Raw genomic sequence first — 116,371 nt, forward strand, 5'->3', positions numbered from 1 at the left:
TTCTAGATTCACTTTTCACTTAACATTCAGGCCTGGATCCAAGAATTCAAAACCCGATGCGTTATCACGCATGTTCAGCAAACCTGAAGAAATCTCATCTCCGGATACCATTCTATCCCCTGGGAACTTCCTGTTACTTCAAGGAGAGTTAATAAAACAAATTAAACAAACTCTAGTAAGGAACCCTTCACCAGCCGGGATCTCTCTACTGGCAAAGGATGGGCTACTTTGGCATGAAGACAAGGTCTTTGTGCCGGAAGACCTCCGAATGGCCATCCTGGTGCGATGCCATGATCATGTGCTGGCAGGTCATTTTGGCATTGGCAAGACAACTGAATTAGTACAACGGACATTTTGGTGGCCTGGGGTGGAAAAAGATTGTAGGAAATATGTGGAATCTTGCACCACTTGCATCCGCAATAAAACCAGCAGATCCAGAGCCTGGGATCTGCTAAAACCCTTACCTGTCCCCAGTAGACCTTGGAAGATGATCTCAATAGATTTTATTGTAGAACTTCCCCCATCTGAGGGCCACAACACCATTTTTGTAGTTGTCGATAGACTATCTAAGATGGCACACTTTCTGCCCATGAAGGGTACACCATCTGCTCGAGAAACAGCTCAAACCTTTGTCAAGGAGATCGTAAGGCTTCACAGGATTCCGGCCAATATTGTGTCCGACCGTGGGGTGCAGTTTACATCCAGATTCTGGAGAGCCTTATATGATGCACTCGGGATTGAACTTTCATTTTCTTCTGCATATCACCCACAAACAAATGGGCAGACAGAGAGGACTAATCAAACCCTCGAACAGTACCTGAGATGTTTCTCCTCATTTTCTCAAGACGATTGGGCTTCTCTGCTTCCCCTGGCCGAGTTTTCTTATAACAATTCAGTACACTCTGCTACAAAGCAATCTCCATTTTTTGCAAACTACGGTTTCCACCCTTCTTTTTTGTCTAATACAATTCCAGATTCCCCTGTACCAGCTGTTTCCGAAACTATAAATTTCTTCAACGCCAATAACAAACTGCTACAGGAAACAATGGCCAAGACACAGGCATACAATAAGGAAGTTTTTGACAGAAAAAGAAGGGGAGAATTGATCTTGAACCCTGGTGACCAAGTGTGGCTAGCAACTACTAATTTGAAACTGGCCTGTCCCTCGAAGAAACTGGGCCCTAAATTTATAGGACCATTTCCGGTGAAGAGACGGATCATTGAGGTTGCGTATGAATTAGAGTTGCCTGAGTCATTTAGAATCCACCCTGTGTTCCACATAACCTTGTTGAAACCTGCCATTCCTGACCCATTCCCAGGACGAAGTTCCGGCCCGCCTGAACCTGTAATTATTGACGGGGAGGAAGAGTTTGAGGTGGAAACAATCTTAGACTGCAGGAAGAGAAGAAATCAGATCCAGTTCCTGATAAAATGGAAAGGGTATGGGCCAGAGGACAACTCCTGGGAACCTGAAGGTAATATCCATGCCCAAAATTTGGTTCAAGCTTTTAAGAACTCCCATCCTGACAAGTGGGCCAAGTTGGGTATCCGGAGGCTGCCCTTTGGGGGGGGGGGCAGTGTCAGGAAGGGCATGCCAGCACCCAAGATGGCTGCCGAAGAAGATGACCTGTTACCTCTGCCTGTCAGGAAGGGCATGCCAGCACCCAAAATGGCTGCCGAAGAAGATGACCTGTTACCTCTGCCCCTGTCAGAATTCCATTGGTGCACACACACCCTGTGACAGCTTTTTGACACCCAAACAGGCTACTTAAACTCAGTCAGTTTCCAGACTCAGTGCTGTCTGCTCTACAGCATTCCCTGTGTATCCTGCAATTACCTACCTGACTTCTGTTCCTGTTGTGACCCGGCTTGCTTCCTGACGTTCCTGTTTCCTGCCTGCATCCGACCCCGGCTTGTCCTCTACTCTGCATCTGCCTGCTCCTTCTGCCACTTCGCTGCCAGTCTGCTGACGACCCGGCCTGCAATCTGATTCCGCTTCCGCTTCAGCCTGTTCCTGACGTGCCCGTTTGTGTATGACCCGGCCTGCCTGTACCTGCCTTCTCTTCAGCCTCGAGGGTGCCACCATCCCTTCTGCTGCACCTGCACTTCTGCCTGTGGGGACCGGTTGTCTACTCACTCCAGCTATCTGCCTACCACTGCTCTGGGATTCCTACAGACACCTCTACAGCCCGGCCGAGTGCTCCGATCCAGCTCCAGGTTCAGTGATCCCGCCAGGCACTCGTGCGACTCTGCATCTTGGTGCTTCCTGTCAGCTCTATCAGGGGCTCCAAGTCAGAGTTGTAAGAGAGGCCGTCCTCTGCATATCAGGCTCCATCACCAGGTACGTGACATGCTCCCATCCGTCTCGGAGGCTGTATACAAACTCCGCAGTGTGTCGGACCACTCACATATGGTGATTAGTTTAATTGTGTCCCCACTGTCCAGGCTGCCTAGGGCACCCTGGAAATTTACCGCCTTCTGACTGAAGCCATTTTCATCTCACAAGGGGATGGAGTGAGTTTTTTGCTAGCCAGGATTCTGCTGACTCCCCTTTAGTGCAATGGAAAGCCTTCAATGCTCATCTGAGGGGGCTGCTTATCAAAGAAATTGTCAAAGTTAAACGTAATTCATCTGGGCTGAGGGAGGAGCTGGTGAAACAGGTGCATGTACTCGAAGAGCGGTATGTACAAGACCCTAATGACTCGGCCGGGGAGGCTTGGCAGTCAGCTCAATCTGCTTATGAGCGGTTGCTGTCCACCACGGCAGAGAAAGCAGTTCTTTTCCAAACTGGCATTCTTTGAGGAGGGGGAGAGCACGGGGCGCCTTCCAAGATTGCTAATTCCCAGCAGCAATCCCATGCTATTGGAGCTATTAGAACAATGGGGCAAACTGGTGCACGCCCAGGATCAAATTTTGCAGGAACTAGCAGGTTTCTATGAAAACCTGTATCTTCCTACCCTAGAAGATTTAACAGGGTATTGGCATGGCATTAATTTCCCGCAGCGGAGACCAGTGGAGAGCCCTAGACGCTTCACTCACTCTGGAGGAGCTGCAGACGGCGATTGCGGAATTCCTCAACTGTAAGGCCCCTGGTGCGGATGGTCTGCCCATGGAAATCTACAAGCAGTACACGGGAATCCTTTTACCTTAATTACTGACGGTGTTTAATGCTGCTAGGGAGCAACGGGTCTTACCCCCTTCTATGTCCACAGCCAACATTGTCTTGATATTAAAACCTGGAAAGGACCCTGTGGATCCGGGTTTGTATAGACCCATATCCTTGCTACCAAGTGACATTAAACTCCTAGCCAAAATCCTGGCACTTAGATTGAACGGGGTCATTACGTCCGTTGTGCACCCAGACCAGGCTGGATTCATGCCCAACAAGTCCACGGCGGTGAACCTAAGGAGACTCTTTCTGAATATGCAATCTCCAGCAGATAACATAGGACAGAGGGCCCTGCTTTCACTGGACGCTATGAAGGCCTTAAATAGCGTTGAGTGGTAGTATCTGTGGGGAATTCTCCAGAAGTTTGGATTTGGGGAAACATACATTTTATGGGTTCGCTTACTTTATTGCTGCCTGCATTCGGGCATCGGGTAGTATGTCTCATGCTTTTGCTTTGGCTAGGGGCAGGAGACAAGGGTGTCCGTTGTCACCCTTGCTCTTTGCACTAGCCATTGAACCCCTGGCAATTAAAATCAGAGACCACCCGGGTATTGCTAGCTTCCGTTATGGAGACAGACAGGAAAAAGTGATGCTTTACGTACGCGGATGACACAATGATTCTGCTTGGAGACGTCGAAGGTTCCCTTAAGAAAACTATGTCCACCATAACGGAATTTGGTACATATTCAGGTCCCAAGATCAACTGGACAAAGTCCTCCCTAATGCTCAATGACGCGGGGGGTACACATTCCAATGCTAGCTCCATACCACTGGCTACCTCCTTCAGGAACTTGGGGGTCCAGGTGATGCCCAGTATCCTTTACTATGGGAGGCTGAATATCTCCCCACTGCTGCAAAAATTCCGGGATCGGATTAAAACATGGAATTCGCTCTGCCTGTCGTAGCTCGTATGGTAAACCTGATCAAAATGATTCTGATGCCCCAGCCACTCTATGTGCTGCACAACTTACCGGTAGTGGTCCCCCTTAAGACATTTCGAATAGTGAACTTCCTATCCCGCAAGTTGATATGGAAGAACCGCTCCCCTAGAATTAAACCTGAACATCTGCAGCGCCCTAAGGATGAGAGGGGTCTAGCAATGCCAAATTCCTGGCTGTACTATCTAGTCGCACAGTTACAGCACCTGATAGGAGTGATGAGTTGGGGTAAGGAGTGCTAAAGGCAGCTCCTTCGAGACCGTGATGCTGCATACAGTGAAAGGAGAGTCTAATCCAGTGGCCCTGGAGGTTCTGGCCTTCGGTAAACCACATAAGATATACCTGACTTATTACCTTATTCAAAAAGTATGGAATAAAACTAGATATCTGCAGGGAGTGACTGAATACACGGAATTTGGCCCGATCTGGTCTAATGGAACCTACCTTGAAATTACCAAGTTGCAACACGGGGCCTTATGGAAGAGGTACAAGGTGTTATACATTAGTCATATTTTCCATAACGGAGTAAAACAGCCATCTTCCATGTGCTTTTATTATATGCAATTAAGGCATGCTGTGACAGCTCAAAGTAGATCTTCTGAATGGTCTCCTTCTCCGACACCATTGTTTAATTTGATCAAGAGCCTCTACCACCAAGGGATTTATATCACAACATTATAGTATGTTATTGCAGAATTTTCTGAAAAAACACCCTCTGCGAATGCAGGATAAATGGGAGGGAGATGTAGGTCAGATGGATGGGGACCAATGGGAAGAAGTGCCAATCTGTTCACTGAATGTCTCGGAGAGGCTAACGCAACTGTACATCTTACTGAGGGTGTACTATACCCCCAATAGAATGTATATTATGGGTCTCAGGCACACCCCGCTATGTACTAGATGTAAACGAGACCATGGTGACTTGATCCATCTACAGTGGAGGTGCTCAAAATTACATTCTTATTGGAAGTGAGTGGTGGACACCATAAACAGGATATTTCAGATCTCTATGCCTCTAGACCCCAAACCCTGTTTGCTCAATTTGCTGGAGGTGTTTGAAAAGAGTGTACTAGAGTAGCAGTTATCAGAACCCTATTACTGGTGTGCAAGTTAATAATGATACATTGGAAGTCAGAGGACCCTCCTACGATTAAGGAATGGATCACTGCAGCGGGAAATATGCTCCGGATAGAGAAAGTCATATACCAACATAGCGGATGCACCCAAAAGTTTGAAAAACTCTGAGGCCCATGGCTTGATGTACCTGGGCTTGTCCCGGTGGATCTGGTTATGGGTAGGTTACTAGGTCTGAATGCCGGTTGAAACTGATCTCAACAACATTGGAATGGGAAACATAGGACTCGGATGAGAGTCTTTTATTGCACCATACTAGAGATCCGGTTATGTTCAATCCGCAGTGTGATTATGTTTACTGTGCTCTGAGATTGACTACTCGTGAAGCCTCTGTGTGTATGTATATGTTTACTGTAATAAACTTTTTCTTTGGCTTAAAAAAAAAAAAAAAAAAAGAATTACACCCCAAAACCATTCTGCTAATCCTCCAGAGTAAGGAGATACTATATGTGTGAGACTTTTACACAGCCTGGCCACACAGAGGGAACCAGGATCCAAGAAGCACCTTAAAGTGATTGTGACCCTGCACCTTGTAAAAAACAGCTCAGTTTAAGAGAGAAATTCAAGGCAAAACATACTATAAACTCACTTTTTTTTTGGGGGGGGGGTGTGTCAAAGTAAAACTAAAATAATGTGGTTGCATAAGTGTACACACCATGAAACCTGACATTTTCACAGGGATGTGTAGACTTTTTACATTCATTCTCTCTACATGCAGTCCCCGAGTTACAAACAAGATAGGGTCTGAAGGTTTGTTCTTAAATTGAATCTGTTTGTAACTCAGATCAGGTACATTTAAGTCTAGCTCCAGTCCAAAAAACTATTTTTAAGCTTTTTGGATAGCATAGGGAAGGGTTAACACCCCTGTAACATTTGTTTTGCTCTCTGTGCCCCTGTTCAGAAGATTTCACCTCACTTTCTGTCCCTAATTGGATTTTGAAAATTTGGATGGTTGTGGAAGCAAGCCTTGCTGATAAAGCATCAGGGGAGGCACCTTTTTCCCATAATAACCCTTACAGGAGTGAATTTCCCTTCCTAGGGGTAGATTTCCTCGCACTCCCTGTTGTCTCCCTCCGTTTGTAACTAGAGGGCCGCCTGTATCTATATATAAATTAAAAAACAAAAACACTGTAAATACCTTTTTTATAAGTGATCACATTCCTTCTATTCTTAGCTGCATAACAGCTGAGGAAGAGACGCAGCAGTACATTGAGCTTACCAGTGAATGGCTGTGCATTAAAATTCAAATTAATTTTAATGCACATAAACACAATATAATACCCAATTATTTGTTAAAATATAGAAGATGATGTTACGCCAAGTAAATAGACACCAAAACATGTCACGCTTGATGGGCATGGCCGGGATGCGAGACCAAGCGGACATGAGGCAGCAGAGCTCCGATCCTGACACCATCCTACATCCATCCTGGGACTTCAATTCCTCACCCGGCTTACCTGTACCGTCATCCAGGGCTCCAAGAAGGCATCTAGCACACCGGGGGCTCCCCCGATGTCCCCTGGCTCCGATCCTCCCACAATAAGCCAAGCTCTCTCCGCCTCCCTTCCTCGGCGGCGGCTAGATTGGACACGAGGTAGCAATCGGCCAAGATATCTGTCAGCACACAGATGGCCCCGGTGGCTGGGGACCCAGCTGCACCCACTTTGGCAGACATCATGGAGGCAATAAGAGCCTGGAAGGACACCCTGATGGTAAAAATCAATCACATGGCCACTGAAATCGGCCTGATCCATCACAATATGGACAAATTCAGGTCCAGGGTTTCTGAGGCAGAGGAGCGCAGCTCCCATCTGGAGGAATCCACCAGGACAGATTCTAGAGAACTCCACGCTCTGCAGATGCAAGTGAAGGCACTGCAAGACAAGGCAAATGATACAGAAAACCGCCTCAGACGCAACAACATCCGCGTCCTCGGTCTACCTGAAAAGGCGGAGGGCCCAAGACCTGCAGAGTTTGCAGAGACATTCCTTACACAGCTGCTGGACCTTCCTGCTATGCCACCCATGTTTGTCGTGGAATGAGCTCACAGGGTCCCGGCCCCCCCAGTTCCTGGTGCACTTGGACCGGATCCTGACAGCCGCCTGTGTTGGAAAACACCTCCACTATGAAGGCATCAAGATCCTTCTTTTTCCCGATTATTCACCTGAGATCCAGCAACGTCGTCGTTCCTTTACTGAGATCCCCCAAGAGACTCTGGGAGCAAGGTCTTGAGTATAGCCTCCTGTACCCGAGCAAGCTCCGTGTGACAGACGGTGGCAGGGCCAGGTTCTTTGAGTCTCCCGAGGCCGCTGTGTTGCTGGCGTATGTGCTACACAAGGTCTTCTGATACCATGATCCCTGGGATCTAGGACACAGCAAGTATAACGGCCATCGGGCCTTCCACGGTTTCCCCTTCGTTATGCTATCGTTGCTGTTTGAATTTTCCTCCCTGATCTTACACATCTCACCCCAGGTCCCTTCCTGCTATTATGTCTGCCGAGAACCCCTTAATATCCTGCTGCAGGGCTTTATAGCTATCATACATTTATACAGGAGCCCAACATAAGGAGCAAGAGGTTGCCACATTGCTCCACCTCTCTAAACTTCTATTTTGTCTCCTTTGATACCTCGGGGCACAGAGAGCTGGACTTCCTAAAAGCTCTCCCTGTTGACTTCCCCATTCCCCCCCCTCCCACTGCCCTGCTGTAGCTCCAGAGTACTGTTAGTGGTTCAGTTTTGGGTACAGGTTGCTACCTTGACCCCCCCCCCCCTCATAGTTTGGGGGGTGTTGGGTAAAAGCAGGGTTTAGCACTAAGTGCTCGGGGTGTTTTCTCTTTTAATTTTGGTTAAGTTTAAAGTTTCTGTTTTTAACTGCATAGTTACTTTACCGGTGTGAAATTACTGCCCATCCATTGTATTGCACAATATCCATATGCCCCACTTTTATGACGTACCTAGTGGATTATGGCATTGCGTCACTGAGACATTCTCCGTACTCTCTTGGAACGTACGGGGCCTCAACTCCAGATTTAAGAAGGCACGCCTCTTCCAATATATCAAGTTTCCATCTTGGTAAATAAATCGCTACCTTGTGTGATCGAGGTGGTCCACACAGACCCACAAGGGAAATATGTCATACTAGTAACCCAACTCTGGCAACAGCATTATGTTTTTGTAGGAATCTATATCCCAACACCATTCCAACCCGCTACCCTACTTCAGACGATTGCCCCATACTGCCCTGCCAAGTTACTTCTGCTGGGAGATTTTAACGCAGTTCTATCTACAGACCATCAGCCACTAAATCCTCTACAGGGGAACTATTGAAGTGGGCCTTATCGGCTGGTCTGATGGAGGCCTGGAGGTGGAAACAACCTGTAACTAGAGCTTATTCATGGTTCTCCACCTCATACAAAACTTACTCCAGAATTGACCTTGCCTTCGCTAATCCTGCTATGCTAGCGGATGTGGTAAGAGTTCAGTAACTCCCCAGTGATCTGTCTGACCATAGCCCTCTGGCTTTGGAGCTGCGTTCCCCAATGGTGCAGAGTGGTTCCATGTGGCATTTGGGCGCTCACTGGATATCGCACCCTGATATCTCAGACCAAGCCTCATCCATTCTGAAAGAATACTGGAGCATTAATGCGGGGTCCTCTTCCCCAGAGGTAACTTGGGATGCTTTTAAGGCTTACACCAGGGGCCATTACATATCTGTCATTAAGGTGGTAAAAACTAACCAACAGGCCTATTACGGTGCATCTGCAGTCTGATGTCCAGAATTGTGAATGATATAAAATTTAAACTCGCGCTAAATGGTGAAAAAACAGTGGAAAAGAAAACTAAAGCAGCTGCCACACACAAAGTGCTACTCACTAGAAATGTAAAATTATAAAAATGTGGCACTCGCAAATGTTATTAAACATGTGTAACTAAGTGTAGATAAGTGCAGATGTGAATATACAAAGCAAAAAACGTATAAAGTCCAAATAAGTATGCTGAATGTTCTCATCCACAAGGGAAAAAAAAAAAAAAAAAAACTTAAGAAGTGCAATGGACCACAGACGCTCCAGAACTTTTCAGGTGCAGACATGCTACTCCCACTTGCCAAATGGCGATGACCCCCAGCTTTGCAGTCTGGGGGTCACTTCAGGCTTATGTGATGGTATCCAGAGAAGGTTCAGAGAAGTCCAGATTTATTCCAACAGGTATGCTTTGGACCCCTTAGTAGCGAACTTTGACTTATTGCAGGCCTCCAAGAGGGCACTACAACCTAGAAGAGGTCACTAGACTGACCGTTCACAATGCTAAAAAACAGTTCTTTGAACAAGGGGAGAAAAATGGCAAACTGTTAGCCATGATGTCACAACAAGATGCCCTTCTTACAGTGATCTCAGAAATTACCTCTCGCACAGGTGAGGCAATCCCCTCCCCCACAGGCGTTTTGCGTGATTTCCACAACTATTATCAAGGCCTCTATGACTCTACACTACCAACTACTTTAAACCCACAATTCCTTGCCTCTCTCCTTGACCCAGTAGCTCTGGGTTGGCCCTCAGATGAGCAAAGGCTACACCCGATACGTCCGATCACCTCGGACGAGGTCCTAGCGGTTATTCAGTCCCTTCCTGTAAGCAAATCTCCAGGCCCTGATGGCCTCCCCATGGAGTTCTACAAAACTCAGGGCAAGCTGCTGGCCCCTCTTTTAGCTTCCCTTTTCACGCATTGTTTAACTGAAGGTCCATGAGGCACACGTGATCCTTATTTATAAACCCCCTAAAGACCCGAAGTTCTGCGCCTCATACAGACCTATTGCACTCCTTAATAATGACTTGAAGATTCTTACTAAACTCCTCACAATTAGGATTAATCCCGTCCTGTCCTCTATTATTGACCCTGACCAAACCAGGTTTATGACCCACAAGTCTACAGACATTAATCTGCAAAGACTGTTCACGAATATTCACACCCACCATGATAATCAGGGTTCCAGAGTTATCGTCTCTTTAGATATTGAAAAGGCATTTGGCACTGTGGAGTGGCCTTTCCTGTGGGAGTTCCTTAGGAGAATGGGGTTCCCCCTGGTTTTTATTCAATGGTTACAAATAATATACAGGTCCCAGACTGCTGCTATCAGATTGGGAGGTCTTCTCTCACCCTCATTCCAGCGGTTCTGAGGTACACGGCAGGGCTGTCCTCTCTCCCTGGCCCTTTTTGCCATGGAACCTGTGGCTGAAGCTCTTTGTACGTCACCCCTCATCAGGGGCCTGTAGCTGGAGGAGAGGGTAGTTCTGTACGCAGACAACCTCCTGTTCCTCAATGATGCTGGTCCCTTCCTGCAAGGTGCATTACAGGTCTTGAACTCATTTTCAGTTGTGTATGGGCTCAGAGTGAATTGGTCCAGATCCTTACTGTTTGCTATTGACTCAGGAGCTCAAAAGGGACATGGCGTCTGATTTACAGCTTCAATGGGTAGATGAATTCACTTGTAGAAAAAAGTGCAGCGCTGGAAAATATGTAAATTGTGACATTCAAACACAGTGATTAAAGTGGTATCATTACAAAAAATATTAACAAAAATAAATAAAATAAAATATTCAACCGTGTCCATAAACAGAAGATGGTCTGAATTGCCCAAATTAATGAGGCTACCAAAGACCAAAAGATAGTGTCCAGAGATTATATTATAATATAGTATGGTGACTTCACTGCAGATGTATAGATGTAACATTCACCGCATATGTTGCCCGTCACCTTGGTAGGATTAAAGGCTTACCAAAGAGCCCTTTCAATAGGCTTAGTAGAATCAATGGTGGAATCCTTGGATACTCCCTCCAATAATCGATCCACAGTCGTTCAGAGAGGACATCCTTCTCAAAGACACCTCAATCCACTTACTTCCAGGATGGGGAGTACACATTAAAAGGAATTCTCCCCTCATGCATACACCATGGATGTCCAATGAGGCTCCGGTGAACGGGGATTACATACAATAAAAAAAATATCCAGGGAGAGGAAAAAACTCCAATAGTGCAGAGAGCCTTTTACATTCCTTTATTTAAAATTTACGAGAAGCATGCATAAAAACAAACATTCCTTGCAAGGGTTTTAAAATAAGCTCCAAATCGTATCGATCGTTCGGCGCATGTGCCGTGCGTGTCTAACCTACGACAGAGTGTGTGAACCCAGGAGGTGACGTATGCGTTTCACACTGACCTCAGTGCTTCTTCAAACCAGAGGTTTTCAGAGGTTTGAAGAAGCACTGAGGTCAGTGTGAAACGCACGTGTCACCTCCTGGGTTCAGACACTCTGTTGTAGGGTAGACACGCACACACGCACGGCGCATGAGCGGAACGATCAATAAGATTTGGAGCTTATTTTAAAACCCTTGCAAGGAATGTTTATTTTTATGCACGTTTATGCATGTTTTATGCATGCTTCTCGTAAATTTTAAATAAAGGAAGGTAAAAGGCTTTCTCTCCCTGGATATATTTTTTTTTATCGCTGTACGCGTTCACCATTCACCGGAGCCTCATTGGACAACTATGGTGTATGCATGAGGGTAGAATTCCATTGATATGTACTCACTATCCCAGAAGTAAGTGGATTGAGGTGTTTTTGAGAAGGATGTCCTCTCTGAACGACTGTGGATCGATTGCTGGAGGGAGTATCCAAGGGTTCCACCATTGATTCTACTAAGCCTATTGAAAGGGCTCTTTGGTAAGCCTTTAATCCCACTAAGGTGACGGGCAACATATGAGGTGAATGCTACATCTATACATCTGCAGTGCAGTCACCATACTATATTATAATATAATCTCTGGACACTATCTTTTTGGTCTTTGGTAGCCTCAATAATTTGGGCAATTCAGACCATCTTATGTTTATGGACACGGTTGAATATTTTATTTTATTTATTTTTGTTAGTATTTTTTGTAATGATACCACTTTAAATCACTGTGTTTGAATGTCACAATTTACATTTTTTCCAGTGCTGCACTTTTTTCCACATGTTCCGTCTGTGCCCCATATCAGGGTTATAGTGTTTAGCTGCAGGACAGCTTTCAAAAGTTTTTTATAATTTAAATCACATTCACATTTTCACCTAGCGCAAATTTTTCTTTTTTTTTATAATAGATTAATTCACTTACCTAGAGGTCAAAGTCTCCCGTGAAATAACCAATTACACCCCGCTGAACCTGACCCCAGTTGTTAAACAGGTCAAGACTAAACTGAAAGCATTTGAGAATCTTCCCCTGTACCTACTAGGGCGTGTTAACTTAATTAAAATTAAAGTTCTCCCTAAATTCAACTAACTGTTCCGCAATTCTCTGCAATGGATTCCCAAATTCTTTTTTATGCATTTGCATGGTATGCTCTCCTCTTTTCTTTGGGGTCCACGCCCCCCTCGCTTTAAGCTGTCCACATCAATACGCCCTATTTCACAAGGCGGCCTAGCGCTACCCGAGTGTCACAAATACTATATTTCTACCCAGCTGGTCACTTTGGCCTGGTGGCTGAATCCAGACTTAATTCATCTATGGTACTGGAGGCTGCAATACTATACTACGCTCCGTTGAGGATCTTAAAATTTCTGCCTTTCTGTGGCCCTAGAGCTCCGTAAGACTTAACACCCTCAATGCTCACTACTCTCAGGGCCTGGAAGGTGGGACTTGCCAGGGAGCGTTATTTACACTCAGCGGGTTTTCCAAATTCTCCCCTATGGAAAAACACTATGCTACCTCAACTGTTTAAACTCCCTCAGCCTGTGGCCTGGACTAAATTTAACATCAAATTAATGAAAGATGTCTCACGTCAGATCTATCACTCCACCCCTTTGACTATTTTGTCTCCAACCACAACGTCCCCCCAGTGTATCTTTTCAGATATTTACAACTCTCCCAGGCGTTCAGGAGTCAATTTCACCATGAGGAGAGCCAGCTGGTGACCTTGGATTTGGAAAGGATTACAAAGTTATGAATGCTCAGAAAAGGCCACTTCTATTCTCTATGCACATCTCCTTAAGGCATCTTCTCCGGAGCTATCTGCGCTTCGTCAACACTGGTTTACTGTTGTTCCCGAGTTAAATCCTGAGGACAGGGAGGACTTGTTGGACTTTGTATTTAAAATGTTAGTTTCCCTACGTGACCATCTCATCCATTTCAAAATTGTTCACAGAGCTCACCTTACCCGTATAGATATAAAATGGGACCTGCCCACTCTCCAGCATGCTGGCTCTGTGCTTATCCTCAAGGGCACTTTTATATTTTGGTGCTGCTCTGTAAAAGTTCTATTTTGAACACAGGTACCATCGGTAATCAATTCGCTGGCCGACACCCCCATTGCCCTCTCCCCAAAGATGTGCCTGCTGGGCCTGATTGAGGATATAATTCCTAGTGTAGCAGAGAAAACCATGACCGGTTTCATACTAGGAATACTCATGCTCATGCTAGGAAAGCCATTACGCTCCGCTGGAAAAAGCGATCCAATCTTTTCATTTCTTTCTGGAAACTGCAAGTTAATAATGCCCTACCATATTATAAAGATACATACCATCAGAGTTTGTCCCAAAAAATATAAGGTCGGGGCCAAATGGCTAGCGGAGCCTTCTACGGCAGTGTATAGTTAAATCCCTGCACATGCTTAACGGGTGTGCATGGGGCTCCTTAATGCTTCTGAAAATATTAACCAGAATGGTCTGTGATATACCAGTTTCCCTAATTTTTATTTTTTGTGTTGTACGTTGTACAGTCTTTGAGGCCGCATTATAATAGGCCTAATATTCTTGCCTTAAGATTCTATGTGCCCGTGTGGGCCAAGTGCCCTGAGACTGGAAAGTTGCGCTTTAAGTGCACAGTTTTGTACTGCACTGAAAATGAATAAAAGGAGCTTAATAAAAAATATTTTAAAAAAGTCACACTTTAAATTTGCATCTGCCCGTGGCATAGCGCCACACTACAGTACCTAAAAATCCCCATAAGTGACACTTTAAAAGACGTTACAGGTTACCAATTTAGGGTAACACAGGAGGTCTGGAGTGAAAAGTATTGCTCTCACTCAGAGGTTCACGGCGATATTTCACGTGTGGTGCAATTGCCCTTTACATATACATGTCGGACCAGTGCTTTATTTTTATTATCCATTTTATTTAAAAATACATTTTTACAGTTGCTTTTTTTTAATCAATTTTATTGCTAATCACAAGGGATAAACAGCATCCCTTGTGACAGCATGGGCCATGATAGGTCCTCTTTAAAGATAGATCTAGGAACTATTAGACCCCAGACCTCTCCTCTGACCTCCATAGTAGCCAACCAGACACAGATCGGTCAGATTGGCTGCTTCCCTGGCCAGTGACAACACGATTCTGACATTACACAGTGGGAGGAACAACATCAGTTCCTCTGTGTGCCCGGACCCAGATGCTGCCAGTCGTTTCCTTACCAGGACAGTGGAAAATTTGGGGACACTGACTCTGTTTACACTAGTACTGATATGGCGGTAATCAGGACGCAGGTATGGCGGTGATCTGGACGCTGGTATGGGGTATGGCAGTGATCTGGACCCCGATATGTGGTATGGCAGTGATCAGGACGCTGGTATGGGGTATGGCAGTGATCAGGACGCTGGTATGGCAGTGATCAGGACGCTGGTATGGGGTATGGCAGTGAAACCGGAACGATGGTATGGGGTATTGCAGTGATAAGAACGCCGGTATGGTGTAATGGCATGAGCACTGGTGACAATGGGACAGCTAAAATGGGCTGCCCGCACACTTTATTGTTGTTACCCTTGAGGCAGTGATCAGGGACACTGGGGCAGGCTGGCACTGCAGTCTGAGTGTGCATTCAGGCTGAAAGGCTGCAGCATTGGTGCTCTCTGATGTGATCTCTTATGTGATTGCTGTGATTGGAAACAGTAATCACATGGTACAAGACCATGTAAACTGCTGTGTCTGGGGCACACACAGATCCCCAGGCTCCTGGGTGTGCGCTCTGCCGATGCGGGGTAACATTAGAGGTCGACCGATATATCGGCCGATATTTGGCTTTTTTTACTTAATCGGCATCGGCCGATTGTGCTGATAAAAAAAGCCGATTATAACTTCAGCCTGACTCGCAAATGACTTCTGTAATAGAAGTCAATTGCAAGTTTTCTGAAGGTTTCTTCTCTCCTCCTCTGGGCAGCCTGCCAAATCTGATAAGAAGATACATTTGTATCTCTTGGGATTCTTTTATCAATAGACTGAACTCCGTGTGTAGAAGTTCTCAGTTTAACCATTTAAAGACTAAATCTTTTTTGACATTTGTTGCTTACAAGTAAAAATTCTGTATTTTCTGCTAGAAAATCACTTGGAACCCCCAAACATTATATATATTTTTTTTAGCAGAGACCCTAGGGAATAAAATAGCGGTTGTTGCAATATTTTATGTCACACGGTATTTGCGCAGCGGTCTTTCAAACGCAATTTTTTAAAATAAAATACACTAATTAAAAAAAAAAAAAAAAAAAGCAGTAAAGTTAGCCCATTTTTTTTCGTCCAAAAGTTTTGGTTACCTGTTTTTGTGTATTTAATATTTAAGATAGATATAGTTATTTTTTTTTAATCTAAATTATACATACAAGTGAACTGATTGGAGGTTTGTTTTGTTCAATAAATGTTTAAATATAAAAAATTTTTTGTATCACTTATTACTTAAGGTTGCTTTCACACTGGACCGGGCATGCGTTGACGGTAAAACGCTGTTAGTTTTAGCGGCGCTTTACTGTCATTTTAGCGGCACTATTCGGCTGCTAGCGGGGCGCTTATAACCCAGCTAGCGGCCGAGGAAGGGGTTAAATGCGCCCCTGAAGTGCTGCTGCCGAAACGCTTTTCAGCCGCTTCGGCAGCGGTGCGCATTCATTTCAATGGGCAGGAGTGGTGGAGGAGCGGTATACACCGCTCCAAAGACATCCTGCCAGCGCATCGTCTCAGTGTGAAAGCACTCGGGATATCACACTGAGACTGTAGGGAAGCCGTTTTACAGGCACTTTACAGGCGCTATTTTTAGCCCAAAAGCGCCTAAAAAAATGCCCCAGTGTGAAAGGGGTCTAACTGTTAGATTTTTTTGAGATGAAGGGGGGAAAAAAAAATTTAAAAAAATTAAAATCGGCCTAATATATCGGCCCAAAAAAATCGGCATCACATATCGGCCATCGGCCACCGCGATTTCTAAATATCGGCATCGGCCAGAGAAAAACCCATATCGGTCGACCTCTAGGTAACATACAGGTAAATTAACCCCCATTGGCGCTGCTTCCTGTCTGCCCACAGCCTATAAACAGTTAAAGCAACAATCAACACTTCATTAAGATCGGTGTTCAATATTTACAGACTGAAGCTGAAGGGTACTTTAAAAAGCTTCAGCAAAGCCTGCTGAAAGCTCTGCTAATGCATTGTCAAAGCTTGCTGTTCACACTGCTCTTATACAAACTGAAGCCTGTGATAAACAGGCCTTACTAAACTCTGTTCGTCAATTCTAGCTCCCCTCCACTCTCTGCAGAACACATAAGGGGGATTTACTAAAACTACAGCGTGCAACATGTGCAACATGTATTGAAACCAATCAGCTTCCAGGTTTTATTGTCAAAGCTTAATTGAACAAGTTAGAAGCTGATTGGCTACCATGCTCAGCTGCACCAGATTCTGAGTGCTCCAGTTTAAGTAAATCTCCCTATCATGTCCCACTCCAGCTTAAAAAAGTGTGCCAGCCTAGAGAGATTTGCTGTAGATATTGCCGTTTACCTTCTACTATAACTAAAGGCAATTTTTTTTCTTTTTGGATAGAGTGGAGAGGGATTTGAACACCTGTCAGGCTTTTATAAAGTAAAAGTAAAAGAGAATATAAAAAAATTTGGGTCGTCACCAGAACAGGAATAGAGGGGAAATTTTCCAGTGGAGATACTAGTTCGGGTGACCCTGGTGACAACCAAAGATTCCCTTTTACTACTTATTTTAGCTATGGGGCAGGAAGTGAAGGGACATCTCCACAATGTGACACAGATGAAAATAATAATATTATTATCAATAATACTGACAGGAGTTTTACTCTCCCTAACGCTATCCAAAATGTAAAAAAAAAATAAAAAGGTTTTGCCTTCAATTCTACTTTAGGGGGTTGATTACACTTGTGATAGGGGGTGGCAAAAACAGATGGCTGAGCTGCTTTTTTACACTGCAAAAGCAGCCGGAACACAGGTGTAAACGTGCCGCAGCAAAAATGATACCCCTTATCTCATTCGATGGGCAGTACTACTGCCCAACATAACCCATGTTATAACCCACTCACCTTGCAGCTGTAGGTAATGCACCCAATAGTGTAACATTTACAGTATTAAAACAGGTGACAAGGAGGAGACCTATCAATACTTCTTCACCTGTCAAACAACTCTGAAAAGTGATCCATTGCAGAAAAGCATATATCAGGGGCAAATATAACCATTGCAAATAGTATGTATGAGAGACAGGCATAGGCCGATCCTTGACAAAGCAAGTGACTATTACTTAGGGCAAGAAAAAAGTGAGCAGGAATATTTTTAGAAGCAATAAAAAAATAAAAATAAATAATAATAATTAAATAATAATTAAAAAAAGAAAAAAAAAAAAAAAAAAAAAAGATAGTCAAACTTGACATCTATTTTCAGGTGAACTTTCCCTCCCAGCAACCTTACCTTGTTCTTTTTGCAAACATCCCCCCGTTTCATCGCCAATAAAAAACAATCCTTCATCAAAGCTGATTTGATCATATTTTTCAAAGTTTACTAAAAGGTGTGATGAAAGTGGGTGATATAGGGTGCTGCCATTGGGCTTCCACTTTTCAGACTGGAAGATTTCTTGGTGGGCATGCAGCTGTACAAAACAAGTTCCTGAAAGAAAAAAGATAAAATGACCACAAAGTAAATGAAGGCTACTATTCAAAGGTGATTGAACTCCCTAAAGACAAGAATACAAAACTTCTATTTTTTTTTTTTTTTTACATTTAGAATATTCTTTTATTATGAAGTTTGGAAGAAGGGCAATTCTCATAAGCCCCACCCCTTATAGACTCCGCTCACTTCGTCCCCTGTATTCCACCCATAGCAATAGTGCTGTAACCTATAGTGATAACACTGTAGCCCATAGCAATAATGCTGTAACCTATAGTGATAACACTGTAACCCATAGCGACAACCAGCCCCAGCCTTCATGACGCAACAGCTGACTGCTTACTACTGGGATGTGAGAGCCCCTCAATCGGCTGGAGGTGCAGTGATCGGTTGGGATCATCTCTGGGAAGGAGCCCCGTGTCCTCTTCTATACGGTTTACTGTACACAGTCATCCTCTCCGCACTCCAGACAGGGATCGGGCTGTGCAGTGACAAAGGACACGGACCGATCACTGGGCACTGCTCTGATAAGCGCATGATGAGACGGTGATCACTGTCAGTGGGCAGCAGTTAGGATATAACCAGTCAGGCACCATAGTGACTGACAGGGAACAGTACTGTACAATACACCGGCGAGAAGGTGTCTGTACTGTATACACTGGCTGGCATCTCATCTGCTGACTGTACCCCCATCATCATCCCCCATCATGTACAAGTTCCCACACAGTATGGGGAGTCTACAAGTCTCAGCCCTGTCACCAGTGATACTATACTATATACACTATACTATAGGAGAGGAACCAACACTATATATAGTAATGAAGCTGGCACAGTACTATAAGGCTCGGTTCACACAGGGGCAACACGACTTGCAGGCAGACTCTGTGAGGCGACCTGCACACGACTTCAGTATAGAAGTCAATGCAAGTCGCCTCAAAAGTAGTACAGGAACCTTTTTCTAAGTCGGAGCGACTTGAGTCGTTCCTATTAGAACAGTTCCATAGTACAGAACGGGACGCGAGTTGCCAGGCGGCTAAGTCGCCTGACAAGTCGCCCCCTGTGTGAACCGAGTGTAAGAGAGGCGACAACACTGTACTGTATCACACTGAACAATATTAGTGGACCTTGCACTGTTCTATATCACTCCATACTATATCGCTCTTACCCTGTGGGTGGCGGTGATGGGTCGGTAGTTCTCCTCCCCCGGTATGGTGGAGATTCATGTCTAGTTAATAAAACAATACAATAGGTAAAGCAGTACATAACCAATTAGAATCCATCTTCCTCTGGTCTTGCTTTAGTAAAATAAATTCTATTCTAATTGGATGCTTTAAATTGCTGCACTTTGCATTGTGGATAAAATATGAGCATAGTATAGCACTAATCTTACTGAGACAGGGTGAATTTTCACAGTACGTTTCATTTTTCTTTTCGACCACTGGTGAACTGTTGCAGGGACAACATGCTCAGCAGGCTCCCATCCCTGGTGTGCGGGCTCCTAGTTCCATGCTGTGTACACTGTCTGTCCACGTGCCGGGATGAAGACTCCGAGCATCATCCTGCCTCCACATCCCGGACTGTCTCCCATCACACACCCTTCACGTGCCAGGTGTAAACCTGTGTGGACACACCTACCGATCCCTAGAGACACCTACCTGGCAGGGCTGGGCTGCCCCTACTCCAGGCTCGGTGACTACTATCCTGGGGGCTGGACCTTCCAGATCTCCACCCTCTGGTGCAGGGAGCAAATTAGGGAGCTCAACAGGCAGGCCAGGTCGGTATTTCAGCCCGCCCTAATAAACTCCCATTAAACACAATAGGGGACAGGCAGGCAGCCAGTAAGCATGGAGAAACTGTTACTCATGGTTTCTAAATTACAGTTGTAATGATTTTTCGAACAGACGGTCTGTTGCTAGGCAGATTAGCAAAAAAAAGAAAAAAATCCCGCTTAGACTTTTTTTTCTAATCTACCTAGCAACAGCAGAGAGCGAGAGAGATATATCAAAATATACAGATATACACAAAGTTAAAAACTCAACAGAAAAAATAATTACGGTGTAGACTTTATTTTTATTAATTTTTATTTTTTCCCTGCAAACTGGTGGGGCGCTGCCCCAGGAACACCTATGGAGCTTCCACTGAAGAAGGGATATATAAATAATAAACAACACAATACATAGCAAAACACAGGTTAAAAACTTGTATGAAATAAAAAAAAAAAAATATATATATATATATATATATATATATATATATATATATATATATATATATATATATATATATATATATATATATATATATATATATATATATATATACTCAATTTGAAGTGTCATATACTTTTTCCACACTACAATGCACATCATACCAGCATTATGGTGTGAACAGGGTACCTAGAAAACAATTGTGTACGCTAGTGGTGACCTGCGTTTATTTAGTGTTGAAAAACACAGGTCACCGCACATAGAGTGACCAAGCCCTTAAAGAGGAACTTCAGCCCCGTCAATGAATTTCTCTTTCCATGTGCCACTTACCTTTGCTGCTATTTGAAGGATAAACATTTTCACAAGGCAGGGATCCTGTGTTGTCCCTTTTATCACCCACTGCTCTTCCCCCACATGTCCCCTCCTGTACTGCCGTCTTGAATCAGGACTTGTTGTTTACCTCATTAAAATTAGTAAAATTACTTATTTTTTTCTTAAAAATGGTCCATTTTCTTAGTTTAGACATTTGATATGTTTGTGATTTTCTATTGTGAATACAATGTGGCTTTGAGTTTTGCACATTATTGTATTCTGTTTATATGTAGATTTTACACAGCGTCCCAACTTTTTTGGAATCGAGGTTGTACATTATTGACAACCTCTTCATCCAAGATGATCATGCCTTTGTTTATTGTTGAAAACTATGAGTCAGTTGTATAATTTTAAGGTGAATTTAAAAAAAAACACAAGCAGTAAGTGTGATGCTCTAAAACGCACAACAAAATGCCCCCTGCTGGAGCTTGCTCTCAACCTGCCTGTACAGTAAAAAGCTGCATTTTACCAAGCAGGATAGTGTAAACGTGACCTTGAATATTTGGAGAATCTCTCTAATTAGGACACAGGGTGCAAAAAAAAAAAAACACACACGTGGTTCTAATCCATTACAAAAAATATGGCATTCTACTATAATGGTTTATCGTTACTTTAGGACTTTTTTCTGCAATATAAAAAAAAAAAAAAAAAAAAAAAAAAACGGTTTTAAACCAATAAAAAAAAAAAGAAGAATACCACATTTACAGCATTATGAAATACAAGAGAAAAGATACACAAGCCATACCCCATTGTCCTCCACTTACTAGTTTATAAAAATGAAGAAGTCACAGCACCTGCCTGAGCATCTCCTTCCAAAGCGTTTTACTTCAATTCTACAATTAAGTTCAAATGGACGGTAAAATGCATTTGAGGGAGCAGCTCAGGAGGGCGATAGGAGTTCCTTGGAATAATAACTTAGCAAATGGAGAAGACTGGAGGGCTGCATATGTGTCTTTTCTAAAGTATAGTATTGGTTGGGGAGGATGGACCTGAGTGCTTAAACCTAGACGTGGAGAGGTGGGACTGCAAGGAAACCTAGAGCTGTGTGCTAAAGTAATGTGAAAGGCTAAATATAAATAATACACCTGACCTACCTTTTAACATAGATGGAGCTTTATAATCATCTTTTTCATCACTCTTATCACCTAAATTGCCATTTTCAATCCTTTGCCTTTTGAAGCATATTCCCCTAGAATGTTCATTGACCCATGGCGTGAAATTATAAGTGAATGTATTGTCAGATTCCATCCCAGTAGACTGATTTCAAAAACTGTAACCAAAATAAATAAATAAATAAAATGAATGTATAAACAATGTACAATGTTGGCTTACAAGTGTAATACAACACAAAGAAAAACATTACACAATTCATAATTGTTATCATGAACAGATTCGCTAGTGTGGCATAAATTGCTCCACGCCGAGTCACACTGATATGAACGGGCACCATTGAAAACAATGTGATTTATCTTGCCATACGATTCAGTGCGACTCAAGCCACATCTAAAATCGCACTAGTATGAACCAGGTCTTAGGGTCCTTTCACACTGGGGCGGTTTGCAGGCGCTATTGCGCTAATAATAGCACCTGCAAACCGACCCGAAAGTGCCGCTGCTTTAATTCCAGTGTGAAAGCCCCGAGGGCTTTCACACTGGAGCGGTGCGCTAGCAGGACGGGAAAAAAAGTCCTGCTAGCAGCATCTTCGGAGTGGTGAAGGAGCGGAGTGTATACCGCTCCTTCCCATTGAAATCAATGGGACAGCGCGGCTATACCGCCGGCAAAGCGCGCGGTGGTTTTAACCCTTTCTCGGCCGCTAGCAGGGGGGTAAAACCGCCCCGCTAGCGGCCGCATACCAACGGTAAAGCGCCGCTTACAATAGCGGCTCTTTACCGCCGACGCCTCCCCAGTGTGAAAGGGGCCTTATAGTGGGTGTTACTGAAGCTCGCCGTACACTGATCAAAAATTGACTGGTCCAGCAGTGACCAGCCAAATGTCGATTAGCATGTGGGCTGCCCTGCTTGACTGAAGTTGCTTAACCATTTGCTTACTGGGCACTTAAACTAGAGGTCGACCGATATATCGGCCGGCCGATATATCGGCCGATATTTGGCGTTTTTTACTTAATCGGCATCGGCCGATTGTGCTGATAAAAAAGGCCGATTGTAACTTCAGCCGTGACTTGCAAATGACTTCTGTAATAGAAGTCAATGCAAGTTGCCTGTAGAGAGGATTCTCTCCTCCTCTGGGCAGCCTGCCAAGTCTGATAAGAAGATACATTTGTATCTTTTCAAGTTCTTTTTATCAATAGACTGAACTCTGCGTGTAGAAGCTCTCAGTTTAACCATTTAAAGACTAAATCTTTTCTGACACTTGTTGCTTACAGGTAAAAATCCAGTATTTTCTGCTAGAAAATCCCTTAGAACCCCCAAACATTATATATATTTTTTTTAGCAGAGACCCTAGGGAATAAAATGGTGGTTGTTGCAATATTTTATGTCACACGGTATTTGCGCAGCGGTCTTTCAAACGCAATTAAAAAAAAAAAAAAAAATACAGTAATGAATTAAAAAAAAAAAAAAAACTAAGCAGTAAAGTTAGCCCATTTTTTTTCGTCCAAAAGTTTTGATTACCTGTTTTTGTGTATTTATTATTTAAGATAGTTTTTTTTTTTTTTTCTAAATTATACATACAAGTGAACTGATTGGAGGTTTGTTTTGTTTAATGTTTAAATGTAAAAAATTTTCTGTATCACTTATCACTTAAGGCTGCTTTCACACTGGAGCGGGCAGGAGTTGATGGTAAAACGCTGCTAGCTTTAGCGGCGCTTTGCCGTCATTTTAGAGGTGCTATTCGGCTGCTAGCGGGGCGCTTATAACCCAGCTAGCGGCCGAGGAAGGGGTTAAATGCGCCCCTGAAGCGCCGCTGCCAAAACGCTTTGCAGGCGCTTCGGCAGTGGTGCGCATTCATTTCAATGGGCAGGAGTGGTGGAGGAGTGGTATACACCGCTCCAAAAAAAAAAATCGGCCAAATATATCGGCCCAAAAAATCGGCATCACATATCGGCCATCGGCCACCGCGATTTCTAAATATCGGCATCGGCCAGAGAAAACCCCATATCAGTCGACCTCTAACTTAAACCCCCCTCCTATCCAGACCAATTTTCAGCTTACAGCGCTCTCACACTTTGAATGACAATTACTCAGTCATGCAACACTATACCCAAATGATTTTTTTGTCCTTTTTTTCATACAAATAGAGCTTTCTTTTGGTGGTATTTGATCACCTCTGGGTTTTTTATTTTTTTGCGATATAAATGAAAAAAGACCAAAAATTTGGAAAAAAAACTAATTTTTCTTAATTTCTGTGATAAAATTTTGCAAATTATTAATTTTTCTTCATAAATTTTGGCCACAATTTATAATGCTACATATCTTTGGTAAAAATAACCAAAAATTTGTGGAAATTATTTGGTCTGTGTGAAAGTTTTAGAGGTCTACAAGCTATGGTGCAAATCATAAAAAAATATCACATCTGATGTACTGGTGGCCTATCTCACTTCTTGAGACCCTAACAAGCCAGGAAAGTACAAATGCCCCCCAAATAACCCCTTTTTGGAAAGTAGACATTTAATGTATTTAGTTAGAGGCATGGTGTGTTATTTGAAGTTGTAATTTTTTCCCACAATTCTTTGCAAAATTGAGGTCCGCCCCCCCTCAAAATTGTCATTGTAATAGCTTATTTCTCTCACATGGCATGTGTATACCACAAATGACACCCCAAAATACATTCTGCTACTCCTCCTGAGTATGGGACACGTGTGGGACTTTTTTACTGCCTGGCTTCATACAGAGGCCAAACATGCAGGGGAGCACCACCTCGTGTTCTAGGAGCATAAATTACACATCACATTTCTCAACCACCTATTACACTTTTGAAGGCCCTGGAGCACCAGGACAATGGAAACACCCATAAAATGACCCCATTTTGGAAAGCTAACACCCCAACGTATAATCTATGAGGCATAATGAGTCTTTTGAACGGTTCATTTTTTTCCAGAAGTTTTTGGAAAATGTGGAAAAAAAAAAGAAAACGCATTTTTTTTTTTTTTTTTTTTTACACAAAGTTGTCCGTTTATAAGCTATCTCCAACACATAGCATTTAGATAGCAAAAATGACACCCCAAAATACATTCTGCTACTCCTCCCGAGTATGGCGATACCACATGTGAGACTTCTACACAGCGTGGCCACATACAGAGATCCAACATGCAAGGAACACCTAACATGTACATACCAAGAATTACACCTCAAAATACATTTTTATCGGGATTTTATCAGGAAAGTGGCGTTCAGAGAGTCGACTTAGAACATCTGATCGGATATTTTCTGGAGGGCCGTTCGGGAATAAAAGGGCAGTGAAAACTTCCTCCTGGTAGCCAAGGCAGCGTTTGGGGTTTTGGGTGGAGTTACGATAAATTACATATGAATTGTATATGAACAATTGAAAAAAATAAATTGCGACTTTTTTATACTAATAGTATGTCCGTCTTGTGGCAAGGTATGGTTCCAGCATTTGGTCATTGAAGTCGACTCCCCCCATAAACAAATTATAATCATAGATGCATTTAGGTTTTTGTATGAGGCCATTCCTTCTGGGGATTTCCACGAAGGTATCATTGTGGATTGTAGACATCTCTTTTGTCCCTCCACTTCACTGCCAAAATCTCATTTTTTTCGTAGACTTGCCGTTTCTCCTTTTCTCAATTTCTTATTGACAAGACTTTGAGGAAAGCCCTTCCGGTTCTTTTTTACGGTGCCACACGCTGGCATCTTCTTCCGGTGAAGGTTGTGGAACAGGGGCAGAGATGTGTAGAAGTTGTCTACGTATAAATTGTAGCCTTTTTCCATTAGGGGGTATATGAGGTCCCAAATAATTTTCCCGCTTGATCCCAAGTAGTCTGGGCAATTAGGGGGTTGCAGCTGGGTGTCTTTCCCTTCGTACACTTTGAAGGCATACATGTACCCTGTGACTCGGTCACATAATTTGTATACCTTCACCCTATAACGGGCCCTTTTACTGGGAATAAATTGTTTTATTTTAAGCCTGCCACTAAATTTAACAAGGGACTCATCCACACATATGTTTTGGTCCGGGGTAAACAGCTGGGGGAATACTTCAGAAAAATAATTTAGAAGCGGCCGAATTTTGAAAAGCCTGTCATAATTTGGGTCATTTGGGGAGGGCACTGGGTATTGTCATTGAAATGAAGGAACCTCATTATCATGGAGGTATCTGTTTCTGGGCATTACCTGAGGTGCTAATCTCAGAATACCCCATCAAAACCAGTTGCCCGCTCCCCTCCAAAAAGTGCCAAATGTGGCAGTTGGGGGGAAGGTGTGCAAACAAGCTGAGCTTCCCCTTTTGGGTGGAGCTCCGCTTTAAACTCAATAGGCTGCCATGTAGTGCCATGTTGTCCCCAGTCTCTGACCACCTCCTGTACCATGTCCCCGTTCTCTGACCACCTCCTGTACCGTGTCCCCAGTCTCTGACCACCTCCTGTACCGTGTCCCCAGTCTCTGACCACCTCCTGTACCGTGTCCCCAGTCTCTGACCACCTCCTGTACCGTGTCCCCAGTCTCTGACCACCTCCTGTACCGTGTCCCCAGTCTCTGACCACCTCCTGTACCGTGTCCCCAGTCTCTGACCACCTCCTGTACCGTGTCCCCAGTCTCTGACCACCTCCTGTACCGTGTCCCCAGTCTCTGACCACCTCCTGTACCGTGTCCCCAGTCTCTGACCACCTCCTGTACCGTGTCCCCAGTCTCTGACCATCTCCTGTACCGTGTCCCCAGTCTCTGACCACCTCCTGTACCATGTCCCCAGTCTCTGACCATCTCCTGTACCGTGTCCCCAGTCTCTGACCATCTAGCTGCTTCTTCAGTAGGGTGTCTGTAATTTAATTAGCAAATTGATCAGAGAAACAATATCAATTGCCTGAAGGCATACACAATAAAAAATGAATATACAATATAATGATTGAATAAAATAATTATGGAAGGGGGGAGAAGGAGCATAGCTGCTTACCCAAGTCCCGGCAGACATCAGGCGCCGCCGCCAAGGAGTGGTCCCAATGGTGATGAACTGGAATCTGGATAAATAGGGCAAAAGGAATAGATATACTTTGGACTTGCGAAACTAATAACTAGTGGACCAGTGGACCAAAATGGTGAATAAAGTGAGGGAAAGGGGTATAGAGCTAAGATCGATAAAAAAGTTGAAAAAAAAAAAGGTGAATTGAATGAGTGCGATGTGCACATTAAAAAATGTGAATGAGAAAAATCAATTGGTCAATTCAGACAATGTGATTTTGAAGTGATAAGGGGTGTCGAAAATGAAGCATGGTGAAAGTAGAGAGGTTAAGGGATGGTGAATGGGGGGGGGGGTGAAAGTAAAACAAGAAAGGGAAAGGGAAAAAACGCCAAAGATGAGGTTAGTGTGGGAGAGGAGGGCGGGAAAAAACGGAGAGGGGGGAAGGAGGAAAGGAGACAAGACCAAACAGGGACTTTTCCGTCTTTCCATTGTCCCCCCCCCCACCCCCACCCCCTTCTGCCTACTCCTTTCCAGTTTGGTCTTGTCTCCTTTCCTCCCCCCCCCAGTTTTTTCCCTCCCTCAGTTCATCATTGGTAGCTCCCCTGAGTCGCTGCGGGGGACCACTCCTTGGCGGCAGCGCCCTGCGCCTGGTGTGTGCCGAGACTTGGGTAAGCAGCTATGCTCCTTCTATTTACATAATTATGTTGTCCAATCATTATGTTGTATATTATTTTTTAAAATTTTTTATTGTGTATGCCCTTCAGGCAATTTATATTGTTTCTCTGATCAATTTGATAATTAAATTACAGACACCCTCCTGAAGAAGCAGCTATTGCCCGTGAAACTAGTTGAGAGATGCCATCTGTCATCAATTGTCCTACTGAGACTTTCCCCCTCTGGGGTTTATTTCTCTGGTTATATATTTGAAATGCTACCATGTTTTAATCTGTAATTGATTCTTTTTTGCATCAATAAAATCTTTTGTATTTTTTATATTGTTACATGTTTAAAATTGTATTTCTTTACTGTACCGCAATGGTCCAATTGCCCCCATGTCCTTTTGGCAGCCTGGTTGGGGACTAGGCTCCCAATCCCCTTATTTCCGGACCAGAGTCTTGTAGAGTGGGAGAATTATCATTTTATCTCTGGATTTGGTCCCCTTTTTAATGCATGCCAATATTCTGTTGGCTTTGTTAGCAGCAGCTTGGTATTGCATGCCATTGCTGAGCCTACTATCATCTACTAGGACCCAGGGCCGTTTGAAGGAATTTGGGGGCCCCAAGCAAAATGCACATGGAGACCCCCCCCCCCCCAAACCCCCCCTTGCGTACCGCATGGCAGGAGATTCAGTTTCCTGTTCCCGGCCCGGCCTGAAAGGAAGTGAGCACTCAGTGTGTGTACTTCCTGTCAGTCCGGCCAGGAACAGGAATCTCCTTTACCGCGTGGACTGCAGGAGGAAGGAAGAGGAGCTCGGCCACGCTACAGGCTGCAGCTTTTAGGAAGCGGCGTCCGGCACCATGGCTGGGGCCCCAAGCAATTGCTTGTTTTGCCTGTCCTATCGCGACAGGCATGCTAGGACCTTTTCCATCCTAGATTCCCACCAAAACAACAAAGCTCTATTTGTGTGATGAAAATTATTAAAATTTCATTTGGGTACAGTGTTGCATGAACGCGCAATTGTCGTTCAAAGTGCAACAGAGCTGAAAAATGGCCTTGGGCAGGAAGGGGGTAAAAAAGCCCTGTATTGAGGTGGTTAAAGAATAATGGCACCTAAAGTGGACCTTGTGAATTCCCTAGTATATAGAATATATCTAGATACATGAACTCCACACAGAATAGGGAAGCATTCCTTACCACACTACAGACAACACACTGCGATGCTCTTCTCTCCAGTATGGCGCTATTGTAAGTGTCCACTTCCCGCTTCTTTTGGTGTTTGTTGATTGGTAGATCCCTCAGATCATGTGAGTATACACTGTTGAGCGAGTTCTCACTGCTTTGTCCTCACACAGACACCGTAATGCGGAAGTGTAAGCAGGAAGTGTCGCTGTGTCTGTGTTCTCTCATTCAGATGTGTAGTGCGGCTTAGCTGGTAGCCGGGGGGACGGTGACAGGGGAGCCATGAAGATCGGCTCGTCGGTTCTTGCTTGCTGCTGCCTGCTTGTCCAAGTGGTGGGCCTGGCTCTGTTCTTGCGGGGGTTCTTCCCAGTCCCTGTCCGCTCTCAGGCCAGGAGAAGCAGCGCCTCTGATGTACCTGCAGAACCATCGGCCGCAGGTGAGAGGACACACACCTCTCTCCCTTCCAGCACCCCTCTGGGTTTGTAGGGCTACATAAAATCATGGTGCTGTAGAATGAAGGAGAGAGAGGCAAAGGCTGCTAAGACGAAGAACTGAAGCGTTTACTTAGATCTACCCACAAAGATGTAAGATTATGTCACAACTAGGGCAGACAGAATCTGTCACCACAAGCCATCATCATTTTCAAAGCTTAAAGTGTTAGTGCATCTTTTCAGAAAAAAAAAAGTAAGGGCGAATGAACACTGTATACCCCCTTCCTCTGTTCATGTTAACTCCATGGATGATTAGCTGTCAGTGCCCACACAGCTAGTAAGCATGAGCTCCGGCGTGTTCGCACAGCCCACATGCAGAGTCCGACAGGAAGTCGGCACAGCGCTAATCACAGGCAGTGAGACATTGTCATGATGCGCATCTGCAGAGATCGGGACAATGTCTCACTGCCTGTGATTAGAGCAGCGCAGTGCTGACTTCGTGGCGGGCTTTGCACGTGGGCTGTGTGAACACGCCGGAGCTCATCCTTAACAGCTAGTGTAGCAGTCCATTTGAAATCCTCGCTCTTCTTCCTCTTCATTCTGCAGGGATTCGGGGACAGGTAAGAAACATTGTAATTAGTCAGAACCAGCATCGCTCTGATCTGTCGCGGAAACGCTGCAGAAAAAAGAGGGAGGAGAGCACGGATTTCAGATGCCTGGACAGCTGTGCCAGCACTGACAGCTCATCACCCACAGAGGTAAGTACAACAGAGACCAGGGTGGGGTGGTGAGGTTGTATGGAGCGATTGCCGTACTGAGGCAGGCCATACAGGGTGCGAATTTCCTTCCTGCAACCTCAGGTTGCAGGAAAGAAATTCACACGATTCCCCCTATCAACACAGACAGTGCTGACTGGGGAATCCCTCCTGCCAAGCAATTGTCTGCTCCCTGTGGGGGCAGCCAGTGATTATTGCTAGTGGCTATAGCAGCAGTTAGCAATAATCATGGAACAGAGAATCTTCAGATCGTCAGCACACCCACACAGAGAGTAAAGTATAAAGTCTTTGTTAAAGCATAAATATTAAAAGCACTGGATGGGTACAGGCAGGGAAAATACAGCTCACAAAAACCGTTGTAACCCAAGTTGATTGATCAAATTGGTACATTCAGCCTGCCCATTAACGGTTTGAATCTTTGCTAATTCCTGCTGAACCGGCTGAGATTCAAACCATATGTGGTTGACCTTACTCAAGTGATGACAGCGTTGTCATCTCCCCCCACTGTGCCTTTGTTCTGACAGGGGCACTCACCCCTCCAGAACACCCTGATCGGCGCTAACATCCATCATCTGCCAATGCTAAATGGATGTGGATCAGATGCTGGTTTTCCAGCATGCCAGTTCCACAGAAGCTAGTCTCGAGACCAGCTTATGTAGAACAGAAAGCTGTACACGCGTGCCAAAAAGTCAAACGGTGTCCTGCTGAACCAACCAACGTAGGCTGATTTTTGCCCGTGTGTACAAGGCTTTAGGCTTGGTTCACACCTATAGATGAAACAAAGTTTGGATGCCTTTCCATGCATCGCATGTAGGGCAGCCCATTAATTTTAATAGGTAACCATACACGGAATTAGTTTCTGACTCTTTTGCAAAAACCCAGGAACCAAACTGTAGGATGCATAATGCCTTGTTTCCACTGAGCGGATCGGTTCGGGTCGGTACAGTTTGAATGGCCTAGAATGGTCCGGTCTATTCTGGTGAGCGTTTCCACTGCAAGTGGGACCACAAGGGGCCATACAGGGTTTAGAAAAAATGCCTCAGCATAGCACAGCAGAGGGTTTTCTGTCAGCCAATCAGTGGAATGTATCGTAGCTCCGCCCTAACCGAACCGTTCCATTTTCTATGGCCCCACATCTGAAGCAGGACCCTGAATGGAATGGTTTGGTTCGGTTGTATGGGCTGCTTTCATAATGGAAACACCCAAAATAGCGTACCGTGCCGAACCGATCCGCTCAGTGGAAACAAGGCATAAGAGTGCCATTAACATTTAATGACAGCTTCGCAATCTGCTAAATGGCAGTACGTTACCCTGTGTGTTGGAAAAGCGTGCAATTTTGCGCACACTACTGACATGCAGTAATGTGTGTGTGAACCTAGCCTTAAAGTGGAAGAAACCTCTAACTCGTAACTATTCTTAAAAATGTTTCTTCCTCCTTCTTTTGCTGCCTAACCTGTTAAAAAAAAAAAAAAAAACAGATGTGTGTGTGCTAACCTTTTTTTCAATTCACTATGGTGCAGTTGGTGCTCCTGCAGCTTTGTGTAGGCGAGGACTCAACTGTGAATTCAGAGAGCAGTGACGTCACCCATAGGATCCCATGACCCAGCCATTTTTGGTGCTCCTTTTACTCCCCTGCAGCAGCCGCTCAATGACACAGGGGATCTGGAGCTGCAGGATCATGTGACCAGAGTGGATTAAAAATATGTAAGTACACAGGTTTTTTTATTGTTCAGGCAGGATAGGTAAGAGGAGAAAGGAAGAAATATTTTTAAGAATAGTTACAGTTGAGCTTTTCTTCCATTTTAAAGGTCAAGTCCACCTTTAGCACCATTTTACATGTCCCATCTGTACTTGCAGTGTATCATGGTGCACCTGGGACCTGACTACCCCCTCTATGGGGGTTTTTTCTCCTCCGTAGCCGCTGTAACTTTTGAAATTTGCGCTGCCATGCAGGGCTCCATCCGCGCAGCTGTATCATTCATTCACAGAAAGAACTATAAGACTTGTAGTTCTCAATGGAACATAATTGTGGTTACTCTCTAACGTAAAGCCCGTAGCCCGGTATATAGAGGGAGGAAGTGTCTGCAGGAGAAAAAATTGTTACAAGATATGCCATAAATGATAACGGTCAAAGTTGCTTGTGCTCTCAGCAGAACTGTCAAGCTATCAAATGGCTGGTGCCATAACTGATCATATGTGCAACACCATGGCAACTGAAAATCAAACAGAGGCCAAGATGGCTGCTTTCTTGGCTGTGTTTAGCATAGAAGGGTTTAGTTCCACTTTAACTGAAAAGCCATGGCAAACTCTCCCCGTTTGTTTTGCTGACGCTTGACTGATCTTGAAGGCATAGTCTAATTTTTACAAAATAAAAAATAACATTAATGCAATGTCATTTTGATGAAGATACATTGGTTGCACTATGGGAAACCTGTAATTCTCATTTAATGTGTAACATATTTTGTATAATGAATCATAATCCAATTATTTTCACTTCATTATTCTCTCCTACTTAGTCCAAGTACAGGGACCCCAAATATGTGCAAGCTTGGATACATATGTCAGTGTTGTATAGTTATTCATCAAGTGCTTATTTTAGATTTCTAGACGTTTAGCGTAGTTCATCAATTGGCTTGGGATCACATTAATGCACAGGGAGACAATTGGGAACTTTATCTGAAAAGATAAGACTGTACTGACTTCATAACAAATAATACTTCTAGGCTCAAAATTACTGTATTTATCGGCATAGAACACGCACTTTTCCCCTCTGAAAATAGAGGGCAAATCATGTGTGCGTGTTATACGCCGGTATTTTACCTGGTTTGCCTTACACAGAGCCGGGATTTCCTGTTTACTCGGAATTCTCTTATTTGGAAGAAATCCCAATTTTTCATGCTGCATAGTCCCGCCTCCTTGACCGGCTCATAAGATAGACCTCACATGTCCCGGCATTAGACCAGTGCTCTGTCTATCATAGGGGCCGGTCCAGTAGGCTGGACTGTGTGTGACTGCGGGCGCCGTGTAAACAGGAGATCCCTCTGTGTAATCCACCACTGGTCAGGCTGCATTGATGGACAGTGGTGAGGTCTCAGATGGGCACTGATCAGGCTGCAATGGTGAGGCTGCAATTATGGGCAATAGCGAGGCTGCAGATGGGCACTGATCTAGCTGCATTGATGGTCAATGGTGAGGCTGCATTGATGGGCACTGATGAGGCTGCATTGATGGGCACTGGTGAGGCTGCATTGATGGGCAATGGTGAGGCTTATTTTGCTTCAAAGTTCGTTATTTAAAATGTAAGTTTGTTTCCTGAAACTTCCCTCTTAAATTTAAGTTGCATGTTATACGCCAATAAATACGGTATTTGTACTTGTGAACTGGCTAAAAGAGAAGATAAACAAAATTGTAAATAAACATTGCATTAAAAACCATTAAGCCGAAATAATGGTCCCATATATATTTTTTTCTACCTCTGGCATTTGCAGGGCTGTTTAACATGTAATAGCCCTTTAAATACAGCATGTATGTACATGTGACTTGATTCTGCATGTGCGCGTAGGGGAGACTTTTTTTTTTTTACTATTTATTCTATTACAGTTTACTATTTGTTTCCCCTTTATCTTCCAGGGCAGCTACTTGAGAGAGGATTGGCTCCGCCCTCTACAGGAAACACAATTTAAGAGGCCCCTCCCTTGCCTCTGACCCTCAGTTGTTTTGTGTTTCCAGACCCTCCAGGAGTGCACACCGAATCATTTGTTTTTTTTCCATTGGTCTGATAACTGTGGTTGGCGCACCCACTCTTTTGGTATATGGCTAGACTAAGTTGTGGCTATGTCTGCTATATTTTTTCTTTTACCAAAAGTGTAACATAAATGTAAGCGTAGGATAGTTTTGCCTTAACGAGATGTGATGGGATCTGTAGAAGTAGTATAATCATAGATGTAGTATAATTTCGAGTTATTAGAGATATAGTATTTAGTATCAGTCATACACGTATGTTCTTTCATAAGCATTTGAAAAGGACAGGGCCAGATTCTACAATAGAGTTGACACCTAGATGCCAATAAAAGTTCCAGAGTATGCTTGTCACCTTCCAAAGCCTTCAAAGGAAGTCCTAGCCAGTGTGGATACAAGGATCCACAGGGGGGCATTCGCCAGGCCCCAGCCGGTCTGCAAACTTTGATTAATATCACCAGATCTAAGGAACCTATTTTATCTCTCATAAAAGCTCAAATATTAGCGGCAGAGAGATGAAAATAATTCCTTTTCATCATACATGTGATAGATTACGTGTACATGTAACTGTATTTTTAGCATGTGTGGAATCCTAGAGAACCACACAAAACCATTATATGGCGGCAGGCAAGCAGTGATTGGTACTGTCGCGATCGGACTTATGCGCTGGTATTGAAAATCCTATCCATGACCCAGCAATCGGCGCCATTCTGTGCCAATTCAACTCTGGTAATTTCAGAACACAAAACATCCTGTGGGCTGAGACAGGAACACCCCCAAGGTTGATTGGCCAAGGGCTAAAGTCCAGCCCACATCCATATTTCAATAAATTGGGTAGCCTGTGATATGGGCATTGGTTTTCCACGAAGCCAGTTTGACACTGGGCGTTCCCACATGTTCCAGTATACTTCTACTAAAGGATAGACTTCGGTAAGGTTTATTTCTGTTTTTATTTTCATAGCAAATTGCCAATTGTGTGTCCTTTTTTGTATCTTTTTTGGTAACTCATTTTTTCTTTTGTATATTTTATGCACTGTCCACTTTCGGGATATTAAATGATAAAATTAATAAGTGACTTCTGTGTACTAAGCTAGAACTCATATCTTTGGAGAGGTTGTTGTATTTTAGTGCCTAAGTACTCAGTCTAAGTTACATGCCAATCGGTATGCATCTGCACTGCGTGTTGGCAGATTGCATGCAGATTGTAAGCTAACAGATCTGCCAGACGGAGCTCTGTGTGTGTAATGGCTCAGCAGACCAGTCTGCGAACAAACTGTTGGGTGGTGGCAGGCTATCATTTGTTGTGTGTCTGGTGTGTGGACAGTGGGAAGAGTGATTAACACCAGGGTTCTAGCTTTCAGGATAGCCGGAGGAACCCTAGAAGTGTGTAGTAATTGCTAGACTGCTCCCCAACCCTTAGCGTGCACCAGATTGTATGTAAGATTTGTATCTGCCTGTGTGGGGTCAGCTAGCTGGATTGGAGTGGAGTCTCCCTCTAGTGGTGCCCAAAGGTAGCGCGGGCTGTGAAAGTACCACAGCCAGTCTTACATGCTCAGTATAAGTTCCCCCTTATTCCCCTTTTCCCTTATTTCCTCTTATACCCCCAGTCACAGAACCACGTCTCGGTTAGCTGGTCGCCGTGGGTGTGCGTGATCGTGAACAAAAGGGTTCCCTTTTTTCTGTTTGTTGTGGTTACTTGCCATTTTTTTTACTTTAAACCGGCGACTCCCACTCCCCAGTGTCCTTGGATCTGGACACTGGGGAGTGTCCTACCAGGGTGGACTTAGGTGAGGAAGATAGGCGAGAGTTGATTTCCTGCTGTCCATTCTTCTCGCTGGGTGTACCAAAATGGCATCGTATGACGCACTTCCGGTGACATGGCAAATGGCGCTGGAAGTGGCGGGACGTATTTCCGGACACCGAGAAGCCATGCGAGGACGAGCTGTCTGGGGGACTGCTGCTAGAGGCACAGGGAGCTTTGCTGGCACACAGGCAAGCTCTTGGCCTAGCAGCATAGCACGAGGGATCGGCACTCCTTGTTTACAGCATCCTTCCCTGTCTGCTAAGGGTTTTCCCTCATGGCTGCCGAGGACATCCCTGCAGATGGAGCACCCGCTCAGACTGATTCAGTGGCTGCATCCAATTCCAATGCTGCTCCTAAGGTATGTGTTTCTCCTGTTTACCATATATGGGAGCTAACCGAGCAGAGGATATTTGGTTGTTTTATCACATTCAGTGAAAAAGTGTTTTCCTTTTATATGCTTTTCCCTCACACAGTTTTTTCCTAGGCGGACAATCCTCCTAAGAAAGTGTGGGAACTGTAGATCTAGGCTTCCTGATAGCTGTAAGAAGCTTTTATGTGCAAGCTGTTGCCTCTTTAAAGGAATTAATGGCTTCTTTTCAGTCCTTTAACAATGTTAGCAGGCCTAGGTCCTTCCACTTCAAAGTCTGTTACTGTAATTCAGAAGCCTTCAGTCTTGGCTGGGTCTCTACCTCCCTTAGTATCAGGAACCTTTAATTCACAGGCTGTTTCTTACCTGGAAGAGGGAGAGAACTACGTATCTGCATCTGACGAGAAATTTGCATCGGAGGTGGAAGAGACTGTTCGTTTAGCCAGATATCTTTTTCCTATTGAAGATATTGATGATCTGTTAGAAGCAGTTTATACTTCTGATCAGATTGAGATGCCCCAACAAACTCTGTATGTTCAGGATAAAATGTACAGGGTTGGCAGGGACGTAAAACCTAGGTCTTTTCCAGTACATCATTTTTCTCAAAGAACGTAAATCCTGGGATGCCTATGCCTTTTCTCTTGGTTCAGCCCTAGCGTCCACTTGTGCTGCTAGGAATCGGGAGGTGTGGGTTCAAAGGCTGGATGGACTTCTTTTCTCCGACACTCCTGTGGAGGAGGTCAGGGAGTCTCTTCCCCCTTTTTGCCAAGTTGGTCACATTTCTGGCTGACGCGGAAGCAGATACAGTTAGACCAGTGGTGAGAACATCAGCACTCATTAATTGCACAAGATAGGCCATCTGGTTGTAATCCTGGGAGGGTGATACAAAAGATCTCAATCGTTGCGTATCTGGACGATTTTTTGTTCTTCGCCTTTTACAGGATCTACAGTTGATTTAGCAGACCTTTCAGAAGTTGGGCTGGACGGTCAACCTGAAGAAGTATTGCTCGCTTCTTTCCCAGAATATTCTCTTTTTTGGGTTACCTGATAAATTCAGTCGCCCAAAGGTTTTTTCTTCTGGGGGAAAAGATAGCAAACATTCTTCACTCCGTGCAGAGTTTCAGGTTACTTCCGCAGGCATCCCTTCATCAAATAATGCAGTTATTGGGCTTGATGTCTGTGGCAATTCCTGGGGTGTCACGGGCCAATTGGATTCCAGGCCCCTTCAGGCATGTCTTCTGCATCATTGGGATTGCAGGAAAGACTCCTTGAATCAGCTTGTTCAATTTCCAGTAGATTTTCTCAATCTGTCCTGGTGGGGTCAGCCAGAACATCTGCAGGTAGGGAAAACTTGGGCACAGAATTCCCCAATATAAATGACCACAGATGCCAGTCTGTGGGGGTGGAGAGCTCATTCAGAACAGGCTCAGGGCTCATGGCTGCCAGAGGAGGCAGCCCAGTCGTCAAACTTCAGAGATCTTTTCACCATGGGGAAGGCTTTAGTAGCTTTGGAGGTGAGAGTCAATGCAAGAAACCTTTTTTTTTTCAGACAATGCCACAACCGTGGCATACCTCAATGAGCAGGGGGCACTCACTTGGACAGGCTTCTATTGTTGAGCCAGCAGATTCTTACCTGAACAGAGAACAATGTTTTTCCCGTCAGGGCAGTTCACATCAGTGGGACTGCAAAAGTCTTTCTGAGCAGAATAAGTATCTGCTGCAGCATTTGGGAACTGTACCAAGAAACTTTCCAGGAGATCATATTGGAGTGGGGTGTTTCCAAAGTGTATTTTTGGCCATCCAGTCTCAACAGGAAGCTTCCAGCTTTCTTCTCACTGGAGAGAGTGAGGCGGGGTCCTTAGGGACGGATGCACTCTTTCCCGTGGGACTTCACTCTGGCCTTCGCCTTCCCTCTATTCCCTCTGTTGTACTTGGTAATTCGGAAGATTATTCAGGAACAAGCACAAGTTGTCCTGATTTGCCCCAGGAGGAGTTAGTTCTCCACACTGAGAGCACATTTGATGGTACCTTCTGGAGGCTGAGCGGTGCATCGTACAACTAAAGGGGTGTTCAGTTAAAGTTAATGAGACTATTCTAGATAGCTGTAAGTTGGTCATTAGAGAGATTTATGGGAAACTTTGGAAGACTTTTGCTGGTTGGTATGAATAAGTGACAGTGTCAAAAGGAGGGCGCCACCATCCCTGAGTAATATGTATGGTCAGAGAGATAATTTGGTGGGATTTTATGGGCGCCAAGAAAAATAAGTTTAAACAGACATCAAGATAAAAAATATAAATGACATTTTATTAGACAACGTTTAAAAATTTATGCTGGCTAGGCATAATATAGAGCCAACGGCGATACATATCAACGGAAGAAATCTGTTATTTCTGTTATTTCTTACGTTGATATGTATCGCTGTTGGCTCTATATTATGCCTAGCCAGCATAAATTTTTAAACGTCTAATAAAATGTCATTTATATTTTTTATCTTGATGTCTGTTTAAACTTATGTAGTGCCCTGCTCCTGTTGATCAGGCGCTTATATGTAAATTTATCTGTTAATACATGGTACAGACTTAATCTATGGCTAAATTAGCCTTTGTTCCAGCATTGGCTGTGTTGTGTGCAGTTTCACGCTGTCACCTGTAGGTGTCGTCACCACAGGCATGTGTTGAAAAGCAACAGGCTGAAGTGTATTGAGTGCTCTTCTTTCTCAGAAGCAATTCGGCAGAGGTGGTCCACTGCTATGCATTCTGGGAGAGAGTACTTAAGGGGCAGACGCCATTTTTGGTTCTCTTTTACCTGCTGGCCCTCCTGGCCTAAAGGTATGTGATGGCTTCCTTTCAGTCTCGGGACCATGTTGGCCCGAGGCTGCGTTACTAAAAGTGGGCCCAGAGGTCGTCTGGGGCCCGCTGGTTTAGAGGTGGTCTTGTGCTGTCTGTCCTGCGGGAAGAGGCCAAGCAATTGAGAAGATCCAGGGGAGGACTCATCTTGGAGAGGACCGTGCGGAAGGCTGGTGTCTCAAGAGGGGCCTGGTGACTCAATTGGAGGATGCATCCTAACCTAACTTACCGCACAGTACTGCCGGGTCAGCTTAAAGGTTCTGGTACTGTGTCGCTGTTCATCTAAAACCATTACGTCCTGTGGCAGAGGATCATATAGCTATTTTGTTTCTCTAAAGTCTGTGGCAGAGACTTTCTTTTTGTTCGTGCTCCATTCCGGCTGCTAGGTCAGTGTGAGAGACCTATCTGGGTGGGCAAAGATCTTTGGACTGAAGGTATAATCGTCTCCAAGATCTTCAATCCCTCAATGATCTGAAAAAGGTATTTGAATTTCCTGCAACTCCCTTTTCTACCTCTTCACTGCTACTTCTTTCAAGTTTTTCATTAAAGCATTGGAAAATTACTAAAGTGACTGGTGCGTACATTGTTGGAAACAAAGCTCAACATGGACTCTAGGTTCCTGATGTGGTGAAAGTACAGGTAAAGGGGTGATGGCAACAACCCAATTTATTTCAGCAGCTCCTTCGGGGGTTAGTGCTACACTTATTTTTCTTGGCAGCCATAAAATCCCACCAAATTATCTCTCTGACCATACATTTGGAAGACTTTTGTTTCCTTACAGAAGAAAGCAGGCGTTGATTCCTTTTCTATCACTTGTATACTGGCATTCTTACAGCAAGGGGTGGAAAGAGGGCTTTCTGTTAGCACCCTTAGGGTTCAGGTTGCTGCCCTGTCTCTGTTCATGGAAAAAAGACTAGCGGAGGAGCCTTTGATTAAAAGATTTCTCTCAGCAAGAACTAGACATACACCCAAAGTTGTTTAAAGTTTTCCCCCCAGGAATCTGTCGTTAGTTTTGAATGTTTTTGAACGGTTCAGAGCCCCCTCTGAACCGTTAGATGAGGCCTCTTTTGAAATTGATTACTTTAAAGATTACCTTTCTTCTGGCCATAATTTCTCGGAGAGGGATTTACGATTTGGAGTCCCTCTCTTGTAAATACCTTTTCTTGAGAATTTTAGAGGACAGGGTAGTGATTAGTCCTCATCCTTTTTTCTCCTTCCAATTTTCTAAGATTCCAGGAGGTAGTTTTTCCTAGTTGTTCCTCCCCCAGGAATTCAAAGGAGGAAAAATTTTGTTTTTTGGATGTGAAGAGATGTCTTTTCTACATTTTTTAGAAGTGCCTAGTGAGTTTAGGAAATCCTCCCAACTCTTAATTTCATTTAATAGCCCCTAAAAGGGGTCCAAAGCTTCCAAGAATTCCATTTCCAGATAGATTAGGGAAGCTATTTGTGTAGCTTACAGGTCGTCAGGTCAGACCCCTCCTACCAGAGTTAGAGCTCAGTCTACTAGATCTCTGGCCGCATCATGGGCAGGAAGAGCGGGAGCTTTATGGGAAGAGATATCCAAAGCTGCTGTCTGGTCCTCCTCTCATGCATTCATCAAGCATTATACAGTCCAGATGCTCTTCAGCCAGGACCTGTCCTTTGGTAGGAAAGTACTTCAGGCTGTTGTCCCTCCATAAGGCATAGAATCTTGTTTATTCAAGTAGCTGTCCTGGAAGATGAAGGGGGGAAAACCCCCGTTAGACTTACCGGTAACGGTATTTCCATGAATCTTCCAGGACAGCATCTATATTCCCACCCTATTCTTTATTTACTGGTCTCCTTATTTAACCTGGTGGTGTTTTTAGTGAGATTCTGTTATTCCTCTGCCTGGTACACTTTTGGTGGAGGTTTACTTGATCTTCAAACAACTGAGGGTCAGAGGCAAGGGAGGGGCCTTTAAAATTGTGTCTGATTTATGTTTCCTGTAGAGGGCGGAGCCAACCATCTCTCAAGTAGCTGTCCTGGAAGATTCATGGAAATACCCTTATCTGTAAGTCTAACGGGGGTTTTTGCTCTTTTTTTTTTATTTTTTCGATTTACTACTAAAAAGGGGCTTTTTAAAAGTGTCTTCTTTCCTTTTTTTTTTTTTTCCCTTGTAGTGTCTTATAAAAATACACAAAATGTTAGAATCCAACACAGGGGATTTATGATGGAGGGGGGATTAAAGACCTTAAATGTATTTTTTTTTTTTTTTTTTTAACCGGTTCAATACTGGGCATTTTCACCCCCTTCCTTCCCAGACCAATTTTTAGTTTTCAGCGCTGTCGCACTTTGTACCCAAACAAAATTGACGTCCTTTTTTCCTCACAAATAGAGCTTTCTTTTGGTGGTATTTGATCACCTCTGCGGTTTTTATTTTTTGCGCTATAAACAAAAGAAGAGCGACAATTTTGAAATAAACAAAATATTTTTTACTTTTTGCTATAATAAATATCCCAATTTAAAAAAAAAAAAAAAAATTTTTTCCTCAGTTTCGCCCGATACGTATTCTTCTACATATTTTTGGTAAAACAAATCGCAATAAGCATATATTGATTGGTTTGCGCAAAAGTTATAGCGTCTATAAAATACGGGATAGATTTATGGCATTTTTAAAAAAAATGTATTTATTTTTTTTACTAGTAATATCGGCGATCGCGATTTTTTTTTTTCGTGACTGCGACATTATGGCGGACACATCGGACACTTTTGACACATTTTTGGGACCATTCACATTTATACAGCGATAAATGCTATAAAATTGCATTGATTACTGTATAAATGTGACAGGCAGTGAAGGGGTTAACCACTAGGGGGACACAAGGGGTTAAATTATGTTTCCTAAGGGAGTGATTTTAACTGTAGGGGGCGGGGACGTACAAGGGGAGGAGACCGATCAGTGTTCCGCTGTACTGGGAACACAGATCGGTCTCCTGTCAACTGACAGGACGTGGATCTGTGTGTTTACACACACAGAGCCGCGGTCCGGCCCGGTTAACGGGCAATCGCGGGTGCCCGGCGGACATCGCGGCCACACGCACCGGGTCCTGAGCAACGCGGCGGGCGCGCGCCCCCTAGGCGGCCGGGAAGCCCAGGCCATCATATGACGTCCACCCAGGATGGGAGATCCCATCTGTGGACGTCATTTGTCTATGGCCAGGTGCTGAAGTGGTTAAACATACACTCCGCCAAGCTACATTAGTAGCTACTTGGCTGCTAATGTAGAAGAAACTTGAAAGCTGTTTCTTGGCATTACATGCAACATAATTTAATTCAATTTTCTTGATTTGTTCCACCTTGCAATGTGGTCACTGTAACTGAATGGATTTATTATACCTTTTTAAATTATTTTTAATTGAGCTGTCCGATAATATACTTCATTTGTAATCTTTTACAGGCTTGTCATCCAACTGGACTCGGCCTCCACATCCTCTTTTCAAGAGGGTTGTCATTTTTCTCATCGATGGCTTGAGACAGGACTTTATATTTGGAACAAAAGGCAAAGAGCACATGTCTTATATTACACAACTTATTCAGAAAGGAACAACACACAGCTTTATAGCAACAGCAACTGCACCAACGGTTACCATGCCACGGATTAAGGTTTGGGACTTCATTATAAATGATATGGTTTGAAGTACAATCCCACCTTTAGATCTTGTACCTCCTGTAACTTTGAATCTTTTTTCCACATTCTAATAAGCTCCTTTAAAGCAGGAGTCCGGCGACCAATCTTTTTTTTTTTTTATTTTTTTTTTTTTTTTAGGTCATTGAGACACTTTGCTAATCCCAAAATAATACACAGTTTGGGTGTAATATTTCCGCCTCTGTCTGTTTTTGTACTGAAAAATAACTTAATAAACTAACTTAACCACTTCCCGCCCGCCCTATAGCGGATTGATGTCCGGGAAGTGGTTCTGTTATCCTGACTGGACGTCATATGACGTCCAGCAGGATAACATGCCGCAGCGCGCCCCCGGGGGCGCGATTCGCGGCGATCGGTCCACCGATCTTGGTATGCCTCCGGCGGAGGCTCTTTACCACGTGATCAGCCGTGTCCAATCACGGCTGATCACGCTGTCAATGGGAAGAGCCATTGATCGGCTCTTCCTCACTCGCGTCTGACAGACGCGAGTAGAGGAGAGCCGATCGGCGGCTCTCCTGGCAGGGGGGGTCTGCGCTGATTGTTTATCAGCGCAGCCCCCCCTCAGATCACCACACTGGACCACCAGGAATCACCACTAGGACCACCAGGGAAGGGGCAACATGGATGGCCAGGTATGTACCCCATGGCCATCCACATGTGCCCAATCTGTGCCAATCAGTGCCCACAAATGGGCACTGATTGGCACCATTATGTCACTGATCTGCCCAGCAATGCCCAGATCTGCCCAGCAATGTTTTATCAGTGCCACCTGTCAGCGCCCATCGGTGCCACCTGTCAGTGCCCATCAGTGCCACCCATCGGTGCCACCCATGAGTGCCCATCGGTGCCACCCATGAGTGCCCATCGGTGCCACCCATGAGTGCCCATCGGTGCCACCCATGAGTGCCCATCGGTGCCACCCATGAGTGCCCATCGGTGCCGCCTATCAGTGCCCGTTAGTGCCACCTCATCGGTGCCCATCAGTGCCACCGTATCAGTGCAGCCATATCAGTGCCCATCATTAAAGGAGAAAACGTACTTATTTACAAAAAATTTTAACAGAAACAAAGAAAAACTTGTTTTTTTTCGAAATATTCGGTCTTTTTTTATTTGTTGCGCAAAAAATAAAAACCGCAGAGGTGATCAAATACCACCAAAAGAAAGCTCTATTTGTGGGAACAAAATGATAAAAAATTTGTTTGGGTACAGTGTAGCATGACCGCGCAATTGTCATTCAAATTGCGACAGCACTGAAGGTGAAAATTGGCCTGGGCGGGAAGGTGTCTAAGTGCCTGGTATTGAAGTGGTTAAAAAACTTAAAAAATGTAATGCTGGCTGTTTCCATCTTGCTTGTGGGCATGTGAAGCCCACAAGCAATGATTTCCTGGATGCGGTGAATGCTGTTCATTTACAGCTTGTTCACATGCATGATCATTGTTTCCGCACTGAATCTTGGGAAGCCTGACACTAAGCTCCCAGGAGACAGTGCGGTGCCGGGGAAAGGCAATAAACACACCTACTTCCATGGGAGGAGAGACAGGAAGTGCCACAATAAAGTACAATATAAAGGTAATTACAGCAATAAAAAAAAATTTGTGTGGCATTTGAACATCTATGCAGTTAACTGAAGGGGGTAAGATTAAGTTAAAAATTTGAGTGGAACCCCGCTTTAAGCTATTAATTGTGACCTGTGGTTTCTTCAGCAGCCTGGAATAAAGAAACAGGAGAAGGAGATAGATGTTGTTTTCACATTTACACTATTGTGTACTTGCAGTCAGTACTGATGTATGAATATCAGATACTTCTGGCGTAAAAACCACAAGGGTGGGCTGTATAGCACTTGTGAGTATTTGCACATATGCATGCACACGTGTAAAATAACTTTTTTTCTTTTTTTTTATTCAAGGGAGTGTGGCATACATACATGTTTGCACATATAGTGGGGGGGTATTTGATTCCCTTCTGCCCTGCTGATATTGTACATTTGCCCACTGACAAAGAAATGATCAGTTTATCATTTTTTGATAGGTTTGTTTTAACAGTGAGAGACAGAATAACAACAAAAATATCCATAAAAACACATTTCAAAAAAGTTATGAATTGATTTAGCATTTTTATAAGTGAAAAAGGGATTTAATCCCAGCAAGATTTCTGGCTCCCAGGCGTCTTCTATAAAGATAATGAGCTGATATTTAGGAGAACTCTCTTAAAGGAAGTGCTCCTAATCTCAGTTTGCTTCTGTGGACAAGTGACTTTTATACAGGTAACAATCAGTCAGATTCCAATATCTCCACCATGGCCAAGACCAAAGAGCTGTTCAAGGATGTCAGGGACAAGATTGTAGACCTACGCAAGGCTGGAATGGGCTACAAGACCATCGCCAAGCAGCTTGGTGAGGAGGGTGACAACAGTTAGTGCGATTTATTCACAAATGGAAGAAACACAAAATAACTGTCAATCTCCCTCGTCTGAGGCTCCATTCCGGGTCTCCCCTCGTGGAGTTTCAGTGATCATGAGAATGGTGAGGAATCAGCCCAGAACTACAGGGAATCTTGTCAATGATTGCAAGGCAGCTGTGACCATAGTCGCCAAGAAAACAATTGGTAACACACTACGCCTTGAAGGACTGAAATCCTGCAGCGCCTGCTCCCCCTGATCAAGAAAGCACATGTGCAGGCCCTTCTGAAGTTTGCTAATGAACATCTGAATGATTCAGAGGAGAACTGGGTCAAAGTGTTGTGGTCAGATGAGACCAAAGTCAAACCCTTTGGCATTAACTCAACTCGCCATGTTTGGAGGAAGAGGAATGCTGCTTATGTCCCCAAGAACACCATCCCCACCGTCAAACATGGAGGTGGAAACATTATGCTTCGGGGATGTTTTTCTGCTAAGGGGACACGGCAACTTCACCGCATCAATGGGATGATTGACGTGGCCATGTACCATCAAATCTTGGCTGAGAACCTCCTTCCCTCAGCCAGGGCATTTAAAATGGGTTCTGGATAGGTATTCCTGCATGACAATGACCCAAAACACATAGCCATGGCAGCATAGGAGTGGCTCAAGAATAAGCCCATTAAGGGCCGGGAGTGGCCTAGCCAGTCTCCAGACCGTAATCCCATAGAAAATATGCGGAGGGAGCTGAAGGTTTGAGTTGCTAAACGTCAGCCTCAAATTGGAGAGAATCTGCAAAGAGGAGTGGAAAAATCCCTCCTGAGATGTGTGCAAACCTGGTGGCCAACTGCAAGAAATGTCTGAGCATTGTGATTGCCAAGGGTTTTGCCACCAAGTACTAAGTCATGTTTTGCAGAGGGGTAAAATACTTATTTCACTCATTAAAATGAAAATCAATTTATAACTTTTTTGAAATATGTTTTTCTGTATTTCTTTGTTGTTGTTCTGTTTCTCACTGTTTAAAATAAACCTACCATTAAAATTCTAGACTGATAATTTCTTTGTCAGTGAGCAAACGTACAAAAATCAGCAGGGGATCAAATGCTTTTTTCCCTCACTGTATATGCGTGTACGCACGTGAAATATTGAGCTGCAACCCAGATTTTTGTATTTTTATTTATTTTCCACTGATCTATACATAGTGCAAGTTTTACGCGCCTGTGTGTACAGGCCCAAAACCAATGGGTTGCAAAAAACGCCTGAATCCCTAAAAATGTGGCGTTTTTAGGTTTCCGTTTTGCAAGAGACCCTATATGCAGATTCCACTGTCAGTGAGCAAGCCTGCAAATTGGCAGCTTCTAGTTAGCTATCATGTATTTACATTTGTAGAGTCTGTATGTGACGCAACCTATGCCAGAAGCTTTTTTTTTTTTTTTTTTTTTTTTTTTTTGTTTTCAAGCACTCGACGGCCACACACAGGAGCTGCTAGGGACAGTCAGCTAATGTTTACATTTACTGCGCCTATGCTGTGATGAGGCCATTGCTGCAATACAGATAGCATTGGGGGTGAAGCCTTTTGCTTTCCTGGAACCCAACATTCAGTGGACTGCACACAGGAGGAAGTTGGACATAGTTGGCTTATTTGCCAATTTCTTAATGAATGAGACAGCTCTTTAGAGATTGGACCTTGTTATTTAGTGTGCATTTAATGAAAAATCCAAAACAGTAGCGTGGATCAGAATACAGTGTAATACACATGGTTGCAAAGTGATGGTGGAGCATTTACGGAGTTAAAACGCTAAGGAGGCAGACCAGGGGCTCCAAGTCTAAACCTAGCCTTAAAGTGGTTGTTAAGCCACTTGTATAAAATGCTCCCATCCCCTCTGTATTAGAACAATAAGTTCCCCTGTGCCTGTGTTGTATCATAAATATGCTTACCTGTACTGATAACACACCACCTTCTTGATCAGTTGCCTTTTCTCTCCTCTCCTCTGCCAGCTGAGAGTTCCAAGGTGGGGGCGAGCACAGTCACTGACATCAGCTAGGGAGGAGAGGAGAGACAGAGCCTAGAGCAGGGAGCTAATGATGTGTTATCTGTACAGATAAGCATATTTATGATAAAACACAGACACAGGGGAACTTCTTGTTCTAATACAGAGGGGATTGGTGCTTTTTAGGTTAAGTATAAGAGCCAAGCAGACAATCTGAGAGGAGTGTTGACAGGAAGGGGGAAGAAGGGGGAGCTGAAGACAGGCACAGAGGAGAATAGGAGAGCTGCGTGTGATGCAGACACACACAGACTACGATCTCTTGGCTTAGCAGACATGGTAATCGTGGTCAGAACTTGGGGGGGGGGGGGGGGGGGATAGAGAGTCAGGACATGGCATTATTAAACAGCTATTGTAGGAGATACAGAGGGATAGTTTAAAAAGCAAAAGCACCATGCTGCTAATTGCACATTAAAGGCACAGGTGCAGCATTTTTTTTTTTGGGGGGGGGGTTAACAAACACTTTAACCCTTTAAATGATGTACCTGTGCCCCTTTGATGGCATCCATCCTGTACCACAGTGTAAATCCTCCCTAAGTGACGTCCTGTGTATAAATGGTGTGATAGTCTGTTGCTGCAGAGATTAAGGGCATTTATGTAGTTGCTTTGTGCTAATTTGCAGTTCATGTTTCTGCAGTGCTATAGCCAGTTAAAATAATTGTCACAGGTTGCTTAGTTACACTGTAATTATTCTTTTGTGCGTGTTCTTTTTATGTTGTAATAATTTGTTAGCAATTCAGTACATGCCTCATAACATGATTTCTTGTCTATCTACAAGTAGATATTACTACTAATGATTGCTACTTGCGCAGGCAGTGACCTCAATAGTATCAGTATACACTGCCACGGTTACAGGTGCTGGAATGGGGAACAATTCCTAGGGGATTGTGCTATCGCTTATTATTTCTGGTTGGCTGCAGCTGCTGATCGACATTTTGTTTTCCACCATGTCCATTTAACAGAAGTCACTCTAAGGCTGGCCATACAATTTTCTTGTACAATTTTCCTTTAGATTTACCATATAATATGAGGTCAAACATAAACACCTTCAATTTGTATGCAATCAAGCAGGCTTTTGCACTACATAGTTGAAGGTAAATCAAAAGGAAATTAACTAAGAATAATGTATAATGGCCAGCTAAAAGTGGATGTAAACCTGATTCATGATATTTGAGCTGGGCACATGTGTCTGTAGTGTTTTCTTATCTTTCTTCAAAGCTCTAAGTCCCATGGCTTTCTCCTGCTCCATTCTTCTGTTATCAGCATGATAACTTCTGACAAGTTCTCCAACAGCTGATAAAACCAGGCTGAATTTTGTGTCAGGGAGGGAGCTATAAATAGATTAGCAAAAAGTCTCTGCTTATCTGGAGGGGGGTGTGTGCCTTTCCTCCATTCAGCTGTCTCCCAGTGTAATCCAAGAATTCTCTCACAGTTCAGAATGAGGCAGTGAAAAATCTAACACCATCTGAACTTTCTAAACAGTAAATAAAGCTGAAGACAGCAGATATACATGTAAAACTTATGCAGGTGGATTTGTTTCATCTTTGTGTATCATCTGAGGCTATTCACTTCACTGGGTACATGTGAGGGTGTACATCCACTTTAAGAGCCCTTTCGCATTGGGCCGCGTTAGCATTAAAGTGCTGCTAGTTTCAGCAGCGTTTTAGTGGCGCTATTCGACCGCTAGTGGGGCGCTTTTAACCCCTGCTAGCGGCTGAAGGTGCCCATTCATTTCAACAGGCTTTTCTGTACAGTTTAGGTCACCTGCCTTTGTATTGTATCACTGTTGAGAGGTTCCTACACCTGGTGGTACCATCTATAATATACATGGTCAGTCCTTTTGGGAGGAGATTTTCTCCATGTTTATCTCCCTCCCTAATATGGTAATTTTTCACTTTATTCTTTTATGTGTTGTTCCAGAAGATGATTTGTGAAATCCAGAATTACTTGCCAGGAATTACTTATTTCCAGGACAGCAAGATCCCTGCCCTTTTGTGTTTTATGGGTTTTTTTTGTTTGTTTTTTTCTGTTCATATGTTTTTTTTTTAATATTACATCCTTTGGGTCTTGTTTACTATTGACCAGTTGGGAAGAAGGACTTCTTTTTTAATGTGTTTTTGATGAAGCGTTCCTATTAGATGGTGTGCCTGTCTTTCTTATGTGCTGTCCTAGAAGACACCTGGAAATGGAGTAACTCCTGAATTTTTTATTTGTAAAAATCTTTATGCTTGATCAGTGTGCCATTTACATTATTGCTGTGTAGCTATAGTCACATAGCTCTACGCTTACCGACAACATACTGCTTGTTTTCATTTCTGTGGTGTGTGTTGCATAGGAAATCTTTTCCCAATGTCATGACACTACATCACATGTTACCATGTACATCCAATAATTCTTAGACTGCATCTTTTGAAATGGCTGTAAACTTCAGACATGAAATATGAACAAAGCATATCCCTCTATATTGTGTAGTTGGCTCAATCCAGAGAACTAAGTGTCATTTCTGTCTGCTGCCTCATTCCTCTATCTGTAGGAGTCACTTCTGACAAGTTTTCTTGACACCAAGAGGTAAAATAGTTAACAGGGGAGGGATCTCCATTTGGTTGTCAGCCTCAGCTCTGTTCTTGTATGCTGTGTGAAGGGGGTGTCCTTTCTCTCCAATCAGCTCTCACTGAGCTCTGCAGAGCGTGATTTTAGCTCTCTGCCCCCTGTTTTCGGACAGTCGAGACAAGCTGTAAAAAAAATCTGCACTTTGAACGGCTGTAGCGAAGACTGCAGATAATCAAGTACAATGTATGTAGGAGGATTTGTTTAATCTCTGTGTATCGCCTAAGGAAAGTCACTTTTCTGGGAATATGTAAGACTTTAAACCACTTGAAATAGGATCATAAGGCCTGTCTTTAGGAAGGAATTTTAAGCTCCTTTTAAAATGTATTATTTGAAGTGAATACATGTATCAATTGCTTCTCTATTGAATTTTGTCTTTATTATGTCTTATTGATCAAAGCCATGTTATACCAAATCTAACCAATTCTATGATCGCAGGCCCTGATGACTGGCACCATACCTGGGTTTATTGACATCGTCATGAACCTTAACTCACAAGAACTGCAGGAAGACAATTTGATATGGCAAGCTAAGCAAGCAGGGAAAAGAATAATATTTTATGGTGATGATACTTGGATAAAACTTTTCCCAAAACATTTTGTGGAGTATGACGGAACAACATCCTTCTTTGTGTCAGATTTTACTGAGGTATGTTGGTTGTTCTAGTAAATCTATTTATTATTATTATTGTAATAATTATTATTATTATTATTATTATTTAAGGTACTTCTATAGCGCTGTCAATTTACGCAGAGCTTTACATATACATTGTACATTCACATCAGTCCCTACCCTCAAGGAGCTTAAAATCTAAGGTCCCTAACTCGCATTCATATACTAGGGCCAATTTAGACAGAAGCCAGTTAACCTACCAGCATGTCTTTGGAATGTTGGAAGAAACCGGAGTACCCGGAGGAAACCCACGCAGGCACAGGGAAAACATGCAAACTCCAGGCAGGTAGTGTCGTGGTTGGGATTCGAACCAGTGACCATTTTTACTGTTAGGCAAGAGTGCTACCCACTACACCACATGTAAGCTAAGTTTCTAAGATTAAACAAATTTTCAGTCAGATTTTTTTTTTATAATTTTGAATGTAGTGGGTTTTTTTATCACAGTCTGTTACATAATTGGGTTGGAAAAAGACAGAAAGAAGTCCATGTGGTTCAACCGATAAGAAAGGGGAAAAAACCCAAAAAAAAACAAACCGAAAACCACCATATTCAGAAGTCTATACCCACAGTTGATCGAGAGGAAGGCAAAAAAAAAAAAAAAACAATAAAGCATGATAAAGTTTGCTCCAGAGGGAAAAAAATATTTCCTAATCCCCCAGGAGGCAATCGGATATTCCCTAGATCAACAATCCCTGGTATTACCTATACATGTTAATGTCAAGTTATAACCACTTGCTGACCAGGCCTTTTCTGGAACTTCTTGTTTACAAGTTTAAATTTAGTATTTTTTGATAGAAAATTACTTAGAACCCACAAACATTATATATTTTTTTTTAGTGGAAACCCTAGAGAATAAAATGGTGATCGTTGCAATATTTTATGTCCCACTGTATTTGTGCAGCGGTCTGTCAAACACAATTTTGTGGAAAAAAAATAAATTAAACAAAATACAATAGTTACCTAATTTTTTTTGTATAATGTGAAAGATGTTACGCCGAGTAAATAGATACCTAACATGTCATGCTTTAAAATTGCGCAAGCTTGTTGAATGGCGACAAACTGCGGTACTTAAAAATCTCAATAACTTTTGCAGGTTACCTGTTTAAAGTTACAGAGGAGGTCTAGTGCTAGAGTTATTGCTCTCGCTCTAACGATTGCGGCGATAACTGTATGTGGTTTTAACACCGTTTACTTATATGGGCGTGGCTTTCATGTGCGTTTGCCTCTGCATACGAGCACGGAGGGATAGGGCGCTTTAAACTTTTTTTTTTCTTATTTATTTTTACACTGTCCCTTTTTTTTATTTATTTTTTGATCACTTTTATTCTTATTACAAGGAATGTAAACATTTCTTGTAGTAGAATTAAGCATGACAAAACCTCTTTATTGAGAGATCGAGGGTCAAAAAAGACCCCCGATCTCTCATTTACCTTTAAAAGCAGGAGAAAAATTTTGACACTTTTGACTTTAAAACTTTTTTTTTAATCATTTTTTTTATGCCCGAGAACCGGAAGTGACGTCAGAGGTCGCTCCGATCTTCCAAGGGCATAGAGCCGAGTGGGGGCCATCTTGTCTTCCTGCCTAGCCATCGGCTGCATCGGATCACTTTCGGGTTTACCGATGGCTCCAGTAAACCCTGAAAGGCCCAGGAATCGGCGGGGGCACCGCTGCCTCTAAATGTGATCTCGTGACAAATTCGCCGATGGGCTATCTTTTATTAGACGCCAAATCGCCCACACAAAAAAATGACATCAGGGGTTATGGCAGCTAGCTACTGCCATAACAACGGTATTTAACATCAAAGTAATGAGGTGTATATATACTGTGTGCGGTCGGCAAGTGGATAATTTGTGCATTTAGGAATGCATACAGCTCTTTTTTTTTAAATCGTGCCAGATGCCAGTCAGCAATTGGCCTAGAGTTCTTTGGTGGGAGGGCCTATTTTTGTTGGGGGTGTTCCCCTTCAATACACCCCTCCCCAAATTCTGAAGGGCATGTGGGCTTCAGGATAGCATTAGGGGCTGCATGCTCACCACTCCTTGCAGTGGAGTTACTAGCCTGTATGTTGGACTGATTCGTTTGGGGAGGGGGTGGTGGACATGCTGTTTTTGGTTTTGTATTTTTTTTTTAAAGGTTTAGGCCTCTTCCTCCATAAGCAAAAAATATTAATTTTCCAAATTTCAGAACCACTGCGATAAGTAAAGAGGGAATGTAGAAAACCAAATCTTATCTAAAAAAGAAGGCAATGTCGGGTGACTGTCCGAACTTCTGATCTTAATGCTTAAAGTGATACTAAAGTCTTGTGTGTTTTTCTTGTTTTTTTTTTTCGTTAACAATAACAAACCTGTTATACTTGCCTCCTCTGTGCAGTTTGTTTTGCACAGAGCAGCCCAGATACTCCTGTTCTCGGGTCCATCTTTGGTGCTCCTGGCCCCTCCCTTCTGTTGAGTGCCCCCACAACAAGCAGCTTGCTATGGGGGCACCTGAGCCGAGCCACAGCTCCCTGTGTCCATTCAGGCACTGAGCCGTGGTGCACCCCCTTTCTCTCATTGGCTTTCAACCAATGAGGAGTGGAGTCCCAGACAGCTTACTCTCGTGCAACATTGCTGGATCTAGATGGACCTCAGATAACTATTAGGGGGGCTGCTGCACACAGAAGATTTTTTATCTTAATGTATTGAATGCATTAAGATAAACCTTCTGCCTTTACAACCACTTTAAGGTTCAAGGCGTTAAGCCAGCCATACAGGGATTGAAATTTGGCCAGTTCAGCAGGAACTGGCCAAATTCTTCCATCTATGGGCAGACTGGTTGCACTAAAGTTATTGTATGAATCAACTTCAGTACAACCAACCTTTCAGGGTTTTTTTGTTTTTTTGTTTGATCACTGCCGTTGGCTATAGCTGCAGGAAGTGATCATCGTATTCTGACGGCTGGGAAACCTTCCGCTGTGCTATTGTATTCTGACAGTGTTTATGGGGAATCAAGCTATTTTTTTTTCCTTCAACCCTGCAGAATGTATGGCCTGCCTTAGGGGATAATAAAGTGTTTGGACCTGCATTACAATGCAGAAAATAGCATTTTCAAATAAAGAAGTCAACCGCTTACTTATTTTTTCAGAACAGGAATTTGTAATGTTTGTTTTCAGAAAAAATATTTTATTTATATAAATATTTCTCTAGGTTGACAAGAATGTAACCAGACACTTAGATGATGTTTTAAAGAGAAATGATTGGGATATGTTGATTCTTCACTATCTTGGACTAGATCACATTGGACATCTGACTGGACCACACAGTCATTTAATTGGACCAAAACTTTATGAGATGGACATTGTTTTAAAAAAAATTCACTCTGCTCTCTTGTTAAAGGTAAGACCCTTATCAAAGTTTTTTTAAAGGATAAGTTCATATTTAAAAAAAAATAAATAAATAAATGCACCTCTTTTTTTGCAAGTAAAAAAATGTGCATTTTATTTTTTTTCTTTACTTGGAGCCTGTAAAGCATTGCACCTGTGATCAGCAGATCGCAAGTGCCATACAGGACTCCTGCACACTTGTCAGTGTATCTGTCTGCTCATACCTCATAGGGGCAGGCGATAAACACTGACCGGAAGAGACTTTGAACTACATAGCACTCAACAGTGCCATTGTAGTTCTGTGAGAACTACAAGCCGACAGGTTGTCCGAACTTGTAGTTTCCCATTCACAGAACTACAATGGCACTGTTGAGTGTTCTATGTAGTTCAAAGTCTCTTCCTGTCAGTGTGTATCGCCTGCCCATATGAGGTATGAGCAGACAGATACACCGACAAGTCTTCAGGAGTCCTGTATGGCACTTGCGAACTACAAGCCAGCAGGTTGTCCGAACTTGTAGTTTCCCATTCACAGAACTTATCCTTTAGAAGGAAAGTATTATCAGTGGGCACACATTTTGGGTTAATAATGTAGTGTTTAAAATATTTATGTGAATCTATCTATCTTTATTTTTATTTTTTAACATGTTTACTGTTTTTGTGTATTAAATATAACAAAATCTAGATTAGCCACTAGCTGGAGCCCTGTAGTTTACTGCAGTCTTTCCGCCTCTCTGCTTAATATCTGTAATATGTCAGTCACATAGGGAAGTACCTTGTTTTTGGTGAGTCAGAAAACCTGTAGGCTTGCATTGTAATACAAGGAAGTAATGCTCTAAACACTGTATAGCGCTGCAGATTCGATCGGACATATGCAATGCAATTGTATGCAATGAGCCATCAGGGCTGCCGCAGTTTCTGCAAGTTGACTGAAACACACTGCACATTCTCTGCAGCTCAGGCCTTCAAACCATATAATACAGGTTGAATAAGTTAACCTAACAAAGTAGTTTTGTTGATCATTTATTAAGGTGTGTTTTATACATGAACATATTTTTAAACCCTTTAAAAGGAATGTATAATGGTTTTTACATATGTCTTTACTTATAATGGTCAGCACTAAAAATGAAATGAAAAATGGTTAGGTAAATATTTAACAATGTATATTCATATTTAAAATTTTCATATCCAGCCAGCAGGCAGAGTTTTTAATGTGTTTGCCAGATTAGTCTTCGTGTCCTGCTTAACAGAACTCAGTAGATGAAGCTAAAATGTACACACACAACTAAATCAAAACATGGACTCATCCCCTCCTTGTTTGGCTTTGCAGTGGTGGCTATAATGGAGATCAAATCTGTAACATTTACTGGGGATATCTTTCTACTGGGGTCCCAGAGAGATACAGAAAGGATCCAGTCAACCAGCATTTACTCATATTAGCACAGGAACCCTTTCACCTCTTTCACTTTTATTTTACTTCTTTGTATGCTTGGAGGACCCTTTTTTTTTTCTCTCTCTTCCATTTCTTTTTTCTCTCTCTATCATTATTCCAATTTATGAATCATTTTGACTTGTTTTTGTCTCAGACTTTCTGATTTGAAGCACATTTCAGAGTCTGTTTTATTTGCTAAATTATAGGATGAAGATTCTACTCCAAGTTTAATTGTTGTCTGTGGTGACCATGGTATGTCTGAAGTGGGCAGTCATGGGGGGTCTTCTGAAGAAGAAGTACAGACTCCACTGGTTTTAATAAGTTCAGCATTTCAAAACAAAGCTGGTATGTTGTATATCTTAGACTATAACTGGTCTTTTTTTTAACTGAAAATGCAGAATTAAAATGTGTTGACATTTTTTCTGAATGGATTTGACTCTATGAAAATACTTTTCCCTTGTAAGTACCTTTTGGAAAGAATTATGAAGGATGCATTGGAAGGATACTCAGGATCATGACATATCAAACAATTATAGACCTCATCATTGACCCAAATGGTGTAGGGTAACCATTGATTACCCAAAGTACATGAATTTTGCAAGTAACTTTATTGCCAATGGAACAGCTTTTAATTGGAATGGTGACAAAGATTAAAATGTGATTTCCAAGCTACACGGAATACTAGTAAACTAATGATGATTTGGGATAAGGTGGAGTGGAATAGAGGTTAACCAGCTACTGCTGTTTCACTTTTTGGACATTCAATCTGCAAGTTTTGGGTAACAGGTTATGCTAATGAGACCCATGTGATTCTCTAGATGCAGTGTAAAGTAGTCCTGCAAATGGGGAGTAATAGCTTTTGCAACCAGTCATTATAAAGAGGAGAAGCCTGCAGATGTTCTCATAGACTGATCTTTTCTGTCGTGTTTGGCCTTCTCATTCATCCTGCATAAAAAAAAAACACAAGTTTGCTGTTTGACCTGTATCTTTTGGATGCTACTTTAGAGGAGTTTTGCAAAATCTAAAGATCTTGAATGCTTATGGTGTGGTAGAGGCCTAGTCTGCAGATATATAGAAGCACTTAATCTTGGCCACAGCTGCCACCTTTAATTGAGCTGCACGGCTCCTTGGGTACTGTCACTAAACTTTTTGACTGAGTAACTGATTTTGAAGCTATACTGCTTTTTCACCATATGTGAAAACATCCATGTCATTGTTTCTATAATGTAGACGTAAGGTATCTTGAGAAAAAGTAAAAACACAACTAAATATGGATGCTGTACATCTAATAGACCTGACAGCTTGGATTTATATATTTGAAATTTCTACTTGCGAGTATAAAATATTTTCCATCTTAGCAGAAGACTTTTCATTTGACATTGTTATATTGCTGACAGAACTGCATAATATTTTGATGGTTACCCCTGAAATAATTAGCTTTTCTCTTTAGGTCAGTTTACAGTACCAGAGATCATCCAACAAACTGATGTGGCTCCAACCCTGGCTCTGGGCCTTGGGCTGCCAATTTCAAGAAGCAGCTTAGGAAAACTTATAACTGCAGTTGTAGACCACAAGACAATGAGAGAACAATTGAGATTCCTTCATTTAAATGGGCATCAGTTATGTAAACTTCTGAAGGAGAACTTGGAAGCTTATGAAAAAGGTACATTACTAACAAATGAAAAAAAAAACCCAGAAGATTAGCTTAGGTGTATGAAAACTAGTACTGCAAGTTATCTTATGTGCCTGTAGTTAATCAGTCTGATATTATTATTATTATTATTATTATTATTATACAGGATTAAGGCTGGGTTCACACTTAAAACAGATGCGGTTGTTCTCTGTTTAAGGGATGAATCAGGCAGAAATGTTTCCCCGAATTTGGACTTGAAACCGCAGCCACCCTGGAGATGTGTGAACCGGCTCCATTGAGAGCCGGTTACAGTCTCCTGTCATGCGAATTGGATGTGGAAAAACCCCCGCATTCAATTTCTGTAGGTGTGACCCCAGCCTTCTTTTTTTTAATAAACAAAGATTGACAAATTGAGTATATATAAGGATGGTGGTACAATATTCAGCAGTAGAGCTAAACATATCGATTTATGAACAGGATGAGTATATAACAATGTAAGGAGTACGGCAACAAATAAACTAATAAAGTATTACATTGAAAGCATTATAAAATTCTATTCTATTGGTTCAATTTTCAAGAGCAGTAACAAGGGGATCAGTCTAATAGGTATATATTAAAAACAGAAGAGATAATCTGTAAGTACCACACAATATGAAAAGAAAGGTAGAAAACAAAAATAGGAGTAGATAGAGAGAAGAGGGTAGAAAAAAAGTGGTGATGCGATCCCAAATGAATAGAAAGTATAGTCAAGGCAAATAGAGTAAAATTACCAACAATAATATTGTGTCTCCAAAGTCTGGAGGTAAACAATGCTTAACCCAAGGAAGCCAGAGTTTCTCAAATTGACCGATTCTATTGCTTCCATTTTAGCATAAATAAGAGCTTTATTAGTTCTGTGTATGGTTTCAGCTAGAATTTAAATATTTCGTTTTCCATGCCTTAGCAATGGTTTGTTTTGTGTTAGGAGCTGTAAAAGAAGGTGAAATTGATTCTGTGTGATCCTATCAGGCTTCAGGTTTAATAGGGCTGTTGCAGGATTGGGCTGTATAGGTGTATCAAAGATTTTGGAGGCAAAGTCAAAAACCGCCTTTCAGAATTTTTGGGCAATCCCGCCAAATATGAAGTTGAGTGCCAGACTTTGAACAGCCGAGAAAACGAGCTCCAGGGTAATCGGCAGCATATTTTGATATTCTAGTAGGGACCAAATACCAACGGGTTAGCCCCTTAAAGTTAGTTTCCACAGCAGTAACATGAGAAGAAGCAGACTTAGTGGCGGACCATATGCTAAACAAATCAAGTAGCTTTAATTGAGCGATTAAGGTCTAGTTCCCATTTGGAGACCTATAAGGGGGGACCAGTGTTAGTACTAGCTAAAATTTCGTTATAGAGAAACAAAACAATACTCTAGTATTCTGACTAGGGTCAGAAATACATATGTTTTCAAAACGCGACAAATGCAAATTTGCAAATATCGGAACAGTTCCGATTGAGGAAGTCCAAATGTATCACACAAAGTAGGAAAAGAATGTATGGAGGAGGCAGATACCAAATTATATAAACAGGATAAATTAGCTTTAGGAGCGATCCAGGCATGGTGAAAAGCGGGAATTTTATCAAAAGAAAGGTGTTGTAAAATGAGGAGATTGAAGGTAAAGAGAAGTTTTGAACCTGTCCCAGATGGATAAAGAATGTTTTGTGATAGGATTGCGAATAACAGTACGATCAGTTGGTCTTAACCATAACACGTTATATAATGAAATAGGGTCACAGTCAATAGACTCATTTGTTACCCATAAAGGTATTTTGGTAAATGTGCAAGGTGTGCAACATAATAGTAAGCAGAAATATTTGGGAGACCTAAACCTCTGTAGCATTGTGGGAGACAGTGGATTTAGAGGTTCGAGGTTTCGGTTTACCCTAGATAAAGGTGATAATTCTGCGCTGTATAAGCCATGAAACATTATTTGGAACTGGGATGGGCAAGACTCTAAAAAGATATAAAAACTTGGGCAATATAGCCATCTTAATTACATTACATTAATTTTGCCTAACCAGGATAGAGACCCTTGTGATAATAATTGAGTTACCTGTTTTAGTAATGGAGGAAAGATAGCTGAGTATAAGTCAGTTATCCTAGAAGTGAGTTGTATTCCTAGGTATGGAAGTCTGAGGTGTCCAAGAGAAGGGAAGTGAATCTTTAGCAAGCTGAAGGTCTGAAGGAGGCAAGGAAATGTTGAGTACAGTTAATTTTTGATAATTAACTCTTAAGCCCAAAATGTGTGTAAAACGGTTTAGGAGAGAGAGGAGATTAGGTTCTGTGATATGGGGAGATGCAAAAAAAGAACGATATGAACCGGGAATTGAGGGGTAAAGAATTCACTGACTCACCTGTAGGGTGTGGTTGTGCCGCAAACAAATAAGCAAAAAAGGGGGAGAGACAGTTATAGAAGCACACTGTCTAAAAGGTAGGCACTGATAACCAAGCAGTTTAATTCCATTATTTATTAGATTAAAAATATTGTGGGATTCCACATGTTCTCAACTTCCAACATAGAAAATACATTACATATATGGGGAGATGACATGAAGAGTAAGATGTCATCTGCAAAAAGACATACTTTATGATGACATCCAGCTAATTCAATACCTTTTTATATTTGGATCAGATCTAATTAAATGGGCCAAGGGTTCAATGAGGAGTGCAAATAGGAGGGGGAAGAGAGAGAACATCCTTGACAGGTGCCTCTTCCAATAGGGAAAGGGTCTGATTTTAAACTAGCATATTTGATAAGTGCATTTGGCTTGTCGTATAAGGAAGAAATCCACTTAAAAAAATGCGGTCCAAACCCCTATTTTTGAAGAATATATTGTGAGTATGGCCATGAGACAGTGCTGAATGGTTTTCTTATATAGAACGATTAAAAAACACGCAGGTAGACGTCTGGATTTAGCGACATGGGCGAGTAAAGAAGCTCTACAAATATTATCACTTGCTTGGCACGAGGGGATGAACCAAACTTGATCTCGATGAACGAGTTTGCATATTACTTGATTCAAGAAGGGTCGCAAGTATTGTTGGTAGGATATTTTGTGAGAAAAGGTAATCAGCAGCTGCAGCATGGTCAAAATTTTGGTTGGGCGAATATAATTTAGCAATATTTGAGTGGAATGTGTGTAAAATTTTGACAGGGTTACTTGTGTATGAATCACAGTTTAGTTTGAGTCGCACAGATGTCGTAGGTTTTTGCAGTGAGCGTAAGGTTTGAGCTAATGGGATATCTGGTTTGTTTGCTTTTAGGTAATAAAGGTGTTGTGATTTATGTATTAATTTATCTGCAGAGTCGGTGAGAAACGGGTCGAATTCTAAGCAGGCTCTATCAAGCTTCACTTTAGTAGAAGGGGAGGGGGAATTTTGGAATGCATCGTGACACAGATTGAAGTCCTTTTCTAATTTTTGGTGAATGAGCTTTCGCTCACGTTTGAGAAATGATGCTTGCTGGATGAGCTTACCTCAAATTACAGGTTTATGGGATTCCCAATTAGTGAGAGGGGAAATATCTGTAGAAGTGTTATTAATGAGATAGTCATTGAGAGCATGTTTAATATCTAGACAATGGGACAGGTGAGTTAGAATGGAATCATTATTACACCAAGATGAATCCTGGGATCTCAGGATAGGGGATAAGATGCCAACACTTAGGAAGATATGATCAATCCTAGAATATGATTTATGTGAATGGGAGTAATATGTAAAGCATTTACAGCTCGATTGAGCTCACGAGTCTAACATGTTATGCTTAGAGATAAGCTGCTGAAATGAAAGCTTAGATGAACAGGAGGAGGGAGAAGGGGGAGAATTATCCAATAAGGGAAAAGAACTTGGTTTGAGTCACCATACAATATAACTGTACCTAACTTTGTGTGAATCAATTACATGAAAAGGATGGGAAAGAAATGATAATGGATGTTTATTAGGAGCATAATATGATACAATGATTACAGCAACATTAGAAATGTGCCCAAAAAGAATGAGGTAGCGGCCTTCAGGATCTTTAATTTCTTTTTTTTAATCAACAAAAAGGTTTTTATTGATGAGAATGTAAGGCACTACAAGGTATAATTGCACAGGTATACAATCAATGCACATCAGTGTTTGGTACATTCTAAGCAATCTATAGGTATTTGAAAATGCATATCCATCTTGTCCATTCCATATCATAGAAATCACTGTATGATACCCAGCGCTCTCTCAGCACCCGTAACTGAAGGGGGTGCAACAAACAAAAAGAACGGTGAAAATAAATAGATCATAAAATAAAATAACTCTCTCCAGTGTCACTGATAATGTGTGAATCGATAATAGCATTAAGTTACTAGTACATATAACATAGATTGATGCGCTCTGATACAAAGTTCAATCAATGTGAGAAAATAATTTTTTGTGCTAAAAAACCAATGTGAAAAAAATTGCTACCAAATCGCTAAAAAAATTGCATATATATATAAAATCGCAAATATATGAAAAAAAATCGCAAATATTTAAAAACTGTGTTCCTCCAGTTATACAAATCCACTGGAAGTGTTGCGATATCTCCAAAGTAAACTAAGCAACAATTGTGTATAGATATACTAAAAATGCGTTTGCAAATAGTAATCAATCCAAATTCGTGCCAATAAATAAATTAGATCTATTCCCTGTGATAAGTGTTGAATCCTCCATAATAAAAAATAAATAAATGATATGCTTATAAAGGTGCAATATATATACAATTGATGAGTATAAATAGATAAATAGTGCCAATAGAATCTGATTAAATATAGATGATTAAATTCATGAGATAGGATAAGTAACAGGCAACAGTTCAATCCTCAGTAATCTGGGATATCTGGATTCCTGCAGTACTTAATTGTTCACCCTCTGAGCTATTTCTTCCACAGCCACAATGAATGGTCATTTTCTCAGTATCAAGTGGTTTTATGTAAAATAAACAAAGAGAGAAAACATTGCGCAATATTGTTACAATAAAAGTTCACAGGCAAAACAGCACAGGGATACACTCACGTGTGCCTGACTTGTTTTAGGCATGCAGATAAGCAGATCTCAGCTGGCTTGTAAGGACAAGGCTTGCTACCCAAGCTGCTGCTGCTTGATACAATGTATTCATACATTGTAATGTAATGTAATAATACTGAAAATTTCTCTGTGTAATACTATTATCATTTATACAGTCCTGGGATATTTAGTTTAAATCACAATTAATTTATTCTTATATATTTTTATTTTTTATATATTTTTTAAATTGTTTTATTTATCTTTAAAGTCATGGGAGTGTTTATCAGCACACTATAAACTATCAAGATCCAGCATAAAGTCACACTTACCTAATTAGTCATGCAGCAGGATCAAAACATAGAGATTAACACATAGCTGATAACATTAGTTAAAGGGGTTGTAAAGGTAATTTTTTTTTTTTTTTTAAATAACAAACATGTTATACTTACCTTCACTGTGCAGCTCGTTCTGCACAGAGTGGCCCCGAACCTGCTCTTCTGGGGTCCCTCGGCGGCTGTCTCAGCTCCTCCCCGCAATAACTAACCACCTTTAATGCGAGCTCTCTCGCATGGTGGTTAGTTATTGCGGGCGCGCTCCCGTGATACAGCCCGCGGCTATAGCCGCTCGCTGTATCACTCAGCCCCGCCCCCGGTGCGTCGCGTCATTGGCTGTGATTGACAGCAGCGCGAGCCAATGGCTGCGCTGCTTTCAATCCATCCACTATAGCCAATCAGCGACCAGGCTGATCGGCTGAATGGAGGTCGGGAGCGAGCGGCCGAGTTTTGAGGTGTCAGGTAAGTAAAACGGGGGGGCTGGGGGCGGCGGTATTTTCAAAAGTTTTTTCACCTTAATGCATAGAATGCATTAAGGTGAAAAAATTTATACCTTTACAACCCCTTTAATGATATGAATGTATTGTCAATGGTGTGCTGTACCGATATGCGCCACTGGAGGGAGCCCATTATTCTATAGATACAATGATATTTAATCAGATTCTATTGGCACTATTTATCTATTTATACTCATCAATTGTATATATATTGCACCTTTATAAGCATATCATTTATTTATTTTTATTATGGAGGATTCAACACTTATCACAGGGAATATATCTAATTTCTTTATTTATTTGTTGGCACTAATTTGGATTGATTACTATTTGCAAACGCATTTTTAGTATATCTATACACAATTGTTGCTTAGTTTACTTTGGAGATATCGCACCACTTCCAGTGGATTTGTATAACTGGAGGAACACAGTTTTTAAATATTTGCGATTTTTTTTCATATATTTACGATTTTATATATATATGCAATTTTTTTAGCGATTTGGTAACAATTTTTTTCACATTGGTTTTTTTAGCACAAAAAATTATTTTCTCACATTGATGCGCTCTGATACAAAGTTCAATCTATGTTATATGTTTTAATTTTTAGGGGATTCTGACCACTATATAATTGATAGCAGCTTGATATCGTTGTCAATCTAACAATTTTTATTTAATTGATTGCACGTGCATTCACATACATTTGATTTACACTTATTTGATTGTATATGTCACGCTAGAACATTATTGCGCTTGCTGTTTTTTGTTTATTTAAGTTACTAGTAGACCTCCTCCAAAAGGCCACCTGATCTGCCTTTTATTTCCCAGGAGTTCCTGTATCAAAGCTGCTGTCCCATTAGCAGTCTGTCTAATGCCATTTGTGGTGGTGCCACATCTGGTGAGTTCAGCCAGCTCTGCCATATACCGTAGAATTTTTTTTGTGATTTCCTGTGATGATTTATACATATTTTTTTTCTCGAATAAGAGTGGTATTAACCTGTTGGATACATTGTGTTATTTTAGGTGCATTTGCCGAAAGCCAAAGACGGGCAATCAGCTTTCTGGCTATATATAGGAGTCTCGTGAGTGCAGTGTACACCGAGGGGGTGTACAGTTCCTCATTAAGGCTCCCCACTGGAAAGTGCTATTGATTTTGGCTACAATGGAGCTCCAGTACCTCACCAGTTTAGGACATCTCCATAGCATATGGATAAGATCTCCTGATTGGGCTTGACACTTCGGACAGATAGGGGTGTCCCTTCTGCCCCATTTGTGCAACTGCACCGGCATGCGGTACACACGATGCAATATGAACAAATGGGATAGTCTCTGTGCTGCGGACACTGACACAAACGGTCCCACCTGCAAAATCTGCTCCCATCGTTCTCCATCAATAGGGCCGATGTCTCTCTCCCACTTCTCCCTGCATTGTGAAAGGTCGGGGGCTTGTATATGTGATTAATAAATGTGTATAGATTCTTGAGAGGGCCCCTTTCTTCTCAGGTTCAATAAATATAGAATCTAGGAATGCTGAGTCGTCTAGTTTCAAATTACAGTGTTTACCTTGGCATCTAACAGCATAGTGTAGCTGAACATATTGAAAGTTCTCTGAGCCCAGTGAATTGCTCTAGCAATTGAGAGTATGGCTTTAGTATGGAGCCATTCAGAATTTGATAAAGGAATCTAATCCCCACTCTCTTAACAAATTGGGTGTTTGGGAACCTTAGCAAGATTCGTGTAGAGGCGATTGAGCCAGATGGGGGTATGACGCATATATCCTGTCACTCCAAGTGTACTCCTAACTCCCTTCCATATTTTCATTAGTAGTTAGGTTGTGGGGCAATTAAAGGGGGTGTTAGGGAATTCCATTTCCATACGAGACAGGGCTGTGTAAGCTACATCCATGCCAACAAGAAGACTCCTCGAGGGGTCCCTGACTTTCGCCAGGTCCCACCCTGTAAAGTGCTGTAACTGGGCCGCATAGTAATACATTTGTGGATGCGGGACATCCATTCCACCTTGATCTTTTGGGAGCTGTAGAGTGGCAAGCTTAATACGTGCCACTCCACCTCTCCAAATAAGGGCCCTGAATTGCGATTCAATCCGTCGGAACCAATATTGTGGTATCCAGATTGGTGCGTTATGTAAAATGTACAATAGTTGTGGTGCCCAGATCATCTTGATAAGATTTACACGTCCAGTAACTGATAGTTGTAGCCTACTCCAACTAGCTTGTTTTTGTTGAAATTTCCGCAAGATCTGTTGTTCAGTGTAATGTAGTCTCCCGGGTCTTTGGTCACCACTATACCCAAATATTTGAAGGCGGTAACAACTTGTATATGTGAGAGATCTTCCCAAAGAGGAGTTAATAAAGGGTCTAATGGTAAGAGAGCTGATTTATGCCTGTTAATGGCAAAGCCAGAAAGCTGCCTGAATTGATCGATGAGGGACATAACTGCCCTCAGAGACTCCCCAGTATCTCCCAAGTACAGCAGTGTATCATCTGCGTACAATGAGATTTTTTTCATCATTTTGTCTGCACGGAAGCCCACGATGTTGGGGGAGGCCCTTACCATAGCCGCAAGAGGCTGCAATGCAAGGGCAAACGGCAGGGGCGACAATGGACACCCCTGCCTTGTGCCTCGGAACAAAGGAAATGCCTTAGAAAGGGTGTCGTTAATCCTCACTCTTGCTGTGGGGGAAGCGTACAACAACTGCACCCAGGAAATAAATTTGTCCCCCAGTCCGAAACGACGCAGCACCTCCCACAAATAATTCCACTCCACGCTGTCAAAAGCTTTGGCAGCGTCGAGGGAAAAGACGGCTATATTATTGGAGTTGTCGACCGGAATCTGTGTATTAAGAAATAATCTATGGATATTCAGTGCCCTAGAGCGTTTGGGGATAAAACCAGACTGGTCAGCATGGACCAAGTCCGCCACAACTCCGACAGTCTAGTGGCCAGTACACTAGCTAGTAATTTCACATCTGTATCAAGAAGTGAGATAGGTCTGTATGAGTCGGGTTATAACAGATCTTTACCAGGCTTTGGGATGACTACTATGATAGCCTCGTTCATGGAGGCGGGGAGACCTCCTACCTGGAGGGCATCATTCGGGGTTGTTAGTAGGGTGGGTAAAAGGATATCGCCATATTTCCCATATGTTTCTGTGGGCAGATCATCGGCTCCCAGAGATTTGTTGTTCTCCATTTGTGCCACCGCCAAAGTAAGTTCCTCTAAAGTTAATGGTTTGTTGAGGGCAGCAAGGCCCTGTTGTGATAACTGGGGGATAAAGCACTGGTCCAAAAATTGGTCCAGCTCTTTTTTCGTGGGCTATACCTTAGAAGTGTATAGATCTGTAATAGAAATCCAAGAATACATCAGGGACACAAGTCTGATCAGTAACCGTGTCACCTGCTGCGTTCTGGATATCATCAATGTGTGTAGTGTCCTTTTGGGCCCTAGCTATGACGGCAAGTAAATGGCCTGTATTTTCCCCTTCGTTAAGAAAGAAACTGAAGAAAGAAACGTTTGTTTTCCGCAGCAGTAATGGAAACCTGCTGGTACAGGGCCTGTGCCTCCTGCCATTTACGTTCTGAATCAGAACTAGGGGCAGAGATATACCTTTCCTCAGCCTTGGCAGCCTCACTCATCACTAAGTTCTCCCATTCTTTAATTTTAGTTTTGATGAAGGTAATCTGTGTAATTAAACCCCTTCATAGCGTCCCAAATCACTGTAGACCCTGCCGAGCCCCAGTTAAAACCCAGAAACTCATTCAAGGCTTTGGGAGATGGGTCAGACTCTGGGGAAAAATGGTGAACCAAAAGGATTTGCCTTCCAAAGCCTGCACCTGGGACTGGGGACAGTAATGACCTTAACACATAGGAGTGAGTGGTCTGAAATATTACATGGCGCATACATCACAGAAGTAGTGACTGAGTGTGCCAGGCCATTTCCCAGACATAGATCAATTCGTGATAAGCATTTATACGATACCGAGTAGCAGGAATAACATTGGACCCTGGGATTCAGGTCTCTCCACACATCTCGTAGGCCAATTTCTGCAAGGAATCTAGCAAAGGGGGTAGGGCCCCCCCAGCGTGGGACTACCACTAGCTCCAGATTTAAATTTGTCCATTAATTTATCCATTACGTTATTGTAGTCACCCAATACCCAAACAGGAGTGTTGGGGTTGAGTGCTAAAAATTGTGCTATACGTTTCAGGCTATCAAAAGAGAAGGGTGGAGGGACGTTCACATTAGCAATAATACACGTCAGACCTGCTAATTTACATAACAAGAAAATGTACCTTCCCTGGTCATAAATCAGGGATTGCAGTAACTGAAAAGAGACATTTCGTGAGATAAGTGTGCTGACTCCCCTGGAGTAGGCTGTGTGGGTGGAGTGAAACTGAGTGGAATAGCTACGACTCTTAAGTGTGGGTATGGAGGTAGCTTGTAGGTGAGTTTCGTGTAAACACACCACAGAGGGCTTGTGAGCTTTTACTGTTGGAAAAAAAGGCTACCCTTTTCACTCCATCATCCAGCCCTCTTACATCCCAGGACACTAAAGTACATTCAGTAGACATCTATTAACAAGTTGGAATGTAGCTGCCAGGAGCCTATACAGGTATATGGGTATGTCAAGAAATTCTCCACATCCCCATATAGTGTGACCATGAAATCTGTTTTTCCAGTTCAGATTTAGGGAGGCATAGAGTGGGGTTTGCCTAAGCCATTTTTCTCCATTGGAGTTACCAGCAGACGAGAGAAAAAACATCATATCCCTTGCAACTGGCAGGGGTCAGGTTAGAGAGTATAACCACAACATAAGGTAACCAAAAAAAGATCCAGGGTAGAAAAAAAGAAAGAAGATTTTGCATCCTGGTGACAGTTAATGAGCTTAACTATAGTGAGCATGTCCATGCAGGACTGTTATAGGGGGGGCCCCAACATCTCAGTTCAACTTATTCGAAGGGACTTGCGAGTCCAAGTCATTGGTGAAGTATAGTGCAAACAAAGGTACATATATCTCTCTGCCTTACAGGAAGAAATAGGGAATGTAAAGGTTTCCTTGGTTCTGCGCCCAGGAGGAGCGCGGTCAGCAAGAACAATAATAGGTAGAACACAATCAGTCCATAGGTGCTGTAGCCTTCTTAAGGGTATGTTCCACTCTATCCAGCCAGTGAGATACGTTTGCAGGATAATCAAATAATTGTGTTACACCATTTGCTGCGATTCTAAGCTTGGCTGGGTATAGCATAGCATATGCGACATTATATTTTCGGCGCTATTTTACTTTGGTAAACTTAGCCCTCCTGCGTTGTTGCTACGCAGAGAAATCTGGGTAGAATGATATGTGGGTGTTATCAATTTTTATGAGGTTCCCTTTCGTTCTGGCCTGAGACAAGGTGGCATCCAGGTCCTTGTAGTTCAGCATCTTGAACAAGAACGGCCTGGGCGGTTCCCCAGGTTTAGGTAGCCTAGGTGGGACTCTGTGAGCCCTCTCTACCGCAAGCATGGGGGAGAAGGCGTCCTTGCCAAATGTATTGATCAGCCAGTAATCTATAAATGCCACAGGGTTCTTTCCCTCTGCCCTTTTCAGGTATGCCCACTGCACGGACATTTTTGCGTCCTTGCCTGTTCTCCATGTCCTCTAAACGGGCTGAATGACCTATGATGATCGATTGCATACTTCCCTCTGCAGTGGTACAACATCATCCTCCACATCGCTTACTCTGTCTTCCAGGGCAGCGATGCGGTCCCGCAACTTCTGCATGTCCTGTCTGACTAGATTCAGCTCCAGTTTAACCCCTTTAATTTCAGTAGTTAGGGTCAGGATCTTTAATTTCAGATGAAAGTACAAATGGGGTTGTACGGTGAATAGCTATAAGAACACCTCATTGTTTAGTAGCTGCCGAGGCTGTATATACCTGTGGATAAGAGGAGCTGAAAAACAAACATAGAAGTAGATTGTTCAATAAAATGGATCTCCTGTAGGTAAAGAATGTGGATTATAGCTGTGGCAAATGAATGGCATGCTTTAGTGTATTTTTGTGGTATATTAAGACCTTGGAAATTTAGGGTCAAAATGTTTTAGGGGGCCATATTGGTAATATAAGGAGTTGCATAATATAAACTTTGTTCTCACAGTAGGATCACATAAAATTCAGTATAGGGGGTAGGAAAAAGGAAAGTCTGGAAGAAAAGAAAGGGAAATGGCTCTCGTCGAGCAGATATTACTAAGGTTCGTAAAATAATAAAGAGGGCTAATAGCTCAACAGAACGGCGTACTGGGGGAGTGACAAACGGTCCACCAGAGGCCAAAGAGCTACCGTCAGAAGCCCACATAATAATGGGGATCCGAGGGTAGCAGACTGGAGGTGCAAAAAACACCACCAAAGGGAACACTGCCAACCATAAAAAGTAATACATAAATAGAAATGATACCATTGTCCTAAAAAGTTCCATACCCATCAGTGTGTCATGAGAAAGCATATGAAAGGATGGAAGGAATATGGGGTAATGTGTATACAAAAAACATCACAGAAAACTTTCTAAAAATGAATAATGGCACAAGAAATATAGTGAATAACTCACTGCTGTTAGTGAAAAAAAAAAATAGACTAGCCGAAAAGTAAGGAGTTAAACTGTAGAAAAAAAAGTTTGCATCCAGTAAGTTCTAAACTGATAAGACAAAAAAAAAGTTTACCAAACATCTAGTTAGTTGGAAGTTCAAGTTATAAGAATACCTGACGAGTAAAAAAAAAAGTCACTCCATAAAGTTGGCGTAGGATTAGAAAATGTTTTGTAAAGAGGATTGGAGTTCTTCAGCAGAACCGCAGACATATTTAGATCCTTGGTAAGTGAAGTGAATTGAAAATGTAAAGCCCCATTGATAGGTGATTTGAAGTGGCTTCAAAGCCCGATGCTTAGAGATGGTGAGAGATAAATCAGCAAAAAGTTGATGGGTATGTCCCTGGAAAATCACTAAATCTTTTGTTCTAGTTGCAGCTAGAAGTTGTTCCTTAGTACTGAATTATTGAATTATTGAAATTTGGCGATTTCATATCACGCAGTGGTCCATAAGCTTTGCGAGGTGTGAGGGCTATGTGAACCCTGTCTATCTCCATTTGTTCGACTGGTATGGAAGGCTGTAGTTCTTAAAATGGGGGATAGCATAGTGTCTTGCAAATCAGTGACAGATTCAGGTATTCCACGTATACGGATATTGGAATGCCTGGCCCTATTTTCGTAGTCTTTTAAAAGAGATTGAAGGACTAGGTTTTTTTCCTCCTTTTTCTGAGGTTTTCAAATTCGACTGCATAAGTCTGGGTGTTATTTTCAAGTCCATCAACCTACAGTTTGATTTGCAGTGCGTTGGCCCAGTACTCTGATTTCCCTAGTCAGACTGTTTTGTTATATGATCTCAGATTTGTTTAACCTCCCTGGCGGTATGATTATGTCAGATTTTTGGTGCTGAAAGTGGTACAATTATTTTGCATGGAAATTTGGCCTTTTATATTGTAGGCCTGTAATTCTTAGGAATAACTCACTTAAAGCGGAGTTCCACCCTAAAATGGAACTTCCGCTCATCGGATTCCTCCCCCCTCCGGTGCCACAATTGGCACCTTTCAGGGGGGAGGGGGGTGCAGATACCTGTGTAATGCAGGTATCTGCACCCACTTCTGGGAATACCTAGCTGCAAATGCCCCCCCCCCCCCCATTGTGTTCTGGGAAACGCACAGTTCCCACAACACAACGGGGACCAGTTATGATGCACAGCGCGACTCGCGCATGCGCAGTAGGGAACCGGGCAGTGAAGCTGCAACGCTTCACTTCCTGATTCCCTGACCGAGGATGGCGGCGGGGACAGCCGAGAGACGAGCGATCGATCGCTTCGGCTGCCGACAGCGCTGGACCCTGGGACGGGTAAGTGTCCATTTATTAAAACTCAGCAGCTGCAGTATTTGTAGCTGCTGGCTTTTAATAATTTTTTTTAAAGTGGAGCTCCGCTTTAAATCTGTCCAAACCATAGTCTAGGTATGATCATGTTTTTGAAACACAAAATCATAAATTATAATATAATAACTATAAATAATGACAAATAATATATAATAATACATTTTATTCAATAATTTTTTGTCAATAATATAATCAAATCAAAAACACTGACTTTTTTTTGCGCCAAACAAGGGTGCAATATTACTGGTCATATTGCTTCAGTAAACAGCCCGGGTATGGTAAATTTTGAAACATGGGACTGCACAAAGTCCGACGTCACAATCAGGACAATAGAACCTGCTTTCCTTTCGTATTTTCCTTCCAGTGTCATCACGCTTTGAGAAACAAACTACGCACATCCTTGTGGGTGCTAACTTTTTTTTCAGTTGGCGGGATGTGGTCCATGAAGTGACGACCAGTCAGGCGTTCCGGGTTGACAACACCAGCAGCATGACGTCCAGCTCTGTTTACAGCCGTTGGTGTTTGGTGGTTCAGAAAGATACGATCTGCAACTTTCCAAACAAAGTCAGGATGAACCACAGGCTTGTCACACTTCTTCCTTTTTTTTTTTTTTTTTTTTTTTTAGTAGAATGAAGGAATTCCATATGCATTGCTCAAGAAGATGCCTGAAGATCTTCTTGTAATGCTTTTTTTGTTGTTTTCTCATGGCTGGATAAAATGTCATTGCCTGGTCAGCTCTGAACACCTCCCATAGTGTTGTAGTCTTGTGGTTTCATGATGTCTTTCCCACCTTTTGTGTGTACCATGACAGTGGAGGTGTTATGGATTGTACTCATTAGACACACACCTTTTTTGTCACGCCATCATTTTGCCTTTCTGCCAGGCAACCATTTCTCCTGTCTTGAGCTTCTTATTGCCAAAGGTTGGCGGCATGTCACACCGGTTAGCCCTAACGGTTCCATAGGCATCCGTTTTGTTCTGTAGAAGGAACTCATAGAGTTCAGGAGATGTGTAAAAATTGTCTGTAGTTACACAATAGCCCTGATTTAGCAATGGCTCAATCAATGAAAGAACTGAAGATGTTGCCTTTCCATAATTACTGTATTTTTGGTTGAATTTGGTTCCTTTCCCGGTGTATAGGACAGAATTCCAAATGTAACCAGTGCTGGACTCACATAATATGAATGATTTTACGCCAAATCATGCCCTCTTTGACGCGATATATTGTATCCAGCTGTGCCTTCCCTTGTAGGCCATTAGACTTTCATTTATGCTGATGTCTGGCACAATCATATCTGTTGGAAATTTTTCATAATCATCTGATATACCTCCCAAATCTTCCCGAGTTTGGGTGCTGGATGAGTAGTTTCGTCAAATGCTTCATTATTTTCAAAGTGCAAATACTTCGTTATCAGGGAAAATTTGTACTCCGACATGACCATGCCAAAGAATGGAGTGGCTAGTAATTTATTGGTTGTCCAATACCACTTCTGCAGGGGTTTCCCCACCACTCCCTGAAGAATTATTAGGTCACTGGTTCCCACTTTCTGCTCCTTGTAAATCTCTGATGCGTAGCAGTTTGTTGCTACATGTACTGGTTTGTCTCCGTAACTAATTTTTTCAATAACCTCATAGTTCAAAAATAGTTGAAGGTATGCCAAGGGGTTGTCATCTTCAACATCCACTTTGATACCAGGTGCTCCAGTAAATGGGAATCTTGGGGGCGCTGTCTGATCCATACCGCAGTCAATAGAGCACAAAGTCCGCACATCACTGAGGTCAGTCGCAGGATCATTGCAGAAATCACTTTCTGTGTCTGATGACGAACTTCCCCACGAATCACTATCACTCAATTCTGAGGTATAGGCACGCTTTTTTGATGCCATGGTTGTTCTCCAGTTTCCAGGCAGAAAGTACAGTAAAACTGCAGGCAAGGGCACTGGACAAAGCACTGGGGGGCAGACTGAGGTCAATTTATTGTATACAGTAATGTAATAAGATTACAATGTATGGTGTGTGTTGTGTTTTTGAATCTGCCGCCGGTTCCACACACCCCCCACCCCGCATCGAAACGCTCGCTGGGATGGAAAGCCGGAACACAGAAGATCGGGCGGTGGATCCGGCCACCGTACACAGCGGGAGTACATCGCCGGATCCCGGGGACAAGGTAAGTCGCCTCTTCCAGGATCCAGCGAAGCAATCCCGAGTGTGGCCCGGGGATACCTCTAATGGTACTGAAATCTCACCCCGAGCCACACTCTGGAATACCGCCAAGGAGGTTAAGGGCTTTGTGAAGCATTTTTTCAAATTGCCTCAGAACAGAAGAATGACCAGGGTCTGTAAAAGATTTCATTTGGGAAGTTGGATATCTGAATCTGAGTCATATTCCCCCTGGGTTGCCACAGCCACCTTAGAGCGCTGAGAGGACATCACTGAGTGTGAGGTAACGGGGATGGGATGAAGCTAGGGCCATTCTGACTGAAACCTGAGGCAGCGCTGCTTTGTTGTTTTCTGGCTTCATTTTCAGATGAGAACTTACAAGAACCATTACATTAAGTGGCGGGTGTTATTAGCAGACCGAGTAACAATATTTACCAGGTGAAGCTGAGCCGGGACACGGTATAATATGGCAGAAACATCCCTTCAGGAGCAGAGCTCTAAGCTCAGTCAAGCTCCGCCCATGCACCTGTTACAATAAAATTCAACACAGGAGGAATCGGCTTTGCTTGTTAGAGCTTACAATCTAAGAGTTTTTCTATTTATTTTGGAAACCATGATAAGTATAGGAGAGTTTATCAGCTGTATTGGAAAATAATGGCTTTAATGGCTTTGACTGCCTGTACACAGAATTATTTTTATTATCATTAATATTAATAGACGAAGGCTTAGAGCTATTTAAGAAAGCAGAAAAGCATCACGAAAATTGGATCAAGCTGTACTTGGAAGGAAATACATCTGAAACCCTTACTAACCTTGGCCGAAAAGTTCTCAAGCAGTATTTGGAAGCACTGAAAAAGTTGAGTTCTACATTAAGCAAACAAGTGGCGGAGTACGATATTTATTCAATGACTGTTGGAGCTATCATAACTTTAGAGGTAAGGATTGGCATCACATATACAAAACCTTATGTTTTAATGAAACCGTTTTCTAAGGTATTTCTCTGCTTGGAAATAGAAATGTGCGATTACCAACCATTATTGATTTATATTGATTTTTATATGTGTTTTAATACTGGCCCTTCAAAAAAAAATGACAGCTTTTCAGTGCCAACAAATCTCACAGTAAATACGCAATCTGCCTTTTTTTTTTTTTTTTTTCAATGACTGCATATTATTTTTCCTGCGTCTTGTCTTCTGAGTCCTTTTTAGTGTCATGTGACTACATCACCAACTTGCGCATATGCAGCGATCACACCTTTTTAGGATTTCTTTTTTTTTGTAATGGAAAACCGATCATCAGAATCATGTGACCTGACCAAGATGGTTTTATATTACATTTACAAATACAGTTTTGTAAGTAAAGATTTTTAAAAGGTTAGTAAACGTTTACCAAAAAAACTGCCCAAGCAAGGAAGGGGCCGCTTGTAGATAAAATCAAACTTCTGCTTTGACCAAAATTTAATAATGCCCTTACTATAGGTGTAGACTTCAGTAACTTGTGACCACTCATTAAAATTAGAAGAAAAGAGGTTTAACCTTAAACTACGTAGAGGGTTCTTTACTGTAAGAGCGGCAAGGATGTGGAATTCCCTTCCACAGGCGGTGGTCTCAGCGGGGAGCATCGATAGTTTCAAGAAACTATTAGATAAGCACCTGAACGACCACAACATACAGGGATATACAAGGTAATACTGACATATAATCACACACATATAGGTTGGACTTGATGGACTTGTGTCTTTTTTCGACCTCACCTACTATGTAACTATGTACCTCCTGAAGTCTGACTGCAAAACTTCCAGAGATGGCATAATTCCATCCTGCCTTGTTGCTAGTATGTCGGTAAGACCCTCACAGTTGATTCAAACCCTTTCTTCTTCTTCTCTTTTTTTTTTTTTTTTTCTTTCTTTTTTTATCAAATCCTTATTTATTATTTTGTTATTATTAAATCACACCAAACCAACCCCCCCACCCCCCCCCCAGAAAAAAAAAAAAAACCCAAACCTCTTCCCTTTAACAGGCCCCGCCAACCCTATCTCTTTCCCCTCTATCTTAGATAAGACAGGGATAGAGGGGAAAAATATCTTGGCAGAAAAACTGGGCATGTAGAGCATGTCTTAATTGAAGGAATTAGTAAAAAGTATACCATTCTGATATAGCTGAGCTATAGTAGTTATTCCTAGTTTTGACCATCTCTGAAACCCTCTAAGAGCCGAAATTTGAGACAGTCTATCATTTTCCCATATGGGAGTATATCTAGTGGGATAAGAGACACCCAACATTTTTTAACTGTATCCCATACTTTACAGATTAACATACAAGTAGGCATATCAACAAGCGAGACACCCCCTCTTGCACCATCGAGGACAAAGAGTGGAGACCCTTAAATTGAAAAGAAAATAATCGTCTAGCTGGAAAGGATATCTGTTCAGACTCCCATCCGGCAAAATGCTGTAATTGGGAGGCGAGAAAATATAGCATTGGATTAGAACTGACAGGCCGCCGGCATTTGTGGGATGCTGTAAAGTCTCCTGTTTGATACGAGGGGTTTTGTTCCACCATATTAATCGCCTAAATATAGTGTTTATCTTAATAAAGATCCGGATAGGTATCCAAATCGGAGCATTATGTAAAAAATAGAGAAGCTGAGGCATCCATATAATTTTATATTAAATTGATATGACCTATTAGTGATAAAGGGAGCTTAGTCCAGGTTTTGCTCTGATTTTGAAATCTAATAAGTAATAGAAATATATTATCTACAATACTTGACTGTGGGGAGTCCGACATAGTTCTACCCAAGTATTTTTATAGATGATACAACCTTAAAATGAGAAAGTATAGGTGGTAATTGATCTGGAAGGGGGTCTAAAGGCATCAACATGGATTTCTCCCAGTTTATACCTAGACCAGAAAACCTTCCAAACTCCTTAACGTGTTCCTTTACTACCGGCAGGGATGAACATACATAAGACATGAAAAAAGATCATCCGCATATAGTTATATCTTTTCCTCCATGTCTCCCCTTATCTGACCAGTAACATCAGGAGAGGCCCGTATAAGACATGCCAAAGGCTCTATGGCCAGGGCAAAAAGCAGGGGAGACAGCGGACACCCCTGCCTAGTGCCCCGGAAAAGTCTGAAACTAGGAGATTGAAAGCCATTCATCCTAACCGATGCCCCCGGAGCAGTGTATAACAACCGGACCCACTTACAAAAACCAGAGCCAAGCCCGAATTTATCAAGAATGGCCCACAAATATGGCCATTCGACTCAATCAAAGGCCTTGATTGCGTCTAGTGCTAAGAAAGCACGGTTTGAATGGCCCGGGGCGGGAATCTGCATATTTTTAAATATGCACCTCTGATATTAAATGCAGTTGATTTGTTGGACATAATTCCTACCTGATCTGGATGAATAATACTGTTAATAACCTTATTTAGTCTACTTGCAAGTATCTTCGCAAGAATTTTAACGTCTGTAGATAATAGAGAAATTGGTCTATAAGGTTCAGGGTGTAGCAAATTTTTATCCTTTTTGGGTATAACTACTATTACGGATTGTCCCATAGTCTGGGAGCTGGCCCGTATCAAAAGCCTCATTTAGTGTGCTAAGAAGAGCGGGGAGCAATTCTTTATTATATAAAATGGGGAACGGTTAGAACATCTGTGTTTGTGTTTTCCTGTCTTGGTGAAAATGATTGTCCTGCCAACAGTGAGGTTAATTTACTAAAACTGTAGAGTGCAAAATCTGGTGCAGCTGTGCATGGTAGCCAATCAGCTTCTAACTTCAGCTTGTTCAATTAAGCTTTGACAAAAAAAACTGAAAGGTGATTGGTGTCTATGCAGAGCTGCACCAGATCTTGCACTTTACACTCTCCAGTTTTAGTAAATCAGCCCCAGGTTGTCACAGGGACAAAGTGCAATGAAAACTCCCCAAACGGCAAAGATAGCTGTGAAAACTAGACAGAAAAATATTTATTCTTCCAAAGCGTATAAATTACATTTTAGCTTGAAGCTGGTTGTTAAATGTGTAAATTAATAAAGCATTTACTTTATCTTTGCAGATTTTTTTCCTACTTTTGCTGAGTGTTCCAAATGCTCTTGGAAACAAAGCAGAGTTTGATTTGCCTCTGGCATCGCCGCTTTTCTCACTGTTTTTCTACTTGACATGCCTAGTGCTGGCTGCTGTCCATGTTATTGTATGCACATCTTCAGAAAACACATGCTTTTTCTGCAGCATATCATGGCTGTTGGCGATTGGGATTATGATACTCATCTCTGCACTTTTTTGCATTATTTTATCTATTTTTGGTAAAATGATATTGAGTCTAAAACCATCAAATGAGGTAAGTAGTTAACTGAAGTTAAATGGTATGTATTTATTTAAATGCAACCACACTTTGCACCCATTGCAGTGTCAGCCAGATTTGCTGAAGTTTATTTTATGACCGCTGATGCAATATAACATCATCCCTAATTGAGAATGGTCAGAATAATTTTTTTTGCTGTATATTTTTAGCCATACATCACAGGAGCATGAATTCCTAGTGGTTTATGCTCTACCACCAGGTGATTGGACACTGACAAATAGCAAAGCTTGATACTACCCAGCATAACCTCTACCCCTCAGCTCCAGCATTGTCTCTGTTTTTCTGCTAGTGTCCGTAGGTGATGGTCCTGTCTCTATGCTGAGATAATCTTTTCTGTCTTGATACATGAATTTCTACTTTGAACTGCCTTTCTCTTTTGAGTTTGGAGCGTGAACTCTCAATAGAATTGAATAAAAATTGCAGTGTGCATATGCAGGTTTGATGGAGAAGATTCTGCCAAGAAGCTATGTGGTACATAAGAGGTCCCGTAGCCAGATCTCGACAGATGGGCATAGGAAAAAAGACAAAAGGACTTAAGTTTACCTGTACTGAAAGTAAGGCTTTCAGTACGACTAAGAAAGTAAGACATTAATTAAACCTGGCCATGTATTTTCTGTTGTATCTCTGAGAAAGACCACTTTGTATAATAATTCTGAGTGCTGAGACTCCTTGTGGTCCTCGCCTAATACTGAGTGCACACATGATAAGTTGGACCCATTGCTCTTCCCCATAGTACAGTTATGGATCTGCCATACTTGCAAAGAGTTTATCCAAAAAATTGGAACAATATCCTTATTGGCATTAGTATTAGTATATTAGTATTGGCACTGATACGGGTATTGGTGCAACCCTAAGGCCGTGTACACACGGGCAGACTTTTTGACCGGACTGGTCCGACGGTCTTTCCGATGGACTTTCGACGGACTGCCGAACTAACGGACTTGCCTACACACGATCACACTAAAGTCCAACGGATTCGTACTTGATGACGTACGACCGGACTAAAATAAGGAAGTTGATAGCCAGTAGCCAATAGCTGCCCTAGCGTCGGTTTTTGTCCGTTAGACTAGCATACAGACGAGTGGATTTTTCGACTGGACTCGAGTCCGTCTGAAAGATTTGAAGCATGTTCCAAATCTAAAGTCTGTCAGATTTTCGTCAGAAAAAGACCGCTGCAGGACCGATGGAGCCCACACACGGTCAAATTGTCTGACGGATTTGTTCCGTCGGACCAGTCAGGTCGAAAAGTCCGCCCGTGTGTACGCTGCATAAGTATTACCTTTTTCAGATTTGGAGGGGAGAGAATGACCCAAAGTAGCTTAAAGACATAATGTTGTTCTGCTACTTATACATCCATTATCAATGGTATGTTTGTGCTATGCATTTGTATATTGTGTTGAACAAATGCAAGAAATTATACTAACCTCCCATGTTAACCATTCCCCCAGGTAACGAATTCTGGCATGCAGTCCTGGTCAGAGCTGGACATCCTCCTTTTGGTAGGGACTCTGGGTCATGTGATTAGTATGGGATCAAGTAGTTTCATCGAGGAAGAACACCAAACATGGTATTTTCTTGTTAGTACATTGTGTCTGGCTCTATCCCAAGAAATGTGTCGGAAGTACTTTCTTGTAAAAAAAGGATATTTATCAGACTCTGCCGTTTTCAATCAAGCAGAGGAAGAAGAAGCATATATTAATGAGATTTATGATGCCCATAAAAAAGAATTACAAGAGGAAAAGTTACCAATTATAACTCGGTTTATAAAAAACAACGAAAAATGGATTGCGTTATCGAGTCCTGGCTTTATCCTCATTTGTTGTCGATTGCTACGTCCCCTTAATCAGACAGGAGTGCAGTGGATTCATCGACCAGATTTTGGCCATTGGTTGACAAGGTAATTTGTGTTTCTTACTCAGGTTAATGTTTTCTGGGATAGTATTTAGATTTGCTATCCTTCTAGTTGATCTAGGTCTCTTTATTCTGTTACTATAGAAGTTATGCAGTTAAAGCAGTATTAACCCCAAAACTAAGAATGTAATATTTTGCAGCTTATCAGTCATTTGATGTGGTGGCTGTATTAGCTTTCTTTTTTAACCTTTTTCCCTCAGTTTTCACCTGATCTGGCCAGTAACACACCCTTTATGTTAGAGTGCCTCCACTCTGGATGAAGGAGTACAAGGGGGCACATGTGGACAGCAGCATTGCCAGTCTGGGGGGAGGTGAGTGTTGGATGTACTAACAGATTTAAATACGCTAACATATTGAAGCCAAACTCCAGCTTATACTTTATAATCAGTTACAGCAATCATTTTTGTTCCTTTTGGGATAAGGGTTTTACATAAAAGCTGACAAAAAACCTACTGTGATCCAGATTAAATCAGAAGAAGGAAACCTTAAGGAAAGGAAACTAATGCAGCCATCCCATCTAAGAATTAATAAGCTGCAAAATAATGCATGTTTGCTTTTGGGTTTAAGGCCCCTTTCACACGGGACGGATCCGTGTTGTTCCGCCCCGTGAACATCCGCTGCTCAGCGGGGATCGCTCCGTTTTCCCCAGCTGAGCCGGCGGATGACAGGGCGGGATACGCACATTGTGCAGGGACCTCCCTGTCAGATCTCCGCTCTCCCCTATGGGGGATCGGAGGAACACGGACCGTCTGTCCGTGTTCATCCGATCCGCTCTGCAGACGGATAGAAAAGTAGGATTTTCTTCCGTCTGCAGAATCGGACGAGAGCGGAGCCGGACGACATCGGGTGTTAGCGGATGTACATCCGCTGACACCCGCTATCCCATAGGGATGCATGTATGTCCGTATTTCATCCGAAAACAGATGGATGAAATACGGACATACGGTCCGCACGTGTGAAAGGGGCCTAATACTGCTTTAATTTGTTATTAATAGGCAGGCTACATGTGGCTGAGTTTGCTAGGATTATGCTGATCTGCTTTGCAGTGGATTGACGTGAGGCTTGCATATGTTTCTAATTTTAGAGTTGCCAGGCCTAGATTAAAAGGTAATCCAGATAGGCCTATGCCAAGGCGGAAGAATCATGATAAGCAAAGTCAGCTGAACCTGATTTTTGATACAAAAGTTGTACAAAAAGTGAAAGTCGAACTGAACTGATTTTCTATGATTTTAGAAATTTAAATTGTGCTTATGTAGTACTCTAAAAATGTAACCATTTGTATAGTATGTACTAGTATATAAGTATGCCTACACATTCCTGTGTCTACTGCCATACAGGTGCATTTCAAAAAAATTAGATTGTCATCAGAAAGTTAATTTATTTCAGTAATTTAATTCAAAAAGTTAAACTCATATATTATATAGACACAGAGTGATGTATTTCGAGAATTTCTTACTTTTAATTTTCAATTTAGCTTACAGCTAGTGAAACCCTAAGATTCATCTCAGAAAATTATAATTTTGTGAAAAAGTTTAATATTGTAGACTCATGGCGTCTCACTCTAATCAGCAAATTAACTCAAAACACCTGTAAAGGTTTTCTGAGCCTTTAAATGGTCTCTGTCTGGTTCAGTAGGTTAAATAATCATGGAGGAAGACTGCTGACTCAACAGTTGTCCAGAAGTCAGTCATTAACACCCTCCACAAGGAGGTTAAGTAACAAAAGGTCATTGTTAACCACTTGCCGACCAGCCGCCGTCATTATACGGTGGCAGGTCAGCACGATCCCATGAGCCGTTGGCTCCTTTTAAGCAGGATAGCAGGCGCGCCCCACCGCACTCCTGGGATACCAATGCGCGTGGCCGACGGTCGCAGGCACGAGAGGCAGAACAGGGACGTGCGTATGTAAACACACAAATCCCTGTTCTGTAAGGAGGCAGATCATGAGTTCCTAATAGCTAGGAACCACGATCTGTCAGCTCCTATAGTCAGTGCCCCCCCCCTACAGTTAGAACACACACTAGGGAACGCAGTTAACCTCTTGATCGCCCCCTAGTGTTAACCCCTTCCCTGCCAGTGACATTTACACAGTAAGCAGTGAATTTTTATAGCACTGATCGCTGTATAATTGTCAGTGGTTTCAAAAATGTGTCAAAAGTGTCCGATGTATCAGCTATAATGTTGCAGTCCCGATAAAAATCACAGATCGCTACCATTACTAGTAAAAAAAATTAATTAATAAAAATGCCATAAATCTATCCCCTATTTTGTAGACGCTATAACTTTTGTGCAAACCAATCAATATATGCTTAATGCGATTTTGTCAGGAACCATGAATCAGACTGAGACTGAAGTACAGTTAAATCACACTTGTAGTCAAAATATAGCCAGAGTTCAGGAACCTGAACGGATAGTCAGACAAGCCAAAACATCAGGGAGCCATATATGAGCGTAGTAGAACAGCAAGCAGGATCTGGAGCCAGAATGAATGTCAGCCAAGCAAGTCTTTAACGGGAACACAGGAGAACACTAGTGTCTCTAGAGATGTGGCGAAGGCAGAGATCATCAGGACTGGACGGCTTAAGTAGGCAGGACTGACTAGCAGGATATCATCAACAGGAGAGTCACTGTGGAGAGATAGGAGCTGGCAATTAGCCGACAGCTGAGCGGCCAGCTTTGAGAAGGAAGTGCTGAGCCCAGTCCTGACAGTACTCCCTCCTCAATGACCCCCCCCCCCTCAGGGGACCACCAGGCTTGAGGGGAAAATGTCCATGGAAATCACGGAGAAGAATGGGGGGCATGTACGTCTGAGGATGAGACCCAAGAGCGTTCCTCCGGACCGTACCCTTTCCAATGCACCAGGTACTGTATGCGCCCACGGAACCTACGGGAGTCAACAATGGACTGTACTTCATACTCTTCATGGTTCTCAACCTGTACAGGGTGAGGATGAGGCACCGAGGTGGTAAAGCGGTTGCAGACCAAAGGTTTAAATAAGGAGACATGAAATACATTTAAGATGCGCATATTAGAAGGAAGGTCTAATGCGTAAGCCACTGGGTTAATCCTGCGAAGAATACGTAAAGGCCCAATAAAACGAGGTGCCAACTTCAGAGAGGGAACACTAAGTCGGAGGTTGGGAGATGACAGCCAGACTCTGTCCCCAACCCGGTAGGAAGGCGCAGGCAGGCGTCTGCGGTCAGCATGGATTCTGTACCTATCATTAGCATGATGCAAAGCCTCCTGGACTTGTGCCCACATGGAACGAAGATCACAGAGCTGCTCCTCTAATGCAGGAATACTCTGCGGAACAAATGAGTCGGGCAACATGGAAGGTTGGAAACCATAGTTTGCCATAAATGGGGACAATCGGGAAGCAGAATTCAAGGCACTATTGTGAGCAAACTCCGCCCACGGTAAGAGGTCTGACCAGTTGTTATGGTCAGAAATATAGCAACGTATGAATTGCTCCATGGACTGATTGGTTAGACTGCGGGTGATCCGCAAAGGAGAAAGCAAGCTGAATTCCCAACTGTGCACAAAAGCTTCGCCAGAACCGGGGCACAAACTGACTACCCCATGTCTGAGACAATCGCCTTGGGTAGCCCATGTAAGCGAAAGATCTCCCGAGCAAAAATGGAAGCCAGTTCCTTAGAAGTGGGCAACTTAAGTGGAATACAATGGGGCATTTTTGAGAACCAGTCAACCACCATAAGGATAACTGTGTTGCCCTGGGAGTTGGGTAACTATAAAATCCATGCACAGGTGGGTCCAGAGCCTCTCTCCACTGGGTATGGGTTGTAGTACCCCCTCCTGGAAGGTGTTGTGGAGTCTTACTCTGAGTACAAACGGAACAGGCAGCTACGAAGACGGTTACATCAGCACGTAGACTAGGCCACCAGAATTGTTGGGAAATGTCCCAAAAGAGTTGATTCTTCCCAGGGTGGCCAGCAGCCTTGGGAGAATGGTAAGTCTGGAGTATGGCAGTACGGAGACTCTCAGGGACAAAGCGGCGGTCACAAGGTTTCCCAGGAGGAGTATGGACCTGAGCAGCAAGAATTTTGTCACCCAAAGGAGAAGTGAGACTGGAGCGAACCGTAGCCAGAATACAGTCAGGAGGAATCACAGGAACCGGAACCGACTCCATCTTGGAGGCGGAGGAAAATTGTTGACAAAGCGTCAGCCCTTACATTCTTAGTACCGGTAAGAATGCGACAATAGTTGAAACTAGACAAGAAGAGAGCCCATCGCCCCCTTCTGGGAGAGAGCCATTTAACCTCGGACAAGAATGTGAGATTTTTATGGTCGGTAAGAATGAGAACCGGCACAGTGGTACCTTCAAGGAGATGTCTCCATTCTTTCAGGGCTAAAATGATTACCAACAGTTCTCTGTCACCAATCTCATAATTGCACTCCACAGGTGACAATTTCTTGGAAAAGTAGCCACAAGTATGCATAGCGCTCTCAGAGGTAGGATGTTGCGACAGAAGGGCGCCAACTCCAGTCTCGGAAGCATCAACCTCAAGGATAAAAGGTAACGTAGGATCAGGATGTGAAGACACAGGAGCAGAAACAAAGGCAGCCTTGAGACTTTCAAAGGCCTTAATGGACTCCGGAGTCCAACACTGTCGGTTACCGTCCTTTCTGGTCATATCAGTCAGGGGCTTGACCAGAGATGAGAAGTTACGAATAAACTTCCGATAATAGTTGGCAAATCCCAGAAAACGCTGCAGAGGACATAAACCCATGGGTGGGGCTGCTGAATGTTTCCCTGGTTCCATCGAAAAACCAGCAGTGGAAATGACATAACCCAGGAATTTAACCTGTTCACGATGGAATTCGCACTTCTCCAATTTACATTAGAGATTGTTTTCTCTTAGTTTCTGAAGCACATGACAGACATCTGTGTGGTGGCTCTCCACGGACTTGGAAAATATGAGGATATCGTCGAGATAAACCCCCACACATAAGTGCAACAAATCTCGGAGGACATCGTTAATAAATTCCTGGAAAACTGCCGGGGCGTTACAAAGGCCAAAAGGCATTACGAGGTACTCATACTGGCCTGTTTTTGTATTAAACGCAGTTTTCCACTTGTCGCCCTCCTTAATCCTCATGAGATTGTATGGCCCTCTCAAATCAAGCTTTGTGAAAACAGTTGCTCCCTTGAGGCGGTCAAATAACTCCAGTAATCAATGGAATCGGATAGGCATTCTCAATCGTGGAACGATTGAGACCCCTATAACCAATACAAGGTCTCAGTTCACCACTCTTCTTCACAAAGAAGAAACCAGCACCAGCAGGAGACAAGGATTTGTGGATGAAACCTTGAGAAAGTGCGTCTGCAGCATACTCCTCCATGGCCTTATCCTCCAAGACTGACAAAGGGTAAACCCGGCCACGAGGGGGTAAGGCACCAGGTTGAAGGTCAATTGCGCAATCATACGGCCGGTGTGGAGGCAAACTAGCGGCTTGACCTTTGTCAAAGACATCGCTAAAATTGCGGTACTCCTCCAGCAGGGAGGAGAGTGAAGAGGTGCACAGGATCTTGGCTATCTTCTGGAAGCCTGTCTTACTACATTGTGGCGACCAGGAAAGAACCTTACCACGGGGCCAGTCAAATTAGTGGTTGTGCCTCTGTAACCAAGAATAACCAATAACCAGAGGAAACTTGGGTGAGGAAATAAATTGGAACTGGATTATCTCATAGTGAAGAGCCCCTACGGCCATGGACAATGGAACCGTCTCATGAGTCGCATGGGCAGGCTGTAGAGATCTCCTGTCAAGAGCCTCAATGGCAAGTGGAGTGTCACGCAGCTGTAGCGGAATCGAGTGTTTCGATACAAAGGCAGCATCGATGAACAGGCCTGCAGCCCCAGAGTCGATTAGAGCCTGTATTTCGACGGACGACTCAGCCCAAGAAAGGTTAACCGAAACCAGGGGCTTATCCTTCTGGATAACTGGGGACGCCACCTAAGGTCTGACCGTGACAGGACCTTAAGGTTCGGGCATTCCCTGGACGGGTAGGACAAGACTTCAAAAAGTGACCTGCCTGGCCACAATAAAAGCACAATCTCTCTCTCCTCCTAAAGGTTCTCTCATCTGCAGAGAGAAATGCGTGAAGCCCAAGTGCATGGTTTCATCTTCACAGACCAACTCGGTACCAGGAGGCATGAGAGGTGAGGGAGGCAAGGGTGGGTCTGCAAAATTTGGAGACAAATGTACAGGAGGCTTCTGCAAGCGCTTCTTAAAAGACAGTCTTTCTCTGAGTCTGGAGTCAATGAGGATGGCAAACGTGATCAACTTCTCCAGCTCAGTGGGTATATATCGGGCTGCCATCTCATCCTTGATGGTATCAGAGAGTCCATGAGAAAAAGCATTCATGAGGGCCTCATTGTTCCAAGCAACCTCTGCTGCCAGAGTACAGAATTCAGTGGCGTAATCGGCAACAATTCTCATACTCTGATGGACATGAGGAACTTGGCAGCAGAAGTGGAGCATGCGAGAACGTCAAATACCCTTTTAAAAGAAGTCACAAACTCAGGGTAACTCAAGACATCAGGTTTTTGCGTCTCCCATAGAGGGTTTGCCCAGGCCAAGGCTCTCTCAAAAAGCAAAGATATCACGAAACCTTCTTTGCTTCTGTCTGTGGGAAACGCCTGGGGCAGCATCTCAAAGTATATCTCAACCTGGTTGAGAAACCCTCTGCATTGGACTGGATCGCCCCCAAATCACTGGGGAAGTGGATCGAAACCAGACATATCTCCTTATAGAGGTAATACTCGAGACGGGTGCCTGCACAGACACTGGAGCAGCAGTAGGGACGGCCTGCAACACAGGTTGTAACAGAGCAGCCACAGTGGGAGATTCCAGGTGAGCCCTGTGACTCAGGAGCTTTTGTAACGCCATGTCAAACTGATCCATGCAGTGATCCTGCTCATCCAATCTGGAAAAAATATTACCAACAACTGGATTGACTGCATCTTTGAATTCATGGCCTTCACCTACTGTCAGGCACCATGAATCAGACAGACAGAAGTACAGTTAAATCACACTTGTTTAATAATAATAAAAAAAGGTAAACAGAGTAAACGCAGTCAAAACGTAGCCAGAGTTCAGGAACCGGAACGGATAGTCAGACGAGCCAAAACGTCAGGGAGCCAGAGATGAGCATAGTAGAACAGCAAGCAGGATCTGGAGCCAGAATGAATGTCAGCCAAGCAAGTCTTTAACGGGAACACAGGAGAACACTAGTGTCTCTAGAGATGTGGCAAAGGCAGAGATCATCAGGACTGGACGGCTTAAGTAGGCAGGACTGACTAGCAGGATATCATCAACAGGAGAGTCACTGTGGAGAGATAGGAGCTGGCAATTAGCCGACAGCTGAGCGGCCAGCTTTGAGAAGGAAGGGCTGAGCCCAGTCCTGACAGTACTCCCTCCTCAATGACCCCCCCCCCCTCTCAGGGGACCACCAGGCTTGAGGGGAAAATGTCCATGGAAATCACGGAGAAGAATGGGGGGCATGTACGTCCGAGGATGAGACCCAAGAGCGTTCCTCCGGACCGTACCCTTTCCAATGCACCAGGTACTCTATGCGCCCACGGAACCTACAGGAGTCAACAATGGACTGTACTTCATACTACTCATGGTTCTCAACCTGTACAGGGTGAGGACAAGGCACCGAGGTGGTAAAGCGGTTGCAGACCAAAGGTTTTAATAAGGAGACATGAAATACATTCAAGATGCGCATATTAGAAGGAAGGTCTAATGCGTAAGCCACTGGGTTAATCCTGCGAAGAATGTCAGCCAAGCAAGTCTTTACAGGAACACAATAAATCGTCTCTAGAGATATGACAAAGGCAAAGATCGACTGGCTTAATTACACAGGACTGACAAGCAGGATCTTATCAACAGGTGAGTCACTGTGGAGAGATAAGAGCTGGCAATTAGCTGACAGCTAAGTGGCCAGCTTTGAGAAGGAAGGACTGAGCCCAGCCCTGACAGATTTTTATTAACAAAAATATGTAGAAGAATACATATCGGCCTAAACTGAGGAAAAAAATCGCTTTAAAAAAAAAAAAATTGGGGATATTTATTATAGCAAAAAGTACAAAATATTGTGTGTTTTTTTTGGGTGTATTTTTTTCAAAATTGTTGCTCTTTTTTTTTTGTTTAAAGCGCAAAAAAATAAAAACCGCAGAGATGATCAAATACCACCAAAAGAAAGCTCTACTTGTGGGAAAAAAAGAACGTCAATTTTGTTTGGGTACAGCATCGCACGACCGCGCAATTGTCAGTTAAAGCAACGCAGTGCCGAATCGCAAAAAATGGCGTGGTCATTGAGCGGCCAAATCTTCCGGGGCTGAAGTGATTAAAGAAGCCAGCTGTTCAGTGTTCTGTATCCAAGCAAATTAATGGAAAGTTGAGTGGAAGGAAAATGTGTGGTGAAAAAGGTGCACAAGCAACAGAGATAACTGCAGCCTTGAGAGGATTGTGAAGCAAAAGGCCATTCAAGAATTTGGGGGAGATTCACAAGGAGTGGATTACGGCTGGTGTCAGTGCTTCAAGTTCCAGCACACACAGACATATCCAGGACATGGGCTACAACTGTCGCATTCCTTGTGTCAAGCCACTCCTGAACTAGAGACAATGTCAGAATCATCTTACCTATGCTAAGGAGAAAAAGCACTGGACTGTTGCTTAGTGGTCCAAAGTCCTCTTTTCAGATGAAAGTACATTTTGCATATCATTTGGAAATCACGGTCGAGTCTGGAGGAAGTGTGGAGAGGCACAGAATGCAAACTGCATGAGGTCCAGTTGGAAGTTTCCACAGTCAGTGATGATTTGGGGAGCCATGTCATCTGCTGGTATTGGTCCTCTGTGTTTTATTAAGTCCAAAGTCAGCTCAGCCCTCTGCCAGGGATTTCTAGAACCCTTTATGCTTCCCTCTGCTGACCAGCTTTATGGTGATCTTGGTTTAATTTTCCAGCAGGGCTTGGCAGCTGCCAAAAGTACCAATACCTGATTTAATGATCATAGCATCACTGTGCTTGATTGACCAGCAAGCTCGTCTGACCTAAACCCCATAGAGAATCTGTGGGGTATTGTCAAGAGGAAGATCAGAGGGACCAGACCCAACAATGCAGATGAGCTGAGGGCCGCTATCAAAGCAACCAGGGCTTCCATAACACCTCAGCAGGGCCACAGGCTGATTGCCGCCATGCCACGCCGCATTGATGCAAAAAGGGCCCCGACCAAGTATTGGACATAGTATACTGTAAAAGCAAAGAAAATCAGCGCTGGTCCAAATAACTCTGTGTCCAATCTGTAAATATACCCCCAATTAATAAAGTAATCAATTAAAAATCAATGTGTCATGTGTATCAAACCGGGCAATATAACATGGATATATGCACATGGTATAAATGCAAACAATCCGATATTATGATACACTAATGTGCAACTATGCATCAAAAATAAAGTGCAAAGTAATGGGGCAAGGACGCTGACGTCACCCCATAAGCACGGATCGTACTCGCGGCTTGTATCCGAAGCCAGGAGACGTTCCGGAATACGATTGAGCGTTTCTTCCCTAGTGTCGGGTTACACACTATAAAATTGTGTTTTTTTTTTTTTTTTTATTAACATTAAAACTTTTTTTTTTTTTTTTTTTTTCACACTATGGCAGTTTTCCTTCTTCCATTCTGCATTTATGTACAACTGGGACCTGTATGAGAGGCTTAGTGAGAGAATCTGCAGTGGAGTCATTTCTGTGGATCTTTGAAAGAGATTGTTCAGAGGCGCAGTTGCTGGTTTATAATATTACCAGCCATTAACTCTGGTGAGTTAATGTAGTGTGGATGGTGGAGAATCACACTGGATGGCACACTTAAAGGCATAAAGAGTCGCCTTTTAAACAAGGAAGTTATCAACACTTGAAGTCTGGCACTTTTGGGATTTGTTTTTGCATCACTTTGTGGACTTTTTTTTTTAATGGAGTTTATTTTGCACGGACTTTTTTTATTCATTTTTTTAATTTTTATTTAGTTTGCACTAATTTTTTATAACTTGCACCATGTCTCATTGAGCACTTTGCACTTTATTTTTGATGCATAGTTGCACATTTAGTGTATCATAATATTGGATTGTTTGCATTTTATATCATGTTCATATATCCATGGTATATTGCTGGCATTGATACACATAACATAATGACTGTTGATTTATCACTTTATTAATTGGGGGTATATTTAGAGATTGGACACAGTGTTATTGGGACCAGCGCTGCTTTTCTATTCTTTCTATTTTCTATTCCTACACATCTTTTTGGGTTGACCAAAATTTGAGTGGTCGTGGCCCGTTTTATATGCTTTATATATTTTTTAAAATTCGTTTAATTTTAATTTTTTTGCTGGTGTCTCGGATACTGATTGGATAGATTGATAGCAGCGCAGCTGCTGCTGTCAATCAAATCCAATGATGCAGGAGCCGGGGGGTGGAGCCGAGTCCTGCTGTCTATTAATGGACACAGCAGCAGGACGAGGGAGAGCACTTAATCTGCCTGTACGTGCCTTTCTACTGCAGTATATCTGCGTGAGGCAGTTGGAAAGCGGTTAAAAACACGAATGCTTACATATCCTTGAAGTTGAATTTGTAAGTCGGAACAGGTACATTTTTTGTTTTTTCTAAGTGTAGCTCCAGCCAAAAAAAAATATTACGTTTTTTTGGATAGCATAAGGAAGGGTTAACACCCCTGTAGCATTTGCTTTGCTTTCTGTGCCCCTGTTCAGAAGATTTCACTTTACTTTCTGTCCCTATGGCAATTGGATTTTGAAATTTTTGGGTTTTTGTAGAAACTAGGATTGGTGAGGCAGCTCCAGTGGAGACACCTTTTTCCCATGATAACTCTTACAGGAGAGAATTTCCCTTCCTAGGAGTAGATTTCTTCTCCCTTCCTGTTGTAAGTCGGATGTTTGTAACCCGAGGACCGCCTGTATACTGCACATGGACATACTTTTCAGTAAGCCAACATTTATGTATTAAAAATCTTTTTTTTATTGGTTTTATGTAATAATCTATTTTTCTGAGATACTGAGTCTTGGGTTTTCACTAGCTGTAAGCTATAATCGTCAAACTTAAAAGAAATGCTTGGAATAGCTCACTCTAATTTTTTGAGATGCACCTGTAGCTGTATATCTCCAGTGTAAGATTAGGTCACTGCTGCCAAAGACTGCTAGTCTTTGGAGATTTGATGTGAGATTTGGTAATGTCACCACAGTGCTTCACACTGATGATCTTGCTGGAGGCTCTGGTATATGAAAGCACACTGCAGAACAAGGCATGTAAAGGCAATTTGCCACTAACTGTGTCCAATCCAATCAGTAGGGGATCAATTAACCTATCCCCTGCTGAATTGGAGATTAATGCCCTGTACACACGGTCGGATTTTCCGACGGAGAAAGTGCGATCGGATTGTGTTGTCGGAAATTCCGATCATGTGTGGGCTCCATCTGACTTTTCTTTATCGTACATCATAGGACACAGAGCCTCAAGTAATTACTTGGTGGGTTATGGGCCTACCTTCAGGTGTTGACACTGGTATAACCAATACAGGAAGTTGACTCCCCTATATAACCCCTCCTCCTTCCAGGAGTCCTCAGTTTTTTCGCCAGTGTCTAAAGTGTTGGTCACGAGTGAAGATATGCTCTGAGGAGCTCCAGGGAGGGATCCATGCTGGATTTAAAAAACCTCCACAACCGGATCCATCCTCGCCACTGAGGCCATAGGATGGTATCGCATTGAAGAATGAGGTTTTGCCTTTAAGCTTCTCTTGGAGAGCTGGACCCTAGGAACCAGGACTCTTTTGGCTTTTCATATTAACTAAAGTTGTTCCTGAGGGGTGCTATACAGGTCCAAAGGAGCGGAACCCCTATTAAAAAGGGCCCCAGTCTTTGAAGGTTTAACTACGCTGCCCGCCGTGATGGGTGAAAGTTGGATCTGTCTGTAAAATCAGCAGTATCCTGCAGCGAGGATAAGGTAAGGGGAGAAGCCTAGAAACTGTAAAAAGTCCACCTATGCCTATGTATGTATGTATATGTATGTATATGTATATATATATATATATATATATATATATATATATATATATATATATATATATATATATATATATATTATAAAATAAAATGTATAACTGTATGCCTTAAAATGTCTCCTCTAGAGGGAGTATATTACACTTGCCTAGTACGATGCCTTTTTCAGCAGCTCTGTGTCTGGCTATAGCAGCGGCTGTAGTCCCTGCAGCCAGAGGGGAGTTCTTAATTGAACAGATGGTGCTCCTCTTCTGAGGTATCTAAAGGGGTTACAGCAGTAGTTTATGAACATACAAAACCAGCCATTTGCATTTTTTTGTATAAAGTGAAGTCTTCCTTTAAAACTAGGAGCCTAACAAACACTGCTGATAAAAATTCCCCTCCCCTCTCCTCCTGGAGAGGTGCGGTAACAGCTGACACTTATGTGTAATCAGGTTCTCACTTGAGGTTTAACACAGACGCTCTCAGTTCATATGCTGAAGACAGAAGTCTGTCACACTAAGAGACACAGGAGCGCTGGGCATGTAAAGGTGTGTAAACAGGCATTTCCAGCACAGGAAATATTATGGTACTCAGCATCAAAGGCTGATCCTTATGGTGACATTGTTTTCTTTTGCTAAAACTATTGTTCAGCAAATACCATAATTTGTTAAAGTGCTTCTGCTGTTGTGCTTAGCACATTTGATTTCCAGTGTACCACAAAGGTACCAAGGATTCCACCCCCAGGTGCTGGGAACTCCAGTCATGCCTCCACACTGTCATCCTCTCCGGAGAGACCTGACATGGCAAGCCAGGGTGAGTCATTGGAAGCAATTGGTGGTGCAACTGCTTCTCACACTTCAGCCCCTGTGTATGTGACTGAAGATGCATTCTCCTCTGCCCTGTTGGGCTTTGAAGGAAGATTAGCGGCTTTGATCGCATTCTCCATCCAAGAGGATAGGAAGCATACTAGATCCCCCCCCCCCCACCTCAAACCCCCTTTTTCCATGGGAACAGTGGGCACAGGATGAGGTGTTATTCTCAGGTGATCACGGGGAAAAACAAGCCAAATTTTCCTCTGCGGAGGAAACAACAGTTGATGAACCTTATGCAACCTCACAATCTGACAGATTGATGGTACAAACTCTTACAGAGATGGTTCATTCCACTTTTTATACTACTCCTAACAGAGTAAGCTGAAAGTCAAGGTCCCTTCTTTGGTTTTAAAAAAAAAAACAAAAAAAAAAAAAACTTTTTTACAGCGCTTATTTATGCTGAATGGGTTCATCTGGATAAGCATTTTTTCCCTCCAAAGAGTTTCTTAGTTCTCTATCATGGAGGAAAAATTCACAAAGATTGGAAAGTACCAGCAGTAGACGCTGCGATTTCCAGCATCAATAAAGATGCATAATTGCTTAAGCATCCAACAAATAAGGAGTCGGAATTTTTTTGGTTAAAATCCTCCTACCAATGGCGCTATGTTTTGCCATAGATGTCATAAAAGACCCTATCCACCAGGCGTCTCGCCTTGCGCTTGTGCTAAAACAAATGCTTAGGACCCTGTGGTTAAAAGAATTGGTCAGCCGAAGCATCTTGCAAGAAAGGGTGTCTGACTAGTTTCCCTTTTTCATTGGGGAAGGTTTGGTGAAATACATCCAAATGATTTCTAGCAGTAAAGCTCGTTTGTCCAAAAGAAGGTATAAATGTCCTTTTATTTAAAGTGAAGCCACAACAGCTCACAGGTTAAGTACTCAGATGGCCAGTGCAGCCATGGGAGACTTCCTGACAGACATGGGTTCAGATCCACATGTCGGCGTCCACTAGTGAAGGAGCCACTCCTCACAGGTTAACTACTCTGATGGCCAGCGTAGCCATGGGAGGCTTCCTGAAAGACGTCGGACCTCGTCCTCACGTTGGCTCCTTTTGACCTTGGACAAGTCACTTAAACAGCTTCCTTCCCCTGTGCAGGGGCAGCTGCCTCTAGGCAGCGGTGACGGCCTCCACCGTCAGACCCCAGGGCATGATTTCCAAGGAGTACTGTTCAGATCTGTGCGACATCAAGGTAGTCTCTGCACTACTTTGGTACCACTTTGATGGGACTTGAGGTCCATAGACCTCTAGAATACACAGGCATTTGAGGTTGCAATAGTGGAAACTGAGCCTAAGAGGAAAAAATATTCAGCCCCTGTATACATGATTGAAAATGCATTTTTCCTCTGCCCTGCAGGGCCTAGAAGGAAAATTAGCGACTTTAATCACATCCACTATCCAAGGATGGGAAGCGTGTTAGATCCCCCTCCCCCACCTGAGATCCCTTATCAAGGGAACAGTGGGTAGAGGATGAAGGATTACGCTCAGGTAATCGGGAAGAAAGGCAAACTGAGTACTCCTCTGCAGAGGAGACAACTAGAGTTGAACTTTTTTCCGCCTCGCAATCTGAGAAATTGCTGGTACAAACCTCTTACAAAGATGATTTGTGCCTCTTTCAAGCTAAATCTACTAGAGTCAGCTGATAGTTCTGTTTTTTTCTTAGGTTCCTTGGAACCTTCACTGCCTTTTTCATGCGTTTCCTGTACACATACAGAGCAACGCAGAAATTCAACAGATCCATTCTAGATCTAAAAGAATCTAAATCAGTTCCTGAAGATCCGCTCCTTTCTATGGAGTCGATCAAGTCAGTAGTTTCTATCCTGCAAGGAGGAAAACTTCTGGTGCCTATCGGCATCAGGGATGCATATCTGCATGTCCATATATTTCCCGCTCACCAAAGGTTTCTGCGGTTCGAAGTAGAACAGCAGCATTTCAGTTTATAGCCTTGCTCTTCGGGCTAGCTACAGCACCTCAAGTGTTCACAAAAGTGCTAGCCCCACCTGTAGCCAGGTCAAGGGCACAGGGCTTAAACAGTCTTGGCATACCTAGACGGTCTATTGCTAATAGACCAATCGCTGTTCGGAGTAAGGTGTACGCATTACAACCAGTTACCTGGAAAGGTCTGGATTGCGTTCTCAACCTAGTAGTCTCGATTACTGATCATAGATACAGCCCAGAAAAAAAAACACAACTCCATAAAAGAGTTGGTGTGGATGATCAGGTCAAAAGGAGGTCGCCTTTGTATGAGGTTGTTAGAAAGGATGGTGGCTTCATTCGAAGCAGTTCCCTTTGCCCAGTTCCATTCGAGACTGTTGCAAAACAGTATTCTATTTGGTTGGAACAAAACGATCCAAGCTTTGGACTTGCCAATGCGGCTGTCCCCAAGGGTGTCCCAAAGCCTCAATTGGTGGTTACTAAAGAATGTCCTAAAGGGTAAATCCTTCAGACCACTTATCTGGAAAGTGACAATGACAGAGAAGACAGCTGTCCAAGGACAGTGTTCAAGAACCGAAAGAGCCTTGCCCATCAACATCCTAGAGATTCGGGCAGTACGTCTGGCTCTAAAAGCCTGGACTTCCAGGTTAAGGGATTGTCCCAACAGGATCCAATCCGTCAATGCCACGGCTGTGGTCTATATCGATCACCAAAAGGGGCACCAAGAATCTCTCAGTGCAGAGAGAAGTGAACCATATTCTAACTTGGGCAGAAAGAAATATTCTGTGCCCATCAGCAGTCTTCATTCCGGGAATAGAGAATTGGCACGCGCACTACATGTGCCGCCAGCAGATTATTCCCAGGGAAATGGTCTATTTACCCCGACATGTTTCGGGCTGGTTGTCAAGGATGGGGGACTCCGGATGTAGATCTTCTAGCATCCAGTGCAACATAAAGTTAGTGAACTTTGTGTCCACAACAAAGGATCCATTCGCATGCAGAACAGATGCGTTGGTGATACTGTGGGATCAGCTTTTACTGATCTATGCATTTCCCCCTATTCAGTTACCGCCTCTACTTCTTTGCAGGATCAAGCTGGAAAGAAAAACGGTAATTCTGGCAGGACCAGCATGGCCCAGAAGGTCATGGTATGCAGACGTTGTAAGATGGCAGTGGAGGATCTGTGGTCCCTTCCACTAAGGCTACTTTACGAATGCTAAATTTAACGGCCTGGCTATTGAGACCCACATTCTGAAAAGACGTGGGCTTTCCAGGGCAGTTATTTCTACTTTAATTAATGCTAGGAAGCCAGCTTCTAGAGCTATATGTTATAGAGTCTGGAAAGCTTATGTTTCCTGGTGTGAATCCAAGGGTTGGCACCCTCTGAGATATATTAGAGGCAGAATTCTTGCCTTTCTACAAGTAGGCGTAGAGATGAAGTTGGCCCTGAGTACTATTAAGGGCCAAGTCTCAGCCTTATCAATTTTATTTCAAAGACCACTTGCTACGCATTCTTTAGTCCGGGGTTTCATGCAAGGAGTGATGCGTATAAATCCGCCAGTTAAATCACCCTTAAGCCCTTGGGACTTGAATTTAGTTTTGTCAGTGTTACAAAAGCCGCCATTCGAACCATTACAGCATATTTCCTTAGTCCTTCTGACTAGGAAGCTGATATTTTTGGTTGCTATATCCTCAGCAAGGAGGGTTTCAGAATTGGCTGCTCTTTCCTGTAAAGAGCCATATTTGATTATTCATGAGGACAGAGTGGTGTTACGCCCTTGTCCAGGCTTTTTGCCAAAAGTGGTTTCAGGCTTTCATCTGAATGAAGATATTGTCCTGCCATCGTTTTTTCCAAAACCATCTTCCAAGGAAGAAAAGTCACTACATTGTCTTGATGTGGTGAGAGCAGTGAAAATCTATTTAAAGAAAACTGCTCAGATTCGTAAGACTGATGTCTTATATATTCTGCCAGAGGGTCCTAAGAAAGGACAGGCAGCGTCAAAATCCACTGTGGCTAAGTGGATTCGGCAAGTTATAATTCAAACTTATGATTTAAGGGGAAAGATTCCCCCTTTTCAAGTTAAGGCGCACTCTACCACAGCAGTTGGTGCTTCTTGGGCAGTGCGTCACCAGGCCTCCATGTCTCAGATCTGCAAGGCCATAACTTGGTCTTCAGTACATACATTTACAAAGTTTTATCAAGTAGATGTAAAATGGAATGAGGATATCGCCTTTGGGCGCAGTGTGCTGCAGGCAGCAGTATAATTCCTCAAGGTCTGGGGGTGCCCTACGGGTTGCGTCTCCCTCCCCTCAAGTAGCATTGCTATGGGACATCCCACCAAGTAATTACTTGAGGCTCTGTGTCCTATGATTTACGATAAAGAAAATAGGATTTTTAAAACGGCTTACCTGTAAATTCCTTTTCTTGGAGTACATCATAGGACACAGAGCTCCCACCCCTCTGTTTTATGGGGTGAGAGTATATTACTTATATTGCTTGGCTACAAAAACTGAGGACTCCTGGAAGGAGGAGGGGTTATATAGGGGAGTCAACTTCCTGTATTGGTTATACCAGTGTCAACACCTGAAGGTAGGCCCATAACCCACCAAGTGATTACTTGAGGCTCTGTGTCCTAAGATGTACTCCAAGAAAAGGATTTTACAGGTAAGCTGTTTTAAAAATCCTATTTTTCTGTCGGAATTTCCGACACACAAAGTTTGAGAGCAGACTATAAAATTTTCCAACAACAAAATCCGATCGGTTAAATTCCGATCGTGTGTACACAAATCCGACGCACAAAGTGCCACGCATTCTTAGAATAAATTAATAGACGAAAGCTATTGGCTACTGCCCCGTTTATAGTCCCGACGTACGCGTTTTATGTCACCGCGTTCAGAACAATCGGATTTTCCGACAACTTTGTACGACCGTGTGTATGCAAGACAAGTTTGTGCCAACATCCGTTGGAAAAAATCCATGGATTTTGTTGTCGCAATGTCCGATCAATGTCAGATCGTGCATAACAGTTCAGATGTCACTTTTGTGACCGTGTGTTTGTTTAGTTTTTCCCTCCTGCAGCTTAACAGACCTATGCTAGGTTTATGGGCAGGGCCATGAAAAGTAGCTTCGTCCCCCCAAAAAAAACGCCAAACATGGTGTTTTCTTGATATACACTGTGTCTGGCTTTATCCTGGGAAATATGTTGGAAATAGAGAAGATCAAGCCTACAGTAATGAGATTCATGATCCTAATAAAAATTACAAAAGGAAAAGTTACTAATTATAACTCAGGTTTATTAAAACCAATAGAAAATGGATTGCATTATCTAGCCCTGGCCTTATCCCTATTTGTTAATTACTTCAGAGGTCTGTGAATGAATAAACAACCACCAGAGCAGTAGTTCTCAATAGAACACAAATGCAGCGATTACAGCAATCATAATCCATTGACACTTCTGAAAGCCTTGAAAGCCTGTGCCTTGGTATAGATTGAGAATGTCTGCAGGAACCTGGCATTGCACCCATGATCCACTGATCATAATTACAATACTTTGCAGGCAATGCATGATTTTTTTTTTTTTTTCCTGCAAATATATATATGCATTTAGTATTTTTTGGACTTGGCTTTAACTTCCATAGTAAGTCAGTAATAGTTTTGCTGATGTGCAAGCATGACTATTTTTAACTTTTAGTTTCAGAGTGTTAGCATTAGGAAATTTATGGTCACAGCATACACTATCATTTTATATCACAAACAAAAGATTTCCCAGCACACTTACCAGCCAGCCTGCAAAAAAACAACCAAATTCACCCTGTCTAACAGTTTACATTAAAAACTGAGGGTTTCATTTGCAACTGATAAGTTAAGGGCAAGTTTCTCTAGAAAGCCCATTGCTTTTCCTTGTGCACCTTGGTGCAAAAGCCAGTTATAGGTTGGGGTGGTTGCCACTTTTTTGTACAGTTGGATGAATTGGAAGCAGGGACGCACAGAATGCCTTCGCTGCCCTTGTGCTCTTGCTGGGCGTCATGTGCGTCCCTGTCCTTTTAAGGAGGGGTGGGCTCCCTCCAGGCATACCTGCCATAACCCTATCCATTCTTATATGTGCTCCTACTATGGAGGCTCTGGAAATTAATGCCTGGTTTACACCTATGTGTTTTTCGGTGCTTTTTGGAGAAATGCACTACAGTCCGTTTAATGTGGTTTCCTATGGGACATGGTCACATCTATGGCTTTTATTCAGCCGCTGCATTTTTGGAAAGGGTCAGACTTTTTTTAAATGCAAAATGCTGCATTTTTGGTTCAATATACTTCAATGGAGAAGCAGCAGAAAAGTATGTAGCGCATTTTTGCCATGTTTTGTATTTGTAATCTGACCAGCAACAAATTGGGAAAAAAAACATAAAAAAACATGAAAAACGTGTGTGCAAAAAGGGAAAACGCACCGCAAAAGCACTGTTTTAGATGCAAATTTAGCAAATGTTTTAAAAGCAAACTGCATTGATGTGAACCAAAAAATATCCTGAGGCACTACAAAGGACTGTAAGGGTCATGTAGGATTGCATGTAGCTGTGACGTAAACAATCCATGGTTGATAATGATCAAACTCCGTGCAGCTGGCACAACACTGGCATAATGTGGAACAAACAATGGGTGTGAACCAGGCCTTAGAGTTAGGACCACAGTATATACAGAGGTACTTTGGCGTGGGTACTGCAGCTTAAGCATTGATTTGTAAATGTGTGCAAACAAAACCTCTGTTTATTTTAATGTAAACTATTAGACAGGGCCAATTTGGTTGTTTTGCGGGTTGGCCGGTAATTGTGCTGGGAAATCTTTTGTTTGTAATGTGCATTGCCCTTCCATGTGCACCTTTCTGCAAAAAACAGTTGTAGGTTTGGATTGTTGTCACTTTTTTGTACACTATCATTTTATAACGTCAGCATTTATAATAGCAATACAAACAAAAATTATGTTTTGGCAATCTAGTATAAGTTTACGTTAAAATTCTCCTTTCATGTTGAGAGTGCCGCCTGTTTGCTGGCCATCTCTTTCCACAACTTCCTGGATTCCCCGCATGCTTTGCAGCTTTTTCACTGCTGTTTACTTTGTTTCTGGGGACTACATGTCCCATGGTACCTTGCCTGCAAGCTGAGATTTCTGTATTGACTCCACCTCCTCAAACTCCTCCTCAGCCCCACTGTAGTTCTATTAAATGTGTCTTGTCTATATTCCTATCGCACACGTTCCTGGAAAAAAAACAAGGCTCATCAATGGTGGGTGCTGCAACAATTACCAGCTGGATCCTAGAGACATCAAAGTGTACATATTCGCCAGCACACCATGGCTCTACAATCACCATCCAAAGGCTTTTATTGCAGAGAGATCACATCACAAACGCAAGTGCAACGTTTCGGAGTCCTGCTCAACTCCGAAACGTTGCACTTGTCTTTGTTATGTGATCTCTCTGCAATAAAAGCCTTTGGATGGTGATTGTAGAGCCATGGTGTGCTGGCAAATATGTATACTATTAAATGTGTGACACACAGTGCCAACTCATAGGCCATAGTGAATACATGTCAGAAAATTCAAGGAAGTAAACGTGTGGGGATCTTCACAAAGTACGTTTATAAACTTCAAAATTGTTAGGTTTAATAGGAGTAGACTAGAAATAATTGAAATACAATGTAAAATGATCATGATTTAAATTTTAGACATTCATAGTCAATTTTAGAAATTCATAGACCTAGACCATAGACATGCTTTAAATAAAAAAAAAAAAAAAAAAAAAAAAAAAAAAGAAAATTTCTGCTGTAAGACAAGTGGATGGCCTTTCAGGAACCTGAAAATGCTTTGGTCCACATTAAGATTCCAACAGTTGTAAAACTGTCTCAAGCAGTGGTTATTTTAGTTGCCAACTTTATATGTACAGTAATTTTTTTTGTTTTTTTTATCTTTTTCGCAGCTCTGAACACAAGGCTGAACTGTCATTTCTGGTAGCTGTCTGCTTAATTATGATATTTGTTTTAATCCAAGGAAAATGCTCTGTAGTGTCTAAAGTCGCATTGATGTTTGGACTGTTAGGGGTGTACAGTTACAGAGCGGCTATAGGACATGTTTTATATCCATGGCAACAAAGTACTAAAGAAATTACAAAGTAAGTATTTGTGAGGTGTTTTTTCATTTATCTTCAAATTGTTAGTTACCTATTTAGATTGTCAAGTAAAATAAAAAAGTAGTTCAAACTACCGTATTTATCGGGGTATAACACGCACAGGCGTATAACACGCACATTCATTTTAAGAGGGAAGTTTCAGGAAAAAAACTTACATTTTAAATAAGGAACTTTGAAGCAAAGTAAGGGTCAGTGCCCATCTGCAGCCTCACCATTGCCATCAATGCCCATCTGCAGCCTCACAAGTGCCATCAATGCAGCCTCATTAGTCCACATTAATGCAGCCTCGCCATTGCCATCAAGCAGCAGCCTCGCCATTGCCATCAATGCAGCCTGATCGATGCCCATCTGCAGCCTAGAGGGGACAGGGAGGGGGGCGGGACGAGCGCCGACAGATTACATACAGATACAGTGAGAATCTCCTATGATAGACAGAACAGTGGTCCAATGGTGGCCCAGGAGATGGGACTTCCTATTACAGAGGCCGCCAAGTAAACAGAAGATTCAAACTGTATGTATTCTGACGGCTCTCGTCACGCCCCCCTCCCTGTCCCCTCCGAGGCAGCTAAAATTGAAGTATTGGCGTATAACACGCACACGCTATTTGCACCGGATTTTCATGGTGAAAAATGAGTGTTATACGCCAATAAATACAGTATTTCTTTGTGCATTAACTTCAGACAAGTTCCATTAGGGTTTTGCACTTTTTACACTACAGGGCAGGATAGTTATTATATTATGTGTTTTGTCTCGAGCCGCACACACTGAAGTACACTTAACGTTTCAGTGAACCCCACAAGTAGTTACTGTTGATGGTTCCCACAGGTTTCTGTTAACCCTAAAAGTAATTACTGTTCATGGTATTCTATTTTAGTTATAATGGACTTTTGAGGCTTCCTGAAAAAAGGTCACACCATACAAAGTTTAAAACACGGGGGTACTAAACACCCCTATTTTACATTTTAATCAACAATTTAAATAAAAACATAAATATAGAACCACTGATCATAGAGAGATCATAAAATCTTACAAATACATGTGAATGTATATCTGAACAGTCTGGCCCCCTTGCAGAACATCATATGTACATAAAAATAGGGATTATCCAAGGTGAATGGACCAAGGAAGGTGAGGAAGAAACCCTTCCAGGACAAGGTCAATTCGCACACTGCCGGGCACCCCCCCGCGTGCGCAGGAGGGGGGGGGGGGGCATCTCACTTGCACCAAAAAACACACCATTTTGAATTGGCTGTTTAGAGAACAGACACACTTTGCTATTTGTATATATGCTTGTTTTTAGTATTCTATAAATATTGCCAGCACAATAACACGGTATGTAAATTTTTTTAGGGGAATCACAGAAGCTCGTTTTGTCTACATATTTGTCCTTGGAATTCTTGTCACTGGTATAAAGGACCTCTTGACATCACATGTTCTAAATGCAGATTCAAAAGCTAAAGCTGTTGGCTTATGGGAAATTTACAGCGGACTTATTTTGCTAGCAGCTCTTTTGTTTAGACCACACAACCTTGCAGTGCTGGTTTTCTGCTTACTGATTCAGCTTATTTTCACTATGTTCATCTGGAAGATCTTGAAATACGATGCTGCTGAAATTACGATAATGCATTATTGGTTTGGACAGGCTTTTTTCTTCTTCCAGGTAAGTTGCTTTGTGTGCAGTTTGAAAAAGAAATCACCATTTCATGCAAACATCAATACTGCATACTGAAAGTGTAGGCAGAGATGTATTTTTTTTTTTTTTTTTTAAACTTGCATATGGCAAGTAAAACAAATGTATTTAGGAGATAATGTAAAGTATAAAGCCTCGTACACACGCTTTGATTTTTGGACGACAGAACGTCCGATTTTTGTGGCACGCTAGTGTCATGTTGAAAGTGAAGAGGTTACTAACAATACGAGAATTTTCATTTGACAGAATACAACATTAGAAGTAACGTGTTGAATAGTTTCTGAGCATGCATAGTCTTGCTCTTATGTTTTTTTTTCGTGCGATACTAATGAAACGAAAATCAGACGTTGAATTCACATCCGACAAAAATTTTAGTCTGAACATCCAGAATTTGTCTAACAAAGTGAAATTGGCTGTTGAAAGCACCGTACTAACAGTAAGATTTGCGGACGATCAGTCATCATAACACAATTGACGTCCGAAAATCAAAGCGTGTGTACAGGCCTTATAAATGAAGTGGAAATTGTTGCACAGTTTTGACGGTACAGAAAAAAATACTGAAAACAAGTATGGGAATTGGTAAAAAGGCACAATCATAGGCCAGGTTCTGGTGCATTGGAAACATGTTGCATGAAAGAAATTCTCAGGATTCCCCCATCAACACAGACAGTGCTGACGGGAATCCCTCTTGCCGAGCAATTTTCTGCCTCGGGGGGGGGGGGGGATTATAGCATCCGCTAGCGATAATCACAAGTAAATCCAGCAGGCTGGTTGTACCCAAGTTGATCGATAGATCAACTTGGTACATTCAGCCTGCCAACACACTGTTCGAACGTCGGCCAGTTCTTGCTGAACTGGCTGGGATTCGAACTGTCTATGGCCGGCTTACGTTGCAAAATTGGATTCAGGCATTAAGATGTGCTTGCCTTATTCTCCCTTGCAGATCCTTCCTTTCAGCTTGTTACTGCAACCATGTCCATCTGCCAGACCTTAGCTGTGTGGTCCAAGGGTATCACCCGGGATCCTGAATCTATCCTGACCAATCCCTCTCTCCTCTAGCAACTTGATCTCATGCCTGTGGCCTTACTCTATTGTGTTGAGAGGTTAGTGATTATTACATGATAAACAAACTCAGGTGCGCTACTAATGTCTGAACCACCAAACTACAGGTAAAAACCTTTAACCTGGGTGTGTACATGAATAGTGCCCTGGCAAAAAGAATACAAGTAAAACACTTATAATAATAATAATATGACAAAGTCCCCTTGAGGAGTGGGTGATTGAAAAAAAGCGATTCTAAACAGTTCTGTGATCCAGCTAGGTGCATTCCTAGATATAAAGGTTCCTTCAATAAGTGCCAGGATCCCAGGGTAAAATGAAAAAGGGCGGCCGCTTACCAGATACGTGGGACCCCTGTTACAGGGGTCTTACAGGCTCAGATATAGTAAATCCCTCAGTCAGGAACGGCCAATTGAGTCCTCCTATTCAGATATTCATCTACATGCTATCCTCCACCAGCATCAAGGCGGCGATGTGGAGAGGTCCCGCAAGCTGGAGCAACTGATCTGTTTATGCAAACTGTAATCCTTCACATGCACTGAGGATTCGATGTAGCCGGCCGGCTTCGGTTTTACCGCTTGTCTTGTATGGGAGGGAGTTAGAAGACCAAAAAAGCCTCCATGGTGTAGTAAAATAAAACTTCTTTTATTAATACCACAATCGGCATCACATTGGCAAAGGCTCGAAAAACGAACGCTGGAGCAGTACTCTCTATTGAGGTTAGACTGCTATTGTGTGGTGACGTCAAGCTTCATAGCTCCACCCCACCAGTGATTATTACATGCCAAATATGAGAATATGCCTCTATTCAGTACATATGCAAAAGTCCCTTTGGCTCAAATGTTGGTCTGCAGAATATCAGTGCAAGAATTGCCTCTTGGTTATGCCCTTTGATGGAGAATGCCTCTTTGGCAAATCACTGCACAACATCATTAACTACTTTTCTACCAAGGCAATATTTTAATTTTAGCACACATGTAAAATCTGCATTTTATTTTTTTTTTTGCTTGAAAATTACCCTCTTACTCTCCATTGGATGTCAGCTTGGTTCTTTCAGCTCTTCAAAGAACACCCATTGAACCTATTGGAGATAGTTCTCTGTCTATCCTTTTTTACAAGGTTGCCTTTCTCCTCGCAAATTGAGTTTGAGTTGGCAGCCATAACCTATAAAGAACCCTTTCTTAGGTTGTTTTGAGGCCCAGGTCCAACCTATAAAGAACCCTTTCTTGGGTTGTTTTGAGGCCCAGGGCCTTTTTTATTTTTAGAGTTTTTTTCCTTTCACCTTAACCAGGACATTGTTATACCATCTCTCTTCTGTACTGCTCCTATTCACCCTAAGAAGATTTCTCCTTATTGTCTGAGTACTGTAAACTCTGGTCGATTTTTATCTCGGCTACATCTCCCTTTTGACATTCTGACTCTGTCAGACAGAGAACAGCCTGATTCTTACTCCCATATTGCTAGGTGGATCTGACCGCTCATTTACTTTTTGACCCCCCCCCAAAAAGCCTTACTCCACTAGACCAGTTGGTGCGCTTCATGGGCATCAGACATCTGTTTCCACATTTGCAAGACTGCCATCTGATCTTGTGTTATCAAGTTCTTTAGGTCTCAAGTGCTTGTAAAGGCTGAAGGTTTTTTACCATCATGCAACAGCCCCCCAGCTCCCCCAAATACTTTCCTGAGCTCTTTCGATCCAGAAATGTGCATGAGAGCGTTGGCTCTCCCGGGAACTCTCCCTCCTCATTGGCTGAGATTGGCTCCTGCTGCTGTAAATCAAACCGAGCAACGGCTCCATGTCTGAATGGGCACTCTGAGCAGCGGTTTGGGAGCGTGCCTACTTGGGTGGCCCCCATTGCAAGCTGCTTTCTCTGCAGGCAGTCGACAGGAGGTAGTGGCCAGGAGTGCCAGCGGGGGGGACCTAAGAAGAAGAGGAGGATCGGTGCTGCTTTGTGCAAAACCACTGTACAGAGCAGGATAAGTATGACATGTTTGTTATTAAAAATAACTGGTTGTTAACCAGGTTGGATGTTTAGGCCTCAGCTGATGCCGGCTATGGTCGTAAGGTTCTTCTGGCGGCTTTGAAGGCCCTGTTGAGCCACCTCTGTTTTGTATCCCACAATAGCTTTAGCTGTTAGCTTTTGTTTGCTATGTTGCTCAATCGTCCTTTTAATATGATTTTTGGCATAATATTTCAAATCTTTTTCTTGGAGTACATTACAGAACAAGAAGTAACTCCCCTCAGTTCTTATGATCCATAACATATTGAGCACAATAACCTTCCCCAGTAAATTATGTTAAAATTCTTACCCCAGCACTTGCAGTTTAGAACTTTCAATACTGCTAACTTCTGAGCTCTCAGTGCTGCTTCCCTGAACTTCCAGTGGTCGTAGGAAAGTGTTAACAATGAACATTGTAGTCTGCAGTCAGTCTGTTAGCTTGGAAAAGGGGGATCTGGAGAGTACCCTGCCATCCTAGGCTACAGGACTGTGTGTTTCTATTGATGCACGCAGTGGAGGGAGACACAACTCTGATCCCTGCATGCAAGGATGGTTTCATATAATGCTGAAGAGAATGGAGCCACCATGAAACAGGAAGCCTGGGACAGCAGTATCAGCTGCAACATAGGAAAGATTAAAAGATAACGAAGCTGCCTACTTGGTAATGGATTAAATCATATGCTGAAGGATTTATTTTAAAAACTAAAGGTTTAATATCACTTTAGTTTACTTTCATATTTGTGGCGATACAAGAATTAGTTTGTTAGTGTAAGCCATGGCCCCAACTAAGGCAATGGTAAGGTCGATTTCAGTAGAAACCCTGTAGGTTTAGAGAAATAATACAGAATAGGGTTAATTTTCATGTATACATATCAAGAGGGTAGGTTGCACTAGAACTTCTACATTCTGATGAATAAATAAACATATTTGTGTGTGGGGGTAGAATGTGAATTGATAAGCAACCCTTAGAGCCCATTCACACAGGGACGACTTGTCAGGCGACCTAGTCGCCTGACAAGTCGCCTCCCATTCTGTGCTATGGAACCGTTCTAAGGGGAGCGACGCAAGTCGCTCCGACTTAGAAAAAGGTTCCTGTACGACTTCGGGGGCGACTTGGGGCGACTTGCATAGACTTCTATACAGAAGTCGTTTTGCAAGTCGCCCGGGCAGTCGTTTGCTGCAAGTCGTGTTGCCCCTGTGTGAATGGGGTCTTAAGAAGGTACTATCCCTGGAAAGACACTTATAAAAGTACACAAAAGAAAGGTTGGGCCTTTACATGTACCTCCTTGGGTTCAATAAACACTTGACAAACTGATTTAAAAGAATTTTTCATATAGCTTTATTTGACGTATTTATACAGTCTCTTAAAAAAGGGGGTTCATTCTTTTAAAAACAAAATAACAAACTGGTTTGTCCAGGATGCTGCTATCCTGGGCTTGAGATCCTTTTTATAGCGTTTCACGTGCTGACCCGCTTCGTCAGGGCTGCAGATCCTATTATATACTGTGTTGCTATTACATCAGAGCTGGCAGCAAGTAACCTGGGGAGCCCATGGGGAATGTCTTCAAACTCTCCAAGGAAGATTTTCGCACTCTAGCATGGGTAGTACCTTCGATCTATAGTTTCTGTGGGTCTAGATTATACATACAGGTACCACAAGAAGGTAAAAGATGGCATGAAGGAAAATCGGTTGTATATACACTTGGTGGCTTCACTTAACCTTGTGTTTCTACAGACATGGCACCCTTCCAACATGGTGTGTACCCAGTACCACCTGCAGTATATAATAGGATCTGTAGCTGTGATGAAGCAGTCCAGCTTGCAAAATGCATCCCCACATGCTTCTTCTGATGAAGCATGTGGGGAAAATTTGATATTTTTGACATTGATGTTACAGCAAAACATATACTGTTTGTGTGTGTGTGTGTGTGTGTGTGTGTGTATATATATATATATATATATATACACACACACACACACACACACACACACACACACACACACACACACACACACACACACAGTGCCTTGAAAAAGACATTTCCACATTTTGTGCATTTGTATTCAGCCCCCCGAGTCAATACTTTGTAGGACAACCGTTTGTTACAATTACAGCAGCAAGTCTTTTTGGGGATGTCTCTACCAGCTTTGCACATCTAGAGTGACATTTTTGTCCATTCTTCTTTGCAAAGTCGCTCAAACTGGATGAACAGCTTAGCAACAGCTAAGATTGCCCTGCATTTGGTTTTCATCCATCTTTTTATTCGCTCTGACCAGCTTCCCTGTTCCTGCTGAAGAAACGCAACCCCTCAACATGATGCTGCCACCGCCACGGTGGGGATGGTATGTTCAGGGTGATGTGCAGTGTTAGTTTTCTGCCACACATAGCATTTTGCTTTTAGGCCAAAAAGTTCAGTTTTGGTCTCAATTGACCAGAGCACCTTCTTCCACATATTTGCTGTGTCCCCCACATGGCTTCTTGCAAACTGCGAGTGGGACTTCTTATGGCTTTATTTCAACAATGGCTTTCTTCTTGCCACTCTTCCATAAAGGCCAGATTTGTGGAGTGCACGACTAATAGTTGTCCTGTGGGCAGATTCTCCCACCTGAGCTGTGGATCTCTGCAGCTCATCCAGAGTTACCATGGGCCTCTTGGCTGCTTCTCTGATTAATGCTCTCCTTGCCCGGCCTGTTAGTTTAGATGGACGGCCATGTCTTGGTAGGTTTGCAGTTGCGCCATACTCTTTCCATTTTCGGGTGATGGATTGAACAGTGCTCTGTGAGATGTTCAAAGTTTGGATATTTTTTTATAACCTAACCCTTCTTTAAACTTCTCCACAACTTTATTCCTGACCTGTCTGGTGTGTTCCTTGGCCTTCATGATGCTGTTTGTTCACTAATGTTCTCTAACAAACCTTTAAGGGCTTCACAGAACAGCTGTAAATATGCTGAGATTAAATTACACACAGGTGGGACTCTATTTACTAATTAGGTGACTAAAGTGGGCTGAATACAAATGCACGCCACACTTTAAAGATATTTTATTTGTATAAAATTTTGAAAACCATTTATCATTTTCCTTCCACTGCACAATTATGTGCCACTTTGTGTTGATCTATTACATACAATACATTTACATTTTTGGTCGTAACATGACAAAATGTGGAAAATGTCAAAAGGTAAGAATTATTTTTCAAGGCACTGTATACATACATGCATACAGCGGGTAAAATAAGTATTGAACACGTCACCATTTTTCTAGGTAAATATATTTCTAAAGGTGCTGACAAATTTTCACCACATGTCAGTACCAACCCATGCAATCCATACATGCAAAGAAACCAAAACAAACAAATAAGTTCAAAAATTAAGTTTTATGTGTAATAAAATGGAGTGACACAGGGAAAAAGTATTGAACACATGAAGAAAGGGAGAGGCAAAAGGGCATAGAAAGTAATTAACCACTTCAGGACCGCCCGCCATCATTTTACGTCGCTACTTTGAAGTGGAATACCGTTGTTATGGTAACAGCTAGCTACCATGACCCTGGTATCCTCTTCAAGAGCGGGCAGTCCACTTCAAGATAAAAGTGGTCCCTGCGGCGGATTTGCCACGAGATCACTTTTATCGGCGGCGGGGGGGCCCCCCTCTCACCTCTCCCCACTCCCGCCGCTCTCCGGTGCCCTCCGCCGCTTACTGGAGCCATCGGTAGCTGCGATCGGATCCTCTCCCTAGCCTGACATGGAAACGCATGAGGGGAAGATGGCCCCCACCCGTCTCCATATCATTGTAGAGCGGAAGGGACGTCAAAACGTCACTTCCGCCCAATGCTCTTAAAGGTACTTTTTTTTTTTTTTTTAATGACATTACATTTTTTTTTTTATTGCATTTTAGTGTAAATATGAGATCGGAGGTCTTTTTGACCCCAGATCTCATATTTAAGAGGTCCTGTCATGCTTTTTTTTCTACTACAAGGGATATTTACATTCCTTGTAATAGGAATTAAAGGTGACTCAATTTTTTTTTTTTTTTAAAAGAACAGTGTAAAAATCAAAAATAAAAGGCAGACGCCAACACATACGTAAGCAGTGCCTGCATATGAAATAATTCTGCCTCTAGACCTCCTCTGTAACTCAAAACATGCAACCTGTAGAATTTTTTTAAACGTCGCCTATGGAGGTTTTTAAGGGTAAAAGTATGTCGCCATTCCACGAGCTGGAGCAACTTTAAAGCGTGACATGTTGGGTATCAATTTACTCGGTGTAACATTCTCTTTCACCATTTAAAAAAAAATTGGGCTACTTTTACTGTTTTTTCTTATTTTTTTTAATTGAAAAAAGTGAATTTTTTCCAAAAAAAGTGCGCTTGTAAGACCGCTGCGCAAATACGGTATAACAAACAGTATTGCAACAACCCCCATTTTATTCTCTAGGGTGTTAGAAAAAAATATATCTAATGTTTGGGGGTTCTAAGTAATTTTCTAGCAAACAAACCTGTTTTTAACTTGTAAACACCAAACCTCAGAAACAGGCTCTGTTCTTAAGAGCCCTTTCACACTGGGGCGGTTTGCAGGCGCTATTGCGCTAATAATAGCGCCTGCAAACCGACCCGAAAGTGCCGCTGCATGTATTCCTGTGTGAAAGCCCCGAGGGCTTTCACACTGGAGCGATGCGCTGGCAGGACGGTAAAAAAAGTCCTGCCAGCAGCATCTTCGGAGCGGTGAAGGAGCGGTGTGTATACCGCTCCTTTACCGCTCCTGCCCATTGAAATCAATGGGACAGCGCGGCTATACCGCCGGCAAAGCGCCTCTGCAGAGGCGCTTTGCGGTGGTATTTAACCCTTTCTCGGCCACTAGCGGGGGGTAAAACCGCCCCGCTAGCGGCTGCATACCGACGGTAAAACGCCGCTAAAAAAAGCGGCGTTTTACCGCCGACCCCGCCCCAGTGTGAAAGGGGTCTAAGTGGTTAAAAAGCAATCCTGCCCCTTGTCAGTGCAAATTAATATCAGCTGGTTCAGTCTCAACTGATGGCCTAAAAAAAGATGTCGCATTACCAAGGTGTCACACAAGAAACATCTCATGATGGGTAAAAGCAAAGAGCTCTTAAGACCTTCCCAACGTTATTGTTGCAAAACCATAAGATTTCTGACAAAGGAGCAAAAAGAATTATCAGAAGAGTTGTCCAATAGCCAAGGACCACTTGTGGAGAGCTTCAGAAAGACCTAGAATTAGCAGGTACAAATGTTTTAAAGAAAACAATAAGAAATGCACTCAACCGCCATGGCCAGTATGCACGCTTACCATGCAAGACTCCATTGCTTAAGAAAAAGCATGTTGAAGCTCGTTTTAAGTTTTCTGCACAGCATTTAGACAAGCCTGTGAAATACTGGGAAAATATAGTCTGGTCAGATGAGACCAACATTGAATTCTTTGATGCCATAATACAAACCATGTTTGGAGGTCAAATGGCACTGCACATCACCCCAAAAACACCCCCATACTAACAGTGAGGTTTGGCGGTGGGCCCACCATGGTGTTGGGGCTATTTTTCAGCATACAATACTGGCAAACTTCATATCATTGAAGGAAGGATGAATGGAAAAATTTACTAAGACAGTCTTGATAAAAAATCTGCTGTCATCTACCAGGATGATAAAGATGAAACGGGGAGGACGATTCAGCAAGACAATGATCCCAAACACAAAGCCAAGGAAACTCTCTCAATTGGGTTCAAAGAAGGAAAATGAAGCTGCTAGAATGGCCCAGCCAATCACCTGACTTGAATCCAATAGAAAAATCTATGGAAAGAAATAAAGATCAGAGTGCATAAAAGAGGCCAAGGAACCTTCAATATTTGAAGACTGTGTGGAAGAACTGGCCAAAATCACACCTGAGCAATGCATGCGACTAGTTCCTCCATACAGGAGGAGTCTTGAAGCTGTCATTACCAACAAAGGATTTTCCACCAAGTATTAAATACATTTCAGTTAGTGTGTTCAATACTTTTTCCCTGTGTCATTCCATTTTATTAAACATAACTACATTTCTGAACTTATTTGTTTTGTTTCTTTGTATGTATGGATTGCATGGGTTGTTACCAACATGGTGAAAATTTCATGTCAATGCCACCTTTAGAAATATATTTATCTAAAAAAATGGTGATGTTCAATACTTATTTTACCCACTGTATAAACACAGTATGTGTTTATAGTTTAAACCATCATCTAACACAAATGTATAATAAAACCTGTGTGTGTGTTTTTTTTATTTTAAATCTCTTTTAATTGTGGTGTTTTTTCCCCATCCTGTTTTTCTTTTCAGGGTAATTCAAATACTATAAGTACTGTAGATATATCTGCTGGCTTTGTGGGACTAGATAACTATGTTGAGTATCCAGCTATTTTCCTAACTATTTTTGTGACATATAGCGGGCCCCTCCTTTGGACTATGCACATGCTTTATTACCTCAGTGCCGAAACGAACTGGTAAATATACATTTTATACAATTCTAGCAAAATATCTCAGATATTAGGAAATGTGAAATGCCATTGTAGTTGTGTGATTCCTTTCTTTTACAAGGGTCACATGGACTCTGTTGTTTTAAAGCATAATTTCTGAAGCATGACTCATTGGTTGGGGTTCTTTGCCTACCTATGGAGTTTGTTTTCAACGCTCTGCTACTCTGAGATTTATTAGGCTGGCAACATAGCAATGAAAAGCAGCTAATGTTAACCAACTCATTTTTCTATTTTGCTGCCTGCTCAATCTTTTCTTTTCATATGCACAATAAAATGCGCATGGGAGACTTGTAAAAACTGCTTAGGACCTCTCAAGCCATATTGTTTTTTTTTTTTTAATGCAAAAGACCTATAGAATGAAAAAAAAAAGCATGCTCAAATATTTTTAATAAAAAATACACTTAGACTGCTTTCACACTGAAAGCTCCGGCTGTTAGCGCTAATGCGCCACTCGTTTTAGCGGCGCTTTAGCGGTGCTTTTGCAGCGCTTTTTGGCCGCTAGTGGGGCACTTTTAACCCCCCAAAAAAGGTTAAAAACTCCCATTTTGCAGCGCTTTGAAAGCGCTGCCCATTCATCGCAATGGGTAGGGCATTTTGGGAGCGCTAAATACAGCATTTCAAACCCGCCCCAAAGATGCTGCTTGCAGTACTTTTTCGGAAAGTCGCCCGAGTGTGAAAAGTCACACTGGAATGAATGGGAGGCGGTTTTCAGGCGCTTAGCAGAGGTCATTTCCAGCGCTAAAGCGCCTGAAAACTGCCCAGTATGAAAGGGATCTAAAGCGTTATGCACTTGTATACTGTGTAACCTCCATGGTCTACATCTTTATCCTATTCTATATATGTTAAAAGCTGACCTTCTCCCACTTTGAGTACATGAGCAAGTTTCAATCTCTTCTCTCTGTTTCTTATAATGATGCTGTAAATCTGTAAATTGTACCATGAAATGAATCCTTAAAAATACAACTTGCCTAATAATTTGTGTGTGTGTATATATGTATATATGTGTGTATATATGTGTGTGTGTGTGTGTGTGTGTGTGTGTATATATATACACACACACACACATTAATGTTCATTCATTACATGCTGTATATTAGGGAAAAAAGATGCAAATCAGAACAATGCATTTCTTTATTGTCTGTTTTTTTGGTCATCAAACTAATAGTAATAACTATCATAACCTTGCTCTCTTCCAGGAATTCTACTGCTGTTGCTCATGGTTGTTACTGCTACGCAATAATTCACTCCCTACCAGTCACCGTGTACATCCTTCTAGTGACAGCCCTTCGTTACCACTTGTTTATATGGAGTGTTTTTTCTCCAAAGTTACTCTATGAAGTGATACATCTGTCTATCTCGGCAGTAGTTTGTGCAGTGTTCATTGCTATAGATAAGAACCAAGTTAATAAATCTGAAGGCTGAGGTGTCTCAATGAAGATTCATAATCAGAGGAGCTGAGATTGCTTTGTTCTATTTTTATAACCTGTACAGGAACTTTGCATTTATTTTTGGATGAACCTTTATATGTTTGTTTGCAAGTGTTACTAATGTAATGAAGGTTTATAAAATATTTCTGGGTGCATCAAGATATCCTGTGGTCTCCACAGTTACATGTTTAAAGGACAAGAGTAGTTTTAACACAAGCTGTATTAGTGTAGCCCCCTAGCCTAGAAACATCCAATCCAGCTGTTAACTTACCTCAGAATGGCCTGATGCCTGCAGGCTCATCTGCTCTTTACATTCTTTAGGCAGAGAATGTTGCCATTAGCTGCATCTCCAGGACTGGAGACATTCTGAACATGGCCCATTTAAGTCCATGAGGGCCACCGTAGAGCAAGTTTGTGGCGCCGCAGAGGCCCAGCTTTGCTTCTGAGGTAATTATACAGCGGGGAGTTCTTTGGTTAATTTAGGTTAGGGGGTTTGAGAGGGTGGTGCATATTTTTATTTATTTTTATTTTTTTACTGAAAGTGCACTTGTCTTTTAAGGTATCAAACAGTGTCTCTAATGTGTGTTTAACAACTTCAGCCCCGGAAGATTTGGCTGCTCAATGACCAGGCCATTGCTTTCGATACGGTACTGTGCTGCTTTAACTGACAATTGCACGGTCGTGCGGCGCTGTACCCAAACAAAATTGACGTCCTTTTTTTTCCGACAAATAGAGCTTTCTTTTGGTGGTATTTGATCACCTCCTGCGGTTTTTATTTTTTGCGCTATAAACAAAAGAAGAGTGACAATTTTGAAAAAAAAACACTATCTTTTACTTTTTTCTATAATAAATATCCCAAATTTAAAAAAAACAAAACACATTTTTTCCTCAGTTTAGGCCGATATGTATCCTTCTACATATTTTTGGTAAAAAAAAAAAAAAAAACGCAATAAGCGTATATGGATTGGTTTGCGCAAAAGTTATAGCGTCTACAAAATAGGAGATAGACTTATGGCATTTTTTTTTTTTTTTTTACTAGTAATGGTAGCGATCTACAATTTTTATCGGGACTACAATATTGCGGTGGACAAAGTGGACACTTTTTGACACATTTTTGAGACCATTGACTATACTATACAGCGATCAGTGCTATAAAAATGCACTGATTACTGTATAAATGTCACTGGCAGGGAAGGGGTTAACTGTGTTCCCTAGATGTGTTCTAACTGAAGACGGGATGGGACTGACTAGGGGAGGAGAGAGATTGTTGTTCCTACTTAGTATGAACACACGATCTGTCTCCTCTCCCCTGAAAGTGTGTGTTTACACACACAGATCCCAGTTCCCGCTCTGTGGCGAGCGATCTCGCGGGTGCCCAGCAGTCATCGCATTCTCTGGGCACTCACTTCGGCTCCAGGGACACACTGTGGGTGCGTCTCCTACAGCGTCTTAAAGAGCCGACGTACAGTTATGGCGGCTCGTCCAGGGGAGCCAACCTGCCGTGGACGGTCGGGAACCGGTTAAAAAAAAAAGATGTCCGACCTACTGAAGATAATCTTCTTAAAGCATTGCACTTTAGGACAATGATTTTAAAGATGTTCATATACTAAGATTAGTCTTGAAGTCTTGGATTTTATTTATCGTGCAAGACCTTCTCACACAACTGCTGATTGGCATGGTATTTTTGAATACATACAGATTAACTGTAACATTGCATTTTCATATTTTTCTTTTGGTTCACAATGACCCTAGTTTACCTCATTCGTTATCTGCTACACATATGTCATCTAGAGAATCTATGCAATGCATCTGAGCTCTGATTTTCTTTTATTTACCAACTGTTCATTTGTTAAAATGATCCACTCCACAGTCAAGTATTCTGTAGATCAAAACACCTCAACTGAACTTGGATCTGTGGCACAGGGCATTCTGTAATATGCCGCTTTTGTTTTTTTTTAAGGTGGCTTTCCTCCCCTTAGTCTAATTGGTGAAATTCATAGTGACCAGGATTATGACACATGGAGGTATCACTACTTCTGTTAATACTCATCCACTGTTTGGAGAAAAGCTCTGTGCAGATCTGAAGATACTACTGCTTGCCTTTTCCTAATGTAGGCCAGCTCAACTCCTAAAAACAGCTGCTCTACAAAGGCCAAATCTTATAGTAGCCAGCCCTGTAATAGTTCAGCAGTCTTGCTCCTAGCAGTTAAAGTGGTTGTAAACCTCTGACATGAAATATGAACAAGGCATATCTCTCTATAGTGTGTACTTGTCTCAGTCCAGAGCACTGTTTTTTTTATCTATTGCCTTTCCCTCTGTATGAGTCACTTCTGACAAGTTTTCCTGACACTAAGAGATAAAAATGTGAGAGGAGAGGGAGCTCCAACACGCAGCCTGTGATTAATGGCCTCAGCTCTGTTCCTGTTTGCTGTGTGAGGGTGGGGTCCCTTCCCTTCCATTCCCTTCCATTCCCTCCAATCAGCTCTCAGCTGTTCTCAGTGAATGTAACTTCACCTCCCCGCCTCCTGCTTTCTGAAAGCTCAGACAGGCAGTGTATGTTGTGGACTTTGAAGACAAGACTGCAGGTAAAACTTATGTTGGGGGATTTGTTTCATGCCTCTGTATTACCTGAGGCCAAATGCTTCACTGGATAAATGTAAGGGTTTACAACCACTTTTAAGGGTAGGAGAAACTGTTGCTCTATTCATTATAATTGTAGCCACATTAAAGCACTTTTCCACCAAGTGGACTAAAGGGAAACGTCCGAAAGCCTCTTTAACTTACTTGGCCTGTGTTCTGCTTTTAGATGGGCTATTTTGCAGCATAGCCACCTATACACTTCTATGAAATTGCCAACCCATAAGACCTCCACTAGAAACTGTCTGTTTCAGCCATTTGCACTTGCTTTGCTGTTCTTCATTTTTTTTTTTTAATTCAAGCAGAATGGTGACAAGGTTCCACGCAAATTGGGCAGCCACTCATTAGCAAAAAATTTGCACCAGTATTTGTAATCCCTGCACTTAGAATCCTAGGCAGCCAACTGCAACATATCTGTTACTGTATATAAGACAGATTTTCACTGCAAACAAATGCACAATTAAGAAGTAATCAGGGTCAGGATTAATTCCATTGCATTAGATCAGGTGAGGGGGGCACTTATGAGTCAAGCTGTAGCCTTGTAGTAAGCCTAGGTTCACATTGCAGCAATTTGGCATGCGATTTTCAAATTTTGTAAATGGCACCGTCTGAATTCCCAAAAGTATTAGTAGTAGACGGCGACTTCGGAGTGCTATTTGTATAGACATCTGTGCAGCAACCCGCACAGATGTCTCTGAAATCATCCCCGATGCCGGACTGACATGCGGGTATGAAGTGGCTGATCTGGCACAATTTCAATCCCGCTGTATGTGTGAACCTGGGCTAAATCTGTTTTCAAAACCTGTCTCCCCTCACCTGTTAGCATTGCAATACTGTGCAACAGAATTGATAAATGTCTCCACTTGTGGTCACAGCTAAATTGCCTAGATTCAAAATATAAGACGAGGCTCCAAGATTGAAGAAGTAACTAAAGAATTGCTTATAAAATAAAACTTGAAATGTAATATCACCATTAAAATACTTGAGGCTGTGAATATGTATGTTCTACTAAAAGGTGTAAATTATATTTTTTAAATGTATTTGTATATTAGTATATTTGTAGATGTATGTTTTTGAAAAAGTTTTTTTTATATATATATAATGGTGACCTGGTTTTAATAATAATAGCAAAAACATTTTTACTTTTTGCCGAATGTTCTCCACCAATAAAAATTGTAAGTGTTTGTTATAGTTTATAGAGTCTTTTAACTTTCCTCAAGTTTAAGACTGGGTTCACACTTATGTGAATTGGACGCAGGTTTTCCCGCATCCAATTTGCATGA

At 42.5% G+C, this 116,371-nt stretch overlaps 1 protein-coding gene across 2 annotated transcripts; it reads left to right on the top strand.

Moving 5' to 3' along the window:
• The first annotated feature begins 28,797 nt into the window (after window positions 1–28,797).
• On the top strand, window positions 28,798–116,083 carry PIGG (phosphatidylinositol glycan anchor biosynthesis class G (EMM blood group)). 2 transcript variants are annotated; one of them, XM_073595795.1, is made up of 13 exons: window positions 28,798–29,088; window positions 42,033–42,238; window positions 49,769–49,978; window positions 53,185–53,373; window positions 54,996–55,134; window positions 56,240–56,452; window positions 73,147–73,364; window positions 76,495–76,776; window positions 78,249–78,697; window positions 99,550–99,741; window positions 101,110–101,419; window positions 110,828–110,991; window positions 112,221–116,083. In XM_073595795.1, the coding sequence occupies exons 1-13, from the start codon at window positions 28,935–28,937 to the stop codon at window positions 112,444–112,446; spliced, it is 2,952 nt and encodes a 983-aa protein (XP_073451896.1). In that variant the 5' UTR covers window positions 28,798–28,934; the 3' UTR covers window positions 112,447–116,083. The 2 variants fall into 2 exon arrangements, with proteins under 2 accessions (XP_073451896.1, XP_073451905.1); XM_073595804.1 differs by lacking the exon at window positions 42,033–42,238 and having other exon boundaries at window positions 28,923–29,088.
• The last annotated feature ends 288 nt before the right edge of the window (window positions 116,084–116,371 follow it).

Source organism: Aquarana catesbeiana, linkage group LG01, assembly GCF_042186555.1.
Source record: "Aquarana catesbeiana isolate 2022-GZ linkage group LG01, ASM4218655v1, whole genome shotgun sequence".
In the NCBI taxonomy this organism is placed as follows: Eukaryota; Metazoa; Chordata; class Amphibia; order Anura; family Ranidae; genus Aquarana; species Aquarana catesbeiana.

Coding starts and splice junctions, on each gene's coding strand:
- PIGG (XM_073595795.1), top strand. CDS start 28,935: ATGAAGATCGGCTCGTCGGTTCTTGCTTGCTGCTGCCTGCTTGTCCAA. Junction 53,374..54,995: donor ACTCTGCTCTCTTGTTAAAG/GTAAGACCCTTA, acceptor GCTAAATTATAG/GATGAAGATTCTACTCCAAG. Junction 73,365..76,494: donor GAGCTATCATAACTTTAGAG/GTAAGGATTGGC, acceptor TTATCTTTGCAG/ATTTTTTTCCTACTTTTGCT.